Genomic DNA, 127080 nt, shown 5'->3' on the forward strand with positions numbered 1-127080 from the left:
CACCCCAGCACCTGCACCCTGCTGTACAGCTGACCACGGCGGGTGGGAGATGCTGGGAGGGAGGGGGAGGAGCTGATCCACAGGGCTGCCAGTGGGTGCTGAGCACCGACAGTTTTTTTCCCCCACGGATGCTCCAGCCCCAGAGCACCCACGCAGTCGGTGCCTATATCCCTGGATTCTGGACAGGCCTTAGCACTGCCTGACCTCTAGGCTCACTCCCTGGTCCTAGACCAGGGGTCGGCAGCCTTTCAGAAGTGCTGTGCCGAGTCCTCATTTATTCACTCTAAGGTTTCGCGTGCCGGTCATACATTTTAACGTTTTTAGAAGGTCTCTTTCTAGAAGTCTATAATATAGAACTAAACTATTGTTGTATGGAAAGTAAATACGTTTTTTAAAATGTTTAAGAAGCTTCATGTAAAAATTAAATTAAAATGCAGAGCCCCCCGGACCGGTGGCCAGGACCTGGGCAGTGTGAGTGCCACTGAAAATCAGCTCACGTGCTGCCTTTGGCACACGTGCCACAGGTTGCCTACCCGTCCTAGACTCTGGTCAGGCACCCCGTTCCCAAAAGCGGGGCCCCAAGGCCCATGTGACAGGCTGCACCAGGCCTTTGTGGCCCCCTACTGGAGGCTCTGTGGTCCTACCACATCCTGTCCCAGGAAAAGAGCAGCAAAAGTGGGTCCTCCAGGGCTGCCTAGAGAAGCCCCATATAAGCAGCCAATCAGAGCCCAGCAGGCTCGGATAAAAGGAGCTGCGGGAGGTAGCTGGGCAGTTTCTGGCTGGGGCCTCAGGGGCAGGGACACGGCCACTGCTCTCTGGCCAAAGGAAGAACCTGAGTTTGGTTCTAGCTGCCGTTGCTGAAGCTAGGAGCAAGAAGCCCTGAGAATTTTAACCCTGAGCTATGGAGGGCGGTGCGGGGGCAGGGAAGTAGCAGCAATGAGTTGCAGTGAGTGGTGCATGGCTGCTGTGCACAGAGTCCCTGGGTTGGGCTATGGGGTGGGCCCAGGTTCCCCCACCAGCAAAGTGGTTTCCCCAAGAAGGGGACAAGTTTCATTTGGAAGCACAAGCGAAAGGCTGAAATTAAAGGGCTCAGAGCCAGGGCTGAAGATGCTGGTGAGGGCAGCTAGGTCTGCTGGACTTGTGTGACCCTGAAAGGGTTTCATTTTGATTGCGTCACGTGGCTGGAGGGCTGAACCACTGAAGACCCACCAAGCGAGGTCGACGACTCACGGGGAGTGCCAGGAGCAGGAGAAAGGCTGCAGTACCGCTCGCAGCAGCAGGGGGTGCTCAAGAGGTGAGTGCCCCCTGTTAAGCCCCCCAAGACTCCCCCACAGCATAAGCACCCCCTCCCCAGAGCTCCACCCTTGTGGGCACTCTGGTTTAGAGTTTGACCCTTCAGGGACATGTGATAGTTGAAGCAACTAACACCCAGACTTTGCAGAGGAATTTTTAAAACCAAAACACTTTACTCAGACACCACAAGAGATATTCAGATTGAGGCAAAATGATACAGTAGAACATCAAAGATACGAACACCAGAGTTAGGGACTGACTGGTCCACTGGACACCAAGTGAAACCAGAAGTAGCCAATCAGACAGCACCAGAGACCAATGCTGTACTGCATCTTAAAGGTGGGCCCATCTGGGCTGCCTGGCCCCACACACGGGCAGCCACTTATAGCTACGAGGTGAAGACACTGGGGCTGCCAGAGCCAGCAGAGCAGGAGCCGTGCTGGGATCTGCACCTTTTTCACCCATCATCCCCACCCCCCTGCTGGGGGGGACAGATGGGGGGACACACACACACACCCCAGGGAAAGCAGCTGCCTGCAGGGAAGCTGTGGGAGCTGAGGAGGGAGCTCAGTTGCTGCTGAAGCCTGGCCTGGAGTGTCAGCTGCTGGATCTGGAGCCTGAACTGTGCTTTGTTCGCAGTTATGAACATTTCAGAGTTACAGACAACCTCCATTCCCAAGGAGTCCAGAACGCTGAGGTTCTGCTGTAAAACACTGGTATGCCAGTCCCTGCCTCAGTTTCCTGACCACCCTGTGCTTTCTTTGGGATTAGGGACAGTGTTCTTTCAGGGCTCCAGGTTCCCTCTCCTGGACCTTCATCCTCCACCTCAGGCTTCTCCTCCCCTCTGACTCCTGCCCAAAGCTCCCTTCACCTTTGGCTGGTGTGGCAGTCAAAAGGTTCCCTCTTGCCAGTGGCTGCTCCAGGCACCAGCGCAGCAAGCACGTTCCTGGGGCAGCAAGCCACGGGGGGGGGGCGGCCTGCCAGTCACCGAACTCACAGGACTGGCAGCTCACCCGCAGAAACGCTGCCGAATCTGCGTGACCAGCGGACCTCTCACGGGTGCCTCTGAAGGCAGCAAAAAACAGAGCCGCCCTGCCTCTTGCTTGGGAAACAGGCCCCCTTCATCTCTGTCCTCGAATTCTTCAGCCTCTGTTTTTAGAAGCCTGCATAAACACCTTTGTTCCTTGGCCAGGGATTTTCCCATTGTCCTCTCTGTAGGCCATTTGGAAAGGTCTGTTTTTACTTACCCGTTCTTCTATGCGGGCAAGGCCTATCTAGTTGTCGAGGGTCCTTTATGGCCATTCAGAGGCAGACACCCAGGTGCTGTTCCCCCTCTCCTTGGCACAAGGGTGTGCCGCATGAATACAGAAAGCTCATCATACCAGACAGAATACATATCCCTATGTCCTCACACCAGCAGAGACGTGAGTAACCCACTGCCATAGATCCAATCGACTCCCCCTGCCGGCCACATGAGCCAGAAGAATCTGAGGGGAATCCACACCTCTGGAGCCCTGGGTATTTCAGCTTCCCTAGGTCTCAGCAGGCACCAACTGAATTTCTTCCCTTGGCCACGCTGGGACTTTTCCTGGGCACTGACTCCGGTTGCTATCCCATCACGTAAATGGAGCCCTCCCTGTCCTCCTCCCCCAGCCACCTGCCTAGGCCCCCAGAACAGTGCTGACCTCCAGGATACTGCAGTAGCTTAAACACACCTTAGCAGGGGCTTGGGTGGCCAGGCAGCCTAGTGGTGAGATCGCCTGGCTCTCAGCCTCAGCCAGGGGATGGGGAGTCTCTCCAGCAGTGACTGACACCTGTGTATGTCAACCCTTGAACAGGGGGGTTGGTGTCCCTCCCAGCAGGGAGTCAGAACCCGCTGCCCTGTGCTGCTTCCTACCAGTCCACTCAGTTTGGGACACGGCCCCTCTAGTCCATCTACCGGGCGGCTTGCTCCCCTCCAGATTCCCTCTGGGGTCTGCACGGCACCTTGCTGCGGCCCCAGGCTCCTTCCGCAGGGCAGCTGCAAGCTGCTGAGGGCAAGCCCCACAATTGGGTTTGCTCAGTTACCTCCTGTGCTGGGGGTTCCTCCTCACGCTCCCGTGGCTGGGAAAGCAGCGCTCACTTCCAGGTGGCTGCTCCTGCTGGCAGGCCAGTACTCCAGCCCTTCAGGCAGGGAGACAGCTAGTGCCTATCTCTTCACAACCCAGCCCGGCTCCCTGCTTTTATCCCCTCTCCAGGCCTGGCATTGGCTGCAGGGATAGCAGGGCGGGGCTAGCTGGGCCCAAGGGCTTACTTTAACCCCTGCTGTGCTGGCTGGCAGTTTCTCTGCTCCATCACAACACCCTCTGCCAGAATCCCACAAAGAGGTGAGCCTCCTCGGTTACAGTTTAATCCTCTCAGGGGGCACGTGGTAGGTGTGATGCATATAAAACATACAGACACTTTGCACAGTTTGCTTAATCACATGAGAAATACACAGACCCATATCAGAATAATAAACCCTTCCTGCATTTTCCTTCACTCCAGCTTACTCTGCTTTGAGGGAGTGGAGGGGGAGGTTATACATAAATACAGGAGTTACAGACAGCATGGGGGAGTCAGCAGCTGGATGCAGGATCTAGAGGTGGGTCTGCTGTGAGGCCTGGGACTAGTCCCTGTGCCACTTTGGAGACAGGTCAGCGCTGTTCCAGTTTACTAGGGGAACCTCCAGTAAGATAACGTCTGAGCCTCTTTGGGGAGCTTTGTGGACCTAGCGGAGGAGCTAGGAGGGAAGCATTTGTTCCCGCTAGGGCCACAGAGCCGATGGAACTTACAGGTAGCTACGGGCTAACGGCCTTAACCTGGGATCCTGTCGTCTCACTTGAGTGAATGGGGCAGTGCTTTTCAAAGGGAGGGTTTGTACTTTTTTTTTTACCTGACTTTGCTGGGCTTATGGAGAGAAGATAGTGCCCTCTAGTGACAGCCCGAGAGAACTCCAGGGCATGGATATTTTGTGTGTCCAGCCCAATCCCTGTACCACTTTGGATACTTGCTACACATTTCTTTCACCGGCAACTGAGCGGTCACTAAGCTCTTAACCCGAGGGCTGGAATAGTTCTAGCTGCGAGGACCCCCAACTTAAGAACAGCCAGTGGTCCGTCTAGCCCAGGATCTTGTCTTCCCATAGTGGCCGATGCCAGATGCAAACTTTGGCTGGCAGACACGGCTCTGGCGGTATCTCAGTCTTTCCAAACACTTCATTCTGTCCAAGCTAGGAAGAATCCAGGTGACACAAGCTGCATGTTTTGGTCGCAGTATAGAGAGTGAGAAATCATCCCTGAGAGGAGATCGGAGGGGCATGGGTTTATAGGGGTGTGCTGACGTGTAGATGGTGTGTTGGAACCTTGCATTTAAATGCACACAAACAGCACCAAAGGGTGGGGAGAGTCTGCATAAGAACTTAATAGCTTTTGTTTTTAAAATTATTTGTAAGTATTCCAAAAACAGTTCACCATATTTGTGCATGTGTAAGGGGACTGTTGCCCCCTTACTAACATTCAGTGGGGGTGTTTGGTTGCTCCCAGCACTAAAAAGGGAGGGGTCGATGGGAAATCAGGAGCCTGAGACTGAGGGTACGTCTACACTACAGGATTATTCCGATTTTACAGAAACAAGTTTTGTAAAACAGATTGTATAAAACAGATTGCGCGCGGCCACACTAAGCACATTAATTCGGTGGTGTGCATCCACGGTCCGAGGCTAGCGTCGATTTCTGGAGCGTTGCACTGTGGGTAGCTATTCCGTAGCTATCCCATAGTTCCCGCAGCCTCCCCCGCCCCTTGGAATTCTGGGGGGAAAAATCATTGCCGTGGGTGGTTCTGGGTACAGCCTCACCCCTCCCTCCCTGAAAGCAGCAGACAACGGTTTCGCGCCTTTTTTCCTGGTTGAACTGTGCAGACGCCATATCACAGCAAGCATGGACCCTGCTCAGCTCAATACTGCAATCGTGGATATTTTAAACACCTCGCGCACTCTCGTGCAGTATATGGTGAACCAGGACCTTAAAACCGAGTCGAGGAGGAGGCGGATACGGCAGCGCGGCGATGACAGTGATGAGGACGTGGACACAGAATTCTCTCAAACCGCGGGCCTCTGCGCTTTGGAGATCCTGATGGTAATGGGGCAGATTCTATCCATTGAACGCCGATTTTGGGCCCGGGAAACAAGCACTGACTGGTGGGACCGCATTGTGTTGAAGGTGTGGGACGATTCGCAGTGGCTGCGAAACTTTCGCATGCGTAAGGGCACTTTCATGGAACTTTGTGACTTGCTTGCCCCTGCCCTGAAACGCCATAATACCAAGATGAGAGCAGCCCTCACAGTAGAGAAGCGAGTGGCGATAGCCCTGTGGAAGCTTGCTACGCCAGACAGCTACCGGTCAGTCGGGAATCAATTTGGAGTTGGAAAATCTACTGTGGGGGCTGCTGTGATGCAAGTAGCCAAAGCAATCACTAAGCTGCTGCTACGAAAGGTTGTGACTCTGGGAAACGTGCAGGCTATAGTGGATGGCTTTGCTGCACTGGGATTCCCTAACTGTGGTGGGGCGATAGATGGAACCCATATCCCTATCTTGGCACCGGAGCGCCAGGGCACCCAGTACGTAAACCGGAAGGGGTACTTTTCAATGGTGCTGCAAGCACTGGTGGATCACAAGGGACGTTTCACCAACATCCATGTGGGATGGCCAGGGAGGGTTCATGACGCTCGCGTATTCAGAAGCACTACTCTGTTTAAACTGCTGCAGCAAGGGAATTACTTCCCAGACCAGAAAACAGTTGGGGATGTTGAAATGCCTGTCGTTATCCTGGGGGACCCAGCCTACCCCTTGATGCCATGGCTCATGAAGCCATACACAGGCAGCCTGGACAGTGGTCAGGATCTGTTCAATTACAGGCTGAGCAAGTGCAGAATGGTGGTGGAATGTGCATTTGGCCGTTTAAAGGCGCGCTGGCGCACATTACTGACTCGCTCAGACCTCAGCCAAACCAATGTCCCCTATGTTATTGCTGCTTGCTGTATTCTCCACAATCTCTGGGAGAGTAAGGGGGAGACCTTTATGGTGGGGTGGGAGGCTGAGGCAAATCACCTGGCCGCTGATTACGCGCAGCCAGACACCAGGGAGATTAGAAGAGCACACCAGGAAGCGGTGCGCATCAGAGAAGCTTTGAAAACGAGCTTTATCAATGGCCAGGGTACAGTGTGACTGCTGTGTTTGTTGATGAACACCCAACCCCCTTGATTGACTCAGTCCCTGTAAGCAACTCACCCTCCCCCTTCGAGTACAGCTTACGTATGCAAATAAAGTCACTCTCGTTTAAAAATCATGAATTCTTTATTAATTCATTATAAAAAGAGGGAGAGAAGTAAGGGTGTGGTTTGGGAGGAGGATAGGAGGGAAGGAGAAGGCCATTAAAAAATTTCACATTAATGACAGCCTTCTGGTTGGGCTGTCCACGGGGGTGGAGTGGGCGGGTGCACGGAGCCTCCCCCCACGCGTTCTTACACGTCTGGGTGAGGAGGATGTGGAACATGGTGAGGGTGGTTATACAGGGGCTGCAGCGGCACTCTGTGATCCTGCTGCCGTTCCTGAAGCTCCACCATACGCCGGAGCATGTCAGTTTGATCACGCAGCAGCCCCAGAGTTGCATCCCGCCACCGCTGATCTTCCTGCCGCCACCGCTGATCTTCCTGCCGCCACCGCTGATCTCGGGTGTCCCTCCTGTCCTCACGTTCACTGGCTTCTTTCCTGTAATTTGATACCACGTCCTTCCACTCATTCAGATGAGCTCTTTCATTGCGTGTCACTTCCATAATATCCGAGAACATCTCATCTCACGTCTTCTTTTTCCTCCGCCTTATCTGTGCTAGCCTTTGGGATGGAGGAGGGACGCTTGAAAAATTTCCAGCTGCATGAGGGAGAGAAATATTTTAAAAGATACATTTAACAGAACAATGGTTATACTCTTTCACAGTGAACAGCACTATTCACCTTACATAGCACATGTGATTTCCCTACAAGGTCGCATTTTTCATCTTAATACTGAGTGCCTGCAGCCCTGGGGTTACAGATCTCACAGACACAGGTCCGGGCATCAGAATTCAGCTTGCATGCAGCCATGGTAAGCCACTGTCTTTCAGCTTCTGTAATGATTTACCCCTCCCCCCACTGCATGGCTAATACCACGCTAGCTCCCTGCTAATCAACACCCTTCCCACCCCCCCACCCACTGCGTGGATCATTGGCATTTCACTCCTCCCATCCCCCCGCCTGGCTACGTGTAGGAAAGGAATTTTATTAAGCTGCTGCAGACCACGATCCCAGTAGGAAAATGGCCATCCCCCTAACTTAAATTCCTGATTTTTAATCAGGTTACCCTGAACGATATCACTTTGCTGAGGATAACACAGCGAGATAAAGAACGGATGCTTCTTGAATGCCAGCAATCACCGGGACCATACGCAGCTATGCTTTGCCATGCAATGATACCTGATTACTTGCTACATGCATGGCGTGGTAAAGTGTCCTACCATGGTGGGCGGAACAAGGCTGCCTTGCCCAGAAACCTTCTGCAAAGGCTTCTGGAGTACCTCCAGGAGTGCTTCATTGAGATGTCCCTGGAGGATTTCCTCTCAATCCCCGGACATGTTAACGAACTTTTCTAAGTAACTATACTGTCTGCGAATGCATCCCAAGTCCTCAGGGCAAATCAATCATTAAAAAATGCTTGCTTCAAAACAATGTTTGCTATTTGCAAAGGTACACTCACCAGAGGTCCCTTCCATGGCGTCATTGTCTGGGATAGTTGCTTGGGAGGGCTGGGAGGAGGGTAATTCCGTCAGGGTGAGAAAAAGCTCCTGGCTGTTGGGGCAAACGGAGTGCTGTGTGCTCTCTGCTAAGTCGTCCTCCTCTTCTTCATCTTCATCTTCCCCATCCGCATAATCCTCAGACATGGCAGAGATTACAATCCCCACCTCGGAATCCACGGTCAGGGGTGGGGTACTTGTGGCGCAGCCCCCTAAAATTGCATGCAGCTCAGCATAGAAGCGGCATGTTTTTCGACCTGCCCCGGACCTTCCGTTTGCTTCCTTGGTTTTCTGGTAGGCTTGCCTGAGCTCCTTAACTTTCACTCTGCACTGCACTGAGTCCCTGCTGTGGCCTTTATCCGTCATGGCCTTAGAAATTCTTTCAAATACTTTTTCATTTCGTCTTTTGGAACGCAGTTCTGTTAGCACTGAATCCTCTCCCCATATAGCGATCAGATCCAGTACCTCCCGTGCAGTCCATGCTGGGGCTCTTTTTCGATTCTCAGGAGACTGCATTGTTACCTGTGTAGATGAGCTGTGCGTGGTCACCTGTGCTGATGAGCTCTCCACGCTGGGCAAGCAGGAAATGAATTTCAAAAGTTCGCGGGGCTTTTCCTGTCTACCTGGCCAGTGCATCCGAGTTCAGAATGCTGTCCAGAGCGGTCAGTGGTGCACTGTGGGATAGCTCCCGGAGGCCAATACCGTCGATTTGCGGCCACACTAACCCTAATCCGATATGTTAATCCCGATATTAGCGCTACTCCTCTCGCCGGGGAGGAGTACAGAAACCGATTTAAAGAGCCATTAAAATCGATATAAGGTGCCTCCTAGTGTGGACGGGTGTGGCGTTAAATCGGTTTTACGCTCCTAAAACCGGTTTAAACGCCTAGTGTAGACCAGGCCTGACAGTCTCCAGGAACAATGTGGAGAGGCCAGTGCTCCAGGTCAGCCTGGTTGACAGGGCGGGCTGGCTAATCAAGGAGTCAGGAGGCCAGGGGGGTCCCGTCCTCCGTGTGAGCATATCTAGCGACTTCTGTAAGCGAGCATTTGGAGACTGTCTAACTGCTGAAGTATGTATAGCAGGGGTGAAGACCAGATGTTTGTTAGATCCTGGCTCAGAAGTCACCACCGTTACAGAGTCGCATTTTAAAAAGTATTTGAAGGACAAGGACCTGACCATGCACAGCACACGGTTTGTACGTCTAACAGCTGTTAATGGACTGGCAATCCCAGTGGTGGGGTGCGTTGAAGCAGACATAGAGTATATGGGCCAAACGCTGCCAGGAAAATGCATCTTCATCCTGAAAGACAAAGCCTCGAAAGGGAGCCATATGGGAGAAGAAGTCCCAGGGATTCTAGGAATGAACATCATTAGTGAGCTGAAGGAGCTACTCTTACCAGGAGAAGGAACCAGGAGAATGAACTGTCACGAGCACTCTACGAAGAATGCTGTGCTGAGTAGAGCACTGGCTCGAGTGGAGAGGCAGAGTCATTCCCTGGGCCCCACAAGGCATATTGGAAATGTTAAAGTGGGCAGAAAATGGAAGACCATTATTCCTCCGTGGAAAGGGAAGATCCTTGACGAACACCACTGTGTACCAGAAAATGAGCTGCAGGTGATGAGCGAGAAGGGAGGACGAGTTACCTTTCTTCAAGAAAGATGTGATGGGAGACTGCCAGTTCCTGTTCAAGTGGCACGCCAAGGGCTGATTCCTGCACATGTGGCTAACATAAGGGCGTTGCCAGAGAAGCATCAAGAAGTCTTTTCTAAGGATGAGGTGACCAATTATGATGACCAAGTCAAAGGCTGAAGATAGCCTGGAAAGTTGCTCTCAGTACAACTAAAGACACAGCCCAAGGTAGGAAAAGGACTTATGATCACAAGTCCAGTGGGGCTCTCATCCGATCTGGTGACTGTGCACCAGTTCTTAGCAGTAGACGCCGGAGATGTAATAAAATACAGGACAAATGGAAGCCAAATCCCCACACTGTGGTCACCCACAACAGTCCCGAACTGCCAGTGTACGCTAACCAGCCTGAACAAGGAGGTGGAGAGAGAGTAGTACATAGGGACCAGCTAAAGCGTTGGACTATTAATCTGACCAGGGCTCGTAGGAGGCATAGTGCAGAATTGCCCGGGGAGACTGAAACCAATGGGGTAAACCCAAACCCTAATGAGAATGGGCAGATCCCTCAAACTGACCTAGTATTACCCAAGGACAGGAAAATAGAAAATATGGGTAATGAACCAGCAGTCTTAAGGTTTCAGAGGGCTAATAAGCCTGTACTGCCTGTTAAACTTAAAGATAATTATGTTGTTGGTTCTATGTAGCGTTCTAATGAATATTGTTATTTATAGTTTAAAGAAGTAGATGTAAAATGTTCAATATGTTAAATGCTCTTTTGATAATTGTTAATGGGGGTTTTTTTATATAAAATGTGGATATATGTTGTTACTATGGGGCCCGAATGTACTGGTGTGAATATTGGGGCTGTGGCAGAATTTTAGCAAGGGGGAATGTAAGGGGACTGTTGCCCCCTTACTAACATTCAGTGGGAGTGTTTGGTTGCTAGCACTAAAAAGGGGAAGGGTCAATGAGAAATCAGGAGCCTGAGACTGACAGTTTCCAGGAACAATGTGGAGAAGCCAGTGTTCCAGGTCAGCCTGATTGACAGGGCGGGCAGGCTAATCAAGGAGTCAGGAGGCCAGGGGGGTCCTGTCCTCCGTGTGAGCTGGATTTGTCTGAGTCAGATGGAGTGGGGCCGAGCTAAGGCGAGAGCAGGGCCCCAAGCTGAGCTGATGAGAGTGGAGCTGCAGCCCAAAAAGCCAGAGCACAGCCCAGAGAGAGCAGCCCTGCCCTGGGAGCAGAGCTGCAGCAACCAGAGCCAGAGGGGCCAGAGAAGCAGCCCAGGGAGCTGAAGGCAGAGCAGCAGCAGCAGCCGTGCTGAGGCAGAGTGGAGCTGGAGCTGGAGCTGGAGCAGTCCGGAGCTGGGTGCGGGGAGCAGCTGGGGAGAGCGAGGGGGACCCCGGGCAGTGGGCCCAGCGCAGGGAGATACCTCAGCCAAGAGGCCCTGCAGCCCAGACTGGGAGGGGGATTGTAACCCTGACAGGGCGGGGGTGACGCTGGGGAGAAGGGTCCTGCCACCCAGAGCCTGAGAGCGTGTGGCCACCGCCAGAGCAAGTGTCCGACCCGCAGCGTCCCTGCAGCACAGCCAGGACCTGAGAAGGAGGCCTGGGACCTACAAGGAACAGACTGAACTGCCCTGACCTTTCAGAGACACTGTTTGTGATGTTCCCTGCCCCAGAGCAGGGTGATGTGTTTCCTTTAACCTTTCCCATTTTTCCTTATTCTTTTTTTAAATTAAGTGTTAATTAAATGACTTGTATTTGCTTTAAATTGTATGATGTGATCAGTGGGTCAGGGATGTGCGCAGTGCAGAGAGAGTACCCCGGAGTGGGGACACCCTAGCCCCTGTCCTAGGTGAGCACAGCAGGGTTGGGGGTCGAGCCCCCTAGGAATCCTGGGCCCAGCCTTGTTGGGGTTACGAGGACTCTGCCAGTGGAAGGGGAGTCCTCAAGGGCAGGGAGGCTCTGGGTAAAGGAAGTGGGAGCGAGGACTCAGATCCTTTCGCTAGCCCACTTCACCGGGGTAGTGCAGAAGCCAGGAAAGTTCCCCACAATAGCAGGACCATTCCCCCGCTTACAGATAGATCAAATAGAAAATACGATAATGCCTCTATATAAATCCATGGCACGCCCACATCTTAAATACTGCCTGCAGATCTGGTTGCCCCAGCTCAAAATAGATATAAGGGCAAGAACAATGCTTAGGGATATGAAACAGCTTCCATATGAGGAGCGATTAAAAAAACTGGGAGTTTTCAGCTTGGAAAAGAGATGGCTAAGGGAGTGTTGCCGGCACAGAATGCCTGAGGCAGCAAACAGTGGTGGTTCATTGCCCGGTGTGCGCCGCACTAATTAACACACCAGGGTGGAGAAGCAAACCAAGTTTATTTGAGCCCAAATAAGGTGCCAGGGAGAAAAAGCATTCTCAAATCCTGCACACAGATACAAGCTGTTTTTCTCTTCTTATACATGATTTCAGCTAAGCATTTCCCATTACCCCCCACACTCCTCCCCCTTCCCCCCCCCCCTTCTTTCCCCTCCCGTCTATTTTCTATAGCAAATACATCATGCAAGTAGCAATTACACTAAGCAGGTTAAATCATACTTGGCAAAAACCACTTTAGCTCGTTAGTAACTCTTCTGTGAACAGTTATCTTGTTTTACTCCCTCTTTGAGCAGGCAGGCTCATTATAGCAGGCCTTGTTATTACCTTCTGGTGCAGGTGTTGTAACTGATAACCATTCTTTGTTGCCGGCCTGTTAGGTCAATTAAAGTTCAAACAAACATGGAAGCGCTTTGGTCAGACATGGAGTGACTTTAGTTCATTCAGGCCTAATACAGATGCCTGATGACACCAACAGGAGGAATACGAAAACGGTCTATAAAATCTTGACTGCTGTGGAGAAAGTGAATAAGGAAGTGTTATTTAGTCCTTTACATAACACAAAAACTAGGGCTCACCCAAGGAAATTAATAGGCATCAGGAAGTACTTTATATAAGGTACAGTCAACCTGTGGAACTGGTTGCCAGGGGATGTTGTGAGGCCAAAACAATAACAGGGTTCCAGAAAGAACTAGGTAAGTTCATGGAGGTCAAGTCCATCAAGGGCTATTAGCCAGGATGGGCAGGGATGCAACACCTGAGTCTAACTTGCCTCTGTTTGCCAGAAGCTGGGACTGGACGACAGGGGATGGACCTTGTGATGATTCCCTGTTCTGTCCATTCCCTCTGAAGCACCTGGCATTGGCTGCTATCAGAAGACAGGATACTGGGCTCGATGGACCATTGGTCTGACCCAATATGGCAGTTCTTCTGTAACCTGTTCATGCTCCATGTAACCCCCTCATGCATCCTTGACCCCCATCTCCTCGTGCCCCGAACTAGACTATATAGCACTGCACAGACAAACCACCCTCAGTTCCTCCTCCGCCACAAAGTCCCACACGGGAACCCCGAAACAGTGGAAAGCAGGGCGGGTGGTGGGGCACGCACAGGGACACACATCTCGAAGATCTCCAGTTACTGCACAGGGGAAATTACCTCTCCTTCTTTGATTGAGGAGCATGGATCACGCTGGCAGACAATGGGGCCTCGGTGTCTAAATCAGGGGGGCACTTTTGAAAATCGCCCCCCCCCCCCGCAGGGATAAAGCTGGGGGAGGGTTCGGGGAGGAGGAGGAGACCTGGGGGAGCAGGTACAAAGCGCTCACATTTTCCTAATTGCCCTGCCTCAGTCATTTCCCTCTGCTCCTCCCTGCTAAGTGCCCCGTGCCGGGGGCGGGGGCAGGCTGCCAGCTGTGCCGCACAGTCCCCGTGTGTAGCACAAGGCCGGGCTGCCCACTGCCCTGTGCAGGCACCTTGGAGTGAGCGAGGGAGAGCTCCTCTGTGCTATGGGCCCAGCCTCTGCACACAGCCGCAGCCCCTGTGCTCAGGGCAGCGCAGGCTGTTCCCACCCGGGCGACACGAACACCCCAAGGTGGCGGGGAAAGGCTGGCTGGAGGCCGGGACATGGCCGACCTGTGCACTGCCCGGGGCTGTGGTGCTGTGGGGTGCGTAGCAGGGAGCGCACTGGCGTGTGATAATGGAGAGTGACCCCGTCTGTGTGCTGGGAAACCCAAGGCAGGATTGTACATGTGCAAACGTGTGTGTGCATAGGCACACATACACACACCCCGTAACTAGTCCCATGATGTCACCCTGGGGCTGCAGATAGCAGTTCAGGCCGAGTGCAGGCTGCAGATAACAAGTGGACGTGAAAGTTAAGTTTCAGTTTCCTTTTCCCCGGCTCTCCCCCCCTTTCTATGGCAATGCAGTTCCCCAGCCGGCCCGGGGGGCTCCCCGGCTCGCAGCCCAGGCGGGCTATAAAGGGGCAGGCGGGTCCCAGCAGACACAGTCCGTTCAGGCCCCCAGAACCGGGCACTTCTCCAGCTTGGGCAGAAAACCAGTGCGGGGAAAGGAGCCGCCACCCCCCTGGCTGGGCCGGGGACTCAGCGGAGCGCAATGAGGTAGGAGCTTTGGGGTTGCGGGGGCATTTCCAGCAAGGGCTCAATCCAGACACCTTCCCACCCCCTCTGCGCGTTTCTGGGGCTGTGAATCTCCGGCGTTCAGACCTCCGGGGCGGGGTTAATCTGGGGCCATTTTGCATCCCGTTGACGCTCCAGGCTGGTGACTCACAGAGCTAGAGCAGGTCACTGTGTACACCTCACCCTGCGGGCTCACCGGGCCGCCACTTTCCGGAGAACTCCCCGCTCGGGCCAGCTGTCACTCCGGCTTCACTCCGCATCAACCCAGGAGCCGCGAGAGAGCCCCGCCTCCGCCCCGCCCCCTCTCCCTGTGGCTGTGAATGGACTAGTCACTGGCCTTAACCCCGGCTCCCCTCTGCACAAACCGGGGGGGGGGGAGGGGAAATTAACTCCGGTCCCCGGGGAGCTGGAGCCAAGGGGCAGCCGGGGGGTGGGACGGGACCAGCCCGGGAGATGCAGAGAGAAAAGGCAGCAGCAGCAGCAGGAGCCCAGAGCTACAGCGCGGGGGAGGCTGCAGGGAGGGGAACCAGCTGTTTGCAGAAGGGGGGGGGGCTCTTGTGAACGCTCAGCCTGGACTGAGACCACGTTACCCCCCCCAGCGCAGGGCCCCAGACCAGAGAGCGGGGACAGCTTGGAGGGAGGGAGGGAGGGAGGGCGGGGGGGTCGGTGTGTCTAGCAAGGCGGGGGGAGGTTGTTCTATTGTTCAGTGCCGTGCTTGTTCCCAGAAAGAGGACACTGCCAGGTGGGGAGGGGGAGGGAACTGGTGGGGTATAGTGGGGGGGCTGGAGGGGGAACCTGCAGCGGGGGGGTACTCACTGGAAGTGGGGGGCAGCGTTGCTCCCTGTCAGGGTGGTGAAAATTCATTCAGCCCAGATGGAGTCTCATTTCCCCCTCTCTTTGCAGCCCCCTGCGTCTGAAGGAGAAGCTGCAGGCCCTCCAGTGCCACTTCACCTGGAACTTTGAAATCAGAGACAAGGTAGATGCAGCTCACCTCCTCCAAACTCTGGCTCTCAGGATTGCCCACACTCACAACCAGAACCAGGCCACATTCCTTGCCATGCAGGCTTATCTCTGCCACCTGCAAGGGCAATATGAAGACGCTCTGCAAAGCCTTAGAGAAGCCGAGGAGATTCTGCAAAGAGATCACCCAGATAACTTCCCCCGGCAGGTCCTGGTCATTTACGGAAACTATGCCTGGATCTATTATCACTTGGCCCACTATGATTTGGTTGAGCTTTACCTGGACAAGGTTAGAAAGATCTGCAGCTCCCTGAAGAGCCGCTCTCCATATGCAGCTCAGAACCCTGAGATACATGCACAGAAAGGCTGGTCTCTCCTGGCAGCAGGCTTCCGCAATGGCAGAGAAGCCACACAGTGTTTCCAAATGGCATTAAAAGAAGACGCAGCAAATGGGGAATTTCTTGCTGGATCGGCAATCGCAGCCTTTCCATCATGGAGTCACTCTCACAATTCTGTATCTTGGAATGAAGCCAGAGAGAAGTTGGGCACCATTATCCATGAACAGCAGCAAAACTATGAAGCTAAGGTGTATTTAGCCAAGATCCTTAAGGAGAGGGATAGACAGCAAGCCGAAGCCCTCCTAGAAGATGTTCAGAATAGCCTGGACCCTGAGGTCCTGAGATATGCAGCCATGTTCTTTCAGCCAGAATTCCTAGAAAAAGCAATTTCTGTTCTAGAGCGAGCAATAGCTCTGAACCCCAATTATCATCTCCTTCACTACGACCTTGGCGTCTGCTACAAGATGCAGTTATGGGGGGACAACTCCAGCAGAAGAGAAGAAATATTGGCAGCAGCTATTGAGGCCTTCAAAAAGGCTGTGCAGAAAGATCCAGCCTCTGTGTTTGCAAAGCTGGCTTTAGCTGAAATGTATGGAGAAAATACACCTCACTACCAAGAAGAGATTTATCTCAATCTCATGAGTGAAATGCCCAGCCTCAGCAAGAAGTGTCAGCAGGCAGTCTACCTTCACTGGGGAAATTTCCTCTTTTACAAGAAAAACTCAGTGCAGGAGGCAGCTGAGATGTACAGAGCAGGTTTCGCCATTCCAGACAACTACCCGGAGAGGCAACAACTGAAAAGGAAGTTGGAAAAGGTGGCAGAAATATTCCAGCAGCACTCCCAAATCACTGAGGCTAAGGCCATTCATGACTTCATTCAAGAGACTGAAAGTCATTCTCTTGACTAAAGGAGGAAGTCCACTGGTGGCAACAACAGAGCAGGAGACTGGAGATGGAGACAATGCAGGATCCTTTCCCTTCCCTGGACACACCAAGACCTCCTTCTGAAGTGAGTCACTTTCCCCACTTGTGTAGCAATGACATTTGTGTTGCAAATGATTCTGGGTCCCCTGAATAGTTCAGACCATGGCACATGCTGCTGCTGCTTCTTAGAATTATTATTAGCTACCTGTATTGTGATAGCGCCTAGATACCCAGACATGGACCAGGACCCCTTTGTGTGTGGCCTCAACGAGTCTACAGTCTGAGACATGAGACAACAGGAGGGAACCAGCAGACAGACGGGGGAGCACAGGCAGACAGTACTGCTCAACAAAATGGACAGTGTTCTCAGCCCACCACCTACTCAGCCATTGTCAAGTGTTTTGTAAGCATCACTGCAGAGGAGAGTTTAGCTTCTGATACTGAGCAGCTGTTTCTACTCAGAGGGGACACTGCGACCATCCTTGTCTCTAAGCAAATCTACCTCCCAGCTCTGCTGCCTTCTAACATCCACACAGCAAATACGTGTGGCCTTTCTTATGTTGTGTTTTTGTATTTGCACAGGTGAGTGCCTGTAGAGTGTCTATATAATTATTCCCATCTTGGCATTCTGCACCTCACCCTGACCATGACTCACATTTATATGGCACCACTTCCCCCAGCTTGTCATGGATCTGATTTATTGTAAATGAAGTAAAAATATAAGTAACAGAGAAAACAGAAATAAATCAGTCTCTGTGTTGGAACATTGCTTCTCCTGCCTCTAGATTGCATTGGGATGAACAGCACACACAGAAACCCACTGACCTGTTGAGCTCACAGTAAAGCACCATGACAGTCACTAACAGAACATGAACTGTCCCAGATTGAGGTATCATTACAGGAGGTTTTGGAACTAAATCAATAAACTACATAGTAATAAGTCACCAGGACCAGACGGTATCACCCAAGAGTTCTGAAGGAACTCTAATGTGAAATTGCAGGACTAGTAACTGTCATCTGACTGTAACCTACCATTTAAATCAGCTTCTGTACCCAGTGACTGGAAGATAGTTAATGTGACGCCAACTTATTTCTTTTTTAAAAAGGCTCAAGAAGTGATTCTGGCAATTACAGGCCGGTAAGCCTGACTTCAGTACTAGGCAAACTGGTTGAAACTATAGTAAAGAACAGAATTATCAGACACGTAGATGAACATGATTTGCTGGAGAAGAGTCAACGTGTACTTAGATTTTAAGTAAGCCTTTGACAAGGTCCCTCGCCAAAGACTCTTAAGCAAGTAAGCAGTCATGGGATAAGGAAGGTCGGTCCTCTCCTGGATCAGTAACTGGTTAAAAGGCAGGAAACAAAGGGTAAGAATAAATGGTCAGTTTTCAGAATGGAGAGAGGTAAATAGTGGTGTCCCCCAGGGGTCTGTTCTGGGACCGGTGCTGTTCAACATATTCCTAAATGATCTGGAAAAAGGGGTAAGCACCAAGGTGGCAAAATTTGCAGATGATACAAAATTACGAAAGATTGCAGTCTGCCTGGTACTTAACTAAGAGCTACAAAGAGATCACAAAACTGGGTGACTGGGCAACAAAATGGCAATTGAAATTCAATGTTGATAAATGCAAAATAATGCACATTGGAAAACATAATCCCAACTATACATAGAAAATGATGGGTTCTAAATTAGCTGTTACCACTCAAGAAAGATCTTGGAGTCATTGTGGAGAGTTTTCTGAAATCATCCACTCAATGTGCAATGACAGTCGAAACAGCAAACAGAATGTTAGGAATCATTAAGAGAAGGATAGATAATAAGACACAAAATATCATATTGCCTCTCTTTAAATCCATGGTACACCCACATCTTGAATACTGTGTGCAGATGTGGTTCCCCCATCTCAAAAAAGGTATATTGGAATTGGAAAATGTTCAGAAAAAGGCAACAAAAATGATTTAGGGGTCTGGAACGGCTGCCGTATGGGGAGGGATTAATAAGACGGGAACTTTTCAGCTTGGAACAGGGACGACAAAAGTGGGACATGATTGAGATCTATAAAATTATGACTGGTGTGGAGAAAGTGAATAAGGAAGTGTTGTCTATAACTACTCATAACACAAGAACCAGGGGCCACCAAATGAAATGAATAGGCAGCAGGTATAAAACAAACAGAAGGAAGTATTTTTTCCACACACAGTCAACCTGTGGAACTCTTTGCCAGAGGATGGTGTGAAGGCCAAGACTATATAACTGGGTTCAAAAAAAGAACTAGATAAGTGCATGGAGGACAGGTCTATCAATGGCTATTAGCCAGGATGGGTAGGGAAGGTGTCCCTAGCCTCTGTTTGCCAGAAGCTGGGAATGGGCCACAGGGGATGGATCACTTGATGATTCCCTGTTCTGTTCATTCCCTCTGAACAGGGCCGGCTCCAGGCACCAGCCAGCAGGTGCTTGGGGCAGCACGTCTGGGTCTTCGGCGGCAATTTGGCAGCGGGCCCCTCACTCCCTCTCGGAGCGAAGGACCCGCTGCCGAATTGCCGCCGAAGACTGAAGCGGACGCAATAGAGCTGCAGATCGTGATCGCGGCTTTTTTTTCCCTTCTTCTTCTTGCTGCTTGGGGCAGCAAAAACCCTGGAGCCAGCCCTGCCTCTGAAGCACCTGGCATTGGTCACTGTCGGAAGACAGAAGACTGAGCTAGATGGACCTTTGGTCTGACCCAGTCTGGCTGTTCTTATGTACTTAGGAGCCACGGCTGAAATTTCAGCCGTGCCGGAGCGGTGTCAGTGAGAAGTAAATGAGAATCAGGCCTTGTGACGCTTTACTATGTTTTCAGTCTGTTGCTAAGGGCTTGTGGACACACAAACATGGAGCTGCTTTCGCTTCATTGGTGCAGCTCCTCCGGGGTGCTTGCTGCTGCCAGGCCAGTTGTCCCAGCCCTGGTTGAGGTCACCTGTGCTGGACGCTTACCAGGCTGCTGGGATCAGCTCCCAGAACGGGATCGGTGTATTTCTGATATCCCTCGGCAGAAAGGCCGACTTCTTGAGTTCCCGGGGGGGCGGGCTCAACCCCTGCTCCACCCCAGCCCCACCCCCACTCCAGACCTTCCCCAAGCCCCTACTCCTGCCCCACCTCTTCCCACCCCCTCCCCCAACCTCTTCCTGCCTCTGCTCCTCCCCCACACCCCAGCACCTCCTGCACCCTGCTGTACAGCTGACCATGGCGGGTGGGAGATGCTGGGAGGGAGGGGGAGGAGCTGATCCACAGGGCTGCCAGTGGGTGCTGAGCACCGACAGTTGTTTTCTCCCCACAGATGCTCCAGCCCCAGAGCACCCACGCAGTCAGTGCCTATATCCCTGGATTCTGGACAGGCCTTAGCACTGCCTGACCTCTAGGCTCACTCCCTGGTCCTAGACCAGGGGTCGGCAGCCTTTCAGAAGTGCTGGGCCGAGTCTTCATTTATTCACTCTAAGGTTTCACGTGCCGGTCATACATTTTAATATTTTTAGAAGGTCTCTTTCTAGAAGTCTATAATATAAAACTAAACTATTGTTGTATGTAAAGTAAATAAGTTTTTTAAAATGTTTAAGAAGCTTCATGTAAAATTAAATTAAAATGCAGAGCCCCCCGGACCGGTGGCCAGGACCTGGGCAGTGTGAGTGCCACTGAAAATCAGCTCTCGTGCTGCCTTTGGCACATGTGCCACAGGTTGCCTACCCGTCCTAGACTCTGGTCAGGCACCCCGTTCCCAAAAGCGGGGCCCCAAGGCCCATGTGACAGGCTGCACCAGGCCTTTGTGGCCCCCTACTGGAGGCTCTGTGGTCCTACCACATCCTGCCCCGGGAAAAGAGCAGCAAAAGTGGGTCCTCCAGGGCTGCCTAGAGAAGCCCCATATAAGCAGCCAATCAGAGCCCAGCAGGCTCGGATAAAAGGAGCTGCGGGCGGTAGCAGGGCAGTTTCTGGCTGGGGCCTCAGGGGCAGGGACACGACCACTGCTCTCTGGCCAAAGGAAGAACCTGAGTTTGGTTCTAGCTGCCGTTGCTGAAGCTAGGAGCAAGAAGCCCTGAGAATTTTAACCCTGAGCTATGGAGGGCGGTGCGGGGGCAGGGAAGTAGCAGCAATGAGTTGCAGTGAGTGGTGCATGGCTGCTGTGCACAGAGTCCCTGGGTTGGGCTACGGGGTGGGCCCAGGTTCCCCCACCAGCAAAGTGGTTTCCCCAAGAAGGGGACAAGTTTCATTTGGAAGCACAAGCGAAAGGCTGAAATTAAAGGGCTCAGAGCCAGGGCTGAAGATGCTGGTGAGGGCAGCTAGGTCTGCTGGACTTGTGTGACCCTGAAAGGGTTTCATTTTGATTGCGTCACGTGGCTGGAGGGCTGAACCACTGAAGACCCACCAAGCGAGGTCGACGACTCACGGGGAGTGCCAGGAGCAGGAGAAAGCCTGCAGTACTGCTCGCAGCAGCAGGGGGTGCTCAAGAGGTGAGTGCCCCCTGTTAAGCCCCCCAAGACTCCCCCACAGCATAAGCACCCCCTCCCCAGAGCTCCACCCTTGTGGGCACTCTGGTTTAGAGTTTGACCCTTCAGGGACATGTGATAGTTGAAGCAACTAACACCCAGACTTTGCAGAGGAATTTTTAAAACCAAAACACTTTACTCAGACACCACAAGAGATATTCAGATTGAGGCAAAATGATACAGTAGAACATCAAAGATACGAACACCAGAGTTAGGGACTGACTGGTCCACTGGACACCAAGTGAAACCAGAAGTAGCCAATCAGACAGCACCAGAGACCAATGCTGTACTGCATCTTAAAGGTGGGCCCATCTGGGCTGCCTGGCCCCACACACGGGCAGCCACTTATAGCTACGAGGTGAAGACACTGGGGCTGCCAGAGCCAGCAGAGCAGGAGCCGTGCTGGGATCTGCACCTTTTTCACCCATCATCCCCACCCCCCTGCTGGGGGGGGACGGACGCACGCCTGCAGGGAAGCTGAGGAGGGAGCTCAGTTGCTGCTGAAGCCTGGCCTGGAGTGTCAGCTGCTGGATCTGGAGCCTGAACTGTGCTTTGTTCGCAGTTATGAACATTTCAGAGTTACAGACAACCTCCATTCCCAAGGAGTCCAGAATGCTGAGGTTCTGCTGTAAAACACTGGTATGCCAGTCCCTGCCTCAGTTTCCTGACCACCCTTGTGCTTTCTTTGGGATTAGGGACAGTGTTCTTTCAGGGCTCCAGGTTCCCTCTCCTGGACCTTCATCCTCCACCTCAGGCTTCTCCTCCCCTCTGACTCCTGCCCAAAGCTCCCTTCACCTTTGGCTGGTGTGGCAGTCAAAAGGTTCCCTCTTGCCAGTGGCTGCTCCAGGCACCAGCGCAGCAAGCACGTTCCTGGGGCAGCAAGCCACGGGGGGGGGTGGCCTGCCAGTCACCGAACTCACAGGACTGGCAGCTCACCCGCAGAAACGCTGCCGAATCCGCGTGACCAGCGGACCTCTCACGGGTGCCGCTGAAGGCAGCAAAAAACAGAGCCGCCCTGCCTCTTGCTTGGGAAACAGGCCCCCTTCATCTCTGTCCTCGAATTCTTCAGCCTCTGTTTTTAGAAGCCTGCATAAACACCTTTGTTCCTTGGCCAGGGATTTTCCCACTGTCCTCTCTGTAGGCCATTTGGAAAGGTCTGTTTTTACTTACCCGTTCTTCTGTGCGGGCAAGGCCTATCTAGTTGTCGAGGGTCCTTTATGGCCATTCAGAGGCAGACACCCAGGTGCTGTTCCCCCTCTCCTTGGCACAAGGGTGTGCCGCATGAATACAGAAAGCTCATCATACCAGACAGAATACATATCCCCATGTCCTCACACCAGCAGAGACGTGAGTAACCCACTGCCATAGATCCAATCGACTCCCCCTGCCGGCCACATGAGCCAGAAGGCTCTGAGGGGAATCCACACCTCTGGAGCCCTGGGTATTTCAGCTTCCCTAGGTCTCAGCAGGCGCCAGCTGAATTTCTTCCCTTGGCCACGCTGGGACTTTTCCTGGGCACTGACTCCGGTTGCTATCCCATCACGTAAATGGAGCCCTCCCTGTCCTCCTCCCCCAGCCACCTGCCTAGGCCCCCAGAACAGTGCTGACCTCCAGGATACTGCAGTAGCTTAAACACACCTTAGCAGGGGCTTGGGTGGCCAGGCAGCCTAGTGGTGAGATCACCTGGCTCTCAGCCTCAGCCAGGGGATGGGGAGTCTCTCCAGCAGTGACTGACACCTGTGTATGTCAACCCTTGAACAGGGGGGTTGGTGTCCCTCCCAGCAGGGAGTCAGAACCCGCTGCCCTGTGCTGCTTCCTACCAGTCCAGTCAGTTTGGGACACGGCCCCTCTAGTCCATCTACCGGGCGGCTTGCTCCCCCCCGGATTCCCTCTGGGGTCTGCACGGCACCTTGCTGCGGCCCCAGGCTCCTTCCGCAGGGCAGCTGCAAGCTGCTGAGGGCAAGCCCCACAATTGGGTTTGCTCAGTTACCTCCTGTGCTGGGGGTTCCTCCTCACGCTCCCGTGGCTGGGAAAGCAGCGCTCACTTCCAGGTGGCTGCTCCTGCTGGCAGGCCAGTACTCCAGCCCCTCAGGCAGGGAGACAGCTAGTACCTGTCTCTTCACAACCCATCCCGGCTCCCTGCTTTTATCCCCTCTCCAGGCCTGGCATTGGCTGCAGGGATAGCAGGGCGGGGCTAGCTGGGCCCAAGGGCTTACTTTAACCCCTGCTGTGCTGGCTGGCAGTTTCTCTGCTCCATCACAACACCCTCTGCCAGAATCCCACAAAGAGGTGAGCCTCCTCGGTCACAGTTTAATCCTCTCAGGGGGCACGTGGCAGGTGTGATGCATATAAAACATACAGACACTTTGCACAGTTTGCTTAATCACATGAGAAATACACAGACCCATATCAGAATAATAAACCCTTCCTGCATTTTCCTTCACTCCAGCTTACTCTGCTTTGAGGGAGTGGAGGGGGAGGTTATACATAAATACAGGAGTTACAGACAGCATGGGGGAGTCAGCAGCTGGATGCAGGATCTAGAGGTGGGTCTGCTGTGAGGCCTGGGACTAGTCCCTGTGCCACTTTGGAGACAGGTCAGCGCTGTTCCAGTTTACTAGGGGAACCTCCAGTAAGATAACGTCTGAGCCTCTTTGGGGAGCTTTGTGGACCTAGCGGAGGAGCTGGGAGGGAAGCATTTGTTCCCGCTAGGGCCACAGAGCCGATGGAACTTACAGGTAGCTACGGGCTAACGGCCTTAACCTGGGATCCTGTCGTCTCACTTGAGTGAATGGGGCAGCGCTTTTCAAAGGGAGGGTTTGTACATTTTTTTTTACCTGACTTTGCTGGGCTTATGGAGAGAAGATAGTGCCCTCTAGTGACATCCCGAGAGAACTCCAGGGCATGGATATTTTGTGTGTCGAGCCCAATCCCTGTACCACTTTGGATACTTGCTACACATTTCTCTTTCACCGGCAACTGAGCGGTCACTAAGCTCTTAACCCGAGGGCTGGAATAGTTCTAGCTGCGAGGACCCCCAACTTAAGAACAGCCAGTGGTCCGTCTAGCCCAGGATCTTGTCTTCCCATAGTGGCCGATGCCAGATGCAAACTTTGGCTGGCAGACACGGCTCTGGCGGTATCTCAGTCTTTCCAAACACTTCATTCTGCCCAATAGGAAGAATCCAGGTGACACAAGCTGCATGTTTTGGTCGCAGTATAGAGAGTGAGAAATCATGCCTGAGAGGAGATCGGAGGGGCATGGGTTTATAGGGGTGTGCTGACGTGTAGATGGTGTGTTGGAACCTTGCATTTAAATGCACACAAACAGCATCAAAGGGTGGGGGGAGTCTGCATAAGCACTTAATAGCTTTTTTTTTTTAATTATTTGTAAGTATTCCAAAAACAGTTCACCATATTTGTGCATGTCACGGGGCTGGTACACTCTGCTCCCCTTGGGGAATAGGAGGAGGGCATTATAGCCCCACAGCTAAATCCAACTGAGTACCATAACCCTCAGGGCAATGTTGCCTAGTGGCCAGAGTGAACAAGGTGGCCCTCCCTTTCAGGGTGGCATGGCCTAGTGGCCAGAGTCAATATGGCCACCTTCCTCGTCAGGGCTGTGTGGCCCCATGGCCAGCGTGGCTGAGGAAGTAGGCCACTGCCTCAGGGTGGGTGGCAGCTGGGTTAGGGGGACCTGGGCCCTCCCTACACCAGGTTCCAATCCAGGCCCCCAGTGGTGGTGGGTTTCCCTGCCACCTGCTCAGTGGGGATCCTGCCGAAACACGCTGAGCCAAGCCCCAGTTCTACGACCTTTTCCCCATCAAGTTCCCCTGGATTACTACTTACCCATTCCTCTGTGGTTAGCCATCTCGGAGGTCCCACAGCCTCTTCTTCCGCTGTGGTGCCTGGGAGTCATTGGTCGTCACAGTCTGGCTGGCCTCCACATCCCTCCACGGGAACCAGCAGCGCGCCTCCATTCCCCTCAGCGGTCCACCCAGGCTGAGCTGAGTTGCTCTTTTTTATATCCGAGTTCCAGTGGGAGCAGGCCCAGCAGATCCAGGGGGAGCTTTGCCTGCTTGCCCCACAGAGCATGATTAACCCCTGCCAAGCCAGTGCAGGGCTGGTACACCCTGTCACAGTGTGTATTAAATGTTTCTTTACTAAGGGATTGTCCGATGCTTTGTCTTTAAAGTGGACTGGGAACTGTTAACAGCTACGTTCCCAGTTTTACATACCCCGGCCCTGAGGTTTAACTCCGTGTAATGCTTTGGGAAAAGACGGAACTGTGCCCTGCGTTGAGCTGAGGAGCAGGAAAAAGGGGGGTGAAATGGAGTAATATGTACTACCTGTGCACCTCTTCCCCATTACACACGTTTACACTGGTATAGCACGTTCTCCTGTGGGAACGGGGATAAGCTGTACTTACACTGGCCTTAGACTGCATCAACACTCGAGGTTGTACCCTGCGACTGAGGGCTTTGTGGGGTGGTATAAGTTAGGGGAGGTTTTTTCCTTAGAATCATAGAATCTCAGGGTTGGAAGGGACCTCAGGAGGTATCTAGTCCAACCCCCTGCTCAAAGCAGGACCAAACCCAACTAAATCATCCCAGCCAGGGCTTTGTCAAGCCTGACCTTAAAAACCTCTAAGGAAGGAGATTCCACCACCTCCCTAGGGAACCCATTCCAGTGCTTCACCACCCTACTAGTGAAAAAGTTTTTCCTAATATCCAACCTAAACCTCCCCCTCTGCAACTTGAGACCATTGCTCCTTGTTCTGTCATCCGCTAGCTCTGAGAACAGTCTAGATCCATCCTCTTTGGAGCCCCCTTTCAGGTAGTTGAAAGCAGCTATCAAATCCCCCATCATTCTTCTCTTCTGCAGACTAAACAATCCCAGTTCCCTCAGCCTCTCCTCATAAGTCATGTGCTCCAGCCCCCTAATCATTTTTGTTGCCCTCTGCTGGACTCTCTCCAATTTTTCCACATCCTTCTTGTAGTGGGGGCCCCACACTGGACACAGTACTCCAGATGAGGCCTCACCAATGTCAAATAGAGGGGAATGATCACATCCCTCGATCTGCAGGCAATGCCCCTACTTATACAGCCCCAAATGCCGTTAGCCTTCTTGGCAACAGGGGCGCACTGCTGACTCATATCCAGCTTCTCATCCACCATAATCCCTAAGTCCTTTTCTGCAGAACTGCCACTTAGCCACTTGGTCCCTAGTCTGTTACAGTGAATGGGATTCAGCCGTCCTAAGTGCAGGACTCTGCATTTGTCGCTGTTGAACCTCATCAGGTTTCTTTTGGCCCAGTCCTCTAATTTGTCTTCCTTACCTTGATGACGTCGGTGGTTTTTAAAACACTTACGTTGCATGTGGCGTGAGCAAGTGAATGTGATAGGAATGGAGCAGAGACATTATCAGTCTGGGGGAGGGAGGGTTTCCCTCCCTTCTGCTTTATGTCTGTTCCTGCTGCAGCATTTCCCTGTTCTGGTCCCAGTTTCACTTTCACTGGGAAATAAACAGGTTCCAGCCCCTCAGGGTGCTGACACCTGGAAACTAGTTGGGGCTGCCACGACAACCATTAGCCAAGAAAAGCAGGACCTAATTGCCCTGGCTGGATCCTGAAAAACCAGCTGAGGCTGGGTGAGAAAAGCAGAGTCTGGGCCAAGTGTGGGGGAGGCAGGTACAGAACAGCTTTCCTGAGCTGGCAGGAGGGGAGTGGCTCTGAAAGAGCAGATGTGTGGGAGCCGCCTGGTGATACTCGGAGTGGCAAGTTGAGTGCAGCAGGATGGAACTGCTAGGAAGGGGACTGACCTGCCATAAGCTCCAGGCCATCTGAATCTGGGTGCTGGGATGGTTAAACCTCAGGCACTGAGTGTGCACCTGGGATGATTATATATTGAAAACCAGGGCTGTGAAACCTGCGTTTCTCGTGGGCTTTTTTCATGCAAGGGGCATGTCCTTTCCCCATCTTTTGAGGAAGGACACATTAAAATTTGGATTTAGCCTTCACAAAAGCCCCTGCCTGTGAGGGTTCCATTACAGCCAGACCCTCCGCTTGAGAGGTCCCTGTGACATACAAATGTAACTACTGATGGTAAGAAGCCACCACCTACCCGACATAGCTAAATTAGCACAAAACCTGGGAATAGAACAGGCCTGAACCTGGGTGTCTGATCTTGGCTGGGCAGTAGTAACAGCGGCGTGAATTCCCAGTTCTGCATTTCAAACGGTCACGGCCAGCTGGGGGAAAAAACTAACACCCCTCTGGAGAGTGGAAGCTGGCACCTTACAGCAAATATTACAGCACCTTGCAGGGAACTTAGGGTTTGGCTCATCTAAACCGACCCACGGGCCTTGCAGTTGGATATTCCCCAGTCTCTGATGGGGATCTAGGCCAGACGCTTTAGAGGAAACTGAGCTCCCTCGTGCACCCAGATGAGCAACTGTGATCCCTCATTCAATGGGGAATCAGATAGGATTTTAATGAACCAGGAGCTGCTTTTCAAGCCTTTTCCACTTATTCCCCACTTTGTAAAGCAGCAGGGGCATATCACATCTCTGACGGTGTTGTTTGTAACTCTAGATTTGTTAAAATCTGCACTGAGATGGAGGTCAGGTTGAGAGTACATAGAAGTATCCTAAAGGTAAAAAAGAACCATTACAGGGATGTTGGAATGATCCCAAAAGCAAGCATTACAAACCCAGGAAATTCAGAATGAAGGTTTCCCTTGAAAGAAATCCAAATACTTTAAAATCTACAAATGTAGGGAAAGAAGCTGAATTCTTTCCATGCGACAACGCTACAGTTGTGATTAAGGCATTTTAGTGCGCGTCACCGCTCCTAGGTAACAGAAGTTTGAGTAGTCATTCATTGAGACACCAGCTCCCATCTCTCCCCAAGGCGTGAGCAGGAAGACTTGGGTTTGTACTGAACTTTGTGTTGGTAACCGCTTGGCGGGGGTGAGACTGGCATGACGCTCATTCTCGAATATTCCCGACCGCTCCAAAGCCTTGATGTCGAATGGGTTTTGTTTGGGGTTTTTTCTTTTTCTCCCCAGTTGCCTGCCCAGAGAATATGAAGTGATTTCTTCCTTCCAGCCCAGAGAGACCGAAAATTTCAGTGGTGCTCTTCAGGGAACCTCTTTGGGATTTTGTTGTTTGCCTGTATGCAGCAGGGAAACCTTGTAACTACAGGGAAAAAACACATCTAAAAGCCTTCGGTCCATCCCTGCCTTCCACCACCAGAGGGCACTCGTCACCTCTCTGTGGAAGGAATCCCACTGAAGTCAGGGGGCTGTTCCTAGAGTTTGGGACTCACATCACATCTTGCTTGGCGGCACTGGCTGTGCTGAGCTCACAGGCCAGCTCCCATTGGTCTGGGATGCTAGGTCACCGTCTGCTCCTATTACACCTGAGCAACTCTGCCCTGATGTAATTATGGAGGCCAAATTGTACCTGGCTTTTCCGAGTCACCAGCTCCCCACTTCACTCCCTGGCTGACATTTTCTGCTGATCACATTTGCTCAGGGCCCTGGCAGGCCTGTACTTTAATGAGGCCCAATCAAGCTGCATAGCCCCAGGAGTTAGGTTTTATAAAATAAAAGAGGGGACCGGGCATTTTCTTTTAAAGACGGCCGGCTCCGGGAACCCAAACATGCCGGCGTTCGTGCAGGGGAACCAGACAGTGACACCGAGCACCGACAAAGTGAAAGTGCCTGGTCGAGTTTGTGACAAGGCAGGTATTGGCTCATGCAGCCGGAGTCCTGGGAGTGGACTTTCCCCCTCTGCCGAGCCTCCTGGGGTGCCACAGTACAAGGGTCGTCCTGTGCGCTTGGGGCCACGGCTAGTCATATTTTACTTTCACGTTTATTTTGATTTGGAGAGAAAATCTCCTTCCATTGTGCCGAGTGCTTCCCCAGTAACCAAAACAGCCTGTGCAAACACAGCCTTCAAGGAACTGCAATGATATCATGGATCAAGGCCCCTAAATGCCCCAAGAGAATCTGCTTCGATACAGGAACGGGGGGGGGGGGGGGAGGAGGCCTCTGACTGTACACCCTGCTTTGTTACCTACCGTCCCACACAGGAACCCCTATCGGGTATCATCAAACAATTACAACCCATGCTCGATGGGGCCCACATCCTGAAAGAAATCTTTCCCAAACCCTCTCCTCTGGCCTTCAAACAGCCCCCCAATTTCGCCATGCCCATCATAAAAAGGAAGCGCCCCACAGACCAGGACACACTGACTCCAAGTGGCACCAGGCTCTGCCAGAACAACAGATGCAAAACCTGCAGCCATATCTCCACTGTTACAATGATCAACACCCCTCACAACACACCTTTCAAGATCCCTGGTTGTCAGTGACCGAGTTGTTGGCTGTCTTGCCTAGTGGTTGGAACAAGAGTCTGGCCTACCAGTTAGGTCTGAATCCAGATAGGCAGGTTCAGGAGCGAAGCCAAGGCTTGTAGCCTGGCCAGGAGTCAGAGCCCAAAGCCTTAGCTGGAGTCGCAGTCAGGAGAGGGAGCGGAGGGTCTGAGCTGGGAGTCAGGGCTCTGGAAGGAGCTGGAGGCTGGGGCAGGAGCAAGGCTAGAGGCAGTGGAAACAGGGACAGGACCGCTGAGGGCTAGGAATGTAGTGGGAAGCCACTGGGCTGCTGCTGCTATTCAGCTTAAGTATCAACCTGCAGACTCCTGCAGACACTTGGGTGGTCCAGCTTCTACTGGACCAGCTGCGCTCATTGGGTTGCCAGGAGACTGGCTCTGCTGCAGGCTGGCCCCTGATAGTATCCTCCTAGCACAGGCACCTGCGAGGGGCCACAGGACATGGTTTCAGGGGTTATTTCTCATGGAAGGCACCTCAGAGTTCTGGAGCATGAATATTTTCTATCGCTTCCCACAATCGCTCTTCCAGTCCACGGCCGGCCCACAACATTTTGGCACCTGAGGTGGGGAGCTCAAATGACACCCCCATGCCCCCTCGCTTGGGCCAAAACTTTGAAAGGTCTCAATTCTGCCTTCTTCCTGTTCTACTCCTCTCGTGGTGCTGCTCCGCTGCCTACCCCAATACAGGAGAACTAACAACTTAAAATGCCTTGTTCAAAAATTTTAAGTAACGCTTAACTTTCAAGTATCAGCGGGGCAGCCGTGTTAGTCTGGATCTGTAAAAGCAGCAGAGTCCTGTGGCACCTTATAGACTAACAGACACATTGGAGCATGAGCTTTCGTGGGTGACGAAGTGGGGATTCACCCACGACAGCTCATGCTCCAGTAGATCTGTTAGTCTATAAGGTGCCACAGGACTTTGTCACTTAACTTTCAAACACCTGAACAGCAAATGTAACTTTTCTTGTTTGCATAGTAAACACTGGCATTTTTATCTGTTTGAATAATCAAAGTGGTGCTTTCCGGGCCTTCTTGGTTACAAAGATTTGAACTGCTTCCTGCTGAAGGTCCACAGTCTGGACCAGCTCATGCTCCATTAAGATGGTTGCAAGGCTGACCAGCCTCTCCTGTGTCATTGTGGAGCGTAGATGTGTTTTTATTAACTTCAGCTTGGAGAAGCTGCGTTCTCCACTGGCAACTGTTACAGGAAGTGTTAGAAGTACGCGCAGAGCAACAAAAGCATTTGGAAAGAGGGTGAACATCTTATTTGTGCACATATATTCCAGAACAGCCTTTGGAGTCGATCCTGCTGAAATGTATCTTGAAAGGGCTTTCAGTTCATCACCTAAATCACTCGCATCAATATCACACATGTCATCATGTGTCAACACTGTCTCTAGTGCCCTGCACTGCTGGTGTAGGTCTTCTTCAGGTATGGTGAGGAGTTTTGGAATATCGTACAACATCCCAAATACACTGCTGTGTTCCTTGAGCTGCATGAAACATTCTTCAACTGACTGTATTGCACAATCTGGCACCTGGTTAAAGAATTCAACTTTGAATTGTTGTTTGGGGTTTCTTATGAGATTATCCCGTGCCTTGTAATCAAAATGTCTTCTTCAGTGACTCTTGTATTCTTGAATGGGTGGGAAAATAGCTTCAGTGTGAAGTTCCTCTGCCAACTTCTGTGCACTCTTCAGAACATTTTAAAATCCCTCATCTGACCAGAACGTTTTGAAATCCCTCATCTGACCGGTAAGACTGTAGGTCTGACTTTGCTTTGTCCAGTTGTTCCATTGCTCCAGATATATCAAGGTCAACACCTTGGAGTCTCTTGCTTACAACATTTATTTCAAACCGTATGTCATGCCACAACACTAAGCCACACAGAAATGTGACGTTATGTATGTTTCTTGTGATTCCATTTCCCTCTGCCACTGTTCTCCCATGAACAGTTCCTGTCATAGCATTATCCTCCAGAATGGCAACTATGGCATCATCTATCTTCCTAGTTTAAGGTTTGATAGGCTTTATCGCCTCCACTTGACTTTCCCATCGTGTGGCACTCAGTGGTTTCAGTATCAGAGAGGATGTTCCCAGATGTTGCTTCAAAATTTGCCATTGATGAGTTGATGCAGAGAAAAATACATAGATGCTTAAAAAATTCAACAGCCTCACTAGAAACTGCTGCTGCATGACTGACCACCAAGTTCAATGAATGAGAACTGCATGGGACAAAAAAAACTCGAGGATTTAACTCTCAGATCTGCGTCTGCACTCCTCTGTTCTTTCCTCTCATGTTGGCACCATTATCATAGCCCTGACCTCTCATGTCAGCTATTGCAATTCCCGTATCTTCCAGCTTTTTAGGAAGCACGTTTGTCATACCAGCTCCTGTAGTATCATCAATGTCAATAAATTCTAGAAAATGCTCTCTGACAGTCACCATTGCAGGGACATTTTCACTAGGTTCTGTTGTTGTTACAAAACGCACCATTAAAGTCATTTGTTCTGTATGGCTGATGTCAGGTGTGCAGTCCAGAATAACAGAGTAACATCTTGCTGACTTCAGATCTGCCACAATCTTCTGTTTGACTTTTGTTGCCAGTAACTGTGTGATCTCATTTTGAATTGTTTTTTCCAAGGTAGTGGGGTATGTACATTTCTTCGGTGGTGACTCTTAGATGCTCCTGGAGTACAGCATCAAACTCAGCTATCAACTCCACAATTTTAAGGAAGTTTCCATTGTTTGGCACATACAGCTGATCTGAAGTGCCACACAGTGCTAGGTTTTGGGTAGCAAGCAGTCTCACAGGGGCAATGAGCCTTTTCAGAACATTTTGCCAGTAAAGAGACTCTGATGCAATCTTCTCTTGATGCTGATCATCTATGGTGGCCTTTAACCTTAGTCTCATCTCAAGCTCTTTCCACCTGTGGAATGCTCTCTGGTGATTTGCTGCCTTCTCATGGCATGCCAGATTTCTAGCCAGATTTTTCCAGTCCTTTGTTCCTGTAGAACCCAATGTGGCTGTAACATTAGACTGGAAGAGTTTGCAACAAAAACAATATGCAGCATTCAGGGGTTTTGAGTACATAAGCCATGGCCTCTCCACTTTGTTGCTATTGGGGATTTCACACCAGTAATGTGTTGGATGGAAACTTCTATTTTCATTGTCTTTGGGGAACATGAAGTTTTTCACTCGCTGTGGCCCATACACTACAAGGAAGTCCCTCAGGCTACTGCTCAAGTGGGTCCACAGTCCTGGATCATCTAGACTTAAGGAACTAAACTCAGCAGAAGCTATTTCTTGCGCCTCCACCACACTCTTCTCTGATCTACACTTTTCTTCAGGAATGTGCATGGTTACATCCATTTGAGATGGAGATATGGATGCTGCAGTAGCTGCCAGGTCGCCTGCACTCTGACTAACTGGAAGATCAGGCATCTCCTCACCACTCACATCGTCACTGGGGCCGGAAGGCTCACCATGAACATTTGTGTCTAAGTATCTCAGTAGAGCTCCTTCCTGCTTAGACAGAAAAGCTTCCTTTGCTTGCTTTCTTTTTCTGAATGCTGCCCCAGGGGGATGTTTTCTTCTTTCACTCATGACTGCTGTTCTGTGCCAGCTAGAGTGGCTCTCAACACTCAGTTGAAGGGGACAAATAAGCAGGCTGGTAGCAGGGCCTGAGTGAGGGAAGATATCAGTGTCTTAAGGGCCTAACTGGCTCCTACTACTTCAGTTGATTGCCTGGTCCCCTCAGGTGGGTTCAGGGAAGCAGCAGGAAACAGGAAGCTCCCTGAGAAGCTGGTGTCAATCACTCCAGGCTCCTGGGGGTGCTAGAGAGGTACATCAGAGCAGAGGTGAGCTGGAGCCAGTGCCCACCGGTTCGCGGGAACCAGTTGTTAAATTTAGAAGCCCTTTTAGCACTGGTTGTCCCTCGCGGGACAACCGGTTCGAAAATGGCTTTTAAATTTAACAAAAGCCCCAGCAGCTCCCTGCCCTTCCCCCGGCCCCAGCTCCCCTCACTCTGCCACTGCCTCCTCCCCGGACGCTCCCCCGGCTTCTCCTCCCCCTCCCTGGCTTCCCGCCAATCAGCTGTTCGCGCGGGAAGCCTGGGAGAACTGAGAAGGAAGCAGCGGCTTCCCGCAGGTGAGCTGGAGCAGGGGGGCGGGGGCGTGAGGAGGGCTCCAGGCGCCGCACGGCTCTGGCCTGGCACCCGACCCTGGGCTGCGTGTGTCCGGGCCCGGCATTGGCTGAGCGGGCCTGGTCCCGCGGCCCTGGCCGAGCGGCTCTGGCCTGGCCCCCACCTCCAGGCAGCGCAGTAAGGGGGCAGAGAGCAGGGAGGGGGTGTTGGATAGAGGCCAGGGGAGTTGGGTGGTGGATTAGTGTCTGGGCAGTCAAAGGGCAGGGAACAGGGGGATTGAATGGGGGAAAGGGTCTCCGGGGGGGCAGTCAGGAAGGAGCAGGGGTTGGATGGGGCGGTGTGGGGCAGTCAGGGGTAGGGATTCCGGGAGCAGTCAGGGGACAGAGAGAAGGGGTGGTTGCATGGGGCAGGGGTCCCAGGGGGGGCTGTCAAGGAACATGGGGGGTTGGATGGGGCAGGAGTCCTGGGGGGTGGGGGGGCACAACCCCCTCATGGGGTGAGGAGGAGGGAACCAGTTGTTAATATTTTGGCAGCTCATCACTGCATAAGAGGCTCCTCCTCCTCTCTCTCCCTGCAGCTCCTGCTGCTTTCCGTTATTCCCTCTCACCTTTTCTCCTGCCTGCCTGTTATGTCTCTTGTGCCCTCCTTCCTCCAGCACAGCACTCCACTAGCTCTGTGCATCTAGAGCAGAGAGAATACATATGCACCAGCAGCAGACACCATTTTCTACACTCTGGGTCCTAGTGGCACCCCCCACAGTCTGGCACCTGAGGCGGCCGCCTCAGTTGGCCTCATGGTAAGGCCAGCCCTGGTCCAGTCCATAGCCCTCACAGTCTACCAGATAAGAGAGTTGGCCTTGAACTTGCTCGGAGTCTAGAATTTCCAAGACCTTATATTCCTTTTGGTCCTGGACAACTAAGGAAAGTTGTGGTGAAGCAGCGCATCTGGGAAAGGGATTCTCCACATAAGGTTTCAGACATGTGAAAAATGAGATGGACCTTCAAGGAGTCTGGCAACTGGAGCCTAAATGCTACAGGGTTAATTTGTTCCGCGATCTTAAACAGGACTAGGTACTAATTTAGCTGAAGGATGGTGGATCTTAGGTGTTCTGAGGATAACCAGACGTTATCTTCTACAGATAGGGTTGGTGTGACTTGGCATTTTCAGTCGCCATGATGTTTGTGTGCCTCCTTGGAGGCTTCAGTGTGTTCAGTAAGCTCTTGGTGGACCTGGTGGAAGTGGGCAACTACATCTGATGTGGCAAGGACTTGGAAGTCTGGAGGTGCAGCCGAATGAAGTTGAGGGTGGAAACCGTAGGTTGCACAGAATGGGCTGTGTCCGCAGATGCATGGGTGGAGGAGTTGTATGCAAACTCTGCATATGGCAGGAGGATCACCCGGTCAGCTTGGCGATAAGTGAGAAAGCCATGGAGGTATTGCTTGAGGATCTGGTTCGCTCGTTCTGCCTGCCCGTTGGTCTGCGGGAGACAGGCCAAGGAGGGAAGCGATTCCATTCCTAGGACTCTGCAAAGTTCACGCCAAAAACAGGCAGTGAATTGTGAACCTTGATCTGAGACTACGCCGATGGAGCTGAAACACACGATCTAGAAAAAGGCAAGTCACTCCCTGAGCATTTGGGAGGGAGTGAATGGAAATCAAGTGTGCCAGCGTAGGACGGAGATCCACGGTGGGAAGGATGCTGGTGTGATCCTGCGCGTGGGCAGCTCTACAGTGTAGTCCAAGGATACCACAGGCCAGAGGCGAGAAGGGGTAGGCAAAGGCTGGAGAAGACCAAGTGGCCTGGCACATGGACACTTGTGCTGACAGCACAGACCTCGTGAATGAATAGACCTCTCAGCCTGGGCCACCGGAAATTCTGCAACACTAGGCCTTGGCTTTATTTTTTCTGAGTCCCTGCCTATGTTCTCTCTAAAACAACCCCGCCCCCAGGGATTCCTGTTTTACAGGCTCATCTAAGGACTTCCAGATCCTTAATTTAATCACCCGGCCTCTGTTTGTAAACAAAACACTGACTCCCTGCCCCAGGGGCACCTCTCCTCTGCAGAACGTACTGTGCCGTAGTTAAGAACTCCACCTGGGAGCTCCACTGACAGGAGCTGGCACCCTCCTGTATGAAACGTGGGGGGTGGGGGGAGGCACCAGCCCTCCCTAAATGGTGCCCCTGGGTCCTGCAAAGTATTGTCTTGGATCAAAAACTGGCTGGAAGACAGAAGCAAAGAGCAGGACTAAAGGGTCAGATTTTATCCTGGGCAAAGGCTCTGTACTAGGATCTGAAAAGGAGGCTGAGCCGTGAGATAGCAACAGGAGCAGATGACACAGCGAGTTCGCCCAGTCAGAACTGCACTATATTCACCTAGGATGGTCTCTGGAGCTCCGGCTGGGGAATGAAGGTCAATGTTGATAAATGCGAAGTGAGGCACATTGGAGGGAAATATTTAACCTACTCCAACAGCTTCCAGGGCTCTGCACAGACAGTCTCAACCCAAGGAAGGGAGCTGGCGGCATTGGGACCACGCAGTGGAGCTTTGCTCAGTGTACAGCTGCAGTCAGAAAAGCAAACACGAAGCTGGGTTGCGTAAGGAAAGGGATGGAGGCTAACCCAGAGAATGTCATAGTGTCTGTATCTCGCCTGGATACGGGGTGCAAGTCCCCCCAGCCCAAAGGCTATTGCAGAACTGGAGGCGGGTCAGAGAAGAGCAACAGGAATGAGTGTGGCCTGGACGAGAGGGTAGAGCTGCTGCTGGACTGTTTGCCTGGCTCAGAAAGGACTAATTGTCACAGGTGCACAGGCTTGGGGCTCTGGACACCTCTGAATCAAACCCAGGCAGCACCGTCTGCAGTGTGACACCCCGCAGGGCGCGCTCTCGCCAGGACAAGCCCCCTTGGCTGCAGCGCCTGCTGGGTCTGACCTCGGAGCATTCAGCCCCCCTGTTCCACGGTCCCTGCAATGAGTCCACCTGAATAGGACACCTGGGGGAAGCCTCACATGTCCCCCCCAAAGGAGAGTTATGCACCCCAACTTTGCACTCAGCAGCGACTCCCAGCCAGCAGTGCAGCGAGTCTGCCCAGGCAGGTCCTGGGGCAACCAGAGGTCCCTGCACCCCAACTCTGCAGTCAGATGTGACTCTCAGCCAGCCGGTAAAACAGAAAGTTTATTAGACGACAGGATCACAGTCTAAAACAGAGCTTGTAGGTACAGAAAACAGGACCCCTCAGTCAGGTCCATCTTGGAGGGTGGGGAGCCCAGACCCAAGTTCTGGGCCTCTCCCCATTTCCCCAGCCAGCTCCAAACTGACACTCCCTCCTCTGGCCTTTGTGTCTCTTCCGGACAAGGAGGCCACCTGATCTCTTTGTCCCCAACACCGTCAGTTGGCACCTTGCAGGGGAAACTGAGGCACCCAGACAGTATTCAGAGAAAACATTAAGAACATTCCCACTTTGTCACAACAGGTGCAACAAAATATAATACCGTATATTGAAGCAGGCAAGTGCTGCTTCTGACTTTCCACTTTTAATTGACCCTTGTAATCTTGTGGTGCCGACATGTTGTAGCTTCATTTTATATCGGCTTACAGGGCGGGAGCAGGGGGGGCACCACCATTTTGGGCACCACCAAAAATTATACAAACCTGCCGCCTATGATCACAGGCACAGGAAAACTGTGGGTCGAAGCTGAATCCTGGGGTTTTAAAAGACAGGGGCTGGAGCTCTGGTGGGGGGGAGAGTTTGTGTGTGAGGGAGAGTCTGAGGTGGAAAGCCAGGACGAGCTGGAGGAGGGCAGACAGACAATGGGACAGCCTGGACAAGCACGGTGTGTGATGCTGGAAGACACTTGAGAGAAGACATCTGGCTGTGGTGGTGGCGCTCAAAGCAAAGAAGCGTTGGTTCCTCCTGCATTCAGAGACGCAGGACTTGGTACAGTCTTTTCAAATAAGCAAGATTGTGTCAAAGAAAATACCAAACTTTGGCCAGCTGCTCGGCTCAGAAAGGGGTAATCCTGCTTTAAAAGAACATTATTAAGATTGCAAAGTCAAGCACGCAAAAGTTAGGAACTGCCAGAAACAAAGTTACCCAGTCCCAGGCAACCTTAATTCAGCCTCCCTGTGCACGTTTCTGTGGCGTCCTCGCTTCACACCCGGGAATGAATCTATCTTCACAACACTCCTGTGGGGCAAGGTAGTATCATCCCCATTTTACAGATGGGGGAACCGAGGCACAGAGAGATCAAAGCTGAAATTGTCTGGCGTCCCCTAATGTTGGGTGCCCAGCTTGAGGCACCAAGGTCCTGATTTGATTTTCCAGTAGGGTGACCAGATGTCCCAATTTTGTAGGGACAGTCCTGATTTTTGGGTCTTTTTCTTATATAGGCTCCTATTACCCCCCACCCCCTGTCCCAATTTTTCACATTTACTGTCTGGTCACCCTATTTTCCGGAGTACTTAGCATTTTGAAGCACATGATTCTAGCAGCCAATGCACTCTGTGGCCAGCAGAATCACTGAGGCTGTAGAGGTGACAGCTGGGCTGCAGTTGATGGAGATGTTGGAAAATTATTTCTTTAAAAACCAAGGAAATTCAATGCCCAAAACACTGTTAATGCAGAGTTCTGGTTGCCCAGGGCTGCCCCATGCCCATCCAGACTGCAGAGAGTGGCTAAACCAGGGAATACGAAGTTATGGCGCATGCCACCCCGGCAACACCCTGAGCCCGGCTGCAGTGTTTGTGACACTGGGGCATGGTACTTTCACCACGCGTCACAGACAGGAAGGCGTCCCCGTCTTGCTGTAGGGGGCAACAGGAGATCGACGGCCATTTGCTGAGGCGTGAGGAGTTAAGGGAATTCCAAAACTGCTTTTCAGGAGAGGACGGAGGGGCGTTTTTCAGAATCCACACTGAAACCGGGTGAAACTGGCACTCCTTCACAAGTATGTGTGGGGGGGGGGGGGCCACAGCTGCACAGCTGTCTGAACCACGGCCCTGCCCCCATCACACCCCCTCCCCAAGGCTCCACCCTCACACCGCCTTCCCCCCCTAAGACCCTGCCCCCCCGCCCCTCACGTCTCTCCGACCCTCCACCCGTCACTCATCTTTATGGCTGGTAAAAAGTGGGAGCGCCATGGGCACCCCTGTAAGAAACAGCAATGAATCGCCAGCAGAGTTCCCCTGTAGCCAGAAGCTACCTGGGAAGTCTTGCATGCATGTGCACAGGCCGTCCTTACCCCTATGCAAAGTATGCAGCTGGGTGGGGCACCACATTTCCTAGTACCCTACGCAGCTGCGTGCTGCTCCAGCGGCCGGCCCGATCCCCCACCTGGCTGAGCTGACCAGGAAAGCTGCTCCCACCCCCGCCCCACCACTTCCCACCCCTGCTCTGCCCCAGCCTCACCCCCACTCCACCCCTTCCCCTGAGCTACAGCCTGGGGGACCGCAGCACGGGTCGGACCCAACCCCACACTCACCAGGTGGCGGGAAGTGGAGCGACCTGGCTCCGGCCCACTCCGCTGGCTCCCAGCTGCACCGCCAGGGCCGGCTCCAGAGCCCAGCGGGGCAAGCACCCGCCTGGGGCGGCCCTTTCCCGGGGGGGCGGTAGGCTGGGCCGGCGGACCTGCCGCAGTCATGCCTGCGGGAGGTCCACTGGAGCCCCGGGAGCAGCGGACCTGCCGCAGGCATGACTGCGGAGGGGACGCTCGGCCGGCGGCTCCAGTGGACCTCCCGCAGGCATGACTGCGGACGGTTCGCTGGTCCCGCGGCTCGGCTGGACCTCTCGCAGGCATGACTGCGGCAGCTCAACCGAAGCCGCCGGACCTGCGAACCGTCCGCAGCTGCGGGAGGTCCAGCCGTGCCGCGCGACCAGCGGACCCTCCGCAGTCATGCCCGCGGGAGGTCTGCTGCTCCCGCGGCTCGGGGGCGCCTCCCGGGCATGACTGCTTGGGGCGGCCAAATTTGTAGAGCCGCCCCTGTGCACCGCCGGTGAGTGCTGGGGGGCGGTTCCCCCTGGCCCCCCAAGTCCCAAGGCTGGGAGCCGGGGGAGCAGAGCAGAGCGGGCTGGGGCCGGGTCGCTCCACTTCCTGCCGCCCCATGAGTGCGGGGTCGGGCCTGCCCTGCAATCACTGGGCGGCAGGAAGTGGAGCGACCCGGCCCCAGCCTGCTCCGCTCCGCTGGCTTGTGTTGGGGGGTGGTTCCCGCCTGCCCCCCAAGCCTGCTCCTGCCCCCCACAGACCTTGGGCACAGTCCCTCCCTCCCCCGCGGAGGCCTGGGGCCAGCCCTCGTCCCCCCCGCAGGGGGGGCTGCGTAGGGCACCACAATGTCTAGGGACAGCCCTGCACGCAGGTAGTGAGATCTCCATTCAGCCAGGCAGGAGGATGTACAAATAATGGTGGTGCTGAGAAGCCTAATTAAGAGAGAAAAAAATTTGATAAACAAAGCAGCCTTCCCCGGCCCAGAACGAAGGAGGAACCGGAAGGAGAGAGAGGTGCAAATCCAGAGCCACCCGCCGCAGCTACACCCTCCCCAATCTGGAGAGCAGCCATACAACTGCAAACCCCGACACGCACGCACACCTGGAGACACATGCACACGTTCCTTGGGACAGAGCCTGCGTCGCGCTGACGTAACAGGGCACGTTCACTGGACTAAAATAACCGTCGGCGGGAGGCCATCTGGCCCCCTGCAGCCCCTTGGTAACAGAAGAGATCTGAGGAACAGGAAACATCTCTGTATAGGTGGCTGCGGCACACTGATTGCATCATCTTCAGTGCTGTGCATTACCGTCCCTGCGGTGGGGGCGAAGGCTGATCAGAACTGGGCTTTACCCTCGAGAGTCAAATTACCGGTTGTCCCACCCGGGAGCCCCAAAGCAAACCCCCGGCGAGGGTTCGGCGTGCAGCAGGTTCTGGGGATTCAGTGAGGCTTGCAGAAACTCAGCTCCAGGCGGAGCCGACTGTGCCAGCCGAACCCACCCACGCAGCTAATGCGACGGCAGCTCCTGCGAGGGGCTGGGCTGGGTGAGATGCAGCAAATGGCAGCTCCGGGGGAAAGCAGCTGCCGGGCAGGCAGCAAGACAAGTAACTGGCTGGGTGTAGGCGGCTCCCGGCCACACGTCCGTCAGCTGATTCAGTGGCTGTGTGCACTGACTGGCCCTGGCTTAGTGCTGAGTCACTGTCTGTCCTCAGCCCAGACACAGTGTGGGCAGGAACCAGGGTTTACAGGCCTGCAGAGCCTCAGCTTCCCTGAATGTCTCCTCCTCCTTCCTCCGCCCTGAGGGAACTAGCTAACCCTCAGCTGGACGTCAGCCAGCCAATTGCCTGAGGATTCGGATCCTGCAGCCTGGGGACACCAGGCCAGGAGGAGGGAGATTTCAAGATGCTGGGTGCCAGGGCTGGGTCAGGAATCTGGCCTGCGCCAACCTCGGCTCCTAGCCTGGCCCTAAAACATATTCCCTGTCAGCTCCCTGTGCTGTGCCCTCTGTCTTGAGCCAAGAAGCAACAGGGGGCTGGCAGCCCATACTAGCAGCAGATGCTGAGAGGAGGGAGGATCTATCTAGTTGCCTGTCACTGTGGTATCTGGGCATCTACTGGCACACAGCCCTCAGTGGATTCTATCTGTCCTATCTGAAGGGTGCCTAGCACCATCGTATCTAGGCACCAAAAACAACACCCCAGTGAGATGAATGGGTGGGAAGACGGCAGGGAGGCGTTCAGGTCTCGTGGAGCCATTGTTTCAGGCTGTCTGCAGACTCAGGGTCTGCCTTCACCCCAAGGACTATCCCAGCCTAGTTATGGGCTGGGTGTTACGTGGTGGATAATCCGCTGAACGTGAGCTCCCGCTGTGATGCTGTGGCCAAAAGAGCGAATGCGATCCTGGGATGCATCAACAGGGGAATCTGGACTAGGAGCAGAGAGGTTATTTTACCTCTGTATGTGGCACTGGTGCGACTGCTGCTGGAATCCTGTGTCCAGTTCTGGTACCCCCAATTCAAGAAGGATGTAGATACATTGGCGAGGGATCAGAAAAGAGCCAGGAGAATGATTAAAGGACTGGAAAACATGCTTTATAATGATGGACTCAAAGAGCTCAATCTATTTAGTTTAACAAAGAGAAGGTTAAAAGGTGACAATCACAGTCTATAAGTACATAAAAGGTTGTTACAAGGAGGAGGGGGGAAAATTGTTCTCGTTAACCTCTGAGGACAGGACAAGAAGCAATGGGCTTAAATTGCAGCAAGGGAGGTTTAGGCTGGACATTAGGAAAAACTTCCTAACTGCCAGGGTGGTTAAGCACTGGAATAAATTGCCTAGGGACCCAGGTTGTGAAATCTCCGGCATTGGAGATTTTTAAGAGCAGGTTAGACAAACACCGGTCAGGAATGGTCTAGATAATACTTAGTCCTGCCATGAGTGCAGGGGACTGGACTAGATGACCTCCTGAGGTCCCTTCCAATTCTATGATTGTATGATTCTAATTATCCACAAATATTTAATAATGGGCTCTTCAGTCTAACAGAGAAAGGTCTTACACGATCCAATGGCTGGAAGGTGAAGCTAGACAAATTCAGAGTGGAAATAAGGTGTAAATTTTTAACGGTGAGAGTATTTAACCATTGGAATAATTTATCAAGGGCCATGGTGGATTCTCCATCACTGATAATGTCTTTCTAAAAGCTCTGTTCTATTATTGTGGGGGCAGGTCTCTGGCCTGTGATAGCCAGGAGGTCAGATTACATGATCACAATGGTCCCTTCTGGGCTTGGAATCCATGAGCTGCACACCTAAAACATAAGCTGACCTAGCTTCGTCGCTGAGGGTTGTTGAAAACCTGTGCGCCCCCTGCACCAGAGTTAGGTTGACCTAACCCCTAGTGTAGATGTGGCTAGGTCAATGGAAGGCTTCTTCTGTCAACCTAGCTACCGCCACCCAGAGAGGAGGATTAACTATAGAGATGGGACAACCCCTTCTGCTGAGGTAGGAAGCATCTCCATTGTGCCACTGTAGCAGCGGCAGAGTACACATGCCCTGTGGTGCCATAGCTACGCCAGCAAAACCCTGCAGTGTAGACAAAGCGTACACTGACTGAAGGGGTTTTTCTGTTGCTGCGGGAACACCACCTCCCTGACCAATGATAGCTATGTTAACAAAATCATTCTTCCATCAACATAACATGGGGGTGAGGTTGGCACAGGACAGCACTCGGGGACGGCGGTGTTTCCCATCCCTTTGCTTTGAGCAGGGGGTTGGACTAGATGACCTCCTGAGGTCCCTTCCAACCCTGAGATTCTATGATTCTATGACCCAGGCCTGGGGAAGACAACACGGCATCGGTTCACATTTGGAAGGTTGTATCACAGCCTTGAGGGCAGGAACATTTTAAAACACTTGTTAAGGTGAAAGCTGAGATTCTACACAATCTGGATCGGCCACATAAGGAGCCCAAGGAGGCAGGATCTGTCCCGTGGGTCACGGGTTGGATACTTATTTTAGAGGTGAGTTGTCAGTTTACTTTCTGACAATATATTTTAGATGAAGATTCCCAGCACATCGAGCTATTCCCTCGGGCAGGGGAGTTTATAAATGGAACAATAGTCGTTATTTTATTACGATAATTGGAGCACCTTATATCACGTTGCTGCTCTGAGACTGGAACCACTTGAGCTTATTTTTCAAAAGCTCGGCCATTGACCGTAGACACAGGAGAGGAGAGAGGCGGCCAGGCGGTGGCACAAAAGGAAGGTGTTAGCTACAGAGGAGGAGATTGGCCTGTTAACAAGGTGCCCTTTTGCTGTATTGGGAGCTCTTTGAATTTAGCCAATCACTGACTCATTCAGAGACCAATTTTGCTTTGGAAAGACACTAGTGATTGCACAGAATCTCAAGTGCAGATACGGTCAGAAAAGGACCTTTAGAACTGGCCCCATCGGACTCCACATCTCTGCTTCCTGCGAGACTCCCTACCCCTCACTCAAACCAGCATTTATTCCCTCTTGCGCCGCAGAACTCCTGCAGCAGTAGGAGAGCGAGCTAGAGTCCCGCTTGCTGGGACACCACCGAGGCATTGGAGACGTTCTGGTAGCTGTGGGGGTTCGTGGCAAAAGCAGGGGGCCTGGCTGGATTTCCAGATCTCCCCATCAAGGCTGAGGTGTCAGAAGTGGAGCGATTTAGATCTGGACTCGTTGAAAGAGAATAAAGCTGCACTGTAAGTTTCCTCATTTGCAGAGAGATTTGCATCTCTTTTTATTGTGGAAGGCTCTGCTCCTGTATTCGCTGCCCGTCCCACACCCGCTTCAGTCCCTGGCAGTTTTGTACCCACAAGGAATGCAGGGTTGACTCAGAAATAGATCCAGTTGGAAACAGCCACATTGGCACCTTCCCTGATGCACATAAGGTGAAATTCCTCCGCTGCCAGCGAGCACAGGGCCTATGCTGCCCTTCAGTTGGGGACTTACTGGTTGCATAGGCTTTGTGCTGGCCCTTATATATAAATCTTATACGGGGCACATCATGTAAGGTATCAGTGGAAAAGTTACAACCTATCAAATATGATTATCCACTTTGTACACATGTACCATTTTTGTATCTAAAGTTATGAATATTGAGTCTATACCTGTATTTCAAACACAAGGTACTTTGAATCCGGTCTAGCCAGCACGTTGTGAATGGACCGTTCAAGTTGATGGCCCATTAACAAACACAACGGGCCATGGAAGAAGCTTATTCCTGCCCGGTGAGCCTTCCTGTGGATGGTTTAGCCAGACTATGACTCACCGAAGCATGCAAGGGCATGTGTCTAGCTCATGTGACTCAGCTCTTGTGTCTGTACTTTTCCACAAACTGTGCTAGGAGCTTTGTTTGGGACAGTGATGTTCCCTCCACCTGGGAGAAGGTACAAGCAACCCCAGAAGCATCTCCATTGCCTCTTTTCTGCTCTGATCTCTGGACTAAGGACTTACACTAACAGGAGCATTACAACTAATGGACTGAGGACTTTCCAATCTTTTGGAAGTTACCAGAGACATTACAAGCCAGCAGTGTATTCCATCACTGCTACAAACGTGATCCAAGAATTTTGCCATGAGTGTATGTATTTGTTTTCCTTGCCCATTTTAACCAGGGGGTCGGGACCCCCTCAGGGGGTCACGAGGTTATTACATGGGGGGGTCGTGAGCTGTCAGCCTCCACCCCAAACCTTGCTTTGCCGCCAGCATTTATAATGGTGTTAAATATATAAACAAGTGTTTTAATTTATAAGGGAGGTCGCACTCAGAGGCTTGCTGTGTGAAAGGGGTCACCAGTACAAAAATTTGAGAACCACTGATTTTAACTCTCTCCTCTATCTTTTCTCTTATTAATAAACCTTTAAATATCAGTTACTAAAGGATTGGCAACAGCATGATCATTGGGTAAGATCTGATTTATATACTGACCTGGCTATGTGGCTGATCTCTGCGGATTAGAAGAGCCCTTTGTTTGATGAAATTGGTTTTAAATAACCACTCATTGTGAAGTCTAGTCTGCGGGTGGTGAAACAAGGGCTGGAATGCCTAACGAGACTGCACATTTGACTTCTTGTTGATCAATGGGGTGAAACAGAAGTTGACTCTTGTTACTGGCTTGGCGTAGCTTATGGAAGAATAACCCCCCGTTTGGGGTGGGTCTGCCCCATTTCTCAGCACACAGAGAAGCGCTGTGATGCTGCTGGAGGGTGGTGGCTCAACCTCTCTCTCTCCGCTGCTCGCACACCCTGTCTACGCTACACAGCATAGGAGGTCATGGCTCCTGGCTGATACTGAGGAATGCCCCAGCCACGGTGTAATGGGGTTTGGACGTGCCTGTGTGGACAGACAATGTTAAGGAGCTGTGCCCTGGGCCTGCTTCCAGGGTCCTTACTGCGATTACAGAGCAGCTCCTTTCGGAGGGTGCGGTTCTGTCTACACAGTCCATCTTACAACAGAATCATGCCGTCCCTGCTCCCCTCCCACCCCCAGAATTATCCCAAGCAGAGCTGCCTAGAAGCAGGGAGGGGAGAAGAGCAGGAGATTCACTTGAGTTCACTACGGACCCTGCTGTGTCCATCTGTTAACCAGGGAGGTGCTCAGAGGCCATGGTGATGGGCACCAGTACAACCCCCACGGACACAACACTGCTGGGGAAGGTGCTGACACATAGCAATAGCTGTAGCGTAGCTGGGGAATATAGGTCTGCATCCATACAGGCGTACGGGTCAGCGGGGCACCTGAACTGGAGACCTGCACCAAAAGAACAAGCCCCTATCGCTACAGCAGAGGAGGAGCTCCATTCACTGTCACTAAATAGTAGGCTTTTATCCTCGCTGCAGCCAACTACTAGCGCTATCCAACGCAACAGGCAGCAACTGATGCCGATATAACAGCTGATACCCACGGCAGAGAGCTATCTATCCTAATCCACTGAGGCGCTGCTGTAAGAAGTTACCCACTAGCGTTTCAGCAGAGGGCTGGGTGGAAACTAGACAAACTCTTCCATCCGCTTAACAAAACAGGTGAAACAGGGACTGGTGGGGCCAGCCTGGTTCCCAGGAAGTCTTGCTTTACTTTCGTCTCTCTTTGGCAATTCCCCTTCTCTGCTATCCTACCCACCGCTCTTGGTTTGTAGTCTCTAAACCATTGAGGATCCTACTCCTGGCATGTCAGAGGAGCGACTCTGTGACCAACACTTATGTCATGAAACTCACAGGCCTCCTCAGGTCTCACTCAGGCAATGCTCCATGTGCTGGCTTCGTCCCGGGCGTTGATGGAGTAAATTGGCATGAGGTCTGTGTCGCAGATGGGGGTGGCCCTTTATGGGAGCTGGATTGAGCTCCCCACCCTCGCCTGGCACTAGCCAGCTGTCTCCCAGGTGATGGATACATGACCAACAAGCAGCGTGTGTGAGAGCTAGACGGTTGGCGGGGAGGTAGGAGACTCTGGGTCAGGGAAAGTGGGCTTGCACACCACCTGGGGGGAGGACCTTGCTGGGGATATGTGCTACATAGAGAACTGCAGATGCCTGGTCTCCACTGCAAAGTTTGACTGGTAACACCTGTTTTGTTTTGGCACATTTTTGCATGTGCGCCCCCTCAGTTTTGAGTCCTGTCAGGGAAGCCCTGAGCTTCTGCCAGGGAGTTCCTCCCTGATGGCCGCACACCCTCGGTCGGCACTGGTCTACCAGTGGAACGATTGTCTGGACGCTGCATTACCCATACCGGTAAAAACAGTCTCCAATGCCCTTGCCTTGCAACACTCTGGCCGCAGTTCTGAACTCTGCAGGCCAGGAGCCACCAGGAAAAAAGGCCCAAGCCCATTTTAAAGTCCCCAGGTTCTGTTGAAATGTTTCTCTTCTTGCCAGCCCACCTTGGCAAGCACGCAGGGCTGGCTCCAAGCAACACTCTGGCTAAACCTCGTGGTGCCTCCTGGCTCCGGGAAAGAAATCCTGGATCTCCTCAGCCTTTGGGGAGAAGGGGAAGTACAAGGCTAGCTGCCGAAAAACCACAGAAACAAAGCTGTCCGTTCAGACGTGTGCAGAGAAGGGATGCAGCAGCGGGGGTATGGTCAGATGAGCACCGATGCTGGGCGAAGGGGAATGAGCCGTGGCAGGCCTACCAAAAGACAAAGGAGGCCAACAGATCTGCCGCTTCTATGCAAAGCGGGACGTCTTACTTGGTGGGACCCAGAGGTAGGAACCCCAGAATTGCCCAGCGATGAAGAGCTCGTCAAGGAGGTGGCATGATGGCTGCAGACCCCCTGGAGGGCTGAACCTGGCCCAGATGAGCCCAGAGGAGGAACCCATTGCAGAAGGGAAAGGAGCTGAGTTTGGGTGTTTAATTTATGGCTTTTTTCAAACTACCATATGTTCACATAGGGTGATCAGATGTCCCGATTTTATTGGGAGAGTCCTGATATTTGGGGTTTTGTCTTATTGTCGCCTATTACCTCCCACCCCGTCCCCATTTTTCACACTTGCTGTCTGGTCACCCTATGTTCACAGGCCGCCTTGAAGCTCCTCCCCCTCTCAAAACGGGTGCTCAATGCATGTGGCCAGGGAACAAAGGAATCATCTTTTGCATAGCTGGTTTCTTAGAACATGCATTGCCAGTCATAGGCAAAACAGGAGAGCAAATATTGCAAGCAATGCATCAACATTGACACCTGCATGCTTCAGCCAGGAAGAGCAAAGAGAATTCCTAACCACTTAAATCGATGCATCGCAAGGAGAAAGAGAACCTTCAAGGAAAATACATAGGAAATTAAAAATAATTCTTGCAAGCAGTCCAGTAGCTGTTCATACAGACCATCTGATTGATTTAAAGCTAAAAGTACGCAGCAAACACATATTGCAAATATCAAAACATGCAGTACATTGGTTCAAGTCCAAAACTGACTCCTCGCATGCTGTGCTTGAAATCAGGAGCAGAAGGAAGTAGCGGGGGGTTGTTGCTGACTCGGGGCACTCGGATCTGATGTGGCCCGCAGGGCTAGGCAGTGGTAACCTCCCTTCTTTTCCAGAGTACGGCGCTGATCTTGCCAGGGAGCTCCCATTAGTCATCTGGCGCCAGTTCAATGAAGTTTGTAAGCAGGCGTTCCTTGAGATTTGCCTGAACGTTTCTCGGCAGGGCTGCTTTGTTTCTTCCACCCCAATAGGCAACTTTCCCACACCACCCTGCAATGAGTTCCACCAGCGCTAGGAGGAGTGCGGCCGCCTATGGCACCCACAGGAGTGTGTATAGGCCAGAATCACCACTGCCTGTAATAAGTTTGGCAATATTTACAGCACTGTCCCTCCAGTTATTAGCTGGGATGCCTGGCCGACCACCCCCCACTCCTCAGGGCTACAGGTTTTGAAAAGTGCCCCCTATGCACTCACCAGGCTGGGAACTGCTGACCTGTCCTAAAGCCAGCGGCTCTGAAGCTAGCCTGATGCTGTTTGTTGTTTTATTAAGATCTTTATGGGAGCCTTTTAGGGAGATTTCTCTCTCTTTTCCTATCTGCCACCTCTTTAAATCTAGCAATGTCTGTCTGCCCTGTTGTTAGCAGTGGTCTCAACGGGGGGTACCCATTCTGCACCTGCTGAAAAACTGATCTTGAGCAGAAGGAAGAAGAAAAGGTCAAGGAAGGGCATGTCCTCCAGTCTGCTCTGGAGCTCTGAGTCAGGGACAATCAAGATGTATTTATTTGGTCTTGCAAGACAGCCACGCGCCCTCCAAAACTGTTAATCAACAATTCAGATACCAGCCAACTACTGTTGAATCGCGAAGGGATACAAATTAACACAAAGCAGCACACGGCCTGAGGATGGGGCACGGGCAAAGCACAAGGCCTTCTCCAGCTGCCCAGCGCCTCAACGGGCCCTTGAGTCACAGCTGTTCAAAGGCAGCAGACCCTCTCCCCTTCCCCCCACCCTGCCAGCGATGGTTTCCCCCTTTGCTTTACGGATATTATGTAAAACACACTGTGCAGCGACAATGATCGGGATATTTGCCTTGGTGAGATCCAGCCTGGTTAACATCCTTACCATCCACCAAATGCACACTACACAGTCATCCTGAACCTGCTCGGACGCTGGTTAAATCTCTCCTTGCTGCTGGCCAGGTGCCCACCGCACAGTTTCATGAGCTAGGGAAGCAAAGGGTGGGTTAGCTTCCCAGGATCATTGCTGGTGTTTCAACCCTCCCACCAATGCAAACGTGCCACCAGCGAAGGGAGCCAAGGGTGCACATGCTCTCGTGATATTGCAATGCCGGCAGTGGTAAAACGTCCTGGCGTAGACGTGGCTTTGATCGATGTGGAACTGTGTATGTGGCTAAACACTAAACACATCCCCTGGGAAAGGCAATGAAGCAGTGACAGATGGAGGCTTCACTGAGGCACTGGCAGGTGAGCTGGCTGCAGGCTTACATGTGAGTGGGGAAACTGAAGCAGATGCAGGGCCTGATGCCAGGTTTGAGGCAACCCTGTTACAGGCTGGATAAGAACCACAAGGCCAAATTCATCCCTTAGATCACTCAGTCAATTTCAGTGGGGGGTTAAACCTCCATGTTTGACCTACTGCAAATCTGGTCCTGGCACTTTTGTAGCATCTCTATCCATATTAAAAATCCGCATGCCCTCCAACAAGTGCCTGAACTGAGCAACCACATCATTACAAGCGGGTAACCTGTGTCCTCACTTGTCTGTCAAATCTGCCATTTAGCTGTTGAGCTTGGCAGGGCAAGGGCTCTTCTTTTCAGGGAAGTGCTGAGAACTGTTGTGGGACCTGTAAAATAGTTCTACACTAAATAAATAAATGGAGATATACCTGTATCTCCTAGAGCTGGAAGGGACCCTGAAAAGCCATTGAGTCCAGCCCCCTGCCTTGCTCTAGCAGGACCAAGTACTGATTCTTGCCCCAGATCTCTAAGTGGCCCCCTCAAAGATTGAACTCACAACCCTGGGTTTAGCAGGCCAATGCTCAAATTACTGAGCTATCCCTCCCCTCTTAAAAAGCACCCTAAAATCATGCTTGTGCCATGACCCCACAAAAGCAAAGACGTTGCTCTCCCTCAAGCTTCTCCGTATGGTAGGTGAAATAAGCCAAACCATGCCAATGAGTATTGAGGACACTGGAGGCCCTACCGCCAAATGTCCTTGCTCTTGTAAGTTTACGTTATAGTGAACATCAGCTCCTTTGTATTCAATTTTCTTTTATTTAAACTTTCAGCAATGTCATTGAGTAAAACTATAACAAGTAAACAGCATGTCTTGGAATAAAGAGAAGTATTACAGAGCCCCTGAATGTATCACAGATCCCCAGCTGCATTCCGCCAGTGCTGGAGACAGTCACATGGAACTAGGTGTGACAGATATTGCAACGTCCCGCCGTCTCTCTGTGTTAAACTGATGATTGGGTTGATGTCCGATTGTGTTCTCCTCCATGGGGGAGGGTAACCAAAACTTCTACAGGAGCTAAAAACAGTCGGGGGTGGCTACCACTGAGACTGTAAATGACTCCCGAGGAAACTCCCGCCCTGGACTGGTTTGCATAGACTGGTTCAAGCTGCGTTTTCCGGAGACTAGGAGACAAAGAAAGGGGTTTGGTATAAAAGTATGAGCTTGGACTAACTCAGGGCCTTCTTTCTCCCCAGCAAACAGACAGGACCTTCTATGCAAGGCGGGGGCAAGTCTTGCAGAAGGGCTGGAAAGACTTTACCAGGGCACCGTAAGGCTGATGGTAACTCCTGGTATGCTTAGTGTGTGTTTAAATCGGGTTAGGGTTAGGGTTAGAATGGGCTCGCTTAGAAAGAGCTGTGTGGTGACTCGTCACTGCCGTTCATAGCCCTCGGAGAGAGAGCAAAGTACAGGCGCTGACCGTTGAGCAGACTGGCTTGCTGGGGATATCACAGTGTAAGGCCGGGAGTTGCGTGGCCTTAAAATCCCTGGTCAGAAGGGTGTGGAACAAGAGACAGGTGATGGCTGGAGACCTGAGACCTGACCGGGCTTTCCTGGAGTGGACCACTCAGGAGTGGATTCAGTTACCCTGAAACTGTGACACTTGGTTTTAGCTTTCTCCTTCATAATGGAAATAAATGGTAACTGAACCAAACCAGTTGAACTGCATTTGTGAGAATACAAAGAACAACCCGTGTTATATAAAATCCAGCAGCGGAACTCTCAAGTAATCCAGCTGAAGTGGGACTGAAGCACGAGCTCAAAGATCAGCTACCTGGACGGCTGTCAGTACTCAAACTTGTAATCCAGAAAATCCGAGTATTAGCAGTTTTCACTGACTTTGTGTAGACAGCAAATACAGAACACTTGAAGTTTGTATTCAGCATTGGGTTACTCGCACTGCTCCTCAGCACTCAGGAGAAGGCAAATCTCACCCTGGTGATCAAAGTTACTCAAAGACCTCTTCTGTTTCTCCGGGCAAAGAGCATCACATATAGCAGTGTGTTTACAGCTCTAGTGCTGAAGCATATGATGGGTCGGAACCCACCCACCTGTTCCTCCTCCATTTTCTTGACAGAATTAAATGTTCTCCTGTTGCTTTTATTTATATACATGAAATTTACTAGCGTGTTGCCAAGAAGGAAGGGCCTGACTTTTACGTCTTGCTCTAAGAGCTTTGTCTATAATTCACCAATGAAGTCCCCAAAGTATTTATATTTGTTACATGACCAGATCATGTGCAAGGATATCAGTCTGGGGCTAGAACATTTCAGACAGGCATGTGGCTCCCATCCCATGTGCTTAGCATACATGACATATAAATAACCTATGTCTCAGAAAGCACTGATGGCATTAGAGGAAGGTTTTGCATTTTGCACCCACATCACTCTTTGCATCTTGAAAAAAAAATTCCGATTAAAAAGTCTTAAATTAGACCTCCGTGGAATTGAATAGCAAAGGTCCTGAGGAAGGACATCTGGATTTGTCCTGTCATGATTAACATGTAGCAAGTAAGCTGGAGAAATGCAGGCTCAGCAGAACTACCATTAAGTGGATACATAACTGGTTAAACAACCGCAAATTAAGAGTAACTGAAGGGAATGATGCAGGATTGGAGAGAGGTCTCAAGTGGGGTTCCACAGGGATCTGTTCTGGGTCTGGTGTTATTTAACATCTTTATTAATGATCTGGATGTAGGTATAGAGAGCAGACTGATCAGATTTGCAGATGACACAAAGCTTGGGCGGGGTTGCCAACACTTTGGAGGACAGAGCTAAAATTCAAAGGGATCTTGATAAATTGGAGATCTGGATTACTAACAACAAAATGAAATTCAATAAAGACAAATGTAAGGTGCTCCACGTAGGGAAGAAAAACCAAATGCACAAATACAGAATGGGGGATAACTGGCTTCGTCGGATGCATGTAGTGGAAATTTCCAGGGGCAGGTATATATATGCAAGCAAGCTAGAGATAACAAGGTTAGTTCAATCAGGGAGGATGAGGCCCTCTTCTAGCAGCTGAGGTGTGAAAACCAAGGGAGGAGAAACATTTTGTAAACCCAGTTATTTGGAACCCTCTCTGCCTTGGTAGTGTCTACCTATTATTTTGTTGTGCAAAGAATAATAGACACAACAGTTATTTATCTGGAACACGGTATGGCTGTCCCTGAAGAAAAGAGCAGCATCTGAAAATTGGGTGCAAAACCTTTGCCATAATCCCGCTAGTCATGACTATGGAAGTTTCCTTCCATTTATTTAAGTCTGAACTTTAGCTGTGTCTGCTCTTCTCTAGTATTGGTTCTATGGATAAGACATCTCTGAAGTACCATTTTTATTCCTTAGTACTGTATGTGGAACCAAGACGGATCCACTGACGAGCCCAGCCTTGATCTGAGGGTTATTCAAATTATTTTTATACTCTGAAAATGTTGAAAAAGCTTTTATTGTTTGGATGATGTCTAGTGTGTACGTTTACTGTGTTTAACAATATATCTGCTGCATGCAGGATTATTTCATTAACAGTGTACCACTCCCAATGATTCCAATGAAAGCATGAACAGAGTGAAATGAGTGAAACAGAGGACATACTTTTCCATAGCCTGGGGGAGGATGAAGAGGATCAGAAAGAGACGACAACCCCCATCTAATGTGTAACTGAGGAAAATATCCAGACCAGGGGTCGGCAACCTTTCAGAAGTGGTTTGCCAAGTCTTCATGTATTCACTCTAATTTGAGGTTTTGCGTGCCAATAATACATTTTAACATTTTAGAAGGTCTCTTTCTCTAAGTCTATAATATATAACTAAACTATTGTTGTATGTAAAGTAAATAAGGTTTTTAAAATGTTTAAGAAGCTTCATTTAAAATTAAATTAAAATGCAGAGCCCCCCGGACCGGTGGCCAGGACCCAGGCAGTGTGAGTGCCACTTGAAAATCAGCTCGCGTGCCGCCTTCGGCACACGTGCCATAGGTTGCCTACCCCTGATCCAGACAATACATTCCATTCCCAGACCATTACAAAGGTTTTTCCTCATGGACTGGGGCACTCCACAGTCAAATATTTTTTTCCGTCTCCAGTCACTCTGGAGGTGTGGAACAACATGAGAGATCCCACCAAATGGCTAGTGGAGATTTGTTGCTTATGTCTTCTTAGCATGAAACCTGCCTGATATTCATGGATAGTCATGAATATCCCCTTTGCTAACAGAGGAAAATCCTATCCAGCTGCAGGGCTGGCTTGTTGATGGACTGGCAGGATTTTACCTGTTGTTCCCATCTAGTGACCAGCTGACCCCTAAATGTCCTCTCCTTCTGCAGCACCAACACTGAACACCTGGAATCACTAATGACTTCTAAGACAAATGCCGTACAAGGGTGGTAAGATTAGAATATCCGCGGTGTAAGACTAAATTTGATCGCGGCATGAGACGTTTAAGCAACTCTATGCCACAGCTCTCAAGGAGACCAAGCGAACCTTTTTCTCTGCAGCCATGGCAGCTGCAAAATGTCAATCATTGGAAATGTTTAGGATATTGCCCCACTTAAACAATGCAGATTGCCTTCAATCAGTCTCCGATTCCAGGAGACTCCTGCTGCAAAATGCTCTCACCCTACTTGGGGGATGGGGGGAGATAAAATCTGAGATAGTTTTTTCCAGGCCTGAGGAAACAAAATCAGAACAGTGGGCAGTGAACAGTGGGCAGTGAACTTGAGCTTTTGGGATGGATCCAGGAATAGAAGGCTGTCCACAGAGCCCCAGATGGAACATGATGCTTCTCAAAATTCAGCCCGTTGATTCACACAGCAGGAAGTTGCTGAAACACAGGAGGAGATCCAAACTACCACAAACTGACCCATGCTCTTCCGGGCTGGCGAAGGCTCTGGTACTCTGGGTTGCCCTTCTACCCACAGACAGTCAATGTCTCCTCTTAAGAAACAACCTATTACCCACCCTAAGACACGCAGTAGTCGCAAGGACTATCACTATCACCCATGATCTAATCTCCATTTCTAAGCAACGTAATTGAGAAAGTGGCAAAGAGCTGGTTCCTTCTGCTTAAGTGTACCCATTTAATCAAAATAGTCTCACATCACAGAAAGCACTCCGCTGCTTCATGAATCAAAACAATCTTTTTATCTACAATGCTGGCATCTCTATTTGTTGGTCCCCACTATCCATGTTCTCCTTTCTTGCCACCAGAAAGATGTCTTAGCTCATAAGCACAGACCTCATCGTAAGTTCTCTTCACAGGCCTCAGAAGTGATTTCTGATTCCACATCTTTTAATGTTAGTTAGCAATTGCCACCTTTCCTCTCATCTCTAGTTTATTGATTCAGTCTACTGCCAGGCTGATACGCTGAAGGACTGTTACCAGTTGGTTGGTTGGTTGGTGGGTCTCAGTGCATTTCCTAGCAGATCGTTTCTGTGATGTGGACATCTGTGAACACAGATGGGTCTGCTGTTGGCAGTTTCAGTTGAGATGTAAGGACGGAATGGGTGAGAAAGACTGAGCTATTCGCTCAGTTCATACAGTGGTCTTTCCAGGTCACATTTGAAACACATAGATAGGGGAGTGACGGAAGCTTACTCTGTATATGCTCTACCTGTTCTGTAGTAAATAGGAAGCTTCAGTCTCCAGAGCTTCCAATCCAGCATCTTTCATGTCTCAGTTGAAGGTCACATAATTCAGCACCATACACCAGCACTAAATTCACCTAAACTGTTGTAATAGAATAATTTTTAGGAAGGAAATAGGTTTAGATTATAAACTTCTCAGGGTAGACAAGAAACCTGCCCTGTGTTCCATACACCATGGATCATGTTGTGAATTCTCAACAAATACATTAATTTATGGAATTATCTTCCTCAGTGGCTTTTCCGCTACGTTCCCAAAGAGGAAAATCTAGATTTCAAACCCTTTTTGTTTGTTTCCCTGGTTCTTTCTTTCTGCTCTCAGTTCCTTTGTCATTTTGTATTCATCGATTTTGGTCTTTGACGCAGTGCGGTGAGACTGCAAAACTTCAATGCAAGCAGGTAGTACCCCAGCCTAGACCCCTCAACAAAACTGAAACACTGGCAGCTGCTCTAAGATCATTACAATGAATCAAGGTTACAAAAACTACTGTAGCTACCAAAGGAATTTCACAACCCTTTCATAACTCAGTTTTGATTATGGGTTATTTATTTCTTTACTTGGTTATTTACTCTTCATGGACCAAGACTCCATGTACTAGGTCAGTAGCTATACCGCCTCAGGCCACTATCTAATTAACTCTCACAAAAAAAGCTGGATCGGGCCTGGTCAGTATTTGAATGTGTTCTTTTTAAAAAAAAAAAAAATCAGGTCTGCATGACATGGAAGTTGTCAATGTGCTCTTCCTTCTAAGAGTATTAAACGATGTGGCATCAGGGCCATCGTGATGTGAAGCCGAATTCCTGAATACTCATGCTAAAGGTCAGACTACATTTTTCACAAGAGGAGGTTTGTTAGCCTCATAGACCAGGCAAAATATGGGCGTGTATAATTACATTTTACTTTCCTCCATTCCCACTGCAATTTCAATTGGACATTCGAGTTTTCTTTCAATTGTTGTGCAGCATTGCAATGCATTGTTAAACAGCCGCCACCTTCAATGTAGAGGTGGTTCCATTTTAGTGGCAGGTGAAGTGATTTTGCTGTGTGTATAATCTCTAAAGCGGTGGCTTTCAAACTGTTGGTCGCGACCCAGTACTGGGGTCATGGGCATCAACAATTTTCTTCAACTGGGTCGCAAGTATAAAGTTTGAAAACCATTGCTCTAAAGGATTTTATAGAGATAGAATATATTATGCTAAGTATATATATATAAAATAGAATATATTATGCTAATAAGGGCTGACTTTCACCTTATTTAAATCTCAATTTTTAGCCATATAAGGGGGGGGGGGAGAGAATCTTGAAAAGCGTAGCCTTTGTGGTGCCACAAGCCATAAACCGTAAGAAATATTTTAGTGCTCATCTCACCATGCACTATGGGTGAGACATTTTTGCCCAATTCTGTAAATGCACTCCAGTATACTGCCTCACTGCTCCCAGAAATCCACTAAGTAGCCCCCAGAAAGCCTCAGCTGCACTGAACTGGTAAATTAATTATCCAAATAGCAGTGTAGAAACAATGGCTAAAAAGCGTTACCACTTTCCCCAGTAATCCGGAAAGCGCCATCTTATCAAGGAGAAGGCAGATAAGGTGCCCTTTATCTGTGGTGATGGGAGCAAGGACAAAGCGCCTCGTTATTCAGAAAGTGACTTTTAAAATCAGGTCACTTGTCTGAGCTGGGTCGAGAACAAGACACTCCTTGGAATGTGGATAAGAAGCAGTCCCGGATGAGTGTCAGGCAAGGCCTAGCAGCTGGCAGAGATTGTTTGGGGTATGGGGGCTGGGCAGAAGGTGGGGAAGGACAGGCCCAGTTACGTGTGTGTTTGGAAGGAGGGGGGGGCTGGGCAGCAGTTAACTGAGGGCACAGCCAGCTAGGTGGATTGAGCAGCACCCGAATAGCCCCCAGGTGTGTTTGGGATGGGGGGCACAGCCAGGTGGAACAAGCAGGGCAGCCCCCAGAGGTGTTTGGGGGTGTGGAGCTAGGCAGGTGGGTTTTAGCAGGGCAGGAGGGGCCAGGGCACCCCCCTGGAGCATTTGGGGGTACAGGGCAGAGCCAGGTGGGACAAGCAGGGCTGGGGGAGAGGGTAGCCCCCAGAGATGTTTGGGGGTGTGGAGCTAGGCAGGTGGGTTTTAGCAGGGCAGGAGGACCAGGGCATCCCCCTGGAGCATTTGTGGGTACAGGGTACAGCCAGGTGGGATGAGCAAGGGGAGGAAGGAAGGACGGGTAGCCCCCAGGGGTGTTTGGGGAGCAGGGGTGTGGGGAGGGAAGGCAGGCTGAGCAGGGCCATGGGGGGAAGGGGGAGCAGTTCTCCCGTGTGTTTGGTGGTGAAGAAGCTAGGGGGGGTGGGACAGGAAAGGCCAGAGGGATAGCAGTCCCCAGGAGTGTTTGGAGTGGGAGCTGGGAGGGTGGGATGAGCAGGGCTGGAGAGGCTGGGCAGGCCTCAGATGTGGTTGGGGATTGGGGGGGGGGGGAGCGTTGAGCAGGGCTGGACAGGCCCCAGATGTGGTTGGGGAGGATTGGGTTGAGCAGGGCTGGAGGGGGAGGGGGGTTTAGTGGAGCCGGGGGCTGGGTAGGCCCCCGGTTTGGCTGGGGAGGGGAGGGTTGAGCAGGGCAGGAGGAGGAGGGGGAGGGGAGTTGACTGGGGCTGGAGGGGTTAGACAGGCCCCAGGTTTGGCTGGGGAGGGAGGGTTGAGTGGAGCCGGGGGCTGGGTAGGCCCCAGATTTCGCTGGGGAAGGGAGGGTTGAGCAGGGCTGGGGGGGGGGGGGGCGTGTTGACTGGAGCTAGACAGGCCCCAGGTTTGGCTGGGGAGGGGAGGGGGGGTTGAGTGGAGCCGCGGGCTGGGCAGGCCCCAGGTGTGTGTGGGGGGGGGGGGGCACAGCCAGGTGGGACGAGCAGGGCCAGCTGGGCGTGGGGGTGGCTCTGGCACCGCCCCAGGGCGCTGAGCGGGTCTAGGCCGGCTGCCCGGGGAGGTGGCAGGGCCCGGGGCGGGGGTTACTGGGAGGGTCGGGCCGTGGGGGGAGGGGTGCCGGCCTGGCCCTGCGGGAAGCGGGCCCGAGCAGGAGGGGGGAGCCTCCTTCCCGCCTCTCGGGGCGGGTCACTTCCGGGTGCGGGGGACAGGTGTGGCGGTGGCACCGGCCGGAAGCGCGCGGGGGGCAGCCGGGGGCGGTGCCGGAGGGGGTGGCGGTGCCCTGGCTGCGCAGCCGCGTATCCGCGCGCTGGGCTGGCTGGGCCTGCAGGCTCCGCGGCGGCCGGGCGGGAGCGCTGTGCGGGCGGAACGCGGTGAGCGGGCCGCGCGCTTCCGGGGGGCCGCGTTCTGGGTGGCACCGCCCCTCCCGGTAACGGACACGGCCGGGCGAGGAGATGGCGGCGGCCTGGAGCGGCGGCTGCTGCTGCTGAGGGGCTGGAGCCGGGCGCGGAGCGGCCTGTGCGGGACCCGGAGCCATGGAGGGCGGCGGAGGCAGCGCGGGGAAGCCGAGCCTGCAGCTCGTGTACCAGGCGGTGCAGGCGCTTTACCACGACCCGGACCCGAGCGGCAAGGAGCGGGCGAGCTGCTGGCTGGGGGAGCTGCAGAGATCGGTGAGCGGGCCGGGCCGGGCCGGGGGGAGCTGCGGGCCGAGTCGCGGGGGATCGGGCGGCCGGGCCGGGCGGGGCCTCGGGAGCTGCAGGAGCCGGGGGGATCGGGCTGGGCCCTGGCGCTGGGTGAGCTCGGCGAGGGGGAGCCGGGCAGCGCGGCCATGGGGGATCGGGCGGGGCCTGGGGAACTGCGCGGCCGAGGAGATCGTGGGCCGGGCCGGGCCGCTGGGGGAGCCCGGCGGGGGGGGGGGAGAGGCCGGGCCGGGCCGCGGGGGGAGCCCGGCGGGGGGGGGGGAGAGGCGGGGCCGGGGGGGGGCCCGGCGGCGGGGGGGGAGGCCGGGCCGGGGCGCTGGGGGAGCCCGGCGGGGGGGGGGGCGAGGCCGGGCCGGGCCGCTGGGGGAGCCCGGCGGGGGGGGGGGGAGAGGCCGGGCCGCTGGGGGAGCCCGGCGGGGGGGGGGGGGGGGAGAGGCCGGGCCCCGCCGCTGGGGGAGCCCGGCGGGGGGGGGGGGGAGAGGCCGGGCCGGGCCGCTGGGGGAGCCCGGCGGGGGGGGGGGGAGAGGCCGGGCCGGGCCGCTGGGGGAGCCCGGCGGGGGGGGGGGGGGAGGAGAGGCCGGGCCGCGGCGCTGGGGGAGCCCGGCGGGGGGGGGGGGCGAGGAGAGGCCGGGCCGCGGCGCTGGGGGAGCCCGGCGGGGGCGGGGGGGAGGAGAGGCCGGGCCGGGGGTTCCCGGCAGCGGAGCCTGGGCGGCCCCGGCTCGGAGCGGCGAGTTCGGCCTTCGCGCTCCCCGAGCCCCAGCGCGGAGCCGGCTGGGGTTGGGGGCGGAGCTGGGCCGGGGCGGGCCCCGTGCGCCGGAGGCGGCCTGGCAGCAGGGCTAGGCCTGTAGCGCGGCCGGCTGGAGGCCTCGTGTTGCGGGGAGGCCGCGATCGGAGGCCGGGGTCTGGCTCCCGCAGCGGGGCCGGGGGCGAGGCGGTTCCTGGCACTGGGGCTCTGGGGTCCACGCCACGCGAGTGGGGAGGGCAGCGGGCCGGGACTGAGTGTGTCTCGGCCTCTCCCCCCTTCCAGAGAGAGGGAGGGGGCTCCGCGCCCTCTCAGTGTGGGGTGGGGGGCGAGCTGCCTCCACGTGGGAGCCTGGGGCGCTTGTTCTCCCGTGACATTCCCGGTTATCGGCCTGTCAGGGCTCCGCGCTCGCCAGCCTGGAATAAGCGCAGTCTCGTGTTTCTCTGGTGCGTCCCAGCCCCCGGCATCCGAAAGGGCTTTATGGAGCCGCAGGATCCCTGCAGCCAGCGGGGGTGGCGCTAGACCGCGACCAACCCCGAGCTCACGCCTGCTGATCTGTGCCTTAAGACCAGCTCGGTGGGCACGGACATGACCCTATACCCCGGCCAGTGCGGACAAGGCCGCAAATTCTGGCGACTGCAGCTTATATGATTGGAGTCCAGGCTTCTTGTTGTTGTTGCCTTCAGGAGTCCCAAATATTTGAAAGGAAAGAATCTCTTTGTTCCAGAAAGAACTGTGCATATTTTCTCCTCTTATCTGTGTTGTCTGAAGTGAGATCAGGGATTTGGTGTTGATACTGTTTGTTCTGTAATAATGCTAGATTTTTGTGACACATTGTACATTTTTAGTAACAGGAGTTCGGAGTCATGTTAAAGTACTATACCGACACACAAGCATTTTTATTACACTATGTCATACCAGTTAGAATCTGACATTCAGGAGCAGTTAACAAAAAGTTTTGCTAGTATGCAAGTGGTGGTTAAAAGTAGATAAAATGTATAGTTGAAGACATACAGTAAAGCAAATTAATTTTTGCTATGTATTCTAACAGTTCGGATTATCTTACAATTGTAAGAAAGATTTGATTTTTGCATCCGTCACTACAGGCAATTTTTCCTGCCCTGATAGCAAGATAAACAGACATGGGTCACAGCATATTACTTTAGGACTCCACCCCAGTACTTTTCCAGTTCGGAATTTGGCCCTGTTGAGCTGCTGTGAATTGTGACAGTAGGGGGAGACTTCACTTCCTCTGTTGATTGCTGTTGTGGTTTTGTCTTAATAGTTTATTCGGTAGCAGAGATGTTGTCTTTTGTAATGGCTTTTTTTAATCTATTAACAGATCTGTTCTTTATAACAAATAAAAATTTCTTTGTAACTTAGAGAAAAACTTAATATATACACAATGATAAATTGGCCCATGGAAGTCCCTAAAAATATATTGATGAGACCTGCTACCAATACCTGTGGTATTGAGCATGTATTGTATTGTGGTTGATGCTTTTCTACTGACTTCCTCTTCTGTCTTGTCAGTTTATAGTGTTGGTTAAAGTCTTTCATTATCTCTGGTCTAGATCCAAACTTCTGCTTTTATTGTTTGGATGCATAACCCTTTATTAGTTCTATTCAAACTCCATGCAATATTGTGATTTTTTTCTCATATTTTCCTAATTTTACTATCTTGTTTTTTAATTATAAGTATTGTTGAAGGGAGTCCTCTTTCCCTCCCTCAGTATTGGGAGAAAGTTCTCAACCCCCAGAAAGCTCCACTAGGTTTCTAAATATTTTTTTTTCCCTTCTCCCCTGTAAAATTCCAACTTGGTGAGTGAATTTTTCTAGGCTTTTTTTCTTTCAAAAACGCTCTGTTGAAACAGAAAGGCCTGCCCTTCTTCCTCCTTGAGCATTCACAGGGAAGCATACTTCCTTAACGGGGGACAGGAAAGGCAGACTCCCCTTCTTTCGCACAATCTTTGCAATGTCTGAAAAGGAGGAAATGTGAATGACAAATTCTTGTGTTTGCATTTTTGCTGGGATTATAAACAGCCCTTCTTTTGTGTTGTGTGATAAGATGCATCGATTTGACACTGCTTATTTGAGTCCCTTCGCCTTCCAAGAAGTATTGGCCCAGGCTTGCTTTCTGGCAGCTTCTCGGAGCCTATCTCTGTATCTAACATGGCAGATCTAATGGCAATTACAGGCCACATTTAAGGACCTTGTAAGTGACATGTTGGGCAACTCTCAACTAATCTCTAAGCTTGGAGTACTGTTTCCTGGCTTCTGAATCTTCAAGGTGATTGATGCTAGACAGGGCCAGACAGTGTGTTACAAGGCATTAGTCAGAGGTCTAAATCTATTAGCTAGAAGCCCATATAAAATGTTGCCAGTCTTGTCATGGTTCAGGGATATTGTCTTGTATGCACCCAATGCTTTCTCCTGGTTGCGGGGGCTGGGAATGGGTTAGAACCATAGAAATACAGGACTAGAAGGGACCACCAGAGGTGATCAGGTGTAGCCCCTGGTGCTGAGGCAGGAACAAATCTACGGCCTGGTCTACACTAAGAAGGGGGGTCGAACTAGGGTACGCAAATTCAGCTACGTGAATAGCGTAGCTGAATTCGAAGTACCCTAGTTCGAACTACTCACCCGTCCAAACACGGCGGGGTCAAACTCCGCGGCTCCCCCGTCGACTCCGCCACCGCCGTTTGCAGTGGTGGAGTACCAGAGTCGACCGCAGCGCTTCCGGAGTTCGAACTATCGCGTCTAGATCAGACGCGACAGTTCGAACTCCGAGAAGTCGAACTCACCGTGACGACCCGGAAGGTAAGTGTAAACCTACCCTATGAGAGGTGTTTGGAGGTTTTTAAGAACAGGTTGACCAATGATGGTGAGTCCACAGTCTCCCTTGGAAGCCTATTCTAGTGCTTAACTAGCCTTATAGTTAGAAAGTTTCCCCTAATATCTAATAAATCTCTTTTGCTGCAGATTAAGCTGATGACATATTGTCCTACCCTCAATGTACTTTTGAGTTTTGCATCAGAGTGGTAGCCGTGTTAGTCTGGTTCTGTAGAAGCAGCAAAGAATCCTGTGGCACCTTATAGACTAACAGACGTTTTGAAGCATGAGCTTTCGTGGGTGAATACCCACTTCTTCGGATGCGAGTAGTGGAAATTTCCAGGGGCAGGTTTATATATGCAAGCAAGAAGCAAGCTAGAGATAACGAGGTTAGTTCAATCAGGGAGGATGAGGCCCTCTTCTAGCAGTTGAGTGAAAACCAAGGGAGGAGAAACTGGTTCTGTAGTTGGCAAGCCATTTACAGTCTTTGTTTAATCCTGAGCTGATGGTGTCAAATTTGCAGATGAACTGGAGCTCAGCAGTTTCTCTTTGAAGTCTGGTCCTGCAGTTGAGTTTTGCGTGATCTTACACAGAAAGGCTACCTCCAGTTCACCCGGCTGCAAAACGGGTACCTGATCCATCAGGTTAGGCCAGTCATAGGCAGTCAGGTGTGGTGCTGGCCACATTGTTCTTGTGTCCTTGTGTACTGTTGGCTATGAGACTGATGTGCCTTAAATGCATCAGCCTGATGAGCCATTGGCTTGGGGAAACTTCGACTTGACTCTTTATTACAGCGTGTGACATATTTGAAGACTTGTTACCAGGTCCCGCCTCAGTCATCTTTTTTTCAAGACTAAACGTGCCCAGGTTTTTTTAACCTTTCCTCCTAGATCAGGTTTTCTAGGCCTTCGATCATTTTTGTTGCTTTCCTCTGGAGTCTCTCCAGTTTGTCCATATTTTTCCTAAAGTGCGGCACCCAGACCTGGACACACTACTCCAGCTGAGGCCTCACCAGTGCTGAGCAGAGTGGGACAGTTACCTCCTGTGTCTTCTATAGAACACTCCTGTTAACACACCCCAGAATATTAGCATTTTTCTGAACAGCGCCACATTGTTGGTTTATATTCACTTTGTGATCCACTATGCCCTCCACCAGATCCTTATCAGCAGTGTTACCACCTGGCCAGTTATTCCCCATTTTGTAGTTATGCATTTGATTATCTAAGTGCTTATCTTTATTGAATTTCATCTTGTTGATTTCAGACCAATTCTCCCATTTCTCAAGGTCATTTTGAATTCTAATCCTGTTCTCCAAAGTGCTTGCAACCCCTCCCAGCTTGGTGTCATCTGCGGATTTTATAAGCATACTCTCCACTCCATTATTGAAGTAATTAAAGAACACATTGAATAGTATCGGGCCTAGGACTGACCTCCTGAGTAACCCCACTAGATAAATCCTTACAGTTTGACAGCGAACGTTGATAACTACTCTTTGAGCACCATCTTTCAACCAGCTGTGCACCCACCTTACAGTAATTTCATTTCACCCACATTTACTTAATTTTCTTATGATAATGTCACATGGGTCTGAGTTAAAACTCTTATCACATCTATCGCTTTTCCATATAGGCCCATTTTGTAATCTTTTAATAGCCCCATGTCTCTGCTGCAGCCTGTTATAGTGAGATGATATTTTTAACTCAACAGACCAATATTCTAATTCAGTGGCAAAAAAGCTATATTCATAAAGAGTGAAGTTTCCTTGGTGGTATGTTGGCCTGTTACAGAGTGTTGAGTAAATCTCAAACTTCTGAAAATCAGGAAATGCACAGTTAAGGACGCCCATGCAACCTTAACCCTACCCATTTTCAGCAATGCTCTAATGCACACACACCTTTACTCTGCCAATGCCAGTTGCTGAAATGTGCAAGCTCTTCACCTCCTCCTACCCATTCATTCAGCGTGAGGATTCCTTCTATCCCCTGGAGCTGACAGTAGCTGATGGGGAATTATTTAGATATGCTCCAGGTGTGGTCTGCATGGTACGTGTACCCACACTAAATGGTGGAGGCATTGAAATGATGCATACTGGATCCTGACGGTATGCATGCTGCTCTTTCCCTTGCCCACTCACATCAGAGGATACAAAAATACATCTTTTTGTATCAAGCAATGTAGGTTATTACATATTTATTGCACAGGTCTACAAAGGTTCAGGCTTGAAACATCAGTGGTGGAGTGTTCATCATGGGCAGTGGTGTTGGCATCTTCCCTAGAACTACCCCCGCAAGCATAAAGTGGCTGCATAGAAATCCTCTCATGTTTTTTCTTTATTGATGCAGGCACCCTGTAATCTTCCAGACTGCACATCTATGCAAGCAAAGTAGTGAACAGGGTCTTAAATACTGTTTACAATTTGGGTTCTTTAAGACTTAGTGGGTGCCATGCACTACGTTGGGTAAAAACTGACAGACTGAGACTATTTTGACCCACATCACAATAATAGTTTGCTCTCTAGCTTGGTGCAAATTAAAATCTACCTAGAAACTCTTTGCAAAACAGCAGTTTTCTCAGGGCTCATCGTATCTCTGGAACCCCAGCTCAGTGACCTCAAATTTGGGTCACTAACCCTGCTGTGCGCTCCCATAAGGCATTACACATTTCAAGAAAAGCCATGCAAGTGTGCAGATTTTAGAGCACATTGTCCTTTAAACAGGCCATAGGTAGTACATCGCTTGTGTGTGTGTGTGTACTTGGCTCTGTGTTTCGGCGATGCACATACTCCATAGGAGAGCTTATGTCAATGAAGTGCAGTGCACCATGGGTAGTTATCTCACTGAAATTTACCATCTTCCAGCACGTGGCCTTTTGGGAAGTTTTGGCAATGCATGATGGGGCCAAAATGAGCTGCACAGAGGTAATTGGGAGCACAGGTCAATTTCCCAGTTTGCGACTGTTTCCATCGCACAATATCTGTATCCCATAATTTTTGTACCTTTTTTCAAAATCCCATAAACCCGTGGCACACTCCTCATTCTCTGCCGTCTGACAGAAGCATGGAGCCTGCACAGCTCATTGTCATGAATGTAACAAGCACAGGACGCACAATCCTGTAGTATTTTCAGAGCCGCAAAAACAACTGAGTGGGTGGGGAAGATAACTGTTGTTTGGAGGACAGGTTGCCATGGGACACAGCAAGAACCAAGTCTAGGTTGTTAGTGTCATTCATGGAGCAGCTGCAGATGGTGGAGTGCCGCTTCCGGGCCTGAGAAACAAGCACTGACTAGTGGGATCGCATCATAATGCAGGTTTGGGCTGATGAGCAGTGACTGCAGGACACATTCCTGGATCTGTTTAGCCCAGTCCTCTAGGGTAGGGACACCAAAATGAGAACTGCCCTGACAGTGGGGAAGTGGATGGCAATTGCACTCTGGAAACTTGCAGTGCCAGGCTGTTACCCGTCAGTCGGGAGTCAGTTAGGAGTGGGGAAATCCATCGTGGGGGTTGCTCTTATGCAAGTGTGGTGGGCCATTAATCGCCTCCTGCTATGCAGGACTGTGACTCGGGGCAGTGTGCAGGACATAGTGGATGGATGGATTTGCAGCAGTCGGGATCCTGAACTGCAGGAGGGGCGATAGCACACACGTCCCTCTGTTGTCGCCAGGCCACCTTACCACAGCATACGTTAACAGAAAGGGCTACTTTTCTATGGTTTTGCAAACTGGTGGATTACCAGGGATGTTTCACTGACATCAGTGTGGGCTGCTCAAGGAAGGCGTATGATATTCACATCCTTAAGAATACAGGATTTTTTCAGAAAGCTGCAAACAAACAGGGGCTTCCTTTCCTAACTGGCGGATTACCACTGGAAATGTTGAAAAGCCAATAGATTCTGCGGGACTCAGCGTACCCCTTTCTTCCTTGACTCATGAAGCCATACTCTGGTCACCTTGACAGCACCAAGGAAGGATTCAACTGCCAGTTTAGCAGGTGCAGAATGACAGTTGAAAGTGTTTTTGGTCATTTGAAGGGACGCTGGCGTTGTTTACTCACAGATTGGACCTTGCTGAGTAAAATATCCCAGTGGTTATAGCTGCCTGCTGTGTCCTGCATAATATCTGAGAAGCAAAGAGGGAACAGTTTCCGCCGGCGGAGGGTGGAGGTGAAGTGGCTGTCTGCTGAATTTGAATAGCCAAATACAAAGGCTATTAGAACTCAACTATCAGGCTCAGGGAGGCTGGGAATGAGCATTTTTAACATGTATTATATACTCTCACAGGAGGAGTCAAGGGACGTCCCTGTTGTCCATAGAAAAAGTGTTCCAAATGCCCCTTTCTATCCCGCCTAACTCTCTAGCGGGGAATGAAAAGCAGATATCAGCTCTCCCTCTTGGTTGGACTACTACCTCTCGAGTAAATTATTGAGTCAGAAATGTGTCCTGCTACTTTGGGGGGCACCATCCCTGCAACTGAAAATGTACACTTACCCAGGATTCTTTTGCCTGCATCAGGCTCGCCCGTGCCCAACTGGCTGGACTGCAGTGGAGTCAAAAATAGGATCTGGCTCACTGCGCAGCTGGGATCCCCCAGTCACCTGCCGCCCAAACTCCTCTTCTCATCCTCCACCACGTTAACGAAGACACTCTTAAGATGACGGGTGAGAGCTTCTCCTGTTGGCTTAGTTAATCGACCTCCACGAGAGGCTGTCTACATTGTCGTGTAGGTTGGTAACTATGTTCAGGGGTGTGACTTATTCACACCCTTGAGCAATGTAGTTATACCGGAGTAATTCTGTAGTGTAGACCAGGCGTCAGTTGGCTCAATGGGGCAATTTGCAGTTACATCGATGGGAGACCAATTGAGTGTAGACACATGCACAGGTAGGTCTCTGTAAGCTGCCTTGCATTGATCTAGCTTTATAGTGTAGACTGGGCGACAGGAAGATAGAGATGATGGAGAGAGAGACCTCCTTTACACATCCATCTGCAGCGCTGGAGGTGCGAAATGGCCTATTCACCTCAATGTGCTGTTCTCAGCTCAATGAGAACACCCCATGGAGGTGAACACAACATCTCTGAGACTGTGACCTGCTCCATTAATCTCAGTGGGTGTTCCCGTCCCCCTCCTGAGTGCCTGTGATATGTATGAAGTATACCCGTTCTCAGCTCCTCATCCAAAGGGGCCAGGACTACCCCAGATCCTGACTCACATGAGGGGCAGGGAGGGGCCTCAGACCCTCCCAAAAGTGTAGATCCCGGCACATACATGGGGGCAGCAAGGGAACTCAGAATGGACTTTTATGTAGAAAACCTTGATTAAATCAAGTCTTCCTGACTAGTGATTTAAATCAAATCCACTCTGTTAATTACTCTCACTGTTAAGCACATTGGGTGCTGCCATCCTCTCATTAGTGAGGAGGTGCAGCCTGCAAAGATGACAGATATACAACACTACATTTCGATCCAAGTAGAAGCACTGTGCATACTGAGACCTGTTGTCTCCATAGGCTGCGAACAATCTGCGGGCACAGGCTGGCATGTTATGGTACAGTACAAACAACAAGCACAGTGCGTGTGGTGATCGTTACAGATGGTTTTTTGACCTGTGTTGAATAAGGCTCATTCAGGCATTGGGGCAAAATGGGAAACTGTACAAAACCAGAGTGGGCGTGCGTGACTAAAAACAGTTGAGAGAAGCCCATGGAGAGCTGCCTTCTATCAAGATGACTTACTGAATTTTGGGACCGGAAGTCCCTGAGGGCTGCACCACTGCACTAAAGATAACGACATCAGCCGACTGACTGCTTTGTAGGACTCTGTAGACCATACTATATTTGCCCTCGAATTTACAGAATCTCTCCTCGAGAAGTGCAGGCAGGGCTGTCAAATCTCCTACTCAAGGCTTCTCCCTTCAGGGTGGGGGTTTATCATCTGGTCCCATCCCTGTTGTAAATTTGTGATTTGGGCTCCAGCCTTATTCCGATTGGTTATGGTTCATATGTGCGTTTATCTGGGTTTGGCAGGTTGCCTGGTGTAATAAATTAGTGGACCACAGTTTTCCTTTTTAGCTTTGTTGTCTTCCTTAATTTAGCAATCTGTAACTATTCCCTCTGCGCTACTCCCCCTCCCCCCCCCTAAGTTACTGTCACTAAAAAAAACAATCCATAGTGACTGAACAAGCAATTTCTCTATAAAACTACTGCTCAGACAGTGGGGCAGATCGGATTTCTAGCAAGACGATCGACCTACTTCAAAGGATCCCTTTTCGGTTTATAGAGAAATAACTCTCCCATCTCATCTCATGAAAGGTCTTGTTTCTTTGATTTCAGAAATCTTTTTTTCTAGCTTTGGACTATGCTCCTGTTTCGCGTGTTGTAGTGCAAATGTTTTCCTTAAGAACCTAGCCCGTCTCCAGGTTAACAGCACTGCTGGCTCTGTCACTTTTTATTAGTGCTCTCCAGGCTTGATGCTCTTAGAGGGATATCACACACACACACAGCTCTAGTGGAAAGATTTTGTAGGAGGTAGCTAAGCTGTTCCTCAAAAAGATACGGCCTTGGTCCGGTGAATGGATTGGGGTGGAATTAGTTTCCATTCAGAACATAGTGTGTCATTAGTCTAAACCAGGGGTTCTCAACCTTTTGTGTCCTGCCCCTCTTCTCTCCCCCTCTCCCCTAACATGCAATAAAAATTCCACAGCCCACTTGTGCCACAACTGCTTTTCTGCATACAAAAGCCAGGGCTGGCATTAGGGGGTAGCAAGCAGGGCAGTTGCCTTCGGCCCCGTGCCACTGGGGCACCCATAAAGCTACATTGCTCAGGCTTCAGCCCCAGGCCTGGGTGGCAGGGCTCCAGGCTTCAGCCCCAGGCGGTGGGTCTTCTGCTTTCTTCCCTGTGAGTCTAATTCTGGCTTTGCTTGGCAGACCCCCTCAAATCTGCTCATGGCCATCTGGGGGCCCCGGACCCTTGGCTGAGAACCACTAGTCTTAACCGTTCTTTACAGGACTCCTCTCAACTACCCGTTTGAGAGAGGTGAACTTTGTATCAGGGTGGATTTGATTTAAATCATGATTTAAATCACTAGTCAGGAAGACTTGATTTAATCATGGATCTGTACGTAAAAGTGCATTCTTGTTGGTTGTTATAACCTTAATACATATTCTTCACAACTCAGAGATAAATGTAGGTTTCATTTTTAGAAGGTACACATTATACATTTTTAAACAGTGATTTATTTTGAAAACTTTTCAGGTGAGTTTTACAGCTGTGTCAGAAAATGAATGATTGGTTATTTCATTTACCAAATGTAATTGAAGCAGATATTTATGCAGTCATTGGGAGGTGAACTATCTCCAGTTTAACAGGTTAATCATTAATATTTGGAGGATTTTCTTGTCATGCTGTATTAGGTGGAGAACATCACCAGACAGACATTTAAATTGTTTTATTTAACTAAAATAACAATGTTAAGTATTCTGGATTTTTTTCTTCAACAGCATACGCAACAAACAAAACAAGCATGTGAATTTTTGAATTTAAACGTTCAAGTTTTTTAAAATCAGGTTTGTTTTTATTAAAATTGTTTTACTAAAATAGTTAAATGAAATATTTAAAAAAAAACCACAAATTAAATCGACTATGTCAGCCAGATCAATATGAGAAACTTTAAATATTGGCTTCTGCATCTAACTCAGTTGCCGTCTCCTTTTATTTTCCTGTTTGTTCATAATCTGGAAAAGAACCAAACTTTCCTGCTTTTTCAGGTCCCAAATGATTTTCAATTAGTCCAAAGGAAGAAAATAGCCGCTCAGCCCACTATTGGTCTGCGGTCCCAGCCGCCGGCCCCGCACAGCCTGCTGCCGGACCGGGGTCCTGGCCGCAGGCCCCACTCAGCCTGCTGCCGGGCCTAGGTGAACAGAATCCCAGACCAGCAGCGGGCAGAGTGGGCTGGCGGCATAAGATCAACATTTTTAATTTAATTTTAAATGAAGCTTCTTAAACATTGTGAACACCTTGTTTGTTTTACAATACAACACTAGTTTAGTTATATAATATATAGACTTATAGAAAGAGACCTTCTAAAAAACATTAATATGTATTACCGGCACGTGAAACCTTAAATTAAAGTGAATAAATGAAGACTCAGCACAGCACTTCTGAAAGGTTGCCAACCCCTGATCTATACAGAGGCCCCTGGAACCCCATAAGATTGTATCCCTAATCCATGAACTATTGGAACTCATTTACAAAACTTTTCTTAAACATTACATGAATATATTGTCTCATATTATAGAATTAGAATTTATAATCCCTATTCCATGATGAGATATCTTTCAGCTATAATGTATCTTAATTAAAACTATCTTTAGATAGGTTTTTTCTTCAAAAAGCATTTTATCAAAAAAAATCTGATTTAAATTAAAAAAATCATTGATTTTTATCCATCCTGCTTTGTAGTTAGATCTACTTTGTCCAGGCCACAGAGGAATCTCACTGCTTTAGTCTTCATTTCCTCTGTGTTAAAAGGGAAATAATAATATCCCCCTCAAAGGGGCGGGATGGTGTTGAAAGTTAATCCCCTATTAACAATAGTATGACCTCTTCCACCTGCCCATTTGTGGTTTGAGAACTAACACGTTGCACTCTTCAGCATCTCCATCCAGACTTCCCAAGTGCTTGATAGATGTGAATGAATTAAATCCTGTAATAGCCCTGTGAAGTCAAGTGCTATTGCCACGTAACTGAGATGCTGAGACCCAGGCAAAATGACTCGCCGAAAGTCACAGGAGGTCAGTGGTGAGGCTGGACTAGATCTCACATCTGGTTTAATGGGCCTCCTTCTCAGAGAGAGGGAATGTAGGTTTTAACTAGCCCTGGACAGTCTGGGGTGGGGGTTGTTTGTGTTTAATAAGCAGTACTAATCCCTGGCATAATTATTGGTGGTTTACACGCACTCAGCTCTCATCAGGCTGTGTTGTAAAAGAGGGTTTAGTCGATTTCAGTGGTGTTGGCAGTTTCAGAGCTGTGTGTAGCAGTGAGTCATTACAGCGGCAAAACACTTAAAAACGGATGGTTCATCTCGCATGGGTTGTGGAGTGTAATAGGAGGTTTTAGAACACGCTTGTGGAAAGCTTGCTGAGCTGTGGCTGCAGAACATTCACCACAGTGAGCATCCTTTTGAAAATACCAGTATAAAGGTCTCTCTTAGGCCTCTTCTGTACAATATGCCTAGAATTAGGTGGTTAGAAGGCAAATGTTCCTCCACCATCTCCAGACTAACTGCAACCTGTTGCAGCTCTTCCAAAAGTCCCATTAGGAGTTCACCTGCCTTTCATCAAGTTGCAGTGATGATCTTCCTGAAACCAGAACCTTGTTTTCCCATGCGTGAGCCATTCTTTTCAGGTGACAGATCTGAGGAACTGCTCCAGGTTGAGGTGTCAATAGACGTTTTGGAACATGTTGATAGAATCATAGAACTTAAGATCAGAAGGGACCATTATGATCATCTAGTCTGACCTCCCGCAAGATGCAGGCCACAAAAGCTGACCCACCCACTCCTGAAATAATTCTCTCCCTTGACTCAGCTGTTGAAGTCCCCAAATCCTGATTTAAAGACTTCAAGTAGCAGATAATCCTCCAGCAAGCGACCCCTGCCCCATGCTGCGGAGGAAGGTGAAAAACCTCCAGGGCCACTGCCAATCTACCCTGGAGGAAAATTCCTTCCCGACCCCAAATATGGCGATCAGCTGAACCCCGAGCATGCGGGCAAGACTCTCCAGCCAGACCCTCAGGAAAAAGACTTTCAGTATCCCAACATTGACCCTCGGTACTAATTACCAGTGGTCGCACGTTATTGACCAAATCACGTTCTCCTATCAAACCATTCCCTCCATAAACTTATCAAGCTTAATCTTAAAGCCAGAGAGGTCCTTCGCCCCCACTGTTTCCCTCGGTAGGCTGTTCCAGAATTTCACTCCCCTGATGGTTAGAAACCTTCGTCTAATTTCAAGCCTAAACTTCCCGACTGCCAATTTATATCCATTTGTTCTCGTGTCCACATTAGTACTGAGCTGAAATAATTCCTCTCCCTCCCTGGTATTTATCCCTCTGATATATTTAAAGAGAGCAATCATATCTCCTCTCAACCTTCTTTTGGTTAAGGAAAACAAACCGAGCTCCTCAAGTCTCCTTTCATACGACAGGCTTTCCATTCCTCAGATCATTCTAGTGGCCCTTCTTTGTACCTGTTTCAGTTTGAATTCATCCTTCTTAAACATGGGAGACCAAAACTGCACACAGTACTCCAAATGAGGTCTCACCAACGCCTTGTATAACGGGACTAGCACCTCCTTATCTCTACTAGAAATACCTTGCCTAATGCATCCCAAGACCGCATTAGCTTTTTTAACGGCCACATCACATTGCCGACTCATAGTCATCCTGCGATCAACTAGGACTCCGAGGTCCTTCTCCTCTTCCATTACTTCCAACTGGTGCGTCCCCAGCTTATAACTAAAATTCCTGTTAGTCATCCCTAAATGCATAACCTTACACTTCTCACTATTGAATTTCATCCTATTACTAATACTCCAGTTTACAAGGTCATCCAAATCTCCCTGGAGGATATCCCGATCCTTCTCCGAATTGGCAATACCTCCCAACTTCGTGTCATCCGCAAACATTATCAGCCCACTCCTACTTTTGGTTCCAAGGTCAGTGATAAATAGATTGAATAAGATCGGACCCAAAACCGAACCTTGAGGAACTCCACTGGTAACCTCCCTCCAACCCGACAGATCACCTTTCAATACGATCCGCTGCAGTCTCCCCTTTAACCAGTTCCTTATCCACCTCTGGATTTTCATTTCGATCCCCATCTTTTCCAATTTAACCAGTAATTCTTCATGTGGTACCGTATCAAACGCCTTACTGAAATCAAGATATATTAGATCCACCGCATTTCCCTTGTCTAAAAAATCTGTTACTTTACTCAAAGAAGGAGATCAGGTTGGTTTGGCACGATCTACCTTTCGTAAAACCATGTTGTAATTTGTCCCAATTGCCACTGACCTCAAGGTCTGTAACTACTCTCTCCTTTAATATTTTTTCCATGACTTTACATACTACAGATGTTAAACTAACAGGCCTGTAGTTTCCCGGGTCACTTTTTTTCCCCTTCTTGAAAATAGGAACTATCTTAGCTAATCTCCAGTCAAACGGTACAACCCCCGAGTTTAGAGATTCGTTAAAAATTATCGCTAACGGGCTTGCAATTTCACTCGCCAATTCCTTTAATATTCTAGGATGAAGATTATCCGGGCCACCTGATTTACTACCGTTAAGCTGTTCAAGTTTGGCTTCTACCTCGGATACTGTAATTTCCAACCCCGCACCTTCATTCCCATCAGTCACTCTGCCACTATTCCTAAGCCCTTCATTAGCCTCATTAAAGACCGAGGCAAATATATTCGTTTAGATATTGTGCCATGCCTAGCTTATCCTTAATCTCCACTCCGTTTACAGTTTTAAGTGGTCCCACTTCTTCTTTCTTGGTTTTCTTCCTATTTATATGGCTAAAAAACCTTTTACTATTGGTTTTAATTCCCTTCGCAAGGTCCATCTCTACCCAGCTTTTGGCCTTTCTCACTGCATCCCTACACCTTCTGACCTCAATAAGGTAGGTTTCTTTGCTGATCCCTCCCATCTTCCACTCCTTGTACGCTTTCTGTTTTTTCTTAATCACCCCTCTGAGACGCTTGCTCATCCAGCTCGGTCTAAAACTGCTACCTAAGGACCGTTTTCCCTTTCTCGGGATACAGGCCTCTGACAGCTCCTGCAACTTCAACCTGAAATAATCCCAGGCGTCTTCCGCCTTTAGATCCCTAAATATGTTAGTCCAATCCACTTCCCTAACTAGTCGCCTTAATTTAGTAAAATTAGCCCTTTTGAAATCGTAAACCTTAGTCTCAGATGCAATTTTGTTTATCCTTCCATTTATTTTGAACCGAATTTGCTCATGATCACTCGAGCCAAGGTTGTCCCCACAACCATTTCCTCAACAAGGTCCTCACTACTCACCAAAACCAAATCTAAAATGTCATCCCCCCTCGTCGGTTCAGCTACTACTTGATGAAGGAATTCATCAGCTATCACGTCTAGGAAAAGCTGAGCCCTATTATTATTACTAGCATTTGTTCCCCAATCTATATCCGGGAAGTTAAAGTCTCCCATGATCATACAGTTCCTATTAGTATTTACCTCCTTAAAAACATTAAAGAGTTCTCTATCCATATCCATAAATTAAACAGTAATAAGTCGCCAGGACAAGCTGGTCTTCACCCAAGAGTTCTGAAGGAACTCAAATGTGAAATTGCAGAACTGCTAACTGGTATGTAACCTATTGCTTAATAAAGCCTCTGTACCAGATGACTGATGGATAGCTAATGTGATGCCAATTTTTTAAAAAAAGCTCTGGAGGCGATCCTGGCAATTATGGGCCAGTAAGCCTAATTTCAGCACCAAGTGAACTGGTTGAAACTATAGTAAAGAACAGAATTATCAGTCACATATGAACATGGTATATTGTGGAAGAGTCAACATGGCATTTGTAAATCATGTCTCACCAATCTACTAGAATTCATTGAGCATGTCAACAGATGTGGACGAGGATAATCCAGTGGATATAGTGTACTTGAAATTTCAGAAAGCCGTTGACAAGGTCTCTCACCAAAGGCTGTTGGGTGTTTTTTCACGCCCTGAGTGAGAAAGTTGCAGCGCTGTACAGTGGCAGTGTAGACACAGCCTTGGCTGTAACCACTCAAGAAAGAGATCTTGAAGTCATTGTGGATAGTTCTCTGAAAACATCTGCTCAATGTACAGCAGTGGTCAAGAAAGCTGACAATGTTAGGAGCCATTAGGAAGTTAGATAATACAGAAAATATTATAATGCCAGTATATACATCCATAATATGCCCATATCTTGAATACATGTACAGTTCTGGTCACCACAAGTCAAAAAGATACATTAGAATTAGGGCTGTCAAGTGATTAAAAAAATTAATCGCGATTAAATGCACAATTAAAAATTAATAGAATACCATTATTTAAATATTTTTGGATGTTTTCCACATTTTCAAATATATTGATTTCAGTTACAGAATACAAAGTGTACAGTGCTCACTTTATATTTTTGATTACGAGTATTTGCACTGTAAAATAATAAAAGAAATAGTATTTTTCAGTTCACCTAATACAAGTACTGTAGTGCAGTCTCTTTATCATTAAAGTTGAATTTACAAATGTAGAATTCGGTACAGAAAAAACTGCATTAAAAATAAAACAATGTAAAATTTTAGAGCCTGCAAGTCCACTCAGTCCTACTTCTTATTCAGCCAATCGCTAAGACAAACAAGTTTGTTTACATTTGCAGGCGATAATGCCTGTGTCTTGTTTACAATGTCACCTGAAAGTGAGAACAGGTGTTTGCATGGCACTGTTGTAGCTGGCGTTGCAAGATATTTATGTGCCAGATGTGCTGAAGATTCATATGTCCCTTGTTTGTCTTGGTGATTGGCTTAGGATTGGGTGGACTTGTAGGCTCTGAAGTTTTACATTGCTTTGTTTTTGACTGCAGATATGTAACAAAAAAAATCTACATTTGTAAATTGCACTTTCACAACAGAGATTGCACTACGGTACTTGTATGAGGTGAATTGAGAAATACTATTATCATTTTTACAGTGCAGATATTTGTAATCAACAATAATATACACTTTGATTTCAATTACAACACAATACAATATATATGAAAATGTAGAAACATCCAAAATATTTAATAAATTTCAATTGTTATTCTATTGTTTAACAGTGCAATTAAAACTGCAATTAATTGCAAATAATTTTTTTATCGCAAATCATTTTTTTGATTTAATCACATTAGTTAACTGCAATTCATCGACAGCCCTAATTAGAATTGGAAAGAGTGCAGAAAGGGCAACACAATTAATTAGGTGTCTGGAACAGCTTCCATGTGAGGAGAGACTAAAAAGATTGGGACTGTTTAGCTTATGGGGATTTTTAAGAGCAGGTTGGACAAACACCTGTCAGGGATGGTCTAGATAATACTTAGTGCTGCCTTGAGTGCAGGGGACTGGACTAGATGACCTCTCGGGGTCCCTTCCAGTTCTATGATTCTATGAAAGAGATGATATGGGGTGTGTGTGATAGAAGTCTATAAAATCATTAATGATGTGGAGAGAGTGAGTAGGGAAGTGTTATTTACCCCTTCACATAACATAACATAACAAGGGATCACCCAATGAAATTAATAGGCAGCAGGTTTAAAACAAACAAAAGGAAGTACGTCATCACATAACACACAGTCAACTTGTGGAACTCATTGCCTCGGGATGTTGTGAAGGCCAAAAGTACAACTGGGTTCAGAAAAAGATTAAATTCACGGAGGATAGCAATTGATGGACCTGTAAGCCAAGATGGTCAGGAATCCAAGCCCATGCTCTGGGTGTCCCTAAATCTCTGACTGCCAGAAGCTGCAACTGGATGACAGGGATCACTTGAGAAATTGCCCTGTTCTGTTCATTACCTCTGAAGCACCTGGCCCCGGCCACTCCTCAGAAGACCGGATATTGGGCTGGATGGACTGTTGGTCTGACCCAGTCTGACCATTCTTATGTTCTCAATCTTCCCTCTGAGTTGAATTTTGTGATATAAACTCTTAGCCTGGGCATCAAACCCCACTGAAATGCAAGCGCTTTACCTCTGAGTTCATAGTAAGGAGCAGCATCTCTTTACTGGCCCTTTTTTATTAATACCATCAAGCAGTTCTATGGGACTCTCCAACCGCAGAGCTCGACGTACTTGACACTGAGACATAGAGAAGTTGCCTTGCCTACGGTGGTGCAATGAGTGAACAGCAGAGGAAGGAATAGAATCCTGACTCCTAGGTGTACATCATTATGCATTGGGTAATTATGACTTTGTGGGAGGAACTCATTGAAGGAGAGAAAAAACAGAAAATCCTTTACGGTCTCCCCTGCCTACCTCACTCCCTTTCTTGTGACCATTTGAGAACTTAACCCTCTACTGCAATTACTTAGGGTACGTCGACACTGGGGGAAAGCGAGTCTCAGAGCTCAAGTCAACTGACTCGGGGTTGTGCTACAGGGCTAAACGTAGCAGTATAAACGTTCCATTTTTAGCCGCACAGTGTGAGCTCGAGTCTGTTGCCCCAGGCTCTGAGACTCACCGATGTGGGGTTTGGTTGGTTGGGTTTTTTTGCTGTGTAGGGCATCAGCTTGTCTTGAAGGTGCAACATAGTTTATGAACCTGGAATAAGAGGCTTGTTTCATGTCCAATGGACTGTGTAAAACAACAAATCCAACCCCCCGGGTGTAATCTGATTTGTTCTATTGGTTCAATAATAAAAATAACTGGCTCTTAGCCATGAGCCACTTCAACTTTTTGTTGACCATCAGCCAACAAACTCTGTGAGCAACTTTTAGAGTTTCAGCAACATCCTGTATATACTCAAAGTAGCACTTACACTGATCAAGTGCTTGCCTTTCGGGGGGGGGGGGGATTTTTTTTAATAATGCCGGGTTGTAACACGAACTGGGGAAATAATTTGCAGTGAGTAACTTGAGTTTTTAAAATCTTTTTTCCATTCACAAATTGTCTTTGAGCAAATTAAAGGTTCCTTGATATTCATTATTCTAAACAATCCTGAATAACTTTTACAGTTCCTGGTTAGATTATGCATGAGTGGTTTATGAATATTGGATATTTGACTTGTGTTGGTTGGTTCCAATGAGCACATAGGTCATGTGATATGGCCCTACTGGTTGAGTGCAACTGCGAAGCCAGGATGGGTGCTTGTTTGTGAATTCAAGAGTATTGGCTTATGTTCTGCTGTCTACGAGAGATGTGATCAGACTTATTTACTAGAATCATCATGGAAAGCAAATTTGTTTAATATTTCAATCTGTTTGTTTATTTTGGCAGTTTCCCAGGGAAAAACTCATTCAGGACAGGGGACTGGTAAATACTGGCTTAAACACTGTTTAAATCAGGAAGCTGGGGGAAATAATTGCATCAGTGTCCAGCAAGCATAAGACAAATCTTTTCAAGCTTTCAAAACTGAAGAATAGGCCCAGTCAATCCTTTACATGAGAGAGTCCGTCTTCTGCTTCAAAATGCTGTATGGCCAAATGGATCTGGACTGCTGTCTGCGACTCTGGGTGCTTCTGATTGCTTAATGCTGTCAAGCCTACAACCCTGCACTATTTTGTCATTTTCCTATGATCAAATGTTTTTACTTTTCAAAATTTGTTTATATGAGTAATGACATGTATAACTTTCTTGAGAAGATACTGAACGAAACTATATAGAGACATTCTCATGTTTAATATTCTAATTACATACTAGTATTACACCCGCTGCGGTTATACTTTTTGTTCGTACAACCTTAAATCAATCAATGATTTGAATAGGTAATAAAAATTAAGTGTAATGTGTGCATCAATGAAACAGTTTTTAAAATAGAAAGTGCCTTAAAACTGGGAATAACTAGTTTTTCCCAGGATGGTAAAAACCACCTCTGGTAAATACTATGCCATCCCCAATTTGCCTGGTTCTGTATCTAGTGAAAATAGTCATGTGTGTTTTCTTCCCCCCCCCCCCCTTCTGTATTTTAGTCAGCATTGTGCTTCTCTGGTTATTTATTTGAGCAGTTTCAGATTTGTCCATCTGCTCCTTCCTACAGAAGTCACTCTGGTTTGCTTTTTCTTTTAAACTACCACTTATTCCAGAAATGTAATGCAAGTGGAAATTAGCTAAGGAACAGCAGCAAAGAATCCTGTGGCACCTTATAGACTAACAGACGTTTTGCAGCATGAGCTTTCGTGGGTGAATGCCCACTTCTTCGGATGCAAGTGGTGGAAATTTCCTGGGGCAGGTATATATAAAGCAAGCAAGAAGCAAGCTAGAGATAACGAGGTTAGATCAATCAGGGAAGATGAGGCCCTGTTCTAGCAGTTTGAAGTGTGAAAACCAAGGGAGGAGAAACTGGTTCTGTAATTGGCAAGCCATTCACAGTCTTTGTTTAGTCCTGAGCTGATGGTGTCAAATTTGCAGATGAACTGGAGCTCAGCAGTTTCTCTTTGAAGTCTGGTCCTAAAGTTTTTTTGCTGTAGGATGGCCACCTTAAGATCTGCTATTGTGTGGCCAGGGAGGTTGAAGTGTTCTCCTACAGGTTTTTGTATATTGCCATTCCTAATGTCTGATTTGTGTCCATTTATCCTTTTCCTTAGAGACTGTCCAGTTTGGCCGATGTACATAGCAGAGGGGCATTGCTGGCATATAATGGCATATATTACATTGGTGGAAGTGCAGGTGAATGAACCGGTGATGTTGTGGCTGATCTGGTTTGGTCCTGTGATGGTGTTGCTGGTGTAGATATGTGGGCAGAGTTGGCATCGAGGTTTGTTGCATGGATTGGTTCCTGAGCTAGAGTTACTATGGTGCGGTGTGCAGTTGCTGGTGAGAATATGCTTCAGGTTGGCAGGTTGTCTGTGGGCGAGGACTGGTCTGCCACCCAAGGCCTGTGAAAGTGTGGGATCATTGTCCAGGATGGGTTGTAGATCCCTGATGATGCGTTGTAGGGGTTTTAGCTGGGGACTGTATGTGATGGCCAGTGGAGTCCTGTTGGTTTCCACAAACCCGGAAATCCTGGACACCCCATCATCTCGGGCATTGGAACTCTCACTGAAGGACTGTCTGGATATGTAGACTCTCTACTCAGACCAGCTACCAGCACTCCCAGCTATCTCCGTGACAACCACTGATTTCCTGAGGAAACTACAATGCATTGGTGACCTTCCAGAAAACACCATCCTGGCCACCATGGATGTAGAGGCTCTCTACACAAACATCCCACACACTGATGGAATACAAGCTGTCAGGAACAGTATCCCTGATGATGCCACAGCACACCTGGTTGCTGAGCTCTGTGGCTTTATCCTCACACACAACTATTTCAAATTTGCTGACAATATATATCTCCAGATCAGTGGCACTGCTATGGGCACCCGTATGGCCCCACAATATGCCAATATTTTTATGGCCGACCTGGAACAACGCTTCCTCAGCTCTCGTCCACTCACGCCCCTTCTCTACCTACGCTACATCGATGACATCTTCATCATCTGGACCCATGGGAAGGAGACTCTGGAAAAATTCCACCACGATTTCAACAGCTTCCACCCCTCCATCAACCTCAGCCTGGACCAATCTACACGGGAGGTCCACTTCCTAGACACCACGGTGCAAATAAAGTGATGGTCACATCAACACCACCCTATACCGAAAACCTACCGACCGCTATGCCTACCTTCATGCCTCCAGCTTCCATCCCGGACACACCACAAGATCCATTGTCTACAGCCAAGCACTGAGGTACAACCGTATCTGCTCTAACCCCGCAGACAGAGACCAACACCTAGAAAATCTCCACCAAGCATTCTCAAGACTACAGTACCCACACGAGGAAATAAGGAAACAGATCAACAGAGCCAGACGTGTACCCAGAAGCCTCCTACTGGAAGACAAACCCAAGAAAGAAACCAACAGGACTCCACTGGCCATCACATACAGTCCCCAGCTAAAACCCCTACAACGCATCATCAGGGATCTACAACCCATCCTGGACAATGATCCCACACTTTCACAGGCCTTGGGTGGCAGACCAGTCCTCGCCCACAGACAACCTGCCAACCTGAAGCATATTCTCACCAGCAACTGCACACCGCACCATAGTAACTCTAGCTCAGGAACCAATCCATGCAACAAACCTTGATGCCAACTCTGCCCACATATCTACACCAGCAACACCATCACAGGACCAAACCAGATCAGCCACAACATCACCGGTTCATTCACCTGCACTTCCACCAATGTAATATATGCCATCATATGCCAGCAATGCCCCTCTGCTATGTACATCGGCCAAACTGGACAGTCTCTAAGGAAAAGGATAAATGGACACAAATCAGACATTAGGAATGGCAATATACAAAAACCTGTAGGAGAACACTTCAACCTCCCTGGCCACACAATAGCAGATCTTAAGGTGGCCATCCTACAGCAAAAAAACTTTAGGACCAGACTTCAAAGAGAAACTGCTGAGCTCCAGTTCATCTGCAAATTTGACACCATCAGCTCAGGACTAAACAAAGACTGTGAATGGCTTGCCAATTACAGAACCAGTTTCTCCTCCCTTGGTTTTCACACTTCAACTGCTAGAACAGGGCCTCATCCACCCTGATTGATCTAACCTCGTTATCTCTAGCTTGCTTCTTGCTTGCTTATATATACCTGCCCCAGGAAATTTCCACCACTTGCATCCGAAGAAGTGGGCATTCACCCACGAAAGCTCATGCTGCAAAACGTCTGTTAGTCTATAAGGTGCCACAGGATTCTTTGCTGCTTTTACAGAACCAGACTAACACGGCTACCCCTCTGATACTAGCTAAGGAACGTCTTATAAGAAGTTTGCTTTCCACAACCCTCACGACTTCCTGTGCACGGCCTTGATTTGCTCACCTGTAGGTAGTATTCCAACATCTTTAAACCACAGAATGCAGAAGCCATTGGGCCAACAGACCTGCATCACATGTTTTGAGTTAAATAAAAGATTATATCTCCTGGAGGTTTTGAGTTTATTTTTATCTATATAATGCAGATGTTATGTGTACTCGATCATTACTCATTTGATAAATGTGTTTCAGAATAGGAGCTCCACCTTGGAGGAGTCTGTTTTACTGCTACTTGGCTAGCTTCCAATTTGCATGAACAAGTTCATAAAAATAGTGTGCAATATATACCAGCAGCAGAGAACGGTGTTTCCAGGTATCCGATGTTCAGAAGATAGTGTGGATTGGTTTGCGATTAATGCTGGTTTACTAACACTTTTTTAAAAAGGGTGACATTAAACACGGGTTATAGCAGTATAGTTTTATTTACTTTATTCTTTCGAGGCTAACTCCAGTGTAGACTTACCCCCTCCCTCCTCCACGTTTTCCTCCCAATCAACTAAAAAGATAGTGTATGAAATTTAGCACAGATTTAGGCTTTGTGAAAACAAGCACAAAACCGATGCTGTTGGAAATGATTCCATGACTATTTTTCAAAATACCAGTAGAAAGCTTTTTGAAGGGGGTGGGGATTCTCTTCTATGTTCTTGCAACCCAAAGGCTAGGAAACCTATGAAATATACTGGAAACAGACTGTCAACAAAAGTGAAACTGGCAGTTTCTTTTCAATATCTAAACAGAGTGAAAGGGAGAATGTAAACTGTATAAAGTTTGGGAAATAAATATTGAAAATGCTTCTATTTTAGTATGCTGCTAGTGGAAGTAAATACAGGGGTTTTAACCTGATGAGTACCCCTTAAAGGTTTTAATCGGAGGGGGAGGCTTTCGTGTTTTCAATCTGAGCTCAGTGCAGATTGGAGCCAATGTGCCAGTCTCTCTTCCTGCGTGTGGGAGGCTTTGTCCAGTAGAAAACAAGGCTGCGCTTCTGTTCCTTACCCAGCCAATCAGTGGGTTCCTCAAAGATGTGAATGTAGAAATAGATGCGTGGGGGTTATTCGTGGCATTTTAGAAATGAAATTCACACACATTTGTGGCACAGTGTTGATATCTGTTTCTCGTTTATCTTTGTGCTAATGCAGTTACAAGTGTGTTGGGGTTCTTAAAGGGTTGTGTATCTGATGTTTTTTGGGGGGGGGGTTGTTTTTTGTTCTTGTTTTTGGGTTTTTTTGGACAGAAGAGGGAAATACAGTTCACTGATATCTTTAGTCATTGTGTCTTGTGTGTAGGTGGCTTTGAGGAGCCACAGGAATTTTTCCTCTTTTTTTATCATTGGAAGATTGATCGAGGCCTTGTTGGAAGATTGAATCTATTTAGGCATTTACATCATATCAAACATCTATGTGCTTCCCAAGTATTTAAAAATAGACCTCCCAGTACCTCTCTCTCTCTCTTTTCCTCCCTCCCCACCTGTCGGAGAAATAACCTGATCAGTTTATAGGCTGTTTATGTGGAGGCTGGAGTGGGCCTGCTGTGTTTTTATAACGCCCGGAGGGAAAGCTGCGTTGACCCGAGTTCTGAAAGCAGTGAGGTCTCTGGTTTTCTCTCTCAGGGGAGTGAGTGCCAATTCCTGTGGGGAGTCAACTCATGTGGTGCCCTTCTAATGGACCCCTTTGTTCTGGTGGAATGAAGCTCTGTGGGAGGCCATGAATATGCAGGGAGAGGACATCTCTGGCAGTTAGGGCCAATCTCCTAGATATGGGGTGGCCAACCTGAGAAGGAGCCAGAATTTGCCAATGTACGTTGCCAAAGAGCCATGGTAAGATATCAGCAGCCCTGCAGTCAGCGCTGCCTGCCTGCCGCAGTCAGCTGTTTTGCATGCGCAGCAGGCTCTGTGGGGGAGAGGGAGCAGCGAGGGCATGGCAGGCACAGGGAAAGGGGTAGAGTGGGGACAGGGCCTGGGGCAGAGCAGGGGGTTGAGCAGTGAGCACCTCCTTCCCCCGGCACACTGGTAAGTTGGTGTCTGTAGCTCCAGCCCCGGAGTCGGCGCCTATGCAAGGGGCCACATATTAACCTCTGAAGAGCCACATGCGGCTCTGGAGCCACAGGTTGGCCACCCCTGTCCTAGATGGCTTTGAATATCAGGATGTGTCTGCAGCAGGGAGCCAGTGCAGAGTGTGACGCACCAGGGAGGTGGTGTTATGGCAACCTGTGTGTCTAAGCAGACAAATTATTGCCAACAAGTTGGCACTTGTGTGGGTGGATGTGGCTTCATTCCTAGATATTGATTGGAATAATACTGCCTGGAGGTCATGAATGTGAATCACTATAGCCAGATCAGTGCATGATTAGACAGGGTGCTATTTTCCTGACCATTTAGAGAGAGAGGATGGCACTTTTTTGCCACCTGGGCTATTTAGGCCTCGATGTGGTGGGTGGCAGAAGGGGTTACTGATCTTCTGTAGTGTTTGCAATCTGATATTGCATTGTCCTGCTAATGTATTTCCAAACTAGAAAGTGAAACTACATGGCAGACTACTAGTAACCAGTTGAAAAGTAAATTAGATTTCACTATCAGAGGGGTAGCCATGTTAGTCTGGTTCTGTAAAAGCAGCAAAGAATCCTGTGGCACCTTATAGACTAACAGACGTTTTGCAGCATGAGCTTTCGTGGGTGAATACCCACTTCTTCGGATGCCACAGGATTCTTTGCTGCTTTTAGATTTCACTTTTATTGTTAGAAGGTGTTAAGGTTGCAGATAGTCTTTTTAACTTTATGTATTTTAATCTGGCAGCTCATTAAAATTGAGCGAGGGTATTGCCTCTTTGCAAGCAGTATTACGTCTTTTTATGAATATGGTCTCTCGGTTCTCCAGTCCCCTTATTTACCCTTGTCTTGTTGTTACAGCCACGTAAATCTCATATTTCACATTGTTGCTAAATGTCACGCTTCAAATGGGTTTGTTTTTTTATCTGTCTTCGGAAGCTGGTTCTTTGGGACAAAGCCCGTTGGGTGTGGATCTTTAGAACCTACTGGTGAGGCATCTGAAGCGTAAAGGCTGCACGTACTCCCTTCGTTCTCAACTCTTCCTATGTCTGTTGTAAAATACTGACCCAGCTATGATGGAGGTACTTGCAGGAACCAAACAAATATCTTTTACACAAGCAAGATTATGTATAACTCTTAAGATTTATTGAAGAAACCAGACCTGTAGCCTGACCAGTTTTAATCTTGATAGGTGCAAATTTAACCAATTATTTGAGCTTTGCATGCAAGACAAAAGAACATTATCTTAACCCTTTTCCTCTCTGTTTTGATAAGACTATTTTAGACTCTTACATTATGAAGCCACCTTATTTTTTTAATATACTTCCTTTCATTTAAAGTAATTCCAAAGGGTGTTCTAAACAGTTCAAACACAATGCTGGGCTTCGTTTCCAACCTGAATAGAACAAGAAAAATCTCTCTCTGGTGATGAAGACTGCCTCTGAGGTGGGATACAACAGATGTTAAACAACAATTGTATAGATTAGTTTGGGCCAGGGAATGTTACCTGTTTGAAACTCAGTGGGAATTTATGGAGTCAGAATTTAACTCCCCACATTATTTGGTTAGGATATCTGGGTTACCATGATCATAATAGTGGGAGAACCCAGCACTTCTCATCTAATCCTATGTACTGGCCCGTTCGTTCCTACAGCTGGACCCGTCCTTGGGAATCTAGTCAGGAGCAGAGCGAACGTGTAGGTGAGAGGGAATGTTGAGTCTTTATCACAGCTTCAAAGCAGGCTGCATCTGTAGCTTGCTACATGGTCCCTCCTAGGGGTGTGTCTTCATCCTTCCGGAAACCCACGCCAGAGAGCATCCGCCATCTGAAGACAGGCACTAGGACCACTTAGAAGAATCCTGCTTCCACTTAGTAATGACTCCATTGCAGTGATATGCCACCCTCTGTCCTCACACCGACTAGAACCTACAGGAAGCTCCCAGTTCCTGTGACCTCAGAGATGGAATGGTTAAAGTTGGAACCCAAACATCCACTGCACTTTAGTGATTTCCACCGTCTCCCCTGGAACTACTTCGGCTGCCACGTGCCAGGGAACATTGTCAACTCACATCTTTTCAGACTGACAAAATTTTAAAAATTCCAGTTCCTGAAACAGCATTCTCTGTGCCCCAAGTTATTTAAAAAAAAAAAAATCCATTACATATTACTCCAGAGAAAACAGCTGAGGGCCGAAACCCCCGGCCCTGCCGAAACCACCCCCCCAGTGCCGCCCACCCTCCCTCCCCCCCCCAAAACACATCCCCCGCCCCAGTGCCATCTGGCCCCGTGGAAACAACCCCTTCCCCCAAGTATAAAGCCTCACCACCACTGCCCTCCTGCCCGCTCAGCTTGTCATTCCCTCCTGCACTAAGGGGAGGGGAAATGGGGGCAGTGTGAACGGATTGGATGTGATTGTCCAACACACAAATACAGAGGCCACAGGGAGCCCGGGGGGCAGGGGGTACTGTGATAGGGGCCCGGGACGGGGAAGGTCCCTGGACCAGGGAAGGGGCAGCAGTTGGGGCAGGACAGGTGGCCCCCCCCCCCCACACCTTCCCCGAGGATTTCCTGGCTGCCCACAGACCGTTCAAACCAACCCCCGCCCCCCTGATCACTACAGAGGCCGCCCTGGGACCAAATAGCACAGTCCCCCCCGAGCTGCGGCTCGAGCCCAGGCCAGGCGCCCCTCCCCTCGCTCTGCATTTACCGGCTCTGCCTTGTGCCCAGCACTTCCCGCATCAGCAGGCCCCAAAAGTGATGCATCCGCTGTACGCCTGGCAGGGCAGCGGGCGGCGGAGACACGTGCGGTTCTGGCCGTTAGGGCGGTTGGAGCGTGGTGCATGCAGGCGGAGCCCCCCACAGGCAGGGGGTGAACCCAGCACCGCTTCCCCGGGGGCCGCACAGTGAGCCCACGCGGGCTGCATGCGGCGCAGGCCTGCTTTAAGGTCTTTCCTCACCCCTTCTGCTGCTGCATAGTTACATTTCAGTTTTGTTTCTGATCTTGCTACAGTGTTTTTAAAAGACTCTGTGTTAAAATATTTTTCATATTAGAAAATGAACTTGTATTGCCTGGGAATCCAAGGAACCCTGCTGAGATCTGTCTCCCTGATGGAGCCTACTGTGAAGGGTTTATATAATTTCTAGCTATACTGGAGTTAATTCAGGTCATGATAATGCCTCCTTTTAGCCCATGTCTGGACCGTTGGGACTGAGTTGGAAACCTGTCCAAACAATAAAATTGTTACAGTTTTGTTAAACGGTGAACTCGTCTGTGCAGTTAAACTGTCAATCATGCAATAGGTTCTCCAGCCTTTGTGCGATGGGTCTTGAGGTAAGACCTTCTTGTGACCCTTCCCAGCATCCCAACCCCTCCCACTACGCAGTTCTCAATATATTTAATTCTGCAGATGACCGAGAAGGGCTCTGCTGACCATTGGTGATCCATGGACTGCAGTTGGTAGAGCTCTTCTTATAGGTTACCGTGGCATGATTAGTCTAAAATTATTTAAACTCTCCTTGTCCAAACCGGGCTGGGAGACGACGTCATCTTACAGCTGTGTCTATAAACACTGGGCAAGCATGATTCTATTAGAACCATTTTGGAACGTGTTTTGCTGGTTCAGAGAGTGGGCAAGGCCTTTTGTGTGCTGAGGCTTTGGTGATAGCTGGGTTTAGGAGAGAAAATGCCTGTAGTAGAGTTTCCTCACAGATGTACATAGCAGCTGGAAAAGAGGGACTGAAAGATCAAGAACCTGCAGACAGCAAAGACATCTGGTTTAAGAGAGGCAGCACGTGAGAGGTCCATAAATCTTCTCCAAAATCGCTAGTAATTGATTCAGGCCTGTTCAGTTCCCTTTGAAAATGAGCCTCTGTGGGATGCATGTCCACCTGTGGAAGCAGTCTGCCTTCTCAGCAGCAGTGCCCTGCTTGTTGCACTGTCCATGGAAAGGGAAGGGAGACCTGCATTTAGAATGAAATTCTAGTCCTACTGAGTAACTGCACTATGAAGAACTTTCCTTAAATCTACACAATCCAGAGAAGTCAAAGCAAAGGATGAAACTGTCCTTAACTCACGTTGTGTCTCAATATTGCAGCTAATCGGGGCATGTAAGATTCCACCAGCTGTCCCCTTTAGGCACAAAGGGGTGAATTTGAAGACGTTTCAGTATTAACTCCTGATTTCCAGGTGCTTCTGGGTTTAAATATTTATTTTATTTTTTTATGCAAATTTCCTTTGTTCTGGTATTTAAAGCAAAGGGGAAATAGGAGCTGAACAGAACCCTGTTTGTTCATAACTGTGCCCAAAGTAATATCTTCAGGCTCCTTTAACAAGCTGATTTGTTTTTTATTTGCCATTAGTCTCATATCTGTGTATTGTTGTGAATATTCCGAAAGCATGCAGCTGCTGCATGTGTACTGCTTTCTGGGCCAAAATGCCTTTGAAGTCTATCAGCATGTTCTAGTATTTAGGTTATAGACTCGGGAGCTGGTGCCTTGTCTTCGTTCCTTACTGTAAAGCACCCAGAATGTTCCTTGCTGTATCCAGATTAGATCTTGCTGTGCTCAAGAGTACAGAACTGCGTGTCAACCAATTGAGTTCTAATCTCGGTCCAGACATTGATTTGTGGCCTTGGGAAAGTCACTCCATTTGTTTTTTCACCTACGAAATATACTGGCCTGCCCTCATTTGATATCTGCAACAGATCACTGAATCACACAAGGGTTCTCCCTGTCTGCTGATGGTAGGACAAGAAGTAATGGGCTTAATCTGCAGCAAGGGAGATTTAGGTTAGATAGTAGGAAAAACTTTCTCACTATAAGGATGTTAAGCTCTGGAGTAGGCTTCCAAGGGAGGTTGTGGAATCCCCATCACTGGAGGTTTTTAAGAACAGGCTAGAAAAATACTTGTTTGGAAATTCAGGAATGGTCTAAGGTAGGTGTACTTTGTCCTGTCTTAGCTGAGGGACTGGACTGGCTGACCTCTGGAGGTCCCTCCCACCCTACATTTCTGAGATTGTGTCTTGGTTACATTTGTAATGTGCGACTAGAATAATATCCAAACTGGCAATATATATACTTAGTGCATTAAAAGGGCCAGTTTCACAACACTGAAAACAATTGAGCCAGATCAGTTGTTGGAAAGAATTTAAACAGAAAAATGTGTTTCTGGGAATAACTGGGAACTGTATAAGAACATTTTAATGGATGCCTAAAAAGCCACAACTGAGAGAGAAGGCCTCTGTGGTTAAACGACCAATCCAGTTTAGTGGGGAAGTGAAAGCAACTACAAACAGAACATATCAAAATGGGAGAAAGGGGAAGTTGATAGTGATGGTGAATATAAATCAGAAGCTAGTGAGTGTAGAAAATTGATAAGGGAAACAGAAGGGCACCAGGAGAAATGCATGGCCAGCAGAGTTAAGGAAAATTGGTTTTCTTAAAAAGTATATTAGGAACAAAAGGAATAAATACAATGGTATTGGTCCATTAGTAGACAGAAATGATAGAATTGTCAAAAATGCAGAAAAGGCACAAGTGTTGGATGCATTTTTGTTCTGTATTTGGAATGTGAAAAGCTATTAAGTTGTTAGTTTGCACAGTGTGTTTAAACATTGTTTTCAGATTTGTTTTTTAAAAAGTGCATCTGACGTGAGATATCAGCTGCCACGCCTTCCTGCACAGGGAATGTATATAGCTGAAACAAACATCTTGGAATGAGTCTGTAGTTACTTTGGCTACCAAGGTATGTCAGGTGCATCCTGAAATGAAGGCTCAGGCCTGGTATACACTTAAAAATTAGATCAACCTAGCTATATGTCACTCAGGGCTGTCGAAAGATTTTGATCCCTGAGCACCATAGTTAGGTCAACCTAACCCCGGTGTAGACATGGCTAGGTCCATCAAAGAATTCTTCTGTCAACCTAGTTACCGCCTCTTGGGGAGACCAATGAACTACATCCATGGGAATGCCCCTTCTGTCAGTGTAGGAAGTGTCTACATTATGGCGGCACAACTGCAGCACCGTAGCTGTGCTGCTGTAGCGTAGATACGGCCTGAGTTCCTTCAGGCACCCATGGGTGTGGGTCCCTCGTGCAACTGCACTTTGTGAAGTCAAAACGTATTTGTGACAAAAATGTCCTAATTCCCCACTGGGCTGTCTCACATTGTTCTGTAGGAGAGCTGCACAGAAAACTTGTGCCTGCCGACCAGAATCCACTTACCAGAATGCTCACGCTTTGTAAGACATTAAAATGGGAAACAGTGCTTTGCCCTTGTTGAAGCTCACATAGATAACTCACTATGGGTTGAATAATGATGGGTTTGTAGATTAAACACAATTCTGATTTCAAATGCTGTTTGAGAAAGAGAGAGATGGAGCACATGAATTGGGGGTGGGGTGCTTGGAAGGGGAAAGGATTCAGCTCTCAGGTGTAGGCGTTACTGTAGCATAGTCCTGTAAGCGAACATAAACAGTGCGGTAAAACAGAATCGTGCCAAGCAATAGGCAGCAGGAATGCTTTCTGGGACACGTGTGGCTCCTCAGATGGGATGGCTGGGCAAGCAATCTGCCGAGGGCATAGTTAGCGGCAGTGGCTCATGCAATGTGCAAAATCAGAATGAGGTTTGGAGGGAAATGGGGAAAGAGTTGGACTTCTACCTTGTGCCAATTTTACAATCCTCCCAGCACACTGGATTTGTTATAGGGATGTCGCGAGAAGGGGCAGTTCTATGGTTACTGCATGCTGGCAAAGAGTGAGCTCGCTGTGTTGGAGGAGAGTGCATTTTGAGCTCATACACCAAGCTAACTACGTAGAGAAAGTTGTAGGTCTGATTTCCATGACTCACTCTGGAATGATCGTAACCTAGCCTAGGTTTCGTATACTTTAAGGCTTGGTGGGACCATTAGATCATCTAGTCTGACCTCTTGTACATCACAGGCCATTTATATTTCACCCAGTTTCCTCCGTAGTGAGCCCAATCGCTTGTGTTTGGCTAAAACAAATCTTCTTGATTTAAAGACCTCAAGAGGTGGAAAAATCCACCACTTTCCTAGGAAGTTTGTCCCAATGGTCAATCAACCTCAGAAAATATTTGGCTCTTGTTCTGCCTTTCACCACTAGATCAAAGAACCCTTTTGGCACCTGGTATTTTCTCCTGGTGAAGGTACTTAATTCACTGTAATCAAGTCACCTTTCAATCTTTTTGATAAGATGAACAGATTGAGCAGGATACGGTCATTTTCTTTGGCTCTCAAATAATTTTTGTGGCACCCTTTCCAGTTTTTCAACATCCTTTTTAAAATGTAGGCCCCAGAACTGTACTCAGTATTCCGGTATCGGCCTTTCCAGTGCCATAGAGAGAGGTATTATCCCCTCACTAGTCCTGCTCGCTGCTTCTCTGCTTATACATCCAAGCATCACTGGCCCTTTGCACCGCAGCATTGCACCTGGAACTCATGCTGAGTTGCTTGTCCGCTGTGATTCCTAGACCCTTTTCATATTGGTTCCTCCCCGGGGTACAGTCCCCCATTCTGTAGCTGTGGCTTATGTTCCTTGTTCCTAGATGCGTCGCTTTGCACTTGGCTCAGCTGTGTTAGAACGCGGTTTGTTGGAGAGGGCCCAGCTTACTGGGATGTCCAGATAGCTCTGTATGACTGCCCTGGTCGCCTCACTATTTACCAAGCTGGCAGCTTTTGTCATTGGAGTGTGAGCTGCATTCCAGTCTCGTTTGCAGATCTAAGAGTTAATTGCAGAATGATTATTACTGAAATATTTTCATATCATTTCTGTTCCCTCTCTTCCTCCCCCAGCCCCATGAAACGGCTTCATTTAGCTAGCAACAGCTCAGGTGCCGTTCTTAGTCATTTGTGAAAGTTAAGGAAATGTGTGGTAAGGCCCAGCTGGGATCCTGAAGCGGTAGTCTGGGAAGTCCCAGTGACTGCAGCTTGAGGCTGTACGGTGAGTGGTGGTGGTGGTGAATGGCTAGCATTGCCTTGTGCAGCTGAACTATAATTTAGCCCCTTTACAAGAAATTGTCTCACATCTGTCAATGAACGCAGCTTTAAGAACAGGAGTGGAAGTGCAGTAAGCATTGCATGTTTAAACTAAGGTCCATGGGCAAAACTGATTCTCCATTTAATCCCCAAAGTAGCCTTCTAACTGGAAATACTAACCTATTCCCATGTCAGAAGTATGATCTGTTCTTTTCCCTTGAGGTGAAGTTGGTTGATGTTGTCCTCAAGCCTGGCATCTTTGTGTAACCAGCCTCTGCTAGGTGACTGAGGCTCTGACAGCAACACATTCAGAACGGAGTCCCCAGTTCAACGCTTCTGGCGATAGTCTTGCTGAGAATAAGGGAGTTGTAATTGCAGGAATTCTCGGTTCTTCCTTTTGCAAGCTTGATGCTTAAACTTGTGGAAAGTCCATTTTGTTTTAAAAAAAACCTGCCGATAAATGTTTAGCTAATCTGAGTTCTATTCCACGTCTTTCTCTGCTTGATGGCAATGTTCCAATTTGCCTTTAGGTTCATGCGTGGGAGATCTCAGACCAGTTGCTACAGATCCGGCAGGATGTAGAATCATGCTACTTTGCAGCACAGACCATGAAGATGAAGATTCAAACCTCATTCTATGAACTCCCCACAGATTCGCATGCTTCGTTGCGGGACTCTTTACTGTCCCACATCCAGAACTTGAAAGACCTGTCACCCGTCATTGTAACTCAGGTAAGCCTTGTGTTACTCCTGGTGGGGGAGGAAAAGGAGCATTTCTCAAAGCAGTCACATACCACCTTTCTGTAATAAAGGATGAATAATTCATTGTCTTAATTAGATATGCATTGTGGACATGTTGTAACATTTAAACACCACTGCCCCATCAAATCCATTCTGTGCAATAATTGCTTCCTTGTTTAGGAGACAGGGCAAGAAACAGATGCTGCAAGGAACGTTTAATCATGACTAAAGTTTTTCACTGCTGGCTTTCAGAAATCCAGCATTCATGCTCCCTGGCTGGTCTTCATTGTGGAGCAGGAAAAACGGAGAAAAGGAAAATGAATGTCCTTTAGACCCAGTCAGAGCAATTTCTCCATTTATAGGCTCAGCTTAGTTTATTTCTTGTCCGATGGTCAATTCAGCAGTGATTCAGTGCGTTAATACAGGATTTTACCCCTTTCTGTGCTGCTTTGGGAGAGTGATGGGCGGAGCAGCTATGCAAGGATCTTTTCCCAAAAAAACACTGAATTACCCATCGAAACGCCCTCAGCCACTGGAAGGTCTCTGATGTGAGGTGCTGCCGTTTCCCCAGGGCTGTGTTCATCTTAGATATTGAACTAATTATTCCTTTGTGCCGTCAACTTAGCTCTCCTGCGTGACACTGCAGAACACTTGTCACTACATCCCTGTACAGTCCAAATCAACCTTGCTCCCTGTAGCTCCTCAGTCAGCCTGCAGGATCTGATCCTGCACTGCTTGAAGTCAATGGGAGTTTTGCATTTGACTTCTGTGCAGGCAAGGTTGGGCCTGAATGAGAATTGTTTCTAGCTGAAGACCTGTACATCGCTTCTGTTTCAAATTAAATGCAAATAACCTCGCAGTGCCAGTGAGGAGACTGACTAAGTTTCTAGGGAACAGTGTGTATGATGCAGCCTCCACTAGCCAACCTGAGAGAAGGTTTGCAGCCATGGAGAAGATGGTTGGCCATCTGGATCAGATACTGCAGTTTGCAAGTGGGTGGGAGAGTGCTGGCCTCAGTCTGACAGGTGAGTTGAAGGCCTGTGACCCCTCAGCCTGAAGAAAATGACTGTTACCTGCTACTAAATGATGTGCCCAGCAAAAGTCATGTAGCCCCTTCCTTCCTGATGGACTGGTGCATTGGGTCATGAGTATTCCATTGCTGCTTACACATCAGAGAAATAGTACTATGGCTCCTGGATACTGAGTCCTGTGGGATTGCCATGAGATCTGAGGGGTCTGGCTTTATTTCATAGAGTGTTTGACTTCTCCCATCGTTGTTGAACAGAATCTGGACGTTTTTCTCCCTGTCTAGCAGTACAAATTGGACACTTCATATTTTTAGCACTGGTCTTAATCTTGTTCCTTCTTCTCTCCTTCCCCCCCCCCCCCATTTTAGCTTGCATTAGCAATAGCAGATCTCGCCCTACAAATGGCTTCTTGGAAGGGCTGTGTACAGACACTGGTGGAAAAGTAAGTATTTGTTCTATATCATTACACTTTATAGAAATATTAAACCTACCAATCACTCCACTCCTACAAGACTTAGCCTACAAAATATGAAAAGAAAGGTAATGATCTGAAAGCACAACTGCACTTGCGTGCACTGATGCAAAGGAGTTGGAAAAGTGCTAGAAAATAACCTCTTCATGACTGAAAATGTAAGTGGCTCCTGATTCTAATTGAATTACAGTAGTGAAGTGTTCTAGGTGAAGTGAGTGGCAAGTCGGTTTATAGACATATCTGTGATTGAAACCATGTCTGCTTTTTTGCTCCGGTCTAAGCCTTCCTCAGCTTTACAATCCCTTTCTCGCACGCATAGCTGGCTTATCCTTCTGCTTTAGGGTTGATCAGGGGTCTCAAGCCAGTCAGTGCTGCATCTTAATTGGTTGCAGCGGTAGCTGGTTAGTGTTTTGAGACATTCCTTTCACTTCCTGCTATCCTGAGTACTGTCACTGAGGCCTGGTCTACACTGGGCGGGGGGTCGATCTAAGATATGCAACTTCAGCTAGGAGAATAGCGTAACTGAAGTTGGCGTATCTTAGATTGACTTACTTCATGTCCTCGCAGTGTGGGATCGACGACCGCTGCTCCCACGTTACGTTAACTCCACTTCCGCCTCTCGCCGTGGTGGAGTTCTGGAGTCGACCGGGAGTGCATTTGGGGATCGAGTAATCACATCTAGATGAGACGCAACACATCAATCCCCTATAGATTGATCACTACCCGCCGGATCGGCGGGTAGTGTAGACATACCCTGAGCAACTGGAGCTCAAAGCAGGATCCGCATCCGGCAATGCTCCTCATTGCATGAGGCCAGCACATACACATTACACTGTCGTGAAATGTTGCAGGTGCTGTGCAAAGCTTCTACTCAACAAAGCCCCTGCAATGTGAAATGGAGATTGCATGATGCCATTGTTGGCTCTGTGTGTGTGCGCGTGTGCAAGAGGACTTGAGTTGTTGTATTTGTAGAACAAGAGATTCTTGTCATCCTCCTTGACAGGCACTTCCAACTACGGTAGGAGAACTAAACCCCAAACCTGAGTCAGTAATGCTCATTTATTTCGTAGCCTAATGTTTGCTTCTGACATGAATCCAGATGATGTGTTTTCAGACAACTCTGTCCGGAATCTCTTTCAGCGAGACTCCTCTTCTCTCCCACTGTGGTATTAAAGGTGCTTAGATGCTCCTGGAGTTGGATATTGTGCACGTTGGCAAGCCCCTTTCTTCTCCGTGCCGTTTCACTTCTTTGCCCCTCCGTCTGCTTCAGGTACAGTAACGATGTGACATCACTGCCCTTTCTACTGGAGATCCTCACGGTGCTGCCAGAGGAGGTTAATAGCCGATCTTTGCGCATTGGCGCCAACCGCCGGACCGAAATCATTGAAGATCTGGCTTATTACTCCAGTACAGTGATCTCCCTTCTAGTAAGTAGATCGCCTGGAATGTAAGCGTGTGACATTCAGCCTGCTCGGGTGGCATAGGACACAGTCTGAGACTATTTCAGATCTAGCCCAGGTTGGAAGTAATCAGGAAGCAATCGGGCCTCCTAACAGCTGCCAGTGTGAAACTAGTTGCTCTCTTCTGTCCCTAGTGGATGAGAGTCAAACAAAAAACCACAGCTGGCCAGGGATTGAGTTTGGTCATGGAGACTTAACTGCCCCTCCAGAGAGTTCCTCCAAGTCAGGATTTGAGGCACATTAGAGACGGGCAGTTTGGGGAGGACACTTGCACAGAGCAGAGTGTGGCAGTGCTTAAAGGCCTTCAGTCTCCTGGGTTGCCGATTCAGCAGCCCTCACTGGCACTAAATGCATTGAGACATAAGGCCCTACTTGAATCGCAGCTGGGCTGTGGACAAGCCACGGAAAATCGAGGACAAGTAATCATTATTATTATTTGCTGTAATAAGGTCCATTGTTGTTTTTTCCGCTGTCGGCTGCCCGTGGCTGAGAGCGGTGACCCCTGCTGTCGAAATTGTGGTGGAAGCCTAATATTGCGGGGTCTGCAATATCGTGAATTAAGTAGGTCCTTATTTATAGATTAAAAAAGATGAGGATCCCAGACCATTCACTTATCTTATTTTAATATAAAAGGAGACTGTGGCAGAGAGAACCTTTAACATAGTTCTAGAATGAGAGGTGTTGATTTGTCAGAATAAGAACCTGGGGATTTACGGCTACCTAAAGGCCATCTTATTTATCTTCTTTTTACCCCGAGTTCTTTCTTGACTTACCCACGCCCTTCATGCAATGTAGTGTTCCCGTAGTGTTCACCCAAAGGATGAGATATGGTGGCAACTGCAAAAATGTACCTAGATGGAAAAATCAACATCCACAGGTGAATTTCTAGATGCTTTCCCACTGGTGTGCCGCTGAGGAGAGTTCAGGCCCTCCAGGGAGCTAACTGCTTGAGGACATTGGTGCTCAACAAGGCTTGTGACTTGGGTTTGAGGAGTAAAATGAATCAACCCGTCTCCAGAGCAGTTCAGAGATTGAAAGGAGCTGACTAGAATATATCCAGCCCCACTCCACTGGGTCAGTGTTTTCCCAAGGATGCTTTACTCATTTCCTACTAAATTATTTGAACTAAATACTCAGGAGAGACCAATCTGGACCCGCCTCCTTCCCCCCCTTCCCCCCAGCTCCAGGCTGTACTGAAGTACGGCCCCCATGCACATTAATGCAGAGCTCCTCATTACTTCTTACCATTTCACATTGCGTATTTAAATGAGAAATTCAACATGCCCCCCAGCTGTGCATAATAAGGCTGCTAATACCCTAGAACCCCAGATGGAATTGCATTTTGATGTATTATAATTATAATAGATGGTAACAGAATTATTATTTTTTTGCTTTGCAGCCCACGCGTTCTCTGCTTGTCTCCTTTCGCTGCCCTTCGCATCCATGTCTGCTTTGCTGTCTGTTGCCCAATCTTTTCCTCCAGCTGCTTTCCCTTTGCTTCAGCTCTGCTGGCCATGATTGTTCTCATTTTCGTAGCTCTTGGAGTTGGAACAGATCTGCTAAGTTGCATAGCTCTCCTCTTCTCCACCCTTAAAACCACCTCTCGCTTAATGCAGGTTCATTCCCAAGGGTGGCTTTCCAGCTTTGAATGACACCAGTGACGTGGGTCACCATTTCCTTTGAGGGAATTATCCCATCACCCGAAATTTTCCACTACTCCTAGTTACAGAACTTCATAAGATGTCAAATTCAGGAGTGGCAGAAGCGCCCTATAAGTGAAGGGGACACTGAACAATGGTCCTGCCCCCTATGCCACCCACTTCCCCCCAAGGCCCTGCCTTCCCTCTTTTAAAAGTGCTGAGGCCCTGACTCCTCCCCCCACCCCCATTCCGGCGCCCCTGGTCAAATTCCCTCCTCAGTTTGATGCTACACCCTTTGTCATTTGCAGACAGTTGTGATGTTCCCTTCTAGCCGTTGTTTAGCTGAGCCATGTGTAGAATATTTAACCTTACTTTGTGAATCAACACTCTTACCCATTTCTAATTCCTTTTGTTCCCTGGATCCCCTCCAGCTTGTTTGTCTCTTTCTGATACCAGATTGCTCAGAATTGGGCTTAGTATCCTGGTTGTGCTCTCAAGCCATAACGAGGCTTCCTGCAATGTGATGGGGTACTTCTGCCCAAAAGCACCTCCAAATCATATAGAGCATGTTGGCCCACCCTCTTTTTTTTTTTTTTTTTTTTGCTATCCTGTAACAAGCACCTCCAATTCATTGTCCAATATCGTCTTGTGTTTGTCTTGACTCCCCTGCTTTCCATAGCTCTCCTGTGTTAAATCTCACTTTATTTTCAGCTCATATTTCTTCAGTCTAGGTCCTTCTATTTGTGTCCTTGTTGCTGCTTGTAACTTCTCCCCCACACTCTTCATCCATAACCGCTTAGTTTCATCTGTTTGGTTATCATGCTGGTTGCTTCCTTTTTCCAGATCATCAGTGTAGATGCTAAATAATTACTCCTGGGGGAATTCTACATCACTGCACATGCGCAGAATTCATGTCCCCCTCAGATTCCTTTGTTTCCCTGCAGAAAAATGACTTCTGATGGGGAAGCAAAGGGAAGCTGCAAGAGTGGTCACACGCCCCTCCCTGGCAGCACAGGCAGGTCGATTTGGGCTCCTGGAGCAGCTGGTAGAGACGTAAATCACTGCAGGGCTTGGCAGTTATGCATGTGAGAGAGAGACTCTGTCCCTCTCACTTGCTATTGCAGCATGCTTGGCATGGAAGGACAGGACATTGGGGTGTTTCTGAGGAGGTAGGTGTGGGGCAGGCTCTGTCCCCTCAAGCAGAGCAGAATGTAGCAGCCTGCCTGCTTAGTGAATTGTTCCCATTGTCTTTGTGAATTCTCCCAGGAGTATAAAACAGGTGTAAAAATTTTAAGGCTCCTTTACATTGCCAGAGTGGTGTAGAGGACAGTATGGCCTTAGAAATGCTTAGGGTGCTTTAGTGATTAGAACTGAACTAAATTTTTGGACTGAAAAAATTTCCTATCAAAATGTGCTCCATGAACTGTTTGCTACTGACCTATTTGGAGATGGTCAGTAGCCAATATAAATTGTGAGTTTGATTCCCCAGCCCTCACTTGCTCTTCAGTTTCCTATGATGTAACGCTGAGCATATGGCTGCATATATTTGTTATCTAATAACTGGAAATAAAAGGTCAAACCTAGTTACATTACCGGGGGGGGGGGGGCGGATTATCCATCCATTGTATTGTAGTTTAAATAAATTACCAAAATAATTGAAATCAGCATGATTATGTTGCATTATTTTGACAAATAAAATATGCACCAGGAGTATAAATAATATTGGAGCTAACCTGGTTCTGTGGTATGACCCGGCACTGCACTCAACTCCAGTTTACTACCTTGCTGTCCAGAATTCCTCATTTTCATGTATTCAAACTGCTTTTGAAGTTTAATTCTTTTCTCTTAAAATTTAACTAGGAGCTTAACGCTTAGTTTAAAAGTTCAAAAAGGCTGCCTCCATACAAACGTATAGCTGAGAACAGGAGCAGGGGAGGTTAGGAACATGGGGTCAGACTACACTGTTCCAATCAGTTAGGTATCCCATGTCCAATGGTGGCCAATATCTAATGCTTCAAAGACAGATCGGTTGTGTGTCTGCTCTTCCTCTCTACCCTTCCCCCACCCCCCCAAAAAACAAACACAACCCCCACACCATACAGTGCACCTGCATGTATAAGGATGGCCATGGAGAACATGTTCCTAATTTTGCCAGTTGCTTTAATCCAGATTCTGAAAGTCTCCTAGACTTTAAGGTCAGAAGGGACCATCATGATCAGCTAGTCTGACCTTCTGCACCTTGCAGGCCACAGAACCTTGCCCTGGAGCCTGCACTAGAATTAGCTGGTTTAAGTTCCAAACTAGTTTAAAGCCTAGGTTCTGTCTTTATGGGTTTGCAGAGATGTTACCCCTAAGATGTTGTGCTGCTTTTTTGCTCTAGTCACCCCGGGCGCTTTCTCTGTGAAGAGAGAGAGGCCAGCTGTCTGACTGGTTAATTGGTTAGATGAGCAAGCTCATGTCTCTCTGATTGCTTATTAGTAGAGATGATGTGGGAAGCCTGGGTTAGTCAAAAGCTGATGGTGGATCATGACCAGGCCAGCTGGACCCACTGGTAGAATCTCTGAGCGTGTTCCACCAAGCAAACAAATGACCCGCCCCAAGTCTGAAAGGAAAAGCGGCTTTTGGCAGCATAGTGGCAATTCTCTGGTGATATCTGCTGATGGTCCATCTGCAGATATGTCTGCTGAGAGGAGATCGTGGCCAATGATTTCTTGGGACTGCCTGTCATTTGTTTGCTTTGCCAGGCAGACTGCACCCATGTGTTTGCTTTGCCTGGCGTGCTCTGCATATGTTAGGGTCTATATTCAGACAACCCAAGTTTCCTTTGCAAAGTCTAGAGTGGGCATTTTAATGAGCTGCCTGAAGAGCAAAAAGAAATCGGGTGTCTGTCTAGGATTTAACTAGAACTCACATAGGATTTAGCTCAGATTTTTTTTTTAAGTTACTTATATTTAGGGGTCTACCAAATTCTTCGCAGCTGTGAAAATTGCATTATGGACCATGAAATCTGGTCTCCGGCCGCCCAGCTCTGAAGGCAGAGCGGAGAGTGGCGGGTGCTGCTCTGGTGCCCAGCTCTTAAGTCAGTGCCGCCGCAGCACAGAAATAAGGATGACAATACCATGCCATCCCTTCTCTGCCTTCACAGCTGGGCACCTGGCCAGCAGCTGCCCCTCGCCGCTCTGCCTTCCAAGCTAGGTGCCCAAGCAGCGCAACCCCCAGCATCAGCACAGAAGCAAGGGTAGCAACACCACGGCCCCCTAATAGGCTTGTGACCCCCTTTTGGATCTGGGCCCCTAGTTTGAGAAATACTATAGGAGAAGTCGCACCATTTTCTTTAGGGATATGTAACATATCTGCAAAGTTTTCTATTTATGCCGTGACCAACCCGTGAAAATTGTGTGATTTCTCCACGATCTAAGTAGACCCCCTACTGTCTAATAAAACCTCCGTCTAATAAGAGCGACTAGACTATCAAGTGAACAGCAAGGGATGGGTCCTGGCAAACCTCGTCAGTGGGGTTGCTGATGAACAACAGAAGGCTGCCCCTCCCCTAGGGCTCCCAGCCACAGTCAGAAATAACTCCCCAGTTTCTTACTGCATGATGGTGTAACGAGTGTCCTCAAGCGGGCCTGAACGATGCCTTTTACCTTTCAGAGCCCTTTCCGAGAAGCTAGTGATGCGAGTGTATTTTGCAGCAGTGAGTGTAAGGAAATCTTAACTTGAGACTTGGCAAATATGAAGCTCATTAGGGCTGGGCTTCATCTATCTTTGAGACAGGACCCTACAGGAAATTGATGTGCCGTGGACGGGTGAACATATTCCAGGCTGCTTTTCTCACCATGCGCTGTCACTGCAGTTGAAGTCAATTGACGTGCTTGGCTCAGTCCCTAGATCACGTGGGGGGCTTGTCTATTTAAGCGGGGTGGGGTGTCTCAAGTCATCTCCTATCTCGTGCTTGCTTCACTTGTCCTGCCAAATTGACATTCCGGGTATGGTATGTGGCTCGTGTTTCTTACCATGTGCTTTTCTCAAAGGCTGATTTTTAGGTGTGGGGGTGTCATTTTGTGATCTACACGCGTCCCTTCATGTTGACACTGATGGGGGGGAGTGGGAATTGTGGTTTTTAAATACAGTTCGTCCCTCAATGATCACGTCATGGATGCTGCGTACCTTGAAACGCTGATCCTCTGTTCACGGCTTCCAGAAACATGTCGTACGCAGGAGGGCGTCAGGTTCGTGCTTGTGGAAACGAACTGGTAACTTTGGGTCTCTAACCAATTCTCCATCCCTGCCCTTTCTCTCCTAGATGACCTGTGTGGAGAAAGCAGGCAACGATGAGAAGATGCTCATGAAAATTTTCCGCTGCCTGGGGAGCTGGTTCAACCTGGGAGTTCTGGATAGTAACTTCATGGCCAACAGCAAGTTATTGTCCCTCCTCTTCGAGGTGCTGGTGAGTATTCGCTCAGGCCACTGAACGAGCTTCTCTCTGCCCAGGAAGAACGCGGATCGCTTTTTACCAGGAGAGGAACAGAAAACTTGGAAATCAGCTTGGAATCCCTGTGCAGATCTGTTGTAAACGTTGGCGCACTAGGATGACGGCTCATTGGTGGCCTGCATGCAGGGCATAAAGAGAAGTTTACTCCCCTTCCTGGGCCCTTTCCTCTGTCTTGAGTATGAGGCCTGACCCATCTCTTAGCCCACTGTGCTGCTCGCTGCGCACTGGCTCTTCCCCTGTGCCCCCTATAGCGCTGCTTCGTGCCCCCTAGATTTCCAGCCTGAAGGCTGTCAAGAACTGGCAACTTGGGAGAAGTGGGTGTCAACAGGAGCACAGGAGTCTTAAGAGCAAGAGTCCAGTTCTGGCCAAGCCTCCCAGTGGCCAGGAACTCCCCGTCTTCCCTTGCTCACTGCCTTCTAGTGGCACTTGGAAAATCGGGTAGGTCTCAGACGACTAACACCTGGTAACATCGAATTTCCTCAGCTAAAGAAAAAATCACTTTTTAAGTGCTTCCTCTGCCCTCGTGTCAGGTCCCGAGTTCAGGATTCCAATTCTCTGGAACCAGCTGCTGCTATTGCTGACCTGAGATGCGCCGAGAACATGGGGAAACGTTCTTGCCCAGAATGCTGAATCCTGAACTCGGGACTGGACAGGGAAGTGGAGGAGGGAGTGATGCTTATTTTCTCTGTGGATTTCCAATCTGATCCTATTCCATTCTGGGTCAGGGACCGTGAAGGCAAATGGCAAAGGTTCTTTGTGAGCAGACCTGGGTGAAGTTAGCCCCAAGCACAGCATGTTGAAGGGGAGGGTTGAAGAGTAAGAGAACTGAGCAAAGGGCTGTGGCTCATGGAGTTGGGGAGAAAACCCCAATAGGTAGGGGAAAGAGCAGCACAAACAAAATCCTGGTTTTCTGAGCTGCAAAGGGATTATTGGGGGATTGGTAGGTGAAGGCCCTGGACCAAAAAGACAGCAGACTTCGAATGCAGATGTAAGATCTGTTCTCCAGTTTTGCTGCATACCATAGAGGGAGAAACTTGCACCTTCTTCAGGGTCATCATCCGTCTCAATCTCTAGCTATTCAGATAGTGAAAAGAACCATGAATTTCTTTTCATGCTGCATTTGAAAGTCCTTGATCTGAGTGGCATGAACTTTTTCAGTTAAAGCAGATGGTAAGACACCGTCTCACCCCCTGGACTCCGTTATTGCCTTTGGCTGCATTCCTGTCGAAAGCCCTACTGCAACAGATCCTTCCTCTGTGTAGCTTGGGATTCAGCAGTTCTAGCCCCAGATGGGTCACGAAATGGCTCACTGTACTGTTTCCAGTTATAGTACATTGGTCCAGGACAGGACTGGAGTGGGAGTGGGGTGGCATTGGATTGCAGAAACCTTGTTGGTCACGCATGGTCCTGTAATCTTGGCAAACCCAGCGGTTCTACTTTCAGGCAGACAATACTTCTGAACAGAAGTTCACAAAGTTCTAGTAGATCTGTTCCCCTATTCGCACGGTCTGGCCCATTCATCATCAGTTTTCTCAACTTCTGTTCAGAGGCTACTTTGTCTAGTTCACTGGTGCTACTTTGAAGCTACTTCACTGGTGCCTTCCTGTCGCGCCCCACCCCTCTTACCAGTAATGGAATCTGTCTGTGCTTCCCCCTCCATTACTGTGCGGTTGGCTCAGCACAGGAGCTGTGGGAGGAGTTGGACTGCGAGCAGGGTGACCAGACAGCAAATGTGAAAAATCGGGATGGGGTGGGACGTACTAGGTGCCTATATAAGAAAAAGCCCCAAAAATCAGGACTGTCCCTATAAAATCGGGATATCTGGTCACCCTAGCTGGGGGTGGAGCGGAGCTGGGGTGGGTGGCACTCCCTGCCCTGCCCTCTGTGAGGGCTGGCTTGGACCTCGCCGCTGCACACCCGTCCCCTCCTCCCAAACGTTCCTCCGTGCCCCTCTAGGGGGGTGCACCCCACAGTTCGGGGACCCCATGTCAAGTTGTTAGAGCACAAGGCTGGGAGCCAGGGCTCCTGGATTCCATTCCAGCTTCTGTCACTGATGTTCTTTGTGACCTGAAGTAAGTTTGACTTCAACTTCTGTCTGCTTCCCCATCTACGAAATGAACACTGCTAGCAGTTGCTGTTACTGACCACTTCAGTTAAGGCTGAATTCAAGGGTTTATACTAATTTTCCCTTTTTAGGTGCTCATAACTTTCTCCATCATATACAAGGTGGGCGAGATAATATCTCTTGTTGGATCAACTTCAGCTGGTGAGAGAGAGAAGCTTTTGAGCCCCACACAGCTCTTCTTCAGGTCTGGGAAAGTTACTCCCAGTGTCTCAGCTAAAGGCAAGGTGGATAGCATAAGCAGTTATGCTGGTCTCTTAGAATATGAGCTAATTACCTATGCTAAACAATCTGTTCCACCTTGAATTTAGCTGTGACGCTCAGAGTACCTTTCCCAGACCTGAAGAATCAGTGGCTTGAAAGCTTCTCTCTCTCTCACCAACAGAAGTTGGTCCAATAAAAGAGATCACCGCCCCCACCTGGCACCTTTAATATCCTGGTATTGACATGGCTACAACACTGCATCCATCCTATACAATTCTTCCAGGCTGAAATTGACCATGCTTAAAGGTGAATTGTTTCATAAGGCTTTGAGTTCTCTCCAGCTGCACGGGATTTAAAATAGTCAAACGTTGTTAACTTTCCAGGCTAGAAGCATAAAGCTTGGCTTGGTTTGTAATCCTCATCAAAGAAACAAAATTGGCTGTCGATTTTCCAAGTTCTGAACATTTAGGTCAATATTTTGTTGATGCACCGTACAGCGTCTTTATCCGTCCTTTTCCTGAGCCCTTTAACTTAGACTTCCCTGAGAGAGCTGTTCTTTCTGCGTATGTATGGAAACCCCAAAGACCTCCAGTAAAACAGGAAAATTAAATGCAAAAAACTCGCATTAATGCAACATGAAGGTTGAAGAGCTGAGCTAAGCACACCCAAGTCAGAAATTCGCAAATGGTACAGGTTTCTCCAGCATTGTTCGCTCAGACCTGTTGCATGGAAGAGGTATTGTCTGATGTTTTATTGTTATGCCATTATTAAATGGGTAACTTGCTTTGCATTTGTTGCACGATACAGTCTAAGCAAACGAAAATGCAAATTAAGCTTCCCATTTAACAATGGAAAGAGGAATAGACACAGCACTTAATGCATGAAACAAGTCTGAGTTAATGTTGCAGTAGAAACTGTTATCCTCTGGGGTTTTCTGACTTCTGAGTGCTCAGCTTTTCAGCCTGCGTGTTGCATTCATGCTAGTTTTTGCAGTTAATTCCTCCCTCCCCTTCCTTGTTCACAAGGGATTGTGCTGCTGAATTATTTAATGGTGAGGGTCCCCTTATGAAAGGGCATCTATAGGTGTGCACCAGATTACTGCTATTCCTTTGTTTCCTCTCCTCTTCGCTGTCTCCTCTTTCCTCCTTTGTACGCCAGCCCTGTCTCCTTTCCTAATTGCCCCGAGCCCTATGGGAGCTATTAAAGCTTCTGTGAAATGAGCCTTGCACAATGGCCATGAATGTTTACCGGGCAGAGCCCAAACTAAGCCACCAGGATAATAAAACCAGTATTTTATTTGCACTGCAGAGGGATGTTTCCTCCCGCTGCAACACCCCAGGAGAAAGGGGTAGTGCAATTTTTCCATGGTGCTGAGATATCTGAGATTTCAGTCATTCTGTTCCACCCCTTTATGTGCCGTGTAGAGAAACCAGAAGGGTTCAGTGGGGCGAAGGTCCGTTGCCCCCTGGATACAGCAGCAGGCTGTGTAGGGCTGGCGAAGGAGGTGGTGTGGGGAGAGCTGTGTACTAAGAAACGTGTCTTGGTATTTGGGACCAAACAAAAGCTTCGTTAGGTGCAGCCTCGTTTATCGCTCCTTAGTCACCTGGCTCCTTTCCGCCTCTCCTGTCCCGCAGCGACAAGACAAGACGTCCTCAAACCTGCATGAGGCAGCCTCTGACTGCGTGTGCTCAGCTCTCTACGCCATTGAAAACGTGGAGACCAACCTGCCCCTCGCGCTGCAGCTCTTCCAGGGAGTCCTGACGCTGGAGGCCGCCTATCACATGGCCGTGGCCCGGGAGGATTTAGACAAGTAAGCAAATGAGCCTCGCCGATAATTAACTGTCAACGTGTCTGTTGAGAGCTATTCTTGGGCTCGGCTGTGTTTGTGCAGCGCTCTGGAGTGTCGTATGCAAATGATGGCTGACGAACAGAGACAGCTGAGTTAATGACGCTTCCCTTTGCCGGCAGTGCGCCAGCCTAGAATTGCCGGGGGGCGAGCAGCCCGAGCTTGGGCAGGCAGGAGGGAGCGTTGCAAGCGCGCTGGTGCTTTCCCAGCTCCTCTTTGCTCTTATCAAAGGGCTGCAGGAGACGTGCCGCTGTGCGGCTCTCGTTGAGTGATGAGAGAGAGTGGAATGGCTGAGCCTTCCGGAGAGGGGAAAACGGCCTTGGGAGCGCTACGGCCTGGCACTTGTCATGCCTTCCGTCTCCGGAGTTCTGTACCAACGTTAAGGAGCCCCTCTTGTTGGTTTTATTACATTAGCATCTAGCTGCTCCAGCCAAGATCAAGGCCTCGCTCGGCTTATACAGTGCCTAGCACGATAAGAGGGGTTACAGTGCAGATAGACAAGACAGAATAAAAGGTAAAAGGAGCAACAAAGCCATGAGAAGGGAAGTGAGTTGGCAGATCTCTTGTGGCAGTGCCCCCTCTCCTCCCCCGCGGCCAGTGTTCCTTGCTACCTCCCTCTGAAGTCAGCACTATCAGAGGGGAAAATGGAGGCAAAGAGGGTAGTGGCTTTCCATGGATCACATCCCAAATCACTCCTAGAACTGGCATTAGAACTCAGGAGTTAAACTCCCAGTCCTGTGCTCAGCCCACTAGGCCATGCTGTCTGCTACACAGTGCTGTGCTGTCTGCCATCTCTCGGTTCCAGAGGACCAACAGGGAGACTTTACATTCTGCAATCAGAATGTGGTCTTGGTTTTTGCTGTTCAGCTCAGCCCCTCAAACTGTTTTCTAAAGATATTTTAAGGACAGCAATCCTGTCTTCTAACACAAATTGCCTTGCTGTCTGTAACATGCTGCTGTAAAATTCAAGGCTGATAAAGCTGGTTTGCGTACTTACGTATCATGATGCCGCATAGTCTCTCCATTCTGGTACTGTATGTCCTGTTCTTGTGCCAAATGCATTTGAGGTCGATTTTGGTCGACTTCTTGGGGTCTGTTTGCAGCTATGGAGATGGATGTCATAAACTTTCTCCTGAACCACAGTCTCATAGTTGTCCTGGGTACGTTTTAAAGTTTCACTCGGAGGAACCTTATTTAGACCAGGCAGTGGTCTTCACTTTCATCAGAATATCCTGGAATCTATAAAGGGAGAGGCAACGCTTGATTTAGTCCTAAGTGGAGCACAGGATCTGGTCCAAGAGGTGAATAGAGCTGAACCACTTGGTAATAGCAACCATAGTGTAATTAAATTTAACATCCGTGTAGATGGGAAAATACTAAAGAAACCCACCACAGTACCATTTGACCGCAAAAAGGTTTAACTACGCAAAAATGAGTAGACTAATTAAATGGAAATTAAAAGGAGCAGTCACAAGTGAAATGCCTGCAAGCTGCAGGGAAACTACTTAAAAACACCATTATAGAGGCTCAAACTAAATGCATTCTCCCCCACCCCCGGTAAGAGGAACAAAAAATGCCACCATGACTAACCAGCAGAGTAAAAGTGGCAGTTAGAAGCAAAAAGGAAGCTTTAAAAATTGGAATCATAGAACATCAGGGTTGGAAGGGACCTCAGGCGGTATCTAGTCCAATCCCTTGCTCAAAGCAGGACCAACCCCAACTAAATCAAGCCACATCCTACCGAGGAAATGGAAATTTGCAGAGCAACTAGCTAAAGACACAGAAACTAACAGGAGCCGGGTTTTTTTAAGTACATCAGAAGTGGGAAGCCTGCCAAACGCAGTGGGACCACTGGCTGATCAAGGTGCTCAAGGAGCACTCCTGGAACACTAGGCCGTTGCAGCGAAGCTAAATGAATTCTTTGCATTGGTCTTTTCTGCAGTGGGTGTGAGGGAAATTCCCACACCTGAGCCATCCTTTTTAGGTGACAGATGTGAGGAACTGCTCTAGATTTGAGGTGTTTTTGGAATAAATTGATAAATTAAACAGTAATAAGTCACCAGGACCAGACGGCATCACCCAAGGTTCTGAAGAAATTCAAATGTGAAGTTGCAGAACTATTAACTGTGATATGTAACTTATCACTTAAATAAGACTCTGTACCAAACGACTGGAGGATAGCTAATGTAACCCCGATTGATTATTTATTTATTTATTTTTAATAAAAAAGCTCCAGAGGTGATCCTGGCAATTACAGGCCAGTAAGCCTAACTATAGTACAGGGCAAATGGGTTGAAACTAGAATAAAGAAATACGTTATCAGACAACTAGATGAATACAATATGTTGGGGAAGAGTCAACACGGCTTTTGGTAAAGGGAAGTCATGCCTCACCGGTCTAGTATTCTTTGAGGGCTTCAACAAGCATGTGGACAAGGGGATCCAGTGGATATAGCGTACTTAGACTGTCAGAAAGCCTTTGATGTTTCACATGCCAAAGGCTCTTCAGCAAAGTAAGCAGTCATGGGATAAGAGAAGGTCCTCTCGTGGATCAGTAGCTGGTTCAAAGACAGGAAACAAAGGGTAGGACTAAATGGTCCGTTTTCACAATGGAGAGAGGTAAATAGTGGGGTCCCCCAGGGGTCTGTACTGCTATTTCACAGATTCATAAACAATCTGGAAAAGGGAGTGAACAGTGACGTGGCAAAGTTTGCAAAGGGATCTCACTGAACTGGGTGACTGGGTAACAAAATAGTAGATAAAATTCTATGTTGATAAGTATAAAGTAATTCACATTGGAAAACATAATCCCGCTATGCATACGAAATGATGGGGTTACCACTCAAGAAAGGGGTATTGGAATCATTGTGGATAGTTCTCTGAAAACATCTGCTCAATGTGCAGCGACAGTCCAAAACAAGCGAACAATGTTAGGAGCCATGAGGAAAGGGATAAATAATAACACAGAAAATATCATGCTGCCTCTATATAAATCCATGATACGCCCACATCTTGAATAGTGTGTGCAGTTCTGGTCGCCTCATCTCAAAACAGATCTATTGGAATTGGAAAAGGTTCAGAGAAGGGCAACACAAATAATTAGGGGTCTGGAACAGCTTCTATATGAGGAGAGATTTAAAAGACTGAGATTGTTCAGCTTAAAAAAGAGACGACTAAGGTGGGAACGTGATAGAAGTCTGTAAAGTCGTGACTGCTGTGGAGAAAGTGAACAGGGAATTGTCATTTGCCCCTTCCCATAACACATGACCTGGGGATTACACCATGAAATTAATAGGCAGTAGATTTAAAACAAACGTAAGGAAGTATTTTTTCACACAACGCACAGTCTACCTGTGGAACTTGTTATTGTGGGATGTTGTGAAGTCTGGAAGCATAACTGGATGCAAAAAAGAATTAGTTAAGTTCCTGGAGGATAAGTCCATCAGTGGTTATTAGTCAAGATGGTCAACAGTGCAACCCCATAGTCTGGGTATCCCTAAACCTCTGACTGCCTGAAGCTGGAAGTGGACGACAGGGGATGGATCACTCGAGATTGCCCTGTTCTGTTCATTCCCTCTGAAGCATCTGGCCCTGGCCACTGTTGGAAGACAGGATACTGGGCTCAATGAACCGTTGGTCTTGACCCAGGATGGCCGTTCTTAGTTCAGATTTGTTAAGCACATAATTCCCACAAATAGCATACTCCTCAGCACATTGTAACCCCGCTTACCTGAATCGGGGGGGCGAGTTAGAAACGTCTCTGGATAAAAAGGCTGCTGAAATGGAAGGATTCAGTGTACTCCTGCCTCTGAGATGACTGCTTAGTTCAGTGGTTCTCACACTTTTGTACTGGTGACCCCTTTCACATAGCAAGCCTCTGAGTGCAACCCCCTTATAAATTAAAAACACACTTTTATATATTTTAACACCATTATAAATGCTGGAAGTGAAGCGGGGTTTGGGGTGGAGGCTGACAGTTTGCGACCCCCATGTAATAACCTCGTGACCCCCGAGGGGTCCCGACCCCCAGTTTGAGACCCCTGGCTTAGTTCATGTTAGCTTCAGGAGGCTAATGCTGTACATAAGGAGGAGATACTTTCTCCCTGTATGTGCGATATCACTGGGTATTTGCATGTGAAACATGACCTGCTTCACTTCCTTCATCAGGGTTCTCAATTACTGCCGCGTCTTCACTGAACTCTGCGAGACGTTTCTGGATAAAATTGTTTGTACGCCAGGCCATGGGCTGGGGGACCTGCGCACGCTGGAGTTGTTGCTGATCTGCGCAGGCCATCCACAGTATGAGGTAGGACTCAGTGGGTTACTCGCTCTTCTTCCTCAGTCAAATCTGCAGAAAGCTTTTCTTTATAGCCTGGCAGGTTTCAGGTCCCATTCCACAGTGGCCTTGAAAGCCTTGCTCGGAATTTCTGGTGTTTAACTCGTCCGTGACTGGGATAGACAGCCCCGAGGCAGCCTCTCCTGATAGAAGAGGTACGGGAAAGTCCCTCATCAATTTGCTTGAAAGCATTTTAAACCTCTCATCTGCTAGGAGCTGTATCTTGCTTCCTGCATCTCCTCTGTGCAACAGTCAGTCAGGGTCAGCCTTAAGGAAAATGGATTCCTGGGTGAACTTGTATTTTGGTGCTCCCTCTGCCTCCGCTGCTGCCTCCCCGGGCTCCCCACTTCCTTTGCCCCCAGCTCTGCTGCCTGCCCCCTGACCCATTGCCCAAGCTCCCTTCCGTGGCCTCACACCCCAGGCCCGCCTCACTCCTTGCCTCTTGACCACGGCACCCTGGGCAGTTGCTCACCCATAAGGCTGGCCCCTTGTAACAGTCATGGGTTGGGGGGTTTTTCAGTTTTCCACGTAGCTAAATTTTCTCTGAGGCTTCTGAGGTAGCGGTAATTTCTTGCATTTCCACCCAAATCAGAGGAGCGATCTCATCTCCCCTCACTTCCCCCGGCACACGTTTGCACACCGCCTGAAGCTCAGAATAGCAAAATATCACACGTAAAATGTGGGCTTTCTTCTTCATTTCCCCAGATCTCCCACTCTTGGGGTATCCCCTGGGACAGTTTGATTAACTAAAATCTTGCTGACCGATCCCTAGTTGTGTTTGCTGTGCCTCTTCTATTCAGATCTGTGTTCAGTAAAAGTGCTCCCATCCAGAGGTGCTGATCTGTAGATTGGTGCTCGTTACATGTCGCACTAATACTTGGTCGCCAGCCAGCCCTGGTTTCAGAACTGCCTATACGCACGTCACTCTGTTTGGCATGTAGAACTTTACTGATGGAGGAGTCAAGCCTTTAAAATTAATCACTTCATGAGAAAAGTTGAACCTGGGCTGACCGGGTTTTAAGTAGGGTGGTGCCGTTAACCTCTAGAGGTGCGGGTTTTCAAACACACCAAAGTCCCTTAGGCTGTATCTGCACACAGACTGGGTACCAGGATAACTGTCAGTTAGAGGTGCCTTTTTTTGGCTGATAATTATACTGACGCCACCCCTAGTATGGACACAATTACACCGATATAAAGCAGGCGTCTACTCATATAACTGTGTCCACACTCGGGGTGCAGCGCTTCCACTAGATGCAGCTTTTGTGCGTGGACCAGGCCTTGGGATGCGAGTCACATTATCTTTCCATGGTTATTGGAGTGAATCATGCCTGAGTGAGGAGGGGATGGACGTTACTATTTGACAGATGTTTGACCTACATGAAATGAGCTTATGACTTCAACTGAGCTCCTAGTGAGCTCTATCCGGTGCTGCAGGACCCACTAGCAGTATCTGCAGAGGTCTGAAGCCAGGAGGCTGAATTACCCTTTTCCTCGGGGATGGCTCCCTAGGCCAGAGTACACCCAGCGTGGGGACATCTTCACTGTTATCTGCAGGGTCACTCATCCAAACCCTGTCCCGGCACTAACTTGTTTGATTTTTAAATCAACTGCTTAAACAAGCAGCAAAAAATGCAGGTTTGTGAAGCCGAAGGAGCCGCTCATGGCTTTGTTGAGTCTGCAGGTGTAACCGTTGAGTCAGCGTGGAGCCCGGAACAGGCCTTCTCTGCTGCAGTCTAGGCAGCCTTCTGACCAACTTTCCACACTAGGAGGATAGGTGCGAAATCCTGTCTGTGAAAATGACAGATGGCTGGTTTTCCTCTCCCAACAGGTGGTAGAAATTTCCTTTAACTTCTGGTACAGACTGGGGGAGCATCTGTACAAAACGGACGATGCCGTCATCCACAGCATCTTCAAAGCCTACATCCAGAGGCTTCTGCACGCTCTGGCCAGACACTGTCAGCTTGACCCAGACCACGTAAGGCTGCGTTCAGCTCTCTTCTGCTTCCTTCCCTGTTCCAGTGGGCTGCAGTGGGCATGGGGTGGCTGGTGAAATGCAGTTCACCTTCCCCACGCGCTGATTGTCACTAAGGAGCCAGGCAGGTAACTAATGGCTCTGCGGTTAGGGATGGAGATGGGGGCGTTGGGCGGTAACGAAAACTGCCATCTACTTAGAGGGCCTAATCTGACATCCCCTCCCTCCAGCCAGCCAGCTTGGGTTCCAGCAGAGAGGTCTGGTGGCCGTGCTGCCCCAGAATGAATCTTGAATGGGCAAGTGTGTTAAGGGGGCGGGGGCGGGAGGTCTCATTTTTGCTTTTGCCATCCTTGTGTCCAGTGTTTGGAATTGCAGGCTGAGGACGTTCACCTGAGTGTTCTCCCCTCTGGTCACTGTCTCCCTTTTCCCCCACCTCCTGGAGACTTTGCATTGGTCCGAGAGCTTGCCTCCATTCCCGGAGCTCAGTATGGGGAGAGGATCTGGCCCGTTAATGCAGGATGTGTGGAGTGGGCCGGTGCTGCAGCGGGGCATCGCTTGACCTAATGTTGGTGCTCCTGCTTTCCATCCCTTGAAATCCCCTTTGCCCGAGATGGCGGAGAGGATCCAATGGTTTAGGATGGCTTAATGTAATAGCTTATCTTGCCCTTCCCTTGCTCTGTGGGTGAATTAGAATCTGGAAGTCCCCTTGGCTGCTGTAACCCCACTTCCTCCAACCCTAAATCTCTGCTAGGAGGGTGTTCCGGAGGAGACAGACGACTTCGGGGAGTTCCGGATGAGGGTCTCGGACCTGGTGAAGGACTTGATCTTCCTGGTTGGATCGGTGGAATGTTTTGCCCAGGTGAGCCCCTAGTGATGCTGCCACGGCGCTGGATAAGTTGCCTCGGAGGGGGATTCCGTTGCCTTCGGCATGGTTAGCGCGGCTTCACGCGAACGGGGTGATGTAATGTCCATAGTCTATGAATGGATTGTTACCCTGAGATCCCATGGCTTCTCCTTGTGGCGGTGTGGGCTGCTCACCTCCATCATGCTGGCCAGAGTCAGCTCCTGTGGCTTGATCCTGGGTTGCCACATCCCCCTACCACTCGCTGTTAGTTCAGAGCCCGCTCCAGCTCCCAGTGGAGCATGTATTCTCCCACCTTGACAAAGTGAAGGGTCTCTGCATATCCTGTTACGTTCACCACTGTGTGGTCTGGCTGGGCCCCACAGGCCATCTCCCAGGCCTCTTTCCTCTCTGCTGGCTGAAGCAATGCGCTGCCCCTCTGGGCGTTCAGTAGCGAGGACGCTGCAGTCACTCCCAGCTGTGTGATAAAAGCTGGTTCTTGGTGGCGGGGTGAGATCGCCTCCAGGAGCTGCCGCTGAGCAGGTCTCGTCACAGACCTCAGCACGCTTCAGGCCTCCCAGAGACCGCGGCGCTGCCAGTGAGAAATAGATCAGCCTTGGTGCAGAACCAGGCTCTAGAGAGCGCTGGGAAAGTGGTTTGGGAGAAGAGGAGCAAACAGGTAAGTTCTGCCACTTCCCTGCTGCAGCCCTCTGTGTGACTGACTCTCTCTGCCCCACAGCTTTATGCTACCTTGAAGGACGGGAACCCTCCCTGGGAGGTGACGGAAGCTGTTCTCTTCATCATGGCCTCTATAGCCAAGAGCGTTGACCAGTGAGTATCAGGCCCTGCCGGCGTCTGGGAAGATTGAGTGTAGGGGCTTTGCCCGTTCGTTTCCAGGGCCCTGGCTGCAGCTGACCAGTTTACTCCTGGGGGAATTCTGCACCAAAACATCCACAATTCTGCATTTTTGATTTGTCAAAATAATGCAATATAATCGCACCGGTTTCACTTACTTTGGTAATTTATTTAAACGACCATACTGCATTTCCTAAGCGCATGGAAGTTAAGTTACAAACACTTGGTAACCAAGACCCTGCATTCCAGTTCTAACCCTGGATTTTCACTGAAATTGCATGACTTTTATTTTGCTGTTTGGTGTTCTGTAAAGCAGACTGTCGCTTTAAATTGCTCAGACTTTCACATGCTTTGCTAATCATTGTCCTGCATTTTGATTTTTAATGGATAAGTGAAGTAGCTCCTGAGCTGTAATCTGATCCCATTGTGCCATGCTGGCATCGGGGAAAAACCGAGAAAGCTGAGGATTCCCTTAGTGTCATTTACAATAAGGCTCCTTTGCCCTACTCTGGCAAGGTAAAGGAGCCTGAATTGACTAGGAATAGGAACGATTCGCTAACAGTGGGAACAGTAGCAGCCTGCCTGCTTAGTTGTTACATTTCTGCTCTGCCTCAGGGACAGAGCCTGCTTCACCCAGCCCTACGCCTCCCAGCCCAGGACACAGCACCGGCGAGCGAGAGGGACAAAGTGAGTCTCTCTCACTGGTTCGTACAGGCACGCGCCCAGCCCCACCCCCTTAACAGCACCCGCCCAGCCTCCCTCCTCACCCCCACTCCCACCCCCGGGGGTGATCTGCTCTGCCACCCGGGCTGCCCTGGAAGGGGCGTGTGTTCCTCACAGATTTCTTGGCTCCCTCATTTTTCTGTGGGGGAGCCAAGAAATCTGCGGAAGGTCTGAATTCGGTGCCCCCACTGGGGTGCAGAATTCCCCCAGGAGTACCAGTTGCCAAGATTCAGGGACGGCTGAAAATATCCTGAGCAGCTCCGAGTTGCTCTTGTCTGTAGCGCTTGAGATGCTGGCCCCTAAGCAGCAAGTAGGGTTTACCCGCTAAAAATGCAGGTCCTGCGAGCTCATGCGGAGACCTTTAGTGTGCTGCGGGACTCCTCAGTTGAGATGTATATTACTGCTGATGTGGAATGTAAGTGACAAGCCCCAGAGACCTCCGTGATGGACTCCCTCCTTGTGTCCTGTCAGGGCCGTGCATCACCCAGCCTCTGCCTTCATTCTCCCCATTCCCTGTTCTCTTTCCCAGCCCCACTCAATGCTCCCTCAGCCACTGCCCCCTGTGCCATCCGCCCATGCCCTCTGCTCCTCAAATCCCTCTCGATGTTACTGTCTGGCTCGTGGAAGGCGGGGAGCCCTTCAGGGCAGGGAACAGCTGTGTAAAGTGCTGTTTCAATTGCAGCTCGTTTCCCGAGTCTGTAAAGCGATATTGGGGCATTCCCTGCTGACAGCAGCCCCGGGATCCAGAAGGCCACTGCTTCCCGGCTGGTAGAGGGGACGGGAAGGGGTTAGGCATTCAGGGACTGCTCCAGTCGCTGGAGGCTGGCGCACTCCATTGTCTGGTTGTCCGGGATGCCCTGACACCAGACGACCGAGTCACAGAGGACTAACAGAACGAGGGGCGGAGAATAAAGTAAGCGTTGGCCAGTATCGACCCGACAAGGTGTTCGAGTTTTGCTGGAACAAATCTATCTGATCTCTACAGGGCAGGTGCTCCAGGGAGGTGATGGTTGATAGTTGTTGCCTGCAGATTCACTGGCTCAGACTGCCAACCATCAAAACTTATCCTGCTGCTGCTCTTCTCCTTTCTAACGTCATTCCCCTGTAGCAAGAATGATGGAGGTTTCTGCGAGCTTGACCATCTTGTTGCGTTGTGTTTCTGCACAGTGAAGTCAAGTCTGTTCCCGGGTCACTGACCCTTGTTTCTCTGAACATGGCATGTCCCACTGTGGCTCCTGCTGGTTGCTGATTACTTGGGTAACAGCTCAAAACACAGGCATGCTGGAGTGAGAAGCCTCCACCAATAGGGCTGAATTCCCCTCTGGTACCACCAGGAGGCGCACTTCCCCTAGTTCATGGCATAGCTGATGGAACAGGGCAGGATAAAACAGATGATGTCTAGGGCTGATGAGTTGGATTCCTTGTAACTTAGAGATGCTCTTTGTGTCCCAGGGAGTGGGTGGCGATGGAAGGGTCCTGTGTGCCCTCCAAGTAGGAGCCCCACAACGATCTGAGTGCAAGGGCTACTAGGGGTTAATCAGGAATGCCCGTTGAACTCCGTGCTGAGTGTTTTCCTCCCTGTCTTGCCCCATAACCCTGCCTCTTCCCAGATGGCTCTTCTCGTTCACTCTTCTTCAGCTTGCTGCTCTTTCTTGCCACTAGTATTCTGGAGCTTGGTGGTCCTCTCTCCTTCTCTGGATCCCCGTTGTAAAGCTGGGACTGAATCGCGTTTTAGTGCTGAGTATTGTTAGATACCATGCCCCCTGCTGGGCGTGTGTCAGAATCTCATCCAGGCTCCTCAGGGTAGCGCCGCGGGGTTCCTCGATCTATCTGGTACATTCAGCCTTCAAATAGCAGAATCGATGGAACGATCGGGTTCTTGCTTGGGAACAGGACTGACTGCGCCAGATGCTGAGTAACTGCTGTCCTCTGTCCCCAGGGAGAACAACCCGACGCTGGTGGAGGTGCTGGAGGGGGTGGTGCGCCTCCCCGAATCAGTGCACACTGCTGTCCGCTACACCAGCATTGAGCTGGTGGGAGAAATGAGCGAAGTCGTGGACAGAAACCCTCAGTTCCTGGGTGAGTCTAGCTGTTGGCACTGGCTCCGTTTCTGCATTTCAGCTGGCTTCCCTCTGGGAAGTGTTACCTCTCCGAGGTCAACGCCGGACAAATAAACCAGCGTGCCTCACGGAGCGAGGCAGAAAATGAAGCTGCTGGAGTCATCTGTATAATCCAGTGTCGCCTTGTGGGTTTCTTCTCTTTTCAGATCCTGTGCTGGGTTATTTGATGAAAGGTCTCTGTGAGAAGTCACTGGCCTCTGTTGCTGCCAAAGCTATTCACAATATCTGCTCAGTTTGCCGAGACCATATGGCTCAGCACTTTAATGGCCTGCTGGAGATTGCCCGCTCCCTTGACTCCTTCATGCTGTCTCCAGAGGCGGCTGTGGGACTCCTTAAAGGTATTTACTCACCACTGTCAGGACTTAATGCTTAGCTGCAGAAACGCACTCGATGCTATTGAGAGAGTCACCTGGGGAGTGTATTACAGCCCCCAGTGTGTCACTTCAGTTGACATTCTCAAATAACAATGAACTCTGGCCAAATCACTTTTGGGACTGAAATTTTTCATGTCTATTCTTGGCCCAGAGGTGATTTTTTTTTATTATATTTTTTTTAAGAAAGTTGGATCAGAATTTGTTCAGTTATGCTCAGATCTGAAGAAGTAGAAAAATACATGTTTTCTGCTTTAAAACCTGTTGCCACACTTCATTCAGCGACTCTGAAGGCTGGTAGAATGTTGAAATGTAGCATGAAAATATTCTTAACTACCAATGGGACCACATTTGAAGCTAGTTTGATAATAGTTCTGAGTTCATGGAAACTGGCTTCTGTTCATGCAGAGTGAAAAACAAAGGTTTTGTACTTCTGGGGACAGACTGATTTGCACTAGTGCAGTTCTTAATGTTCATTCTTCAGTGCATGTCAATAGCCACCAACTTGCATTAAGGTCTTAAGCAGTTTTTCAGCAGTACGGTAAAAGCTTTGTTATCTGGCATGTTGGGGGAACAAGGGGTGCCAGTAAGTAAAAAATTCCAGTTAACTAAGAGGGAGGGAGTTTGGGGGTTGGGGCATGGGCAGGAGGGCTGTGGGGCATGGGCTCTGGGAGGGAGTTTGGGTGCAGGAAGGCAGGGGGTTGGGGCTTGGGCGGGGATGGCGGGGTACCTGATCTGAGAGGCACTCACCTCGTGCGGCTCCCCAGAAGTGGTGACATGTCCCTGCTGCTCCTAGGCGGAGGCTTTGTGCGCGCTGAGCACTGGCTCCAGAGCTCCCATTGGCCAGGAACCATGGCCAATGGGAGCTCTGTGGGTGGTACCTGTGGGTGGGAGGTGTGGCTAGGCAGCTCTGTGCGCTGCCTCCACCCACAGGTACCGACCCCGCAGCTTCCCTTGGCCGTGGTTCCTGGCCAATGGGAGCTGCAGAGCCAGTGCTCGGGGCAGGGCCGAGCAAGGAAGCCTGCCAGCTACACACCAGCCAGACTATAAACCAGACTTTCAATAAGATCAGAAATGCCAGTTTATAGAGCTTTCCAGTTGGTAAAGTGTTGGCTAACACAGCTTTTACTGTACTTGCTTATCAATGTGTATTGTTAGCTGTTTAATTGCTTGTGCATCTGTAACGTGACTTGGGTTAAAGATTTGTAGGACCTTGCATCTACTTCTTTTTTCTTTTTCTTTTTTTTTTTTTTTTGAAGAGTTTCAGGCAATCCTAGCACTTGCACTGCCTGAGGGTTTTTGTTTTCTCTAAAAAAACCAAAGATTGCATCGAGGGACTTTGAATACTTATGAATTTTGATACCAGAACATTAAATTGCATGGTTAGGAAATGGCAAAGTGAAAGTTCCCACAGCAGTATTGTACTTGGTCATGTCAAAGAGAGGTCCCGCTGTCCATGTTCTCCTGGTTTAATAATCAATTTCCTATTGCCACTTGCACTTGCATTGCTTTACGTTGTAAAACACATGCCAGCAAACTTGCAGTGTGTGACACTTGGCTAAAACGACTGCTGCTGTTGCAGCCTTAACTTGTGCATTTCCTGACTAGTGCCTGACTGCATCCTTCATGTTGCATTAACAAATTTTGCACATCATTTTATGTTTGTGCTCTGAGTACATGTTAGGGTAAGATACTGTTGTTACCCCTGGCCCTTGCAGCAATAGGCAGTGATGGGGCAATGCAAGTGTTCTTTGATTGTGTTCCGACTGTAAGACCCCCAAAACGCTGTAGTATACGCTTTTACTTTTTTTCCAGAAGTATGTAATTTTCCAGGATTATTGCTACTAGGCTGGAATGTAAAGAGATTACTAGGTAATGACATGCAATTTCTGAAAGGGGTTTATATGCTACACTGATAGGCATGGTATGAATGTTGACAGAAATGTGTGTTGTGCCTGTTCTAAGCTCAGTGGTGCATCGTGCTTTTCTTTTCAGGTTACAGGTGTGATTTGAGTGGGGTTCCTAGATTTTTCATTCATCTAGGTTCTTCTCTTACTCCCGCACACCAGCATCTTCTGTCTTCCATCACACACATCTATTTCAGTGTCTGATCAAAATGAAGCAGCAGTGCCGAGCTGTGGTACATTCAGAGGAATGTGTTTTATCTGAGGGGTAATAATTTCATGTCCAGTCAGGACATGTGGATATTGTTAGATGTGTTTTTCCTGCTGCCTACAGGGAGATTTTCAGTTGACCTGCAGCAGCCGGGTCCGTGTGGGGAAACTTGTTCATTTAGTGTCTGAAACTGACTAAACTTCCATCCAGCCTCCCTGAATTCTTTTCCTCTTGCGTTCCAGGGACCGCGCTGGTTCTTGCCCGGCTACCCTTGGAAAAGATAGCAGAGTGCCTCAGCGAGTTGTGTGCCGTTCAGGTGATGGCACTGAAAAAGGTACTTTGAGGCATCACAGTTGCAGAACTTTTGCCTTGTTCTGCAGCTGGATTGGTTATGCTGGTCTGCAGTAGGAATTTTCTGTGTGGTGCTCAGTAGAAAACTTCCACTGTGGCTGCAGTGTTCTGCAAGTTCCATAGCACTGAGCAACTTACTGTTCTGAGCATGGGGAAATAACATGGGAAAGGCGAGAACCTGGAACAAGATCTGAAAATACAGCGTCTCAACTTCGCTGGCACACGCTGCTGTAGCTCACTGGAGTCAGTGCAGCTACACAGATTTACACCAGCTGAGGAGAGAGGAGCATAGTAGCGTAAACAGGTGTAAGAACCAGATTTGTAGAATGCTTGAAAATGCTGCAAATACATGAGCCAATTTGCTGGTAGCCTAAGGACTGTATCCAATTTGCATGAAATGTAGCCAGTTGCAGCTTCCGTGCATCCTGAGTATGGAGCAAGTCTCCACATGTCAGATCTCCCAGCATGCAGTGCTTCATCTCAATTTGAGCTGCCTCTGCCATGATCAGGATGGATTGTTGCATGCTGAAATCTATAGACTCTGTGGACTGCACCACTGTAGTGGAGATGATGGTGTCATGGGCCACTTACCCATCCCTGAAGTACAAGTAGCCCAGGATGCCTTTTCATTTGGAGTCTTGGCTAAAGGAAGGTAAAAACTGGAAAGGGCTGGGAAGTGACGGGGGGCAGCTAAGTAAGATTGCATGGGATGGTCCCACATGTCGTTCCTAAAATGACCTGCCAACAGACAGGGAGACAGCGTTAAGTCTGGTGTACAGGTACTAACTTGTGAGGAGCACTCACCAGCTGATCAGTTTGTGTCTTCCTGGTACGGCTCTCCTTTGCCATTCTGCCTGAAATACCTCTCGAGTAAGCTCTGAATGCCCCATGGAAAAGCCCTTGGTAGCAGGAACTTCCCATCTTGTGCAGCTGAGACTCGTCACCACTCAGATCTCTGATAAGCCCTAGTCCCACGTCTCTCCCTTTGGGCTCATAGGGTGATACTCCCCACTTCTGGCCTGCTTCCTCTGTCTAGGACCAGAAGAGGCTTCTGCTCTGCATTGGCCAGTAAATGGGGAGTCTGAGGCATTCACGTTTCTTGTGGTGTGTGAAAGAGGCAGAGTTGACTTTGTGTTCTCGAGGCAATGGCCATTCAGAACGGAGCTCCTTATGGTCACTGAAATCTCACCTGATTTTTGCTCATTTCTCCAGCTGCTGTCTCAGGAGCCGAGCAATGGCCTGTCCTCAGACCCCACGGTGCCCCTAGATCGACTGGCTGTCATATTTAGGTAAGAAAGGCAAGGACTCCAGCAGACTGTCCTGCTGGGGGCTGGGTGGGGCCTGCTGATCTCTCTAGGTCAACTTAAAAACCCTGAACCAGCCGGAGGGTCTCATTTACAAAGGTCTGTAAAAACGATACATTCTTCTTCGCGTGCTCGGCCCAGTGTTTTCCACTGTGGGTATGCATGTATCCAGGCGCCCGGAGTCAGAGTTCTTGAAAGCAGTGTCCGTTGGTCTGCATGTGCGCCCTCGCTGTACTGTGCTTCCAACCCAGGAGTAAATGGCGAAACAGACCAACCGCCTCTCCAGTTCCTTCTTGTAGTAGGAAGAGAGCCTGAGACATAAGCCCTTGTATCAGAGGCCTGGTAGGAGGCAGGACCTGCTCACAGAATTTGGCAAGAACAGAGCTGATACTGCAGAAACACACATTCCTAAGAAGTGCTAAACACAGAGCGATATCAAGGATGGTACAAAAACGTCCCCCAAGGGTAGCGGGAACACACTGACCCCTCCTAAAAGATAAGGTCAGGATGACAATATGTAATACAAATGTTTTAATTAAACCAACATGTGCAAGGTGATGGGTGATAACTAGCCACGTTGGGGGCAGTAAATCACTCTGTCAGAGCGGCAGTACTAACTGGTTTGTGTCAGGGTATAAAGATGTAGCTCAGAGGCAGTGTCTTTGTCCAGCTGAGGGGAGAATGGAAGGTCCCACCATTCACTGAGCTGCGTCCATTGTCATGGGCAGATGTGGCTTAGTCTCCTCAGGGGAAGCTCTTGTTGCAGCAAGGTTTACTCTCTGCCGTTCTTTCCCCAATCGTACCTGTGAGGAGCAAAAACTTCCTCTGAAGAAGCACTTAATGGAGACGGTCATGAGGCTGCAGTCAGGCCCCAGTTGGGGGACACGCCAGACATTGGCCTGACTCCGCAAGGAATGCGCCTCCTGCTGTGAAGTCAGACTTCGGCGCGAGGGAATGAACTCCTACAGACCTCCTGCTGGGGTCTTGTTGGGTGGGCCGGGAGTGCTCTCATAAGCACGAGAGCAAATCCTCCTCTAAATCCACTTCAAAGCAGCCAGATAGAACCCTGCCGAAGTCAAGCAAGTCTTTCTGCTCAGCCTGTGGCACGAGCCATCTCGGGGGCGTGTCAGGAAGGGCCACAAACCCAGGGCTCCATTGGCACCAGACCACTCTCTGCCGGCAACAGTGCCTCTGGTACCAACTAAGCCTGAACTGATGGCACCGGCAAAAGGCAAACAGAGAGAGCCCCAACCACCAACAGTTCTGCCTCCCCCGACTGTGGCACAAGCTAACTCCTCTTGCTCCATTGGTTCAGGCAGACGGGCCAGCTCATATATTCCAGGGCGAGCAGAATCTTGCGCTACATCTGACATTTTTGTTCTCTCTGATCCCCAATCTCCATAACCATAAGGTCCTTCCCTCATGAAGGAGGTGTTGACTCCACCAGGAGATGCAGTTTGTGGGAGGAGTCTGTCTCCCATTCCATTGTCCAGGCATAGTTTCCCTCCAGTGGAACCATCGGTTTGGCCAATGGATTGAGAATCGACATTTTCTTTCTTGGGAGACTGAATCACCCAAAAACCCGACATCTCTTCTTCCAGGGCACGCCTTCCCGGACAAGGGACCCAGACCAGTCTGGAACCAAGGCCCATCTCATTACCTATCTCAGAACCATTGGTACCCCATGCCATGGGAACCTCCACAACCCCCATTTGACCCCTCTTACTGTCTGTTCTGGAGTCCCAGGGACCTGGACCATCTTCCAGACTCAACATGATCCACGAGAGAGTCAGTCCACCCCTCCTCTGCGAGAGGACAGCCAGTGCGTCCTCGGTTTCCCAGGGTAGTGCAAGTTTATGAGCATGAGCCAGTGGTACCAATGGAGCCTGTCTTCATCTCTGGATGAAGCAGTCACGCCGATACCCATACGCCACCCCTCCCCCCCCCCCCCATGAGCTACATATCTTCCTGAAGGAAGTGTAGGATCTTCAACAAACTCTTGGATGTTCTCCAAACATCTGGATCCAGCTGAATAGCACTTCGTGTTAATGAGTGAGCTAGAACAGTCTGGCATACCTCAGCCACTTTCACTTTCCTAAGAGGGCAGAAAAACACTATATTGTCCCAGCCAAAGGGTGGAATTTCTCTTTTCTCATCCTGCACCTAACGCTTTGGTTGTCCAGACTGCCATAGAGATATCTAGACAGCAGCATCCTAGACTTACTCCAGTCAATACTGAGGGTAAATGCATTGATTTTATTGGGAAAGAAGATCTTCATTTCTATTAGCCTTCAGTTCAGAATAGCCCGTTACTGAGCACTGTTGCCGAAGTATGATTACCTGAACTATTCCAAATTCATGGACTTGGACAAGCTTCCACAAGAGGGAGCTCCGTTATGGGCTCTCGTTGATGAAGGCAAGTTGGTTGCCAGGCTCACTCCTCAATCAGCAGTAGGTGCAATACTGTGAATCACGTCTTCATGCTTTGGAATGACACAAAAAGAAGGGTGGCTGGAGACCTATCCTCAGTCTCTGGCATCTGTGATCCCTTCCCTGGAAAAGGGCATGTGGTTCACGGCTCTCGATATGAAGGGCACATACTTTTCACGTGGACATTCACCCCACTCAGATATTGTCTTAAGTTCATGGTGGCCCCCGACAATTTTCAATTAAGAGTGCCCCCATTCGGTTTTGCTACTACCCTTAGGGTCTCTAACAAGTTCTTTTTTGTAATAGCAGCCCATATGAAGTGTCATGGCTTCACCATCTTCCCCTGTCTGTTTCATTGCCAACACACGTCAAGAAGCTTGAGTCGATTTCATCAGTGCTTCAACTCCTGTATTCCCTAGGGGTCGGCATAAACTCAGAAAAGTCTGTCATCACTACAACAGAAACTGTAGATGTCATCAGAGCATGCCTAAAGTCAGTCGTCACAGCAAGGGCTTTTCTGCCAGTGTGTGGGTTCCAAGCGATGAACGAACTCATAAATCAGGTCATGAACCACCCTCAAACACCTATCAGAATGTCTTTTCGTCCTGGGGCACATGGCTTCATCTGCGCTTATCGCACCGTTTGCCAGACTCCATCTTCGTTGCCTGCAGCCATGGCTCAGAACAGTGTACTCCCCAAATCAACAGTCCATGAATGCCATAGGAACTCTTCCCACCAAAGTAACATCATCTCCACTATGGTGGAAGTATCCCCACCAGGCATTCATAGGCGTTCCCATCTTTCCGCCCTCAAGTGACAAGACAGTCACTATAGATGCTGGGGAGCTCACCTGGACAGCCAGACAGCGCAAGACATTTGGACATCCTGAGAAACCAGGATGCACAGTGATATTCTGGAACTTGAGAGCAGCCCAACCCTTTCTCACATTCAGGTCTCCCAGTCACTCATTGTGTCAGACAATATGACAACTGTCTTTTACATCAACAAGCAGGGAGGAGTGAGATCCATTCCTCTGTGAGGCCGAAATGATTGCTCTGTGGAATTGGTACATCAGCAATCATATCACCCTGTCAGCAGTTCACCTTCCAGGGAATCAAAATCTGCTGGTGGACTCCTTCAGCAGACACTTCGCTATTGACCATGCTTCGGTGGTAAACAGTAGTTTTGCTCTATGGGGAACCTCCACAAGAGGCCTGTTTGCCTTCTGACAAACAAAGTGCAACATACGCTGCTCCAGACAAGCCCTAGGACATTGCTCTCAGGGCAGTGCTCTCCTTCTGTGGTTTGGACCATCTGAATTCTGCCTTCCCTCCCTTACCACTCCCACATCAGGTCTGACAGAACATTCGTCTGGACAAGGCCCTCTCATCACTCCCAACTGGCCCAGACAGTTATGGTTCCCGAGTCTGCTACACGTGTCATCTCGACCACCAATCATCGTTTGGCCCTTTCTGATCCGCCCCAGGGGAAGGGCAGAATCAAGCTCCCCAGCCCCTAGCCCTGCATCTCGGGGCGTGGTTTTTGGATGGGCACAAATTCTAGAACGTTCATGCTCCGAAGCCATGGCAAACAATCCTTCCCAATAGTAGAAAAGAGTCCACTAGAAAATGGTTGCACAGCCAAAGGGAAGCATTTCTTTATCTGGGTGCAACAAAAACGTATAATGCCCAGAAGCTCTGGGTGTTCCCCGTATTCTGGACTATCTTCTTTCCCTCAACATAGCGAGTCCTTTTCCCATCAACTCCTTGAGTCCATCTGGCAGCAATCGGGACGTACCACCCATCTTCCGATGGTTGCTCAGTTTTCGCTCACCCACTGACTACCAGATTCTGGAAGAGTCTAATCCCAACCTTTCTGCCAGTAAGGAAACCTGTTCCTCAATGAGACTTAAACTTTGTTCTTTTGGGTCCTCACTAGGCCTCCCTTTTGAGCCCCGAGCTACACGTTCCATGTCTGTTCCTACCCATGAAAGTTGCATTCCTGGTAGCCATCACCTCAGCCAGGAAGGTAGGTGAGCTCAGAGCACTGATGGTGGATCTGCCTTATGCCATGTTCCATAGAGACAGTTTCATTGTTTACATCCTAAACTCGCCTCCCCAAGCAGTTTGTTTCACCTGAACCAGTCAGGCACTTAACTGTGTCTTCCAAAACACCACACATCTGAAGAAGAGAGAAGACTCCATCCCATCACAAGCCTTGTCCTTTTACCAGCACAAGGACAAAGCTGGTCAGAAAATCTCCCGGGCTGTTTATTTTCCGCTGGTAGCGGGAAGAGTCCAGGTCAAGCCGTCGTCTTCTGAAGGCCTCTCCCGAATGGATCTCTGGCTGTATCTTACTCCCTCTCGGCTATCTAATCTTCCTCCCCCGCCTGGGTGAGGCGCAAGCCACATCAATGGCATTCGCATTCAAGAAGTCTCCTCTGCTTGACGTTTCCAAAAGCAAGCTGCGTGGAGTTCCTTTCTCCACACGCCCCCAAGACGTGGCCTCACGTGCTGGACTCCCACTGATGCCCTGCTTGGGGACAAGCCAGTCCGCTGAAAACAGCTTCTGCTGCCTGCATCCTCGTGCCCCCCTCCTACCTTGAGGTCCTGCGTGTCACCCACTGGCCAGTGGAATACCAGACAGGGACCAAGCCACGTAAAGAATGAGGGAAAGTCCACCCTTACCTTAGAGTAAACTGGAGGTTCTTTGAGGACGTGTGGTCCCTATTCTGTATAGTTTTCTTTTAGTTGCTACCCACCCCCTTTCCTCGGCTTCAGAGCAGTCTGAATTAGCTGTTAGAGAAGGAATTGGAAGAGCAGTCAGTCTGCTCGGCCCTGATCTCTCCTCAGTTGGAGGATCTCGAGGTGACCCTAATGGCAACCTGCATGGACCAACAGAAGTTTTCTTGACTCTGGGTTGCATGGGAGCACGTACTGTGTACGCATGGTAATGGGACAACAGTATAGGGAGCCACGACATCTCGAAGGCCCTCTGCTGTTACTATAGGTAAAGTAACATTCCTTCTGCTGTGGAGAGGGCCAGATGGGCTCCTTGTGGACCTCCATCCCATGGTTACCGCTGTGTCATGCCTTGCCTTTAATCACCTGGCTTTTCGCATCCGGTTTCAAGTACCGGCTTTGAGGTGACTCCACCTGGCTGCAAAATGTGCAGTACGCAATGGGTCTGACAGACACCCCAGACGTGACATCTTTTGCCTGAACCCCTCTTGTCTATCATCTCGTCCGAGAGGCTAGAGAGACGCAAATTCTCCTCCTCCCTCCCCACCCCAGGTGGCCTCTTCTCCAGATGTGGGAAGCTTACTTTATACGGTTAGTGAATGTGTATGGTGGTACCTGTGATCGGCGGGGGGGTGTCCAAATGGAGGCCCTCGGTGGGTCAGGGCTGTCACCTGGGAGTGTTTCATCAGCGCTGATTTAACACCAAATAACCTGTATGTTTAAAAAAGGCGCTTAACCCTTTTGTTGCTTTTTTCCCAGGGCAATACCAACCCCATTGTAGAAAATGGGCCAGACACATCCGTGCCAAAAAGTCATCCAGGAAGTAAGTGAAAATCGGTGCCGAGGCCTCGGGCCGTCGTCCTCCGTACGCATCTAGCCAGGAATTGGGGTGTCCCCGTCACTGAATGCTTGGGGCAGAGCCGGACGTCGCCAGGGG

At 49.3% G+C, this 127080-nt stretch overlaps 2 protein-coding genes and 1 long non-coding RNA gene across 5 annotated transcripts; 2 read left to right on the forward strand and 1 right to left on the reverse strand.

Annotated features, from left to right (window-relative positions):
* Window positions 1–13938: 13938 nt before the first annotated feature.
* On the forward strand, window positions 13939–16753 carry LOC123351509 (interferon-induced protein with tetratricopeptide repeats 5-like). The gene is made up of 2 exons (XM_044990897.1): window positions 13939–14268; window positions 15190–16753. Exons 1-2 carry the CDS (start codon window positions 14264–14266, stop codon window positions 16490–16492), a joined length of 1308 nt encoding a protein of 435 aa, XP_044846832.1. The 5' UTR covers window positions 13939–14263; the 3' UTR covers window positions 16493–16753.
* A 37470-nt stretch (window positions 16754–54223) lies between these two features.
* LOC123354649 lies at window positions 54224–57641 on the reverse strand. The gene is made up of 3 exons (XR_006574794.1): window positions 56691–57641; window positions 55122–55237; window positions 54224–54331 (listed from the first exon to the last, which is right to left on the reverse strand). It is a non-coding gene; the product is annotated as an uncharacterized LOC123354649 (long non-coding RNA).
* Window positions 57642–58402: 761 nt separating this feature from the next.
* LOC123375089 (transportin-3) lies at window positions 58403–120987 on the forward strand. Of its 3 annotated transcripts, none has more exons than XM_045025705.1 (15): window positions 58403–58732; window positions 92509–92709; window positions 94115–94188; window positions 95489–95645; window positions 101625–101768; window positions 105774–105949; window positions 110152–110290; window positions 112149–112295; window positions 113044–113151; window positions 113873–113964; window positions 114604–114675; window positions 116651–116790; window positions 116978–117169; window positions 119560–119651; window positions 120881–120987. In XM_045025705.1, the coding sequence occupies exons 1-15, from the start codon at window positions 58598–58600 to the stop codon at window positions 120959–120961; spliced, it is 1950 nt and encodes a 649-aa protein (XP_044881640.1). In that variant the 5' UTR covers window positions 58403–58597; the 3' UTR covers window positions 120962–120987. The 3 variants fall into 3 exon arrangements, with proteins under 3 accessions (XP_044881640.1, XP_044881649.1, XP_044881659.1); XM_045025724.1 differs by lacking the exon at window positions 58403–58732 and adding an exon at window positions 91924–91943; XM_045025714.1 differs by lacking the exon at window positions 114604–114675 and having other exon boundaries at window positions 58410–58732.
* Window positions 120988–127080: the final 6093 nt, after the last annotated feature.

The sequence above is a fragment of the Mauremys mutica genome, chromosome 1, assembly GCF_020497125.1.
Source record: "Mauremys mutica isolate MM-2020 ecotype Southern chromosome 1, ASM2049712v1, whole genome shotgun sequence".
NCBI lineage: Eukaryota > Metazoa > Chordata > Testudines > Geoemydidae > Mauremys > Mauremys mutica.

Bases quoted from the DNA above. Each gene is read 5' to 3' on its own strand.
- LOC123375089 (XM_045025705.1), top strand. From the start codon at position 58,598: ATGGAGGGCGGCGGAGGCAGCGCGGGGAAGCCGAGCCTGCAGCTCGTG. The intron at 105,950-110,151 runs GTAAGCAAATGA...TTCCTTCATCAG, and splicing joins GCCCGGGAGGATTTAGACAA to GGTTCTCAATTACTGCCGCG. The intron at 117,170-119,559 runs GTATTTACTCAC...CTTGCGTTCCAG, and splicing joins GGCTGTGGGACTCCTTAAAG to GGACCGCGCTGGTTCTTGCC.